Below are 144179 nucleotides of genomic sequence, written 5' to 3' on the forward strand. Positions count from 1 at the left end.
TTTTTTCCATGAATTTAAAGATAGCCCATTTTACAGAGTCATGTGAAGAAGCACCTAGCGTCTTTCTACAACAAAGCCTAGGCTAACGATGAGGTAACTTCAACAGTAACTAATAGTAACTAATGCCACGATTCACGTTTAGCTAAATAATACATACTGAGACACTGTATGCTATTCATCATTTATTATATTAAATAAATAATACTTTTATTAGCATAATTCGATTAAATGTGACAAAAATAGAGCGTTTGTTTGATTTCTATTTGGGTCCTCAAACAGTTTCCACAAAAAATATGTCTGTTCACTCAAGCCGATCGTAATATTCGCTTTAAGAAACGATCTCATTAACACTTTGGGTCTCTGAATGAGACCCACTTTACTTCACCGAGTGAATGACTAGCTCGACCACAAAACTGTAAACCTGCTCACCAGTTTGTGTGAATGTCACACCTCAAGTGCAATCTGCTAATGGAGTTTATTAAGCACCATTAAACATAATTAAGGTCAATTACGCTGCTTAGCTCTTTGAAATACAACCCAATACACAAAATCAGCAGAAGTTTTGAATTATTGGGTTGACTACTAGCACTGTAGGTTATCATTGAGTATAGGCATGTGCAGTGAAGATAGAAATCATCAAATGATTGTGTCTTGCTATTTTAGTCTAAAACAAAGATATAAGCATCATTTTATTAAGCCTACACCACCGTTCAAAATGTGAGGTTTGTAAGATTGCTGCAATGTTGAAGGGAATTTCAGGATGGCTTACCAAATCTCTATTTATTAGATATAAGAAGTTTATTATCTCTATTTATTAGATTATTAATCTCTATTAGATCAATTGATTGTGTTTCTTAAGAAATACAGTAATGAAGTTTGCAATGAAGGTTACTGATTATTAAACTGAACTGAACTTAAACTTTGGAAAGTGAACTACACTGTTTTAATTTACTATGATCTTTTATGTGAAGCTGCTTTGACACAACCTACGTTGTAAAAGCGCTATACAAATAATGGTGAATTGAATTGAATTGAACTGTCAATAATATTATTCAGAAGGTCATGGTCCGCACTCATTAAATAATTACTTTTTTTATTTTACATTCTTAGGTGATGCATAACACAGACATTTCGGCACAATGCCTTCCTCAGTGTGATACAATCCTCTCACTCCACCCTTTTATCCCACAATCAATCACATTACGTCATTAGTTTAGACGGCTACTCAATATTTAAATACGATCTCATTCTCAATATAATATACTATAAATAACCACACAAGAAATATTTACCTTCACCTTCAAAAACATTATTTCACTAGAAAATAGCATATCAATTATCATCATTTTCTTATTCATGTCTACATCAATGCAATAAACAGTCCAAAACATTAGAAATACATTTTCATCACATTGTTTGTATCATTGCATCCTCAAAATCCACGATTCACAATATTTTAGCTAAACAACAAACCGTTAACAAAACACAGAAAGGTCAAACTCTTCATTCATTCCTCTTGGTGTAAGTGATTTTAATAAATTAATTGATATGTTATTTTCCTGAAATATTACAGGTGATGGTAAATATTGGTGTGGTTAATTATAGTGTATTGGAATAAAAATGAGATTGTTTTTAACTAATGACATAATGTGATTGACTGTGGGAGAAAAGGGTGGAGAGGATTGTGTCACATCGAGGAAGGCGCTGTGCAGAAACATCTGTGTTTTGTATTGCCTAAGAATGTAAAATAAAAACTATACAAAGTAATTATTTAATGAGTTCGAATTATGACCTGAATTAAGAAATGCAGTAAGAAGAAAAAGATTTTACTAGATCCAATTTTTCCATATGATTATTCTTATATGCTGATTTGTTGCTTAGGAAACACTTTATATTATTATCAATGTGAAGAAGTATATTTGTATAAACCACAATTTTTTTTCCTTGAGATTTTTTGATAATTAGAAAGTTTAAAAGAATATAATTTTATATAACACACACTTTTATTGACCAACAATGGATTAAGCTGGTCAAAAGTAACAAAACTTTATCAAATTCAAGATTCCTTTTATTGTCATTCAAAACAGCACACAATGATGCAATGCAGAATGAAATTATTCCACCGGTACATAATAAAAACTGTAGAAAAGAAATGAATAAATAACTACATACACACAAAAATGTAATGAATAGACATAAATTAAAGCTAAAAATGTGTAAGCCCAAGAAATGTAAATAATAAAAGTTATGAATGAAATTATAAATAAGCACATTGATTATTTCAATAAGTTATAACTTATAATATTATCACTTATTTTTTATTTATTTAATAATTAATTCACAAAATAATTAAATAATTCATAATAATAAACATAAATATATTCATTCATTCATTTTCTTTCGGCTTAGTCCCTTTATTAATCAGGGGTCGCCACAGCGGAATGAACCGCCAAGTCATCCAGCATATAGCGGATGCCCTTCCAGCTGCAACCCAGTACTGGGAAATATCCATACACACTGTCATTCACACACATACACTACGGCTGATTTAGTTTAACACCTATAGTGCATGTCTATGGACTGTGGGGGAAACCGGAGCACCCGGAGGAAACCCACGCGAACACGGGGAGAACATGTAAACTCCACACAGAAATGCCAACTGACCCAGCCGGGACTTAAACCAGCGACCTTCTTACTGTGAGGCAACACTGCTAACCCCTGAGCCACCATGTCGCCAACATAAATATATATTTTAAAATAATTTATAATATTTATACTATTTAATAATATTGTATAAATGTTACTTCAGACCGATTTAATGTGTTCTTGAAGAATAAAAATATCATTAATTATATTTAAAAATCTTACTCACAACTGCAGATTTTACTTTATTTTACACAAACACGTAGTACGTTTTACCACCATTTTTTTTAAATCAAATGATCAAAAGCAGAATTTTCACTGACATTAAAACACAACAAACAAAAAAGCACACGTTGTTTGCTCAGTTGCACAACCTCCAGGAGAACCTCTGCTCTGGTTTGTTGTTTTGACGAGGAGTCAAAATTCACACCTCGTACTCCTGCAGCCTCTCCCAGCGTTTCCCAGACAGATCCAGGCCAGATACTAAGCTCTCAGAGACAGCGATGGCTACCGTGAGCCTGCAGAGGTGTCACCTCGCACCTCCAAAATCCAACATATAAACCTCCATCCTCCATTCACCAGCACAGACCCACGACATGCAAACCTCAAGCAAGAACCAATGGAGCAGTTCCAGCTCCGAGTCTGAGTTTTCCAGCATTTCCTCTCCAGAGACAACTTCACCGGATCAGAGCTATTCACCATCTCATCAACCCAAACCTCCGTGCTATAAATCAGTCAAATCTTCAAATATCATGAAGAAAAAGCGGAGATTGAGGCTGAAGAACCCGAGCGAGCAGCGACAGAACGCTAGTGAGAAGGAGAAGCTGAGGATGAGGGATCTGACCAAAGCTCTTCATCATCTCAGGAGCTTCTTACCTGCTTCAGTAGCTCCGGTAGGACAAACCCTGACCAAAATTGAGACTCTGAGGCTCACAATACGATACATCTCCTTTTTGTCTTCTCAGCTGGGGCTCAGTGAAGAAGAGCTGAGCTACAGGAGACAGGAAAATTCAAGTGGATGCTCTTTGTCGAGTTTTGAGTGTTCGTCTGTGGGTGGGGGTTTTGTTGGGACTGAGCAGGTTTACACACGCTGTGATGGACAGTACGAGGACTTCTCTGGTTATGGAGGACAGTACAGGGAGCAATATGGAGGCTTTACACAGCAGCATTCAATGGAGCAAAACGGCTTGGTCAATATTGACGGCTTCATCCAGAGTCAACAGTGCGGGCAGATGACACAGACACCGTACCAGGTATGGTACCAAGTTATTATGGTGATGTTTTTATTGTTGAAGTTTTTGATTGTGTATTTTGTGTTGTTTCAGTATTATTTTATTTTACTAATGTCAATGTCAAAGAAGATGGCAAAATGTAGTAAAATGGCATGCTTCTGTTATAGAAAAGAATATTAAATGATATATTAGTGTATTAAATAATTGATTTTTCCGGCCAGTTTTTTAAAATCAATTTGTAAATATTTCTGGAAAAAAAAACTCACTAAGACTACATTTTTCATAATTACTTAATGTAATAGAGTTATATAAAATTATATATGTGTATGAGAAATGTAAAAAAAAAAAGATTTTATAAAATAAAAAGTCAAAATGTCATGTTTATGTTATATTAAAATAGATGTAAAATTATATATTAGTGTATTAAATAATTTATTTGTCTGGCAACTCTTGTAAAATTAATTATTAGTTAAATTATATATATATATATATATATAAATAAAATTCACCAAGACAACATTTATTTCATCATTACCTAATGTAATAGAGTTATATAAAATTGTTGTATATTCACGTGTGTGTGTGCGTGCGTGTGTCAAATGTCAAAAAGAAGATTGAAAAAATGAGTCAAAATGTTAAGTTTGGGTTATATTAAAAATATATATTAAATGAACTATGTTCATCAAGAGAGCATTTATTTCATAACTAATTAATGTAATAAAATTTGATAATTATGTAAAAAAAAAGTAATTTATTTATGTGAATGAAAAGTAGACACACACTCTCGGTCATATTAATTAATATTCAGAATAATTAAAACATTAAATAATATTTAAATAAACAAAATAATATTAGAAAAAAAAGTATAAATTGTTCTATATAATCATTTTATATATTAAGCCTTTACCACAATCTATGTGCAATGTAGTGATACTTTCATTGCAGATTAAAATATGTATTTTTGTATATGTATGTGTATGTATATGTGTGTGTGTGTGTGTGTATATATATATATATATATATATATATATATATATATATATATATATATATATATATATATATATATATATATATATATATATATATATATATATATATAATTGTAGGATGGTCAATAAATTGTTTAGGTGAAATTCATCATGATTTACTTAATATTGTAAATAATATAATATATTAAAATTTTTGAATGTTTACTTGGGCTTATAAGTCATATTTATATTGTTATAAAACATATGAACAGCACCATACTAATTAATTTATATACATTGTAATTATACTTGTATTGCAGTGGAAATATAGGGTACACATTTTTATCACATTTATCCATTATGTAAAGTGTCATATATGTGTACACTGGATTTTAATATTTCCACATTTTAAATAGAGGGTGGTTAATAAACTATTTAGTTGAACATTTTCCAAATATTAATTTGTTCAATTAAACAGTAGTTTAAGTGCAATTAATTTCTTTGGACAAAAGCAATAATTTCCAGACTTATTGCAGTATCCTAAATTAACCTCTAGGTGTCGCAAAACACCAGTGTGTGGATAAAATAATAAAAGTTCATCATTTTTTGTATTCAGCAGTGTTTCCCAACCCTGTTCCTGAAGGCACACCAACAGTACACATTTTCAACCTCTCCCTAATCAAACACACCTGAATCAACTCATCAGAAGATTAGAAGAGACTCCAAAACCTGAAGTTAATTGGTCAGATAAGGGAGACATTTAAAATATGTACTGTTGGTGTGCATCCAGGAACAGGGTTGGGAAACACTGATGTACAGTATATGGTCAATATTTTCATTTTTTAACCATATTAAATACTATTTAGCTTATTCATAATGCAGATTTCACTCAGTAACAAGATAATCCCATTATTGACATCTGTCTACAAACTGAATGCTTAAAAAATAGTTTTGAAAAGATTAATTTGAAAATTAGTATCATTATTGTTTTAGTTTTGAGCATTGTCACCAACTATATGATGCAAATAAGTGAAAAAATGACCAACTACTTCTCTATCCTTTATTTCAGGTTTATGGAAGAAACTTTGGCTATCATCTCGTTCCCCAGGCTTACTGGAGCTGACAGAAAGATCTCTATCACACAAAAGACTAAGGGCAGAAACTGTATTGTGTACAGTGAACTGATGTATGGCTTCTTGTGTTATGTAAAAGCAATAAAACAAATGTTAATTCTGATATTCTTAAAATTTAAGTTATATGTTTTATCCATGTATATCCTTTGTAAATACAAAACTATATTTGATATGTATTTGTAATAAAACATGTCTTTAAAATGTTTGTTTCTTTTATTATTTATTTATTTTTTTATTTTTTTATTTATTGTTTTTGCCAAATCCTATTCTGATATTTCAAACATGTTTATTACAGTTTCTTTAATAATATTATATTAGAGTAATGAAATAATTTATCAGTTAGAAATCAATATGGGATTTTTATTCAAGCTATTATTTGTGGCACATCATTGTAGCCCATTGTTTCTAAATCAGAGCAAGGAAGACTTTGCATCTGTATAGGAGAAATGTCGGTTTGTGAACATTCAAGAGATAGAAAAAATTAATAAAAAATGTCTTTAAAATATTCTCACAATTCTGAGATTAGCTTTGATTAGGAAAAGGTTGTTTTATGTATTCTTTAAATTGTTGTAGTGTAATAATACTTGTTGAACTAAAACCTATATACCAGTGACAGTTTTTTTTTAATGTGCACTAAAAAAAATGCTGGGTTCCACAATTCTTTTATGTTATCCCAACACAAAATAAGTTAACTTCATTCTTTGTTTTTTACAACTTTAAGTGGATTGAACACAAAACAATTTAATTGTCCCAAACCAACTCAAGAATTGCGTTGATTCAGCTCATTTTCAAAAAGTAGTTTGAACAACTGGCAAAAATCATTGAGTGATGTTATAAAACATTAAAATTAGCGCCCTCTATTGGTCATCTGACAACACTCACTATCTGCACTTGCTTTGGATACACATGTGTTTTCCCGTTCATTATTCATTTCCTAAACAAAATCTTAATTAATAAGCTGTGAGCCCCTAACCAAACCAACCAGCTATGAGGAGAATAACATCATTGCAAACTTTGATTTAAATCGAAGATGTATATAAATATATAAAAAATACAATGTGTTCTGCACGCTTTTAATGAGGGAAAGAACTACAAACTCATTAAGCACTCTGTGAATGACACAATCAAATTAAAAATGACAGTTGCTGGTCGTATTTATACACAAACTATTTACATAAAGTGTATTGCAATTTGCATAAAATAAGTTGCAAACAAATGAGTTTGATAAAAGCATAGGCTAAGAATCTCTGAGATTGCCAGCCTTATATAGGTTTCTGTTAAAAAAAATCAGGTGTAAACGAATACATTTTTTTTCTCTTGGATTTATTCTGATTTATTCTGTTGAATCATTTTTATAATTAATTTGCAGTGGTACGTAGTCAGCTATTACGTTTGTAGACAGCAATCAGTTATCCATATCATGACAAAAATCATATTTTTCTCATAGTAAATAAATTAAATTGTTTGCTAAATACCACAGAAAAACACCAAAATGGTTCCGCGAGGTAAAAACTACATCTCCCATCATGCACCACAACTATTTTCAGATTCAGTTGTACCTGAGCTAAAAACTCCAGTCCCTGCCACCAGATGTCAGTAACATCTTAGTTAGTTTGTAAAGGAATTTCTTGGGATTATTAGACGCATTCAAAACTAAAAAAATAATTTAATATTTAATTTGTTCCAGAATTTCACCATTAATCCACATTATTTTACACACAGCTATAGATTGCAGATTGATGAGTGAGTGATTTATATTCAAGTTAAGTTTGATTCAGTGGTTACAGTTTGAATGTGATTTGACCTTTTAGCGCAAGACTTCTTTTTTTTTTTGTACAAATTTTGATTTATGTCACGAGGACCACTGGCTAAATGAATATATGAGATGAGATTAAAATGTAAATGAGCATATCAAATACAAACTTCTAAAAATAACTTAAGTTACTGTTTACCTGTCATTCACATGATTGACTGGGGTCTGTTGTAATGTTTGGAGAAAAAAGCTTATTGTAAAAGTAAATTTTTTTATGAATTAATAATAATAACCATATGAGTAAAACATCCGCTGTGTAAAACATATGCTGGATTATTTGGTGGTTTATTCCGCTGTGGCAACCCCTGATTAATAAAGGGACTAATCCAAAGGAAATTAATGAAATAATAGTATAATATAATAATACAATTAATTAATAGCTTTAAAATAAAAAGATTCAAAGAAACAAACACTTTATTCAATTAAACAAGTACACAATAGTATAAATAAACGTGTAAAATTAATGAACACAGCACTGTGATGAGCTTCAAAATCAATAACGTACCAATTTAAATACATTATTTCTTAGAGCTAAAATATTTAGAGATTAGAAATTAATTAGAAATTATTTTTGTACATGCTGTCCAATGATTTGCCTAATTAACCTAACTTGCCTAAATAACCTAGTTAACATAGTTGAGCTCACTTTAAGCTGATTACCATAATATCATGCAAAATAATTAGCAAAATATTGTGTACTGTTTTTATAGTAAGAATGGTATTATGGTAAAAATAGTTATTAGAAATTAGGATAACACATTAGTTTGTCATAATTCATGCTATTAACTGCTAGCTTATTACCTGCCTATTAAAATATTAAGTCTTTATTAGTTATAAAGTATGATCTTACTCTACATCCCTAATCTCAAAACCTAAAGCCAATTATCTAACTATTAATAAGCAGTTAATAGTAGTTTATTAAGCTAGTAATGTTATTTAATAGTTTGTTAATACTGTGAACTAAACGGAAATCGGTCATTAGAAATATTAACTGAATTGAAGTATATCCTAAGATGTTGAAGAAGTAGTCACATGGTATGTCACATGTGGTAAAAGTGACAAATCCTGGTAAAAACTATTTTGTTAAACAATTGCCAGAAAGGAAATTACTTTGAGCTCTTAGCACAAATATTAGTTATTCTGCATGTTAGTGTTTCTCCATCTTATCCTTCAGATGTGACGTGTATTCAGGCAGTGACAAAAGAAGCTTATTGTTGCTAATGAACTTCAGCTGACTGTGAAAAGCTCATTCACACCACTAAGTCTAGCCAGATATTAAGTTTTTGAGAGCCCCCTCTAGGACCCCCCCCCCCCCCCATTGCAATACTGATGTTTTAAATGCATAGAACAGTTGCGTGTGAATTGCAGTATGTTGTGGCATTAGAGCACAAAGTTTATTTTGGCAGCTATTTAGGGATATTTGATGTGCAAATCCCGATGCCAAATACACACATTCAGCTCTTTCATCCTGGAGGGCAAATACACTATTTAAATGTGTGAACGTTTCACAATCACATGCTAATCGGCTCATAATCACATGGGTGTTACAGAAAGTTTGAGGAAATCCCCCAAATTAAGTTAGATTAGTTAGGCGCTCATCCTGGCAACTGTACTAATAGATAGAATATTTATTTATTTATTTATATGTTTTTTCACTCAACTAATTAAATAAAACAACATTCTTTCTGTCTTTGTGTTTGTCTATTTCTTTCTGTCTGTCTTTCTGTCTTTTTCGTTCTTTCTGTCTTTGTATTTGTCTTTATTTTTTTATTTTTTTATTTCTTTCTGTCTTTCTTCGTATTTGTCTATTTCATTCTTTTTGTTGTTCTTCGTATTTGTCTATTTTTCTTTATTTCTGTCCTTCTTTTTTTGTTTTTCTTCATATTTGTCTATTTCTTTCTTTTTTCCCTTTATTTCTGTCTTTCTCTTTTCTTTCTTTTTTTCTTTTTTTTCTTTCTTTCTTTCCTTCTTTCTTTTAGTTTTTCTTCATATTTGTCTTTCTTTCTTTCTTTCTTTCTTTCTTTCATTCTTTCTTTCTTTCGATCATTAGAGTACAATTTCCAAGAAAGTCTTTGTGCTTCGAAAAATAAGTTAATACATTTGTAATTTTTTTTTATTAAGTTTATTTTTGATGTTCTTTAGAATACAATTTACAATAAAGCCTTTTTGCTTAGAAAATAAAGATAATTAACCCTAACCCTTTTCTTTTATTTAAATGTTTGATGTTAAGTGTAAAAAAAAAAAATCTGTATTTTACTGGGGAGTTGTAAAAAAATGTAAATGTAAAAAAAATTTACTCCCGTATTAATAATGGCATTTATACTTGGCAGAAAAATTAAGGAGGGGAGAGTATAGTATACACTCTAAAAAAACTTTTTTAGTTAAATCAAATGAAAATCAAACTTTTATAGTCATCTAAACTTGCATCAGTCAACCAACTAAAATATTAAGTTAAACTGTTATTAGCCCCCCTGTTTATTTTGTGCATAATTTCTGTTTAACAGAAAATTAACACATTTCTAAACATAATAGTTTTAACAACTGATTTATTTTATCTTTGCCATGATGACAGTAAATAATATTTAACTAGATATCTTTCAAGATTTTTCACTTGTATTCAGTAATAAAAGTGACATTTAAAGGCTTAACTAGGTTAATTAGGTTAACTAGGCAGGTTTCGGTAATTAGGCTAGTTATTGTATAATGATGGTTTGTTCTGTAGACTATCGAAAATATATAGCATTAAAGGGGCTAATAATTTTGATCTTAAAATGTTTTTAAAAAAATTAAAAATAGCTTTTATTTTAGCCGAATTAAAACAAAGACTCTTTCCAGAAGAAAAAATATTATTAGACATACTGTGAAAATTTCCTTGCTCTGCTAAACATAATTTGGGAAATATTTAACAAAGAAAAAAAACTTCAAAGGGGGGCAAATAATTCTGACTTCAACTGTATATGCTATTATATGCTACATTATAAACTGTGTTGAGTTTTTTTAATTAAAGTTTATTAGTTCAATATAATGTACATTACTAACTGTTTATTTTAGTAAGATAAAATAGTACAGATGTATTATTTGTAGTATGCATTAAATGTATAATGTTGGAAAAAAACTGCCACTGACATCAATAGTAGGAACAGAAAAAGGAAGTTGCCTTGTCTGTCTGTTTTTTTTTCTCAATGTTCTTCAGATAACTTTGTGATAAGTAAATGCTGACTGTTTTCCATTTCTGTGTGAACTATCCTTTAAGGACCACAGTGCGGCCCTAAATTATTTCACACCTCTTGTTAGTAAACCTTACAAGTTTCTTCTTGTATTCTTAGTTTAAACTGACATCTAGAAATGAACTAATACATAACTTGTGACACCACTGAGCTCATGGCTGAGATCTTTCAGATAACATTATAAATGCTCTTATATCTATCTATACGTGTGTCTCTGTTGATGCAGGAGTCAAAAGCGACACTTCTGTTTTGTGGGAACGGCAGTCTCTGATCTGCTCCACCAGCACCATCATCTGCTCCATCACCACAGGAGCACGCAGGAGGCGTCACATTCAAGGCTCAGAGGTCAAAACTTCATGCCCAGGTAGGAATGCAATCAAAACGGTGTTAATCGTATTAACATGAAGGAACGGGTGTGACGTGATCGTGCTTTTCGTAGGATCATCACCATAATGATTTTGATGACCATAAAGTTTTTGCACACATGCTATTAGCAGTAAATAGACTCTGAAATTGTAAAATTAAGAGGTGCATTATGATTGAGACATGGGATAATCTAATAATATGCATCAGTTCATTATGGATGGTCAGCGTTAAAGTCATTGCTGCATTTCTTTAGTAAAAATGGCCATCAACATTTAGAATAAAAGTCCACTATGTGTATTGGAAAGTGTTACTGCTTTTCATGTTTTACCTTTTTTTGTGCACTTCACCCAAATTAAACACACCAAATGTGATATCTGGAAGGGACCTTCTACAGTATTGGCTTTTAATGAACATTTGAGAAGAATTAACCCTCCACCTGTTGACCTATGGGTCAAAAAATCATTTTAACATCACAAAATAAAAATCGAAATTATGATAAGTTTGATGCCTTTTTCTAAATTGACCTCAACATTAAAAAAATATAACCTGCACACACACTGTAAACAAATTGTAAACAAAACTGTAAAATGTTTTTGCTTTAATTTTAATCTGTTAATCAGGTTACACAAATGATCTTTGTGTCATGCAAAGGTTAACTTATTATTTGTAGTGAGTTTATGTAAGTTAAGATGACTACAAAAGTTAATCTGATTCAACAATAAAAAAATTTAGCAATAGTAAGCAATGTTTTTTTTGCAGTGCAACTAGGGTACAAAGGTTGTCATAGATGTAAAATTTGACTCGCTAGCTATAAAGCCATTTAAACACCACATTTATGGGGACATAATGATCTTCATACTGTACAGACTGTATATTCAATCCCCCTACCCCAAACCTACCCTTGAACCCAATCCTCACAGCAAACAATCTGCATTTTTACATTTTCAAAGTGTGGTTTATGAGCCGTTTTTCCTCATAAGGATCAAAAATGTGTCCCCACAAGGACAAAGTTGTCTAATATTATTATTCTTGTGGGGTCTGTCTGTCTGTCTGTCTGTCCGTCCGTAGTTCTATCCATCTGTTTATAGGTCTATCTAACCATCCATCCATCCATCCATCATTCTATCTATCTATCTATCTATCTATCTATCTATCTATCTATCTATCTATCTATCTATCTATCTATCTATCTGTCTGTCTGTCTGTCTGTCTGTCTGTCTGTCTGTCTGTCTGTCTGTCTGTCTGTCTGTCCGTCCGTCCGTCCGTCCGTCCGTCCGTCCGTAGTTCTATCCATCTGTTTATAGGTCTATCTAACCATCCATCTATCTTTCTATCTATCTATCTATCTATCTATCTATCTATCTATCTATCTATCTATCTATCTATCTATCTATCTATCTGTCTGTCTGTCTGTCTGTCCGTCCGTCCGTCCGTCCGTCCGTCCGTCCGTCCGTCCGTCCGTCCGTCCGTCCGTCCGATCCATCATCCATCCATCTGCCTATAGCTCTATCCATCTGCCTATAGCTCTATCCATCTGCCTATAGCTCTATCCATCTGTCTATAGTTCTATAGATCTATCTATAGTTCTCTATATCCATCCATCCATCTGACTATAGTTCTCTATATCCATCCATCCATCCATCTGTCTATAGTTCTCTATATCCATCCATCCACCCATCCATCTGACTATAGTTCTCTATATCCATCCATCCATCCATCCATCTGTCTATAGTTCTCTATATCCATCCATCCATCCATCTATCTATCCATCCATCCATCCATCCATCCATCATTCTATCTATCTATCTATCTATCTATCTATCTATCTATCTATCTATCTATCTATCTATCTATCTATCTATCTATCTATCTATCTATCTATCTATCTATCTATCTGTCCGTCTGTCCGTCCGTCCGTCCGTCCGTCCGTCCGTCCGTCCGTCTGCCTATAGCTCTATCCATCTGTCTATAGTTCTATAGATCTGTCTATAGTTCTCTATATCCATCCATCCATCTGACTATAGTTCTCTATATCCATCCATCCATCTGTCTATAGTTCTCTATATCCATCCATCCACCCATCCATCCGTCTATAGTTCTCTATATCCATCCATCCATCCATCTGACTATAGTTCTCTATATCCATCCATCCACCCATCCATCCATCTATAGTTCTCTATATCCATCCATCCATCCATCTGACTATAGTTCTCTATATCCATCCATCAATCCATCCATCCATCCATCCATCCATCCATCCATCCATCCATCCATCCATCCATCCATCCATCCATCCATCCATCCATCCATCCATCCATCCATCCATCCATCCATCCATCCATCCATCCATCCATCCATCCATCCATCTATCTATCTATCTATCTATCTATCTATCTGTCTATCTGTCCGTCCGTCCGTCCGTCCGTCCGTGTGTCTGTCCGTCGGTCTGTCCGTCCGTCCGTCCAACCGTCCGACCGTCCGTGTGTCTGTCTGTCTATATATCTGTCTGTCTATCTGTCTGTCTGTCTGTCTGTCTGTCCATCCATCCATTCATCCATCCACCAACCCATCCATAATGTCATGTAATGTGTGAAGGCTGCTGTGCTTGGGCAGTTTCTGAGCCTCACACCTCTCTCTCTGATCTGAGGCTGTAGAAGCTGCTTTTTCCCACAGACCCCCTACTTCAGGTGTCACGTCTCCTCTCAAGTCCTGACTGAAATCCTCCGAGGTGACAAATCGCACCTCTCAAAGCACATATATACACCAGAAACCCAGTCAAACACAACCCCATTCAGCTCTACAGCCATGGATGCCTCCAACTTTTCTCTTCAGCTCCAAAACTGTGGCGTTTTCCTGCCAGACTCTCAAAACCAGAGCTTTGCTGTATCAGATGCTGGTTATTACAGCTCCACCGGCAGCCTTTCTCCAACCTCCTCCATCGATTCCTGTGCTTTTTCTCCACCGGCTTACTCTTTGCCGCCTCAGATCTTCACAAAAGGCACCCAGAAGACAGATGTCCAGCCGTCGAAGAAAACCGGACGTCCCAGATCAAAGTTTCCTGGAGTCAAACGGCAAACTGCAAGCGAGCGGGAGAAGTTGAGGATGAGGGATCTGACCAAAGCTCTTCATCACCTCAGAACGTTCCTGCCTGCGTCTGTGGCTCCAGTGGGAAAAACATTGACCAAGATCGAGACGCTGCGGCTCGCCATACAGTACATCTCCTGTTTATCTGATCAGCTTGGATGCGGTGAAGATGAGGAGATTTGTGAAGCGGAGGGCGAGGTTATCAATTCGTCTGCAAGCGTGTTTGACAACTTCAGTGCAGCTTCTTTGGCTTCTCAAAGCTTACTAGCTCAGCAGTTTATGTCTATAAGCTGTGATCAGGTGTGTATGCAATTTTTTTGGTATTATTTGATTATTTTAAACCATTATATTATTATTATTGTTGTTGTTGTTGTTGTTGTTGTTGTTGTTGTTGTTGTTATCGGGTGTGTACATGCTACTTTGATACTATTTGACTATTTCAAACATATTATCATTATTATTTATTTTTTTAATTATTTTTATTATTATTATGAGGTGTGTAAATGCTACTTTGGTACTATTTGACTATTTTAAACAGTTAAATTATTACTTTTTTAACAATACTCCTTATTATTATTATGGAATATTTAAATATGTATAAATAAGGTATTACTTATGCACTTTGCTACGCTATTTTGTAGTATAAATATTGTAAGTAGTGCATTCACACTGAAAACTCTAAAAAGAAAAAGTGCATTTTAAATACCCGTATGATGCACTTATTCATTAAAAAGGAGTGTGGAATGTTAGAAACTTTCAGAGCTTTCGGACACTGATATTGGATTACTTTATTTATTTTGATTTGCGAAAGCAAAATTCTCCTACGAGAGTGATTATGCTGCCTCCCGATGGTGAATGCGGTTATACTCATGGCAGGTATTATTTGGTTGTTTGAAATATATCCAGCTGCAGACCCACACACATTTCAGGCACAAACAATCTAGCACACACAATCTAAGCAAACCATTTATGGTTAAAGATGGAATTCCTACAGAATTTCACAAGTATGGCGATCGAGACCGCTCGTGTTATGATTGTCATTCATTAGACTGAAAAGTTTATGGTTTCCCATTTCAGTAATTATTTCATTATTAAATCGTAACAATCATTTTAACATCTGTGCAGTTTTGGAACTCAAATTATTCATTCATTCGTTTTCTTTTCGGCTTAGTCCCTTTATTATTCTGGGGTCGCCACAGCGGAATGAACCGCCAACTTATCCAGCATATTTTTACGCAGCAGATGCCCTTCCAGCTGCAACCCATCTCTAAGAAACATCCATACACACTCATTCACACTCATACAATATGGACAATTTAGCCTACCCAATTCACCTGTACCGCATGTGTTTGGACTAAGGGGGAAACCGGAGCACCCGGAGGAAACCCACGCGAACGTAGGGAGAACATGCAAACTCCACACAGGAACGCCAACTGACCCAGCCGAGACTCGAACCAGCGACCTTCTTGCTGTGAGGCAACAGCACTACCTACTGTGCCACTGCGTCGCCGGAACTAAAAAAATAATTGGTTAAACAATTAAAACATGTTGTCATACTTAGTTAAGATCATTTTGTAGTAAAATATAGGAAACAAACAGTAATGTGATGCATTAAAATGAATTGCTATAGTTAATAATTTAAAACTAATATAGTTATAAACTAATAAACTACATTATCCTTTACTAAACTTTTACTAATTAATTTTTTTTATTAATTATTAGCAGTTAATTTGTTTGTGGGCAACGCAGTGGCACAGTAGGTAGTGCTGTCGCCACACAGCAAAAAGGTCGCTGGTTCGAGCCTCGGCTAGGTCAGTTGGTATTTCTGTGTAAAACATGTGCTGGATAAGTTGGCGGTCCATTCTGCTGTGGTGACCAAAGGGACTAAGCTGAAAAGAAAATAAATGAATGAATGAAGAAATAATTTGTTTGTATTACTATATTAGTTACAACTATAATTACCAAAAAATCCCAGTACTTTATAGTTTAAAAACAATAAATTACTTACTATAAATTACTATAGTATTTGTTGTGAGAAATCATTATTAAAAGTTATTAGAAAATTAAGCAATTAAATACTATTCCATCGCTGGAGTAAATATTAATATAGTGTTATACATTTATTAAATGTAAAAAGATTTGTGTTACATATAAAGATGTATTATAGCCTATATTAACTTGCTACTATTTCCTTCATTATAATGAATCCATTATATAAATTAAACCTGTCTAATTTAGATCTTTTATATATCTCTGAAAAATGTTTAAGCAAAGCCAGCAACCGAGTATCTGCTATGTTGACACTGTCAGATAAATAATGATTGATCATCTATGATAACTGATTAAAAAAACTGTTCAGTCTATTATATTAAATGGCGATCGGAAAAAATTAATTCGCCATTATTCGCCAGTCTCGATAGCCATAGTTGTGAAATAGTATACACTTGTTTATTGTATACAATATTTATTAACAGTACATATAAGCATATATTGATGACGATTTGTTTATACGACTTAAACGACATCCATCATAACATATATGGTTTGCTTAGATCGTGTGTGCTGGATTGTGTGTGCTTGAAACGTGTGTGGGTTTGTGGGTGTGCAGCTGGATATTATTTGATAGTTTGGTCATTTATTTTACTAATTTGGCAACCTCCAAACATCATCAGGGAAACAGTTTCAATTTCCGCTTAGTAAAAAAAAACTGTTAGTGTCCACTTGGGACAACACCATATACATATACTATGCTGTTGAGTGTGGAAGTGCATAAGTGTATAGTGTGCCATTTGGGATGCAGCAATTCATTAATTTTGTGAGTAATTTTTAGCTTTGCGGTTTGTGTTTACATTTAAATTTTGCTACATTTTTAAATAGTTTAAAGAATAAAAAACAACTACTTTTTGCTAAATAGTTGTGTTTTTTTATTATTATTTATTTAATTGTAACTTTCTAGTGTCAGATTTAGCTCTGGTTCACTTTAATAATCCAGGTGGTTGTGCTGTGTAAATGTGTTTTAATAATAATATTCAATTCAATTCACCTTTATTTGTATAGCGCTTATACAATGTAGATTGTGTCAAAGCAGCTTCACATAAAAGGTCACAGTAAATAGGAACAGTGTAGTTAAGTTTGTAGTGTTTAAGTTCAGTTCAGTTTAGCTCAGTTCAGTGTGGTTTAATAATCACTACTGAGAGTCCAAATATTGAAGAGCAAATCCAACGATGCGCAGCTCTACAGATCCTGAACCATGCAAGCCAGTGGCGACAGCGGAGAGGGAAAAAAAACTTCACTAAAGGCGGAAGTGAAGAAAAAAAAAAAAAAAAAAAAAAAAAAAAAAAAAAAAATAATAATAATAAATGCTTTTTGTATTTAAAAATCAAATTAAATTTAAACACAGTTCTTAACTTGATATCTCTATTTTTTTCCAGACTCAGAATCCAGTCGAAGGTGATTTCCATTCATTCCCAGCTCTAGACATCTGGTTTTCCCAGCAGCACAATTTTTTCCATGGACAGTGCTGACCAAAACTGATCTAAAAAAAAATATGGATGCAGATATAATAATTTGTGCAATGTTTGTTTGCTAATAGAAATAAAAGACGTTATATATTTTCTGTAAATTTCTCTGTACAGCTATTTATATTTTTATATGTTTAAAATGATGTCCATATTTATGATTTCTATAGCTTTCCGGCAAATAAAGCCATGAAAAATATAACATCACTTGTGTCATCTTATTTATTTATTTATACTTTATATACAAATTATTCCATATTATGTACTTGGAAACAACACACACCATAAAGCAGGTCCAGTTAAAGGACAGTTCACCCAAAAAAAAATTTAAGTTGAGAAAACCATTCAATTGGTAAATTGAAAAAAAAAAAAAAAAAAGATCAAATTTGGTAACCAAAATGTTGATGGTTTCTAATGACTTCCATTGTAGAGAAAACAAGTCTGTGGAAGTCAATATGGACCAACAAGGGTTTCAAGAGTTCACACTTGGCTGATGATTCATCAAAAGCTTGTTTGGCATGCTGTCCCGGGAGAGAGCCCTGAGCTCAAGGGATCCTCGAGCCCGTGGCTTCCTCCCGTTTGCAGAGCGAGAGGGGAGCCTGAGCTCGGTGGATCTCAGAACTCCCCGTCTGCAGTAGCTAAGGGAACACGTGAGGAAAAAAGGGGGCTAGACAAATGCTTGATTGTTATGCATGATGTATATATTTGGATGGTGGGAGGAAACCGGAGAACCCGGGGAAAACCCACGCGGACACGGGGAGAATATACAAACTTCTCACAGAAACACCTACCGACCTGGCAGGACCAGGGCTGGCAGTGTTCTTGCTGTGGGGCTAACAGTGCTAACCACTGGGCCTCCGTGCCGCCCGATCTATAGTGAAGGAGGAGAATGGGGAGGAAGGGGGGTTTCTTCCAAACGAAGATAAAGTGGACTGAAAACTGTGGTTATTTATAGTAGCTTATGGCTCATATGATTGGATGATACTGATTAGCTTAATACGAGACTGGCTGTGATAAATCATAAGCACGTGTAGCGGCTTCCAATTGCCGCTATTGTTGGTAGAGTGAGCAAGTTTTTAACGCGTAAAGTCAGAGTCCATAGGCAAAATAGATGCAAATAAAAACGTCTTTATTTTCCAATCAACAGAATTACTTCATCACTCTTCCTTAATCTATATGCACACTTCTCTGTTACCTTAAGTTGAGTTGAGTTACTTCACGTCACGTTAAGTTACGTTACGGTCAAAAACTGTGTGCTTCCTACCAACGCTCTCTTCCATGCAGTGAAGCCACAGTTATATAGTCTAGTACTGACACCTTGTGGCCAATCGCCAATTTACAATGTATGGCTCCTACAGCACGTGATCCTCTTGAAATTAGTTTATAAATAAACCTCACTTGGTTACCTGTGTTTTTATAATATCTTATTTTATGTCTTATGTTATCAGAGGAAAGAAACTGATGTAACTGTTTGTTTAAAACAAGTGGAGAATATCTAAATTGTTAATAAATTGGAATAAATATTAAGGCAATCAGGCAATTCATACTTGATAATTTACAAAACAACAACAAATTTTTCTATTTTGAATCCTTGAATTTTATTTCATGTTTGATTTTTCTCTGTTGTTGTAGGGCTTTGGGGTTTAGAAAACACATTACTAATAAAATGTATTATTATTAGTAATAATACTGTTGTAAAGCTCCATAAGACCTCAAAGTATGATCAGAAACTTAACTTTTGCTGTTTTTAATTGTTCAAACTATTGCTGTTGACTTGCATATTATGAATCACCAAAGACCAAATTTTAGGCTGTTTGTTTTTGTTCTACTGAGAAAAACAAAACAAAAACACCTACATCTAAATAGCCTGAGGGTGAGTAAACTAGCAGCACATTTAAATTTTGGGGTGAGCTGTCTCTTTAAGCAGCATCCTAATGAGAGACAGCTGATGGTCATTTCACGCTGTAATCGACACGTTTAAGGAAACTCCCCTGCAGAGCGAGCATTAATGTGGACAGCAGAGTAAACTAACTCTCCAGGTGAGATGCTTTAATACCCCTCACACTGTAAACACAGCTCTGTGGGACTCTTCTTCTGAAACGCTGGAGTCTGATGTGTCTTTCAGACTACAAAGATCAACTGAACATTGTTAAAGCTTTTCAGATGACGACCGTTCATATGGTGTGTAGTTGATGCTGCAGTTTATATTATGAGAAAATGAAAGTGTTTGGGGTGCATGCTGTTGCATTATAAAAGAGTGCACAGTTGTACACAGTTCATTTTCTAATGCCTTGTGCATGCTTATAAATATACCACTTTTTTTTTTGTTTCGTTTTTGTAGTGCTGGGAAAAATTGATTGCGAATAATTACATATAAAAGTTTGTTTTCACAATTTCAGTGTGTGTGTATATATATATATATATATATATATATATATATATATATATATATATATATATATATATATATATATATACATACACACACACAGTTGAAGTCAGAATTATTAGCCCCCTTTGAATTATTAGCCCCCCTGTTTATTTGTTTCCCCAATTTCAGTTTAACGGAGAGAATTTTTTAACACATTTCTAAACATAATAGTTTTAATAACTCATAATGTTTTGCTAGATATTTTTCAAGACACTTCTATACAGCTTAAAGTGACATTTGAAGGATTAACTGGGTTAATTAGGTTAACTAGGCAGGTTAGGGTAATTGCACAAGTTATTGTATGTCGATGGTTTGTTCTGTAGACCAGTGTTTCCCAACCCTGTTCCTGGAGGCACACCAACAGTACATATTTTGGATGTCTCCCTTATCTGACCCATTAACTTCAGGTTTTGGGGCCTTTTCTAATGTTCTGCTAAGTTGATTCAGGTGTGTTTGATTAGGGAGAGGTTGAAAATGTGTACTGTTGGTGTGCCTTCAGGAATAGGGTTGGGAAACACTGCTGTAGACTATCAAAAATATATAAATATATAGTTTAAAGGGGCTAATAATTTTGACCTTATTATGGTTTTTAAAAAATTAAAAACTGCTTTTATTCTAGCCGAACTAAAACAAATAAGACTTTCTCCAGAAGAAAAAATATTATCAGACATACTGTGAAAATTTCCTTGCTCTGTGAAACATCATCTAGGAAATATTTAAAAGAGAGACAAAAATTCAAAGGGGGGGGCTAATAATTCTGACTTCAACTGGATATATCAGTGTACAGTCAGAATTATTACCCCATTTGAATTATTTTTCTTTTATAAATTTCCCAAATTATGTGCTTTGGGCTTTTCTGATTTAGATGAACACACAAGTGTCAATGAAACATGATATCCTTAATTCTCTTAAAACCTCAACATATCTGCCACGTCTATGCCAGATGAATTATAAATGAAAGATTTTTTTTTGGCGGCGCAATAGCCTAGTGCAGGGGTTGGGAACCTTTTTTCAGCAGAGAGCCATTTCTGTTTTTTTTTTTTTTTTTTGGTAAATGCATTTTCTTAATAAGCCATGTGACTTTATATATATATTAAATCAGGTATAAATTACCTGATTTTGTTCAGTGTATGTGACTTTGAAACCAAGATATTCCCATATTACCGACGTAATGTTTTTCTTTGATATTAATTAGTCTATTAACCTCCTGGGGCTTAAGTGTCCACATATGTGCCACATACACATTTTAGCTCTCAAGTAGCTATTTAAAATACTTTGAATGTTTTATATTTTTTTACAGACATACGGTGTCATCATGCAACTGTTTTGTAGCATATGAAATGTCCCAAACCCTATTTTTAACTGTCCAAAATGGGAAAAAACTTTGTTTTTACTCTCTGATAGTCAAAGCAAGTTAAAAAAAAAATTATATGTTAAATATGCATAAAAAATTCAGGAAAAATTGTTTTATGTAAATTCGGACCACGAGTCCACATATATGGACATCATTTTTCTCAAAAGATGATACTTAGATTTTTATTCTAATTAGGTTCCAATAAACCCAAATAGCAAAGAAAAAGAAAAAATGCACGTAAAAAAACACCTTGGGCCTTAAGAGGCTAATGCTTCTGAAGCGGCAGACGCCATCATCCCACTTGTTTGTGTTCTCCTATTTGTTTGTTTTTATGGTGGGCTTTCGGCATAGTTCGGTTGCGCAATTCTGATTGGGCAAAATGAAAATGAGCTCACTCGATTGGCTAAGGCTGTCACAAATAGACGGCAGTCACGCATTTGCTCTGCGTGAGGGAAATTAAATTTATATATATTTCATATCGCAGCCTCTTGCGATTAGCTAATCGCAACATTTTTCGATTAATCGCACAGCTCTACTATACATTGTAAAAAATGCAGGGTTCTACACAATTCCTATATTGTGATTTTGCTATATTTTCAGTTATACACTGTAAAAATGCAGGGTTCCACACAATTCCTTCATGTTGTCCCAACACAAACCGATTAAGTTAACATAATTGTTTTTCCAAATTCATGTGGATTGAACATAAAATAAATAAGTTGTCCCTCGCAAAAACAGAAATTGTGTTGGCTCAGCTCATTTTAAATAAGCAGTTGAACAAGCAGCAAAAATAGTTTTTTTAAAGTGTATAGCTTCATAAGTGGCACGAGTGACAGCTGTTCTTCAGTGTCCATTATATGTACTATAAGAGTCTTAAAGGTGACAAGTCTGCAGCTGCTTTCAGACACCATAATAATGCATCACTTCCTCACCCTCCCTTCCTCCCATTTGTGCATGTCTTATTCACTTCCTCTGTTGAGTCCCTAATGGCACAGAAGAATGATTCAAGCATGCCTGGTAATGCTTTATTGTGCTGTTAGATCTTGAGCTGGGTTTATGGTGCACATTGCTATTGGATTTGTCTTTTTTGAAGTAATATGTACAATATTAGTTATTAGATTTCCACATGTTGTTTGAGGCCATTCATTGAGTGTACATATTTACTTGTGCAAATTGTGTGTTTCTTCAGTTTTTCATTTCAGTAATAGTATTGAAAGGCAGAATGTTGGCGCAGTGGGTAGCACAATCGCCTCACAGCAAGAAGGTTTCTGGTTCGAGCCTCGGCTGGGCCAGTTGGCATTTCTGTGTGGAGTTTGCATGTTCTCCCCATGTTAGCGTGGGTTTCCTTCAGGTGCTCTGGTTTCCCCCACAAGTCCAAAGACATGTGGTATAGGTGAATTGGGTAAGCTAAATTGCCCGTAGTGTATGTGTGTAAATGAGTGCGTATGGATGTTTCCCAATGATTGTGGTTACAGCTGGAAGGGCATCCGCTGCGTAAAACATATGCTGGAAAAGTTGGCGGTTCATTCCCCTGTGGTTACCCCAAAAGAAAATGAATGAATGAATGAATAATAATAATAACAGTTATTATTATTATTATTATTATTATTATTATTATTATTATTATTATTATTATTATTATTACTTAATAAATAGCCTACTGTAAATTACAGCCATAAACTATTTATATGATTTATATATGAGATTAAAGTGTTAGCTAAGTAGTTTTATGTTTTAGCATAGAATATGGAATATTCTCAATAATATTTGTAAAGAAAACATTGGCCCTATATGTGCCGTTTACATATATTTCAGTTAATATAGAAAATGTTGCATTATTTTGCAAACAATATAGGCTGTATAGTATAATGTATGTAAAAAGGTTTAGAAATGTTACATGAACAATGTGCACAATGTTTAAGTACACCTTGTGTTGAAAACATACCCAATGCAGTACACAATTCAAAATAACAGAATATTGGCCCTAATTTTAATGATTTTGGTCCATTTTAATTATTAAAATTAGCATTGGGAAGCAAATATCTATCTTTTAATTTCAAAAATGGTTTGAACACATAACTAAACGTAAACGTAAAATATGCACACATTTTATAAATGTATAAAAATGACAAAAAACACCAAATTCCAACTATTAGACAAAACTATTTATTAGGACTGAGAGTTGGATCATAAATGACAGTCCAAAATAACTAAATTAGTGAAGATAAACACAATTTTATTAGTTTAGTGTTAAATATTTGAATGCATACACACATACTGTATATACATATTGAGTGATGGAAGGCAAGTCATAAAATACAGCAAAATATGTACATTTTTCATTTTTATTTTAATCAAGTGCACACAACAAAAGATCATCTTGCTTACAACTTTTCTGTGTAATCATTTTCAAAATTATATAAATCTATAAAATAGTCGGAAAATATTTAATAGCAAAAATGTTTGGATTGAGAGAATGCATTCAGGCTGACTGTTGGATCAGCCAGTCCATCACTTGCGCTTTGTTTTCAGAGACCCATTTAACATTGGCTTTGGTTTGCTCGATGGCCTGTTCTATTGCATGTGTGCCCAAACTAACGCCACTCGCTGCAACGTCTTCTTTGAATCGTTGTAACTGCAATTCGTCAAAGAAAAAAGAGAGAGTAAGGTATTAACACATGTTATGTCAACTACACTTTTTAAGATAAAGGTGCAGTAGGTGATTGTTTTCAGAAACATGTTTTGTTGTGCTGGTTGAACGTCTCTTCACATTCTAATAGTAATGATTGAATTATCTAAATGTATTTATATGTATTTTTATATTCTGGGTAAGGCATTAGAAGTGTTGTTCCGCCACTGAAATCTTACATTGAAAGATTGTTGTGACTATTTTCAGTTTCATAAGGGACCTTTAACAGCATCGATAATGTAGAGTTTTATTTAGTTTAACAACAAAACATTAGTAAATAGCGCAATTCTGCCTAGCCTGCTGTACTGAGCTGAAGTTGGTTTAATATTCACATTGGTTCAGTTTTGAACAGTGACAACCTGTGACGTGCTCCCTATATTGTTTACTATGCTACTCTGAATATTCGCTCTGAAATAGCATGCAAGTATGGCTTAGTAATAGGTGTAATTCCTCTAATAATAATAGGTGTAAAACCTCTAAGTAGTAGCTTTAGGACAAAGTGCGTGAGAAAGTGAGACCAGTGATCCTCGCATGCATAAAATATGACACGTTTTGCTTGCTACACAACTACAAACGTGCCAGAAATAATACAGTTTTACGTTTAGAATTGTTGTACTATAAAGTTTTCTAACTGGCGAATGACATGAACAAGTGGGTTGTCTAGCTGTTATTTTTAAGATGCACGCTCTCGTGGCTTTGGACGGCAGGGGAGGAATTGTTTTTCAAAGATATTATGCTAACCCATTAGCATTTTGGCAGATCATGTACTGGACCTTAAATTTTTTTAAGCATATGCAAAATACTGCAAATGCTTTTGATTTTAAAGTCTGGTCAGATGCTTTTAAATGCGTGGAAATTAGTAGTTTTGCTTTAACTTTCTAATGCTTAAAATATGTTGTTTTTAATTAATTTATTTAATACAAACATTTATTATTATGTTTATTTTTAAACTTCAGTATATGCAATCACTGTATTGTAACATTTACAAATGTATTAAAATACAGATTATTGTTTTTAATTGTAATCAGATTATATTGTGATTGTACGGTATTTTCAGTTACACGCTGTAAAAATGTTGCGTTCAACACAATTCCTTCATGCTGTCCCATCACAAACCGGTTAAGTAACTTAAGTGTTTTTACAAATTTAAGTGGATTGAACATAAAACAATTAAGTTGTCCCCAAAATAAACTCAAGTATTGTGTTGATTCAGCTCATTTTAAGGGCGTACTCACACTATGCTATCTGAACCGTGCCCAGGCCCGTTTCCTTGATCGTTTGAGTAGTGTGAGTGCTCTGAATTGGGCTCAGGCACGGTTCAGTTGACTGGTCCTGGCCCGGTTGGAAGAGGTGTGCCAAAGCGTGGTTCACTTGGACGGTACGCTTGTCATGTGAGTGCAAAGCTCGCCTGAGCCTAAAACTGACATTTACGCCAAAGGCAGCAAGAGTGTCAAAGGTCGCTACATTGATCTCATATTTAAAGGGGCCGTTGCAGCATATCAGTTACATTCCTGCATAAAACATGCTTTCTAGCATGAAAATGTTGCGCACTTCTTATCATATTCATTTAACAATGGAAGATCAAGTTGCATGTGGCATGGCTTTGCTCCGCTTAATTATCCAATATGTCCATATGTCTGAAATATCCTGAAGCAGCAATACTGTTTTGTACTGCCGCATGAGATTCCCACTTTTTAAAAGATAAATACTGTATATATAACGTTAATGCACACCAGTAACTCACCAGTAACTTATTTAATGCATGTTCCTGTGAGAAAACATAGTAAATAATTGAAAATCCGGCGACCACAATAATCAAACCCTTGGGAAAAACTGTGGTCGGAACCAAAGTTCACAGGTCTGTGTTCACTGAACTCCTCTCAAGCGGTGGACTTCTTCATTCTGCTTGCTTGCCGCCGAACCGCGTCATAGCTCATTTACCATAAAGTTAACTTGATTTCAACTCTCATCGCTGCTGGCTCTCATTGAAAATTAATGACTTCCGGCTACTTTGAAGCTCTCGCCGCTTTTGGTGTGAAAGTACGGTAAAGACGAGACGTGACTTTTACAGGACTGTTTGATATGGATATATGGATTTATTAATCATTCTTACTGTTCAATGAACGCAAACTGTCGTAGATTATAAAAGACGCAAACCCCTCACTGCACGACAGCTGCACCTTTAGCAAACCTCCTAATTTCTGCAACACGAGGACTTTATGATTGTTTATGAGTGTCAAAAGTGGCTGATCTGTTCTGCGAAATATTTGACTGTGTTTCACTGCATCCCTAACAATTAAAACGATATAACTAAAGAAATCTCCAACTGTGCTGAGCGAAAGTGCTTACTGAACTGCGCATCATCGATGACGTAAGCGTGCTCGGGCCCAAATATAATGTGAGTGCGGGCCGTCAGGGGAGACGGGAGGAGGGACAAGGGTGCTTCGGCCTGGTGTAAGGCAAGTGTATATAATGTGTGTACGCCCTAAATAAGTAGTTTTAGCAATAAGCAAAAATCATTTTTCGAGTGTAAAGGGTATAAATCCAGCATAAAATACTTGTTTTCAAAACATTAAAAAATCATTGTAAAAAAAATACATTGATTTTAGCCATTGTAAAAATGCATTGTAGCACAAACCTGTTGCAGTTCAAATTCTGTGGAAAACGTTTTTGCGGTGCCCTTGATCAGGACTGCAAATCTACAGAGATCACATAATGTGAAAAAGTTATTATGAGAACAACTTTTTGTTGAAAGAAAGAAAAGCACTACTTTTATTTTTTTGGGGATGATTCATAATGTTAACATTGGTAAAAGTAGTGGTTTTAACAACAACAACAACAATAATATAATAAACATTACTCTTTTTTCATAAGTTGCCATTTGGATCTGATAAAGTCCCAAGCCAGGGGCTGGCCAATTACATTGCCGGCAATATACACAATGGCATAGCTGATGTCCTGCTTCCTGATCAGGTTTGGATCAATTGTGTATTGCAGGTATCTGTGGAGAAGAGATAAAAGACTGTTAAATTAGTTGAAATTTCTATTTACAAGTATCTAACTTTTGTCTGCTAAAATAAAATATATGATCGCAACAAAAAAAGTAAAAAGTATAAAGGTCTTTGCACACTGAAGTACAAAATTTTTTTCATATTCATATGCAAAAAAATTGTCATGCAAACAAACCTTACACACTGAATCTGATGCGTATTAATTAATCCTTTACGAAAAAACACGAAACATTTAGGAGTCAGGTTAAGCAGAGATAATTTATTCCTCTCTCTCTTTTTCAAAGTAGAAAAAGAAAGAGGAATAGTCTACATATTGTGTTCATTTATTACTAGCCTACTGTACATACAGAGGATGGAGAGTTCTCCTTATCAAAGAGCTGCGCTGAATTATCCCCAAATGCAAAGTTTATTTTAGGAAATCAGTGGAATTTTGACGCATTGCTTGTGATACTTCACACATTCACTTACGTAAACAAATCCTGAACGGATACTGGCAGTACCTGTAGACATTATAATAGATTGCGGCCGCATTGACGTAGCAAACAACAAACCGAAAATGGTTAAAGCTTTCTATTATAATGTCTGGCCATTACGTTAAATCTGTGGACCAAGCGGCAACCTCCCGCTCTCCATCGTGAAGCAAATATGGAAGTAACTGAAACTGCAATTCATCGAAATTCCGCTAGTCCTGGCTCCAGATTTTTATTGGCCCCACTGATAAAATGGGGGACTTTATAGCAGAAAAAAAGACAGCCTGGTTAACAGCCTGGTATAAGAAACGATTTTGGTTCATATAGTTAATATTACCTTAGAATTTTTTTATAACTCATCCGTTTTGTTTATATTAAGTCTGCATAATTAAGGGCGTGGCCACTTGAGTGACAGCTAGGTCTCGCTGGTCGCCGTCACTTCACCTCAGTTGATTCCGGCTGATTAGCTGCTGAGCTCGGCATACACATCGTATTTTTGTTTTGTTTTATGTGGCTTTACACAGTCAGTTGCTTTTTGGAATAATTTCTTACAATTATCAGATGATACGGTATGCTTTGGGCACTTAAATGTACTCCCAGCCTCACAAACCAATCACGTGGCCTCCGTTTCCCTGGTGAGGGAAATAATATACAGCACTTATACCATCTCTATAAATGTATTTGTTTTATTAAAGATCATTTATCATTTATTATTTTCTTTAGAGCGTTAATGCCCTCCAGAATCTGACAGATTGATTAGCTGTAGGCTCTAGAACAGTCATCTGAAGCATTGTCATACAGTGTTATGCCTGGATTTCATCAATAGCCTTGCATTTACACAGACTATATTTAAAGTGAAGCATCATAAGAACAATGTTTAGTTGCTCAATGTATTACAACAGTGTTTTGTTGTAACAAGACTAAAAACTTTATTGATATAGTTTACAACCAATCACATGTGGTCAGAACCCAAACGAGTCACAGGTAATGGAGTATTAAGCGTTTCTCCCAAAGAACAAAATAGCGACTGTTGGCCACGCCTACTTGTAGCTACTTTTGCGTTTTTCAGAAACCTCGGGGTGACGTCACGGATACTACGTCCATACCTTTTACAGTCTGTGGTATGGACACACACACACACACACACACACACACACATCAGGCAGCAGCGAAGAGGTGTACCAGTCACAGAATCCAGCATATAAGGGTTCTCAACTGTCCATAAAGTTCTGTCTTTTATTATGCACTGCGTTTTTCATAAAGTAATCTGTAGCTCAAATGATGACATTCTGGGTTTATCTTTTTGCTTGTACGGTGGCTCTAAATTGTCAAAACTCCTCTCAAATCGCTTTTTCGGATGCGAAAAACTGAAGAAATTGAACACTATTCTAATATTATTATGCTTACGGACGAAAGTTTCGGAGGCACTGTGTCAATACAACTGACACAATTTGAGTTCGAATTAAAAAATTTTTAACATGTCAAAATTGTGGACGAAAATTTCTGAATCAGTGTGCAATAACCTTAACAATTTAAAATATATTTTCTGATTCAATAAATGTAAAAAAAAATATTCCTGTGATGTGAATGCTGCATTTTCAGTGTCACATCATCTTTCAGAAATCATTTTGCACGTTTTTTTTCTTGTTTCAAGTCTAAATGTCAAAAGATTCGTAAATGAAGAAGGATTTTCTAGACAAGCAAAAAAAAATTGGCTTGTTTTCAGAAATAATATGTCAAAATTATGTAAGTTAAAAAATGTAAAATTAAAGTGAAGTTAAGTGAAGAATTAAACTAATTTCAAGAGGAGCACATGCTCATGATTGACCGAGCTGGCCAATCAAAGGATCCCAAGTCACTATATACAGTATATCCTCATTTCCTTTCTACAACTATCTTCGTCTGGAAGAAACCCCCCTCCTCTCCTTCTTCCACCTTTATCTAGAATGGGCAGCTCGGTGGCCCAGTGACTAGCACTGTTGCCTCACAGCAAGAATGCCATTGGCTCCGGGTCCTCGCTGGGCCATCTGCTATTTCTGTGTGTAGTTTGCATGTTCTCCCTGTGTCCCTGCAGGTTTTCACTGGGTTCCCCCCACCATAGAAATATGCTCTACAATATATTATAGACAAAATAAGTCTAAGTCTTTTTTCTTCATGTCTTACTCTCAGGAAGTTCACCTTTGCCTCAGCAGCGGGGGAGTTTTGAGATCGACTAGAGCTCAGTCTCCCCTCACCCTGCGAAAGGGAGGGAACGCTGGGCCCGAGGATCCCTTGAGCTCAAAACAAGATTACAATGCTTACCCCATTGGCAGATTATTTAGCTTGTTTTAAGGAAAAGCTCACTTTGTTTTAGCATTGTATTTCTGAAAACAAGACCATATTTATGGCTTGCCTAGAAAATGCTTTATGATTTAAGAATTTTTTTAGATATTTGGACAAAAAGCAAGACAAAAGCTTTAAGTAAGAATTTTTTTTTTTGCGGTGCATTAGGCTTATTTGTGCTTATTAAATATATCTTATTATCCATGTTGAAAACAGCTGTTTAACATATTTGAATGTTCCTTTCACGATCCCGTTTTAAATATTATAGCACATAATTCCATTAATGTCACCACGTTATCTACAATTACTCCAGAGTTGTAATTTTAGGTGTTTTTAATTTTTTAAATTTAAATTATTAAAAAATAAAAAAATGTTAAGATAAAAACCACAATATTTTGCTATCTGTAGTCCCTAATAATAACTCCTGTATAGCAGTCCCACAACATTCTGTCACTCGATGACACTTGAATACCCTATCAGAAAAGTCTAGTGGCTGGGAATGAGCCTTTTACAGTGTCTGCTATAATGTTAATGTTGTTTTTGTGTGTTTACATGAATATGGCCACTGTGTAAATGCACAGTACAGTTACGATCTTATTGCAACATTATATTGTTATGATAAAATGATATATGCCTTCAGTGATTTCCTGTAGATAAATAAAAAGAAATTACACAACTGAAATAACTACAACAGTCGCAATTGTTGATCTCATATGCAGTAAGTGATCAATGACATACTATATGATTGATGACATGTTCAAGCGTAAAACGAGATGAAAGGCAGTTTAAATGCAAGCGCCGTGAGGAGCAGCATTTTCCATTCAAAATACTGTGGCCAAATAAATGTTCACATTTTAAAGACATGGTGTGGAACAATGGAATTTAATGCAGTGCTCGTTGTCCTGTCTGAGAATTACTTTTTATATCTCAATCAGGCAGTGAATATCATTGATTTTAAACAAACCCTACAATCTTAATCACGGTGAATTTATAATGGCACGACAGTTCACCTGAAGAGGCTGAGCTGGCTTATTCAAAATAAAAGTCCCCATGCATATGGCCTATAATTGGTAGATCCAAACTGCAGCCAAAACTTCATTCATTCATTCATTCATTCATTCATTTTCCTTCGGCTTAGTCCCTTATTTATCAGGGGTCACCACAGTGGAATGAACCACAACTATTCCAGCATATGTTTTTTGCAGCGGATGCCCTTCCAGCCGCAACCCAGTACTGGGAAACACACACATACATTCTATTTCTAATTTAGTTCCAATTCACTTGTACCGCATGTCTTTGGACTGGGAGTACCCGGAGGAAACCCACGCCAACATGGGGAGAACATGCAAACTCCACACAAAAACACCAACTGACCCAGCCAGGACTCGAACCAGTGACCTTCTCTAGTGCTAAACTCTGAGCTACCATGCATGAGTGTTTGTGTGAAGATGTGATCTCACCTGTTCAACAGCCAGGGCTCTTTAGTGCAGGACAGAGCATATATCAGTTTCGCAGCCTCTGTAGCTACAGTGCTGTTCTTGTACATCGCCCATCCAAAATCCCACTCTTTGACACCACCAGCAGCAATGGCATTACAGTACACAACAGTCTTCAGATTTGGAGGAATCCTGGAGTGGAAAAATTAAACTTACAGTAACTGATCTGAACAAAAATGAGTCAAAACAAGCTCAAGTAAAGTGTAAACTGAACTGAAAACAACTTTTCAATATTTGAATAGACAGAACTGAAGATAACTGAACTGCTTTGAATTATGACTTTAACAGAAGAGAAAAACAAAGACAAAAAATATATTGAACTGAATTCACAGTAAAATCAAATTAAAATGAATGATCAGTTATGAATTAAAATACCATAATCAGAATGGAAAGAGGTAGAAATAAGTGAACTGAGTTTCAATTGTTATTGACCTGACCTAGATCACTGAATGAACTGAATTAGCAAATAAGTGGATTCATAAAGAAAGCCATGAAAGAAATTCAATGTGGAACTGGATTCAACTGAACTTGCATGATCGTGATGAAAAGAACTATAAAAAAGTGAACCGAACTGGATTAAAACAAATTCAGACTGTTACTGAACTGAACCGAATCACTGAGCTCAACAAGATTAAATCAGTATTGTGGAATGACTAAGAGATGAGTTATACTGGCCTGTACTGAATTCCTATGAACAGAACTGCTATGAACAAGAAGAAACAGGTAGACATAAGTGAAAATAAATTTGCACTGTTTGTTAAACTGAACTGAATCACTGAACTAAATTAGCAAATTGGCGGAATCAAAATAAATGAATTTGGAGTGGAATTAAATTCAACTAAACGCTCATGAGTATAATGATAAGAACTGAAAATAAGGGAACTTAACTGGCTTGAAATGAAATCAGACTGTCGTTGAACTAAACCCAAGTCTGTTGTATTTTATAGTCTTTGACTCAACTGAATCAATGAGTCTAGATTGAATTGAGAGATGATGGGCGAAATTAAGCTTTTTCAAAACAATTGAACCAACTGCTTCACAAAATGATTCGGAGCAATTCAAAACCACATGCTAGAGACACCTACTGGTCAAAACTATGTAAATACAAAACAAACATCCATTAGAATTGGCTTTTTCATATTTTGTTGCGAACTTTACATTTAAAATATAACTTAAAAATCTTTAGGTGAACAATTAATTTGTGCAAGTTAATTCACTGAATAAAAATAATCTTCAATCAAAATTTAATAGTTTGCTTCTGCATATTGGGTGGTGGTCCTTCTTTTCAGCAACTATATAATAACCACACCCCGCTTACCATCCATTTACTAGAAAGGAATGATGCGCAAAAAGAAAGCCCTGCCCCCTACTTAATATTCTGTTTCATTTGGAAGCACATCAACATACTGAAATAAAGGTCTCAGCAACTTTCAGTTGACACAGACTTAAACTGAAGTCAGTTCAGCTAGTCCTAGGAACATAATGATGCCCATTGAAAAACTAGAAACCATTTTTTGAATTCAAAGTTTCATTATTGAAGTGAACTAAACATTTATAATCATAATGAGGTGAACTGAACTGAATTCAGAATTTAGGATGAATGAGGAGGTTGTCATACGGGTTGACGTTCGGGTTCTTCATCCATTGTCGGTACCACATGCTGGTGAGCTCTGAACATGCTTTGACTCCAGTTTTGCAGGCCATTGTGATTGCATTCAACTGGTTGTATCTATGAACCGAGGACAAACAAATTAGACAACATTGCAGTGATCTTAATCCATAATATTACTCTTTTGTGGAAAAATGTCAATTCTCTGTTTACATTTTTGTAGAGCGTATAAAAGCATTAACATCATACATTTTTTCATTGACGTCCAGTACCAGTGTACCAGTAACAATAGTAATTTTGTTTTTATGACCATATATACCACTCAGAACCTAATGATTTAAAGGGATAGTTCACCCAAAAATGAAAATTTGCTCACTATTTACTCACACTAATGTGGTTCTGATTATGAGTTTTTTTTTCTGTTGAACACAAAACAACATATTCTGAAGTAGGGTTGGGTTGATAGAGGATGCCATCGCTGATGGCCAATAGACATCACGATGCTGAGCCGGATTTGCAATCCTCCGCCCCGCCAGTATTCACAGCCTTTGTTGTGAAGCTCTAAATTGAGCTCAGGTACATTCTGTTTCCACTGATCATTCTCGAGATGTTTCAGCAGCTTAATTGGAGTTCACCTGTGGTAAATTCAGTCGATTGGACATGATTTGAAAAGGCATGGTAGAGTGGCCAGACGCAAGCCACTGCCCGCCTGGAATTTGCCAAAAGGCATTTGAAGGAGTCTCAGACCATAAGAAATAAAACTCTCTGGTCTGATGAGACTAAAATTGAACTCTTTGGAGTGAATGCCAGGCATTATGTTTGGATAAAACCAAGCACCGCTCATCACCAGGCTAATATCATCTCTACAGTGAAGCATGGTGGTGGCAGCATCATGCTGTGGGGATGTTTATCAGCAGCAAGAACTGGAAGACTCGTCAGGATAGAGGGAAAAATGAATGCAGCAATGTACAGAGACATCCTGAATGAAAACCTGACCTTGACCTCAGACTGGGGTGACAGTTCATCATCCAGCAGAACAATGACCCAAAGCACACTGCCAAAATATCAATGGAGTGGCTTCACAACAACTCAGTACATGTCTTTAAGTGGTCCAGCCAGAGCCCAGACCTAAATCTTATTGAACATCTTTGGAGAGATCTGAAAATGGCTGTACACTGACGCTTCCCATCCAACCTGATAGAGCTTGAGAGGTACTGCAAAGAGGAATGGACAAAAATTCCCAAAGACTGGTGTGCCAGGCTTGTGGTATGATATTCAAAAAGTCTTGAGGCTGTAATTGCTGCCAAAGGTGCATCAACAAAGTATTGAGCAAAGGCTGTAAATACGCTTTTTATTTTTAATAAATTTGCCACAATTTAAAAAAAAATCTTTTTTCACATTCTCATTATGGGGTATTGTGTGTAGAATTTTGAGGAAATAAATTTAATCCATTTTGGAATAAGGCTGTAACATAAAAATGTGAAAAAAAGGAAGTGCTATAAAAACTTTCCGGATGCACTGTATCTTCATTTATGATTTGGTTATGGGTAAAACAAAGACCATGCGGGTCAAGTAGTTGAAACATTAATCTACAAATAATTAATCCGTTATGAATTAATTAATTGTTCATAATTAATTAATCGCTGCATACAATGACGATACCATCGTCCATCACGATGTTTCACATTAGACAAATTGGTCGACATCGCCCAACCCTATTCTGAAGAATGTTGCAAATAAAACATTGATATTCATGGTAAGAACAGAAATACAGGAATATTATGGAAGTGAATGGCTGCTTTCAGAAACTCAAATGTTTTGGAACAAGTGAAGCATGAGTAAATGCAAACTCTGCAAAGAAATGTTGACTGGTCTAATAAGGACTTTTAACAGTGACATTCTTGCTGTGCGGCAACAGTGCTAATCACTGAGCCGCCGTACTGCCCTATCTAGAAAAAGGAGGGCAGAGTAGGTGTGGGAGGGGGGATTCTTCAAGATGAAGATAACTGAGGTAAGAAACTCTGGTTATTTATAGTGAGTTAGGCATCGTCTGATTGGTGAATCATGTGTTATCTAATGCGGTATCACCCATGGTCAATCATAAGCATGTGATCCTCTCGAAATTAGTTTATGAATAAACTTCACATAGTTCTAGAACAACTTGGTTTGTCATGACCTTCATAAAAGTTTAAATATATAGTAGAAATGTGTGTGGTGTTAATATTTAAAATAAACCGTGAGAGAGATAAACGTGTATTTACTGGTCCGTGTGTCTCGTAGGTTTCCGAGTCCAGTTTGATGTGATGACTTTGAAGTGTTGAAAAAGTGGTTCCACCTTTCTCCGCAGGTAAGCCTTGATAAACGTTCAAATATAAAGGCATTATTTGTTGAACACAATTCATCATACTCTCTGGGTAATGAAATATACATATTTCATTTAGCTCATTGTGTCAACAGATATCCTATGTTAAGTCAACTTCTATACCTCCAAAGGTCCGCGGACTTCTGTTCGGTCAAACATGAGAAAAAAGTATCCCAGATTTCTTATGGCAGATTCCCATGGTATGTACTCCATCTCCTTTGAGAGATACTGGGTTGTTCTCAGGGCCATGGTTATGTTGAGAATCTTTGCCCTTTGAATGGTCAGAATCAGACAGTCAATTATTTTACTTTTAAAAGCTTGTTTTATTAAAATGTTTCCATCGTTGAATCGTTACTGTGGTAAAGCTTACCTCGCCAAAGTAAATGCATCATCGATGATCTGAACCCTGTTGAGAACTGAAATAACCTAAAACAAAACAAACATTTTTATGCATACATATAAAATACCTGACAAAAGTCTTGTTGCCTATCCAATTTTTTGGAACAACAATAATAACTTGACTTCTAGTTGATCATTTGATATCAGAAGTGGCTTATATGAAAGGCAAAGGCCTCTAAATTACACTTATTTTACCCAAATAAAATATGATCATGCCTTGATTTTTAAATATTTAATTAGGACAGTAAGGTATGACTTTTTAATTTTAAGTCATGGTGCAGTTGCCATCTGGAATGGCAAAGAAAGTGTTCTTGCAGGACTCCCAGAGTTTATCAAGATTCCTTGGATTCATCTTCAATGTCTCCTCCTTCATATCAACCCAGACCTGCTCAATAATGTTCATGTCTGGTGACTGGGCTGGCCAATCCTGGAGCACCTTGACCTTCTTTGCTTTCAGGAACTTTGATGTGGAGGCTGAAGTATGAGAAGGAGCGCTATCCTGCTGAAGAATTTGCCCTCTCCTGTGGTTTGTAATGCAATGAGCAGCACAAATGTCTTTACCTCAGGCTGTTGATGTTGCCATCTACTCTGCAGATCTCTCGTACGCCCCCATACGGAATGTAATCCCAAACCATGACTTTTACTTCCCCAAACTTGACTGATTTTCTGTAAGAATCTTGGGTCCATGCAGGTTCCAATAGAGCTACTGAAGTATTTGTGATGATTAGGATGCAGTTCAACATATGATTAATCAAGAAAATCTATCTTCTGCCACTTTTTCAAATGATCAAGTTATTATTTGTTGCTCCAACGACTGGGATCAACGACAAGACTTTTGTCAGCTATTGTATACATATATATGAGCTAATGACATTGAGTGAATGCTTTAGGCACGTAGTACATCTTCAACAAATATTTTTGCTTCAAATCATTTAAATCACAGCATCAGCGCATTCAGAAATAACAGTTTGTTTGCAAAAGCTGCTAAACGTCACTTGTTTTTGACAGCAAAAGCCTTTATCTCCCGAGAACCAATCAGAAGGCGCGTTTCGAATCATATGTTTTCAATGCAGCAGCGCGCTGATACGCCAGCTTTTATGATGAGACTGTTTTATTCAGATTCTAAAATAAATATAGATTTTAAAATATGGAGTTTGATGAACTGCATAAACCTGTTCGACTGACACTGAATGGCAGATGATAAACGCCCCTTACCTCAAAACTCTGTGTATTATAAGAAAAGGAAAACACAATTCGGTAGTGTAAGTTGCATTTTTAGGGGCCGATCACACCGAACGGCTCTATGCGTTGAGAGGCGCCTTTTTTGAATGGTTTACTAATGGCCGTGAGCGTTTTGCAATCTGCTTATGCGCCCTGCGCGCCTCATGTTTTAACCAAGTGGATTTAGCTGGTTTTGACGCAAAAGAAAATCTACCTTGTTAAAAACCAAAGAACTGTTTAAAGTTACATTTTTGAAAAAAAGTAATTTTATTATTAGCTAATAACCTTATCATTACATATAAAATGAAACTTTTGAAACTAAGCAGAGGAGCCTGGTAGCAAATGCTCATTTAAAAGAAAAGAGGTCTGATGGATTTAGAAGGTTTTGCATCTGAACTCTTCAAATGTTTTCATTTGTTGTGTTTGAAAATCAGGTTTATTCAAATATTAATTTTAAACTTTTCTGAAGTTAAAACAATAGTTTTACTTGATGATACTAACATTTTAAAATAAATATTTAAGAAAGGTCTAAACTGTTTTTCTGACACTTTCTTTTAAAATTTAAAACACGTCATCTTTAGTTTAAAGATTGTAGTATTTTTTTATTTTATTTTTTGCATTGTACGACCTTGCTCTCTACACTCTCAGAAAACAAGGTACACGGTTGTACAAATAATGTTCCTGTACCTTTTATGGCAAAATTGAAATGAAGGTACACAATTGTTGTCATAAAAAGGCACATAAGTGTTGGACAACTATTACAGTATCTATGAAAATAAATATTACTGCAAAGGCAAAGATGAACAATTTCCATATTAAAACATGAATCATCATTTAAAGGCAAATGATTAAAGAAACTCATAAACATTAATTATTACTTCTATAAAACAAAACAACTGGTAAAACAAAACTATGTGTTGTAAACTAAATATTTAACATTAAACATTTGGTAAGCGTTTTCTGATAAATACAGTTTCATTTCCACTACACTCCAGTTTGCTTTCCACTATGCATGTGAGCTGGCAAAAGTCCTCCATATGCGAAGTGTTCATGCAGACATTTTAGGATTGTAAAACTAATCAAAAATTGTGCATATTCTTTTGCATAATTCTATTTCTATTTTAAAATAGAATCTACTTTTAAGTGATTACACAGGTTTTGTGTGAAAATTGAAGAAAAAAGTTTTATATTGTACATGGGAGAATGTATTTCTGTAACATTTTTGTGAAATGTTGTGAAATGTTTAGCAAAAAATAGACCTTTTTATTTATGTTAAAGTATTTTTTATTCTTTATCGTAAATTGAAAATGTATATTTACACAAAAAGAAACTTTTTTGTAAACTGAAACATTGTTTAATAAATGTATTTGATGTTTTTTATCTACTGAAAATAAATTGACGCATTGCGAATAAAGCAAAATGCCTTTAAATAGTTCTTGAAGGAACACATTTGCCCCTATTAAGGTACAAAGTGTCTTGTCACTGTAGTGGTACCTTCATAGATCAGATTTGTACCTTTGATTAAGGTACGTTTTGGTTTTCCGTGGTACAAATAAAGGTACAAACTGCAATGGAACAAATTTGTTTCTTTGTCTTAAGGTACAATTCTGTCCCATAAAAAAGTACTGTCCCAGTGACGAGAGTTTGTACCTTCTTTAGTACAACACTGTACCACTTTTTCTGAGAGTGTACTCTGACATCTTGAAAATTCAATTGCAGTTTAAAATATTATTTTTGATGGCATTTTTAGCAGTTTGAAAGTATGTATAATTTGGATTTTATTTATGTTTCATACAGTACATTAAATATTCTGAAATACCTAAACTTCAGTTAGGTAATAAGATACTCACTTGATGATCTGAAGTCAGTTGTGTAATGAGACGTTCCCAGTTCTGGGAATCATAATTAACTCTGTAGTATCCCGTGACATTCAGATTAGCCAGTACCCAGTCGGTCTCTGTCTTCATGAGCTCATATGAAGTGCTTTTATTAAGGAGCCAGTACTGGCCCATGTTTTTACCGCTCTTCATCCATGTGATGGGCACAAACCACTCGTAACTGCATCATTTTGAAGACACACACAGTATACTTTAAAACTGAACTCTTTATAGTACAGGACTCGGGTGTTGTCAGATTAGTCAATGTAAACATACTTGTATTCAGATGATTTGTTTACTACTGCCTCTGGGTCAATCAGGAAGTGCTGCTGAGAGATGCTTCCTGTATGAGTGTCAATAGTTACAACAGGGAAGCCTGTCTGAAGAATCCAGCGATTCATTATTTCATTTATTGAGGCTGGGAGATGGATGTTTTCATCAGAGTCTGCAACCTGAACAAAAAAGTAAATAAAACTCTTTACAAATCAAATTAAATCTAAAGTTATGGCTGTAGACTAGCACACACTTTTAAAATAATATTTACAATAATTAAAAATAATTATAAAATAATTTCAATAATCTTTACTGCAAAAAAATACCAAAACATGAACATTTAACCGTTGTGTGTCAACTAAACAAATGCAAAGTATAATTAAACGTATCATATTTTAATAATAGGGTGGTGCGGTGGCGCAGTGGGTATCACTGTTGCCTCACAGCAAGAAGGTCGCTGAGTCAGTTGGCATTTCTGTGTGGAGTTTACAGTTCTTCCTGGGTTTGCGTGGGTTTCCTCCGGGTGCTCTGGTTTCACCCACAGTCCAAACGCATGCGCTATACAGTAGGTGAATTGAATACACTAAATTGGGCGTAGTGTATGTGTGTAAATGGGAGTGTATGGATGTTTCAAAATGATGGGTTGTGGCTGGAAGGGCATTCGCAACATATGCTGGATAAGTTGGAGGTTCATTCCGCTGTGGCGACCCCAGATTAATAAAGGGACTAATGGCTGATTTATACTTCTGCGTCGAGTGATCTGCAATAACACTTCCGAAACGCTAGATGGCAGCAGGTTTTTACATTCCTCTCTGTCGAGTTTCTTCGTGGGTGTTTTTGTTTTTTCTGGACGCTCCTAGTAGGTCAAGCTCACTCATTCAGAGGAAGGAACCAGTGTGCATGTAACAACTTAAATGATAAGGTAAACACAAAACAAAAGTTGTTCAGCTCCTTCACGGGACTCAACACTTGTAAACACTCACTCTATCGGGCTAGCGGCTCTCAGCACCGCTCACGCTCATCAGGACCAAGCCGACCAATCACAGAGCTTGCACTACGCGTCATTGCGATGTGTAGTTAAATTTTTTGAGAGGTGCGCCTCAGCATCGCCGTCAGCCACAGCGAGGGCTATGCTACCCTGTGCAGGCCGCACTGTAGCATACACTTCACTTGACGCAGAAGTATAAATCAGCCTTAAGCCGAAAAGAAAATGAATGAATATTTTAATAATTTGTACAACAATATATATATATTTTTTATAATTTTTAAATAATTGTAATAATCTTTACTACAGTAAAATACCGTAATACAGTCATTTAAACATTGCTGTGCAACATAATTAAAAGTGTCACATTTCAATATTATTTACAATAATGTTATTTTTTAAATAATTTTTCATAATTTTGATAATCTTTACTTGGCGGTTCATTCCGCTGTGTTTGCGACCCCTGATTAATAGGGACTAAGGCGAAAAGAAATCTTTACTACAATTAAATTCCAAAACATTAACATTTAACCATTGTGTGTCAATTCAACAAATGCAAATTATAGTTAGAAGTATCAAATTTTTACAAAAAAAAATAAAAATTTTACAATAATATTATTATTATTATTATTTTTAAATAATTTTAATAATCTGTACTATAATAAAATACCAAAACATGGATAAGTTAATGATCATAAACAACATTAATTTTAACACATTATTATATTTTTTTGCACAGTGTTGTGATTTGACAAACAAATTTATGTTTACAGATACTGTATATGACTCGTTTTTTTGTTACACTGTTTATTAGGTTTAAAATGTTATGAAATTGTTATTGATGTTTCTGTTCTATTATTTTGGTAGTCATGCTGATAAATCAACTTTGAATTTGTTGAAATTTATATTAAAGGAAACATAGTTTACCTCTTTTTTATGATTTAATAATAATATTATGGTTCTTCTGAGTGTGCCAGTTTAGGATCAGTTTAAAACACAATTCAGATTTTTTTATTATAATGTGTTAAAAAGTGTCATGTTGGGGGCGTGTCCACAGTTCGCTGATTTAGGGGTGTGTTGCTTCACATGTAAATTAGTTTCGGCTTCCCGCCAACGTAACAAGGGGACGGGGCCATGAGCTCACCTGCTCTGCGTTTGCAACAGACAGGCAGACGGAAAAGGAGAGAGAGAGGATCACCATTCAGTCGTACATGTTGTCTGACACAGACCAAGCAGAGAGTACAAAATCATTTGTGTCTTTGTACAGTTTTACAGCCAACTGTGTGCTAGTTTCAAGTGCCGAGCTTGTACACAGAAACTAATAACCACGCACACTGAATTAACTTTGACTGAGGCACCGGATGCGCCGCTCGAAGCCGCAACACGGCACACCAGACACTCTCTGTGGCGCGGCAGAAACATGAAGTGTCCCAAATCGTCACGTCACGCATTTTTGAATTCTAAACATAGGTTTCTGCAGCGGTCCGCAGCGCCTAGCCGTCGACTTGAGTGTGCCCTGATAGAAACCTATGTTTAGAATTCTAAAACGCATGCTAGTTAAGATCACAGGGAGCTTCTGGGATCGCGAGAAATGCAAACGGCAGAAGTATAAGGTAGACTCAATGAGAAGTACACATGTTTGCAAACCTACCTAAAGATACAACCAATAATTCCGATTAGAGCAATAATGTGGAGAATATTGCTCTTGTGTTGAGCCCAGTGAGCCTTGCATCTAAAAATAGAGCTAGGGTGTTCCTTTAGTGATATTGCGTCGACTCATGCTGACAATGGCGGATGTGAATCAACAAACTGAGGATATGATGATGTGCCTGTCAATCAATATTGGTGGGCGGGGGGACCGCTCTCCTACGTCAGGTAGCGGTCGATTTGAAAACCGCTCCAATTGGTCCACCGTTTTTTTATGTTGTTAAATTGAAAAAAAAAAGCACTGGGTGTGCTTATATCACCCAAATATGACAGTCTATACACCATACATGCACATATGTCTGTCCAAACAGCTTGAAAAGTAGATTTTTTACCATAGGTGCCCTTTAATGGACATTTACTTGTATTGTTTTTCAACCATTAGAATAAGAAATAAAGTTAATAATTCTGACTTACATAAAGCTATAGTTAATATATATTTTCCCCAATTTCTGTTGAATTTCTGTTCAATTGAAGTTTAACTATTGAAATTCTGTTTAACAACACACTGAAATAATTTTTCAACATAAATATTTTTTCAACACATTCCTAAACATAATAGTTTAGTATATATTTTTCAAGATATAAGTATTCAGTTTAAAGTGCATTTTCAAGGCTTAACTAGGTTATTTAGGCAAGTTAGAGTATTTAGGCAAATTATTGTGTAACAATGGTTTGTTCTGTAGACGATCAAGAACAAAATATTGCTTAAGGGAGCTACTAATATTGACTTTAAAATAATTTTTAAAAAATCTAAAACTGCTTTTATTCTAGTCAAAGTAAAACAAAAAAGACTTTCTCCAGAAGAAAAAATATAATAGGAAATGCTGTGAAAAATTCCTTGCTCTGTTAAACATCATTTGGGAAATATTTGAAAAGAAAAAAATAAAATTACAAGAGGGCTAATCATTTTGACTTCAACTGCACTGTAAAACCCAATAAGTTAAGGGAACTCAAACCATTTAAGGAAACCGATTGCTACAAACCATTTGAGTTAATAAGCTAATCTATATGAGTACTGTGAATTTACCCTATTTAAGTTGAAGTAATGAGGTATCTAATTAACTCATTACCTTCAACACTGAGTTCAAAATTCTTTTCAAATGACTAGAATTAACTGTCAATTTTGAGTTAACTACACTCATTTCCTTTGATAAAGTTGACTGGTTTTAAAGTGTATACATAATATATAATAAGTTCATACATGACCATAAAATTAGATTTCTGTATGGATCTGAGATGTCAATGAGGACGTGCAACGGTTAAAGTATCCAATGCATCAGTTTTGTGACTTACTTCCTGCAGTTTTTTCCAGAGATCTGTGTACACTGTATTGCTGTATGCATACTCTTGCAAATAGTTCTGTGGAAATCACATACAAACAATATTAAAAAAAGTCACTCATAGCATAATTATAAAACCTCAAACCTTTTAGACATACATGAAGTCCTTTAGCGAAGAGGGACTCTGACAGGAACTCAGACAGCATTCTCAGCACTGCAGACCCCTGTAAAAACAAAGACTGATTGTTATCTAAAAAACATTGCTTAACGGCGATATTTCGAGTTGCCTTTGGCACATGATGCAACCTTGCTGTATGTTATGACATCAAACAGCTCTTCGATTTGGTGCGGGGTGTTAACTTCATCCTCTCGGGAAGACAGAGGGTGTGAGGACACAAGAGCGTCGACTGTAAACGCCTGGTAAACCTGCTGCAGGACCATCAGCTCTTTCTGCACCAGAGAAAACAATAATAAATCAATAATAGTTAAGCTTCATTAGCATTGACAACTTACTTTATAAACATACACTGAAAAAATGGCTGTGTTTAAAGGTAAAAAACTGTAAATATGCTACAGTAGAAATCTAACCTGGTCATATACAGTACTGTGCAAAAGTCTTAAGCACTATACAGCACGACTTGAACTGGTTTGTTCTAATTGTCCTGACATTTTCTAAAATAATGTGCTGTGTAATATCAGGCTTTTTTAGCACTTTCCAGAGTTCTTCTTTAGATTTAGAGTGTCATTAGCCGCGTTTCCGCTATCGCGCCTAAAACGAGCGAGCCAGGGCGAGCCAAGGCCAGTTGCATTTCCACTGTCACTTCCGGGGCCTAATCGGGCCAAAGCGGTGCTTTCTTGGGGCCAGCGGCCGGCCTTTTTCTGCCGAATACCTTGGGCCAAAAAGGGCCAACTGGGGCTTCGGGGCGGAGTGAAAAGAGAGGCGGACACTAGTTTTCCTATCGCACAAGAGTACATGCGCCAGACAAATAAATAAATAAATAAGGGAAAAAAAACATCTAGCCTTATGGGCTGGGGACTTTTTGCTTATAATCGCCCTTAAGTTTCTCTGTTAAATGTAAGGCTGTTGCATAAAATAATAAAATTTTTATTTATAAATGACATTCTTTGCTGCGTCCTCCTTGATGTTTCCATAACGCATAATAATCTTTACACTATATTAAAGACACAGCAGCCAGTAAAGGTTGTCGAGAGTTTTTTCAATTTTAAAAGGTGTGTTTGTGCACGTTTAGACACCTGTATGTGAATGTGAGACCGAGCAAAAGAGCGCTCCTTCACAGCTCTATTGATGCCGCGAGCGGCTTTTTTCTTTTTTTACATTTATTTTGGAGATAATACACAATATGAAAACAACAGAAAGACTGTTTTTTACGTTCCCACTTTCGTAGACTTTAAACAAAGGTGTCATATCTTATAGCCTAAGCTATATTGAAATATAATTAAAAAAATTTCAAATATCGGATATAATAAAAATTAAATAAATAAACCAATATAAAATAAACAAAAGCTAGCTATAACAATGTAGGTAGCCTATATACAATACATAAATCAAACCGTTTTAAAGCCATATATAACTTCCATTTTACAAAGGCCTCTCTGAAAAAAAAGATTTTAGATATTTTCTAAAAACAATAAACACCAGAGGAGGTTTGAAATGTTATTTATAAAGTATTTGGATACGATGATATTAATCAAATCGTGCAAACAGAGCAGTTTTGGGGTGAGTAAAAGCAGAAACTAGGCGACCTTATTCTGTCCTCCAGTCCACCAAAACCACAGATTTAATGTTGGCCTAAAACTTTTGCACATATACAGTAAATAACCATAGCTTGAATTTCTCAGAATTCACTACATGACACCTTTTATGCTTTTTTTTAACCATTACTACGGCATTACTTAATACTAAGGCATTACTTACTACTTATTATTATTAATATTATTTTTGTTACATCTAATTTTGATAAATGTTTATTGGTGAAAAGTGGTTTGTGATGAGCATTGGTTCGTCATATCTCATCCCCACATGGATGAGACTCTCATCCCCACATGCTTATGATTGTGGTTTTGTCTGTTGTAACAAAGGTATGACGTTCAAAACATTGGTGTATAACAGTATAAATTAATTAAATACAGTGGTTTACCATAAAACTGTGAAATTCTTTTCATGGTTTCTACCACATTTTGAAACAATTCTGGCAACCACAGCTGCCAAATTGTTTCCTAAACTGTTTATTCATGGCACTTAATAAATCTCTTATTAGTCGTAATTACAGGATATGAGTAAAAATGTCACTCAATTATATCATAGTACCAATGACATAAAATATAGCCTTTTCTGGGCCCCCATAGAACTTTGAGTAACACACTGTGAAAAACATTTTAATATCTTTTGTTTTGCTAAACTTAATTAGTTTTGCTAAACTGTTGTTTGATTTAGAAATTTTCAAGATCAAAAATGTATGTAATTTTTAATATTCATGATATACATTGTGCATTAATTCTCTTTACAGGATGCACTGAAAAGAAATCAAGGACAGGAAATATGTAAGTGTTTTTTTGTATGCAACATCACTTATTACAGCATTAATTCTCAGTCATTTATTCACATTTTTTTTCAATGTTTGCATTTGGGACTTTTATTCTGTCCAAAATAAAACAAATAAGACTTTTTCTAGAAGAAAAAAATGTTATTGGAAATACTTTGAAAATTGCCTTGCTCCAGTGAATATCACTTGAGAAATGTCTGAAAAAGAACCGTAAATTGACTTTCCCAGATTTCCCTGCAATTTTTATCTTTTTTTGTTGTTGTTGTTGTTGTTGTTGTTGTTGTTGTTGTTGTTGTTGTTGTTATTGTTATTGGAACTGTAAAGTAGCTGCAAAGTTTTTTTAAAGTAATCTTAAATTAGGTATGACATAATATAAACTTTCTTTTTAATCTCAAAAGTCATATTGTTGACTTATTAAGTCATAAACTAGAGTTACCAGTGGTCACCAGTGATCATAACTCCCTAGATCGCTGGTTTGCACATAAGGACTACAAATCTGCTTGTAAATGGACTACATATTCAGTCATGCCCCACACACACTCACACCTGCTCCAAGTCTCCACTGATTACACTTGCACCACCTGAGGATTGTCAAAGACTGATTACACACACTACTTAAGCAGCACACACACTCACTTCCCTTGCCGAGTCTTGTTATCTGTAAAGTGACAATTCAACGCGTTTCCTTAGTCTTGTTTTCCTGTGTTTTGACCCTAGTCTTGTTTCTCCCTGTCTGCTTCCTGCCTTCTGACCTCTAGCCTGTATTTGACTATGATTCTGGACTGCCTTTATACATCTGTTTACACCTGTGTTGACCATTGCTTCCCTGACTTTGAATAAACCTGCACGTGGATCCTAAACCTCAGTTGTCTCTGTCACTCCCCGTGTTACAATATGTCATATTTATGACCTTTATTTATATCATAATTTCATTTAACTTCTTATATGATGGAAAAGGCCTTCAATAGAAGTTTAATTGAGGGTTTTGATTACTAGTTTCACTATATTGTTGTGTTTGCTGCCATTTTGAAATCTGAAATGATATTTATATACTTTGTCAATTGAGTCATTAAGAAAAACTTACAATATTCCAGGTAGGCTGAGCATAATCAGCTACGAGATATGAAACATAACTTGCAAAGCCTTCATTGAGCCAAAGATCATTCCACCATCTCATGGTCACAAGGTTACCAAACCACTGAAAAAAACAATTACAAAGCTGTGAGATTAATTAATTTGATCATTTAAAAAAGTAGAAATAGACATAACACTCGTACCATGTGGGCAAGTTCATGTGAGATTACAGTGGTCACCCATTCTTTATCTTCATGAGAGGATGATTTCGGCTCGTAGAAAAGAGAAGCTTCTCTGTATGTGACCAGACCCCAGTTCTCCATTGCTCCAGCGGAAAAATCAGGCAGAGCGATTTGGTCTAGAGAGTGGAAAGTCATATTCGGCCTGCTTATTTCCCCATGTGGCCTAGTGTTTATGGATGTAACAGATTGAGACACAAAGTCTGGGGTGAAGTTGCTTGTTTAAACTCTCACCTGATTTGGACAGGGGGTATGTGGTGTTGTAATAGCTTTCTAAATACTTCAAAATCGGGAATGTAACATTTAGGGCGTAATCTCCCTGTCCGTTCTCGATGGCTTCTCTACGTCCCCAAATTCTGACCTGAACAAAACCCCAAACAAACAGTGCAATCAAAATGTGTAAAATGAATGGCATTTATAAAAGAGAAAATAGGACGGCTTGATTGTCTACCAGAATGTTGTTAACTCCTGGTGGGGATTGTATGCTGGTAAATTCACTGACGACGAAGGCCAGCAGGTATGTGGACATTTTTTCAGTCGGCTCAAATCTGGTCTGTAAAACCTCCTGATTTTCTATTGTGGTGTTTTCAGTGCCTGTGGAAAACATTAATAGTGAAAACAGGAGTCAGGAATTCAGGCGTGTCTACAGATAAATAAATGAAAAATAAACACTGCAGTCCATTTTTGTTTTAATATGGTGTTTTAGAATGAAAACACTGTATAACTGATACAAAGGTTAACCTTTATTGCGCTATATATTGTAGATATTCAGTCAAAAGCAGAGCAGAGTGATTTCATTGTCTTTTGTTGTTTAATTAATATTAAAAACACAGACAATCCACAGATGCAGCACAATGAGATACAGACAACACACTATTCTGAATGTTTACATTCATTCAAAGGCATAACCAATTGAATGCTCAAGTTAGACAGATGGACATAATTACTGGAAAAGTCCCTTTAAGGCAGGGGTCTCAAACGCAAATCGACAGGGGGCCATATCACTGACTAACAATCCACAGGAGGGCCATTTAATATTCAAGTCCAAGAAAAAACTGGAATCCTAATGTAATTGATGCACTTAGACTTTCTTCCCCATATGCAGTCAAAGCTCCTTCTTTTTGTTTCTTGTTGTACACATTGAAGAGGTATTTTAAATTGCTATGAAAATACAAATTTAATAATTGGCATAATAAGCATTATTATGTCCCAATCAATTGTTGCTTAACCAAAAGTTTAACAGATAGCGTAAGACAGCAGAATGCAGATTGGCTAACTTTACTGACTTTACTGGCAATTGTTCTTCCCAATAGCTTTCTTTTTTGTAAAACTATAACAAAAAGGGTGAAAGTGTGTACATATTCACATTTACTTTAACGTGTTCAATTCAGCCAGCAGTAAAACTTTACTATTGCACATTTTTATACACTTTTTAATAAGCATATGAGGAAAATCTAATAATGAGACTATTTGAATCGAATTTTAGCAAAATGATCATATTTGCACTACCAGCATAATGTGTAAGCCAAGAAGAATTGCTTGTACAACACAATACATGTGGTATAAAACTGATTATAATCAAATGACCCTTAAATATTTACAAAAATAGAGCTTTAGTGAAAATAGAGCACTTACGAACATTTATTTCAACGTTTAAATCAGCCCCACAAATAATCGGCATGTGCGGTACTCTCTACCACACACTGAGAGAAACCGAAATTAACCCGGATATATAGTACAGTACTTTAAATGTCCAGTAGGTGGTGGGGTCAAAACCACAAGTGTATATGCGACTGCACAACAATGATAGTGATTCAAAAATATATGTTATGGAAGGCCGAACCTTGTTATATTTTGACGTCAGTTGCGGGCCAGAGGGAGGAAGAGGGAGGGCTGCAATATATATATAGTTGATGGGGATGATTGGGAAGCCATGATGGAGGGAAATTAGGCCAGGACACCCCTAGCGGTTTACACCCCTACTCTTTACAAGAAGTGCCATGGGATTTTTAATGACCCACAAAAAGTCACGACCTCTTTTTAATGTCTTTAATGTGAAAGACGCCACTCACTGACAGTATAGTGTCCCCTTCACTATACTGGGGCATTAGGTCTCACACAAAACACTTCCAACAGCAACCTAGTTTTAGTCTCCCATCCAGGTACTAATCAGGCTCAGCGCTGCTTAGATTCATGAGTAACCGGTCTTGGGCTTATTGTTTGTCATTAATGTGATCTCTAACCTGTCTCCATGCCATTAGCCAGAGCCACAGTTCCAGGAGGGTGAATGAGAGTCAGATGAAAAACGGCTTTCATTGAGGGCTCATCGAAGCAAGGAAAAGCAGTCCTGGCAAAGGTGGGCTGCATCTGTGTGGTGGCGACAATTCTGAGAAAATAAAAGTCATCTCAGTAAGTGTGATATTAAATATCTGTAAAAAATATTGACTTGATTTACAATTTTTGGGGGGGTAAGTGGTTGCAAACGATTTTTATGGGCTGAATTTAAACAAATAAGGTTGAACATTACAAAAAAAAATTTTTTTTATTTTAGTCCAAATAAATTGTTTGCAACCACTTACCCTAAAACTTTTTGTAAATCCAATTAATCCTTTTTTAGTGTGGGAACTAGGCGGTTTAGCTTGCATTCATTTTTACATCTGACTTACATCAATATTTAGTGTGCAATTAAATAGAAAACATCTTGCTATTCAGTCTTTTTACTGTGTGTTTTAATAACAATTAAAGGGATAGCTCACCCAAAAGTTTCAGTTCTGTCATAATTTACTCACTCTTGACTTTTTCCAAACCAGTTTGAGGTTTTTTGTTATGTTCACAAAAAAAGATATTTTGAAGAATGTTGGAAATAGTAGGAAAACAAATAGTATTGAAAGTATTAATTATTATTAATGTCAAGTTAATTTCAAAATTGACTTCCAATAGTATTTGTCTTGTTTAGAACAAGTCAAGGGTAGGTAAAGGGTGACAGAATTTTCATTTTTGGGTGAACTAACCTTTTTAATTAGTATTAGAAAAAAAAAACTGCTGCATATACTAAATACTAAAATTAGGTAAATTTCTGTAAATATACGAAAATTGTGTCTCGCAGTGAGATGTATTTAACCCAATACTGTTTTAAACAAGTTGAAAATTATTGTTTAAGCTACTACTACAAATGTGTAGTATTTTGTCATGTCACAAGATGATTTAAAAGAACTGTAAAATAATAAAATAAAATTAGAAATTTTTCAAGACACTTCTATACAGCCTAAAGTGACATTTAAAGGCATTAATTAGGTTAACTAGGCAGGTTAGGGTAATTAGGCAAGTTATTGTATATTGATGGTTTGTTCTGTAAACTATCGAAAAAATATAGCTTAAAGGGGCTAATAATTTTGACCTTAAAATGGTTTTCAATAAATTAAATACTGCTTTTATTCTAGCTGAAATAAAACAAACTTAATCCTGGACTTAATCCAGAAGAAAAAATATTATCAGACATACTGTGAGAAATTCTGCTCTGTTAAACATCATTTGGGAAATATTTAAAAAAGAAAAAAAAAAAATTCAAAGGGGGGTGAATAATTCTGATTTCAACTGTAAATACTTGAATAAATAGAATTAACTGAGAGAAATTAATTTGAGAGAAAATTTTAAATAAATAATTTCTTTTACATAATCTTTTAATTAATAGTCATTACATATATTACATATTTATTATGGGAATGATTACAAAATCAAGTCTTTTCTTACAAAATAATATAAGCAATAATGAAATAATTTTAGCAATTTGTGCAATGCCAGTAGTGTCTTGTGGTCTGATATAATAAACCCACAACCAATTTTTAAAATATAAATTCTTATATGACATAATATTAACTGAGACTGCATAATGTTTATACATTTTGCTGGGATATGAATTTTTTTAATTTATTAAAAAAACATTTAATGTCGTCGCCAATAGCCTAGTGGTTAGTGCGTCGACACATAGCACCAGGTGCTCACGGCGACCTGAGTTCGATTCCCGGCTTGAGGTCCTTTGCCGATCCTTCCCCTATCTCTGCTTCCCACACTTTTCTTTTACAACTAAAACTTATGCAGTTTTCTTTTAGAATTAACAATTGTTTCTGATTGTCATTAATACGGAATGAAAAAAATACACAAAGATAATACATTTTTTATTATTATGATTTTTTAACTTCCTATATGACAAAATATTCACTTAGGCTGCATATTATTCATGCATTTTGGTATATATTTTTTGTTAATTGGCCAAAAAAATGATGTGCTATTTTATCTTTCAATTATTTTTTTACAGGACCTAAGATGTGTTTAAAGCATGCAATTGTTTTTTTTTTTAAATGAACTATTGTTTAAAAATTTCATCACCTACTTCATTTAATGCAGAAATATTAACTGAGACTGCATAATATTCACACGTTTCGGTATATATATTTGTATTAACTTGCAAAAATAGTAGACATGTTTTTTGTTTCTTTCCTTTCTTTAAATGTACAAGGCATGATGATCTGTTACAAAACCTAAAATGTGTTTAGCTTAAGCGATTTTTAATAAAAATAATAGTTATTTATATGTATTTCATTACCTACCCCGTTTAAAATCAAATGAAAGAAAATACACAAAGATAATGAAGCTTTATTAATATTCTGAATGATTCTAATTAAATATAAATTTGATCACCTCTAAAACATGAATTCATTTGATTTCAGCCATTGTAAACAGTACTTACAAATTCATTTCAGCAGTAAAATATATCTACAACACGTCTTACTTTTTCACCCCATTTTCAACATATTCACTTCTGTAAAATCCTCCTAGGTCATCCGACAGCTCTCCACGAAATTCAGTATAGAGCCAGTAGGACTTCCCCACTTGTAGATTCTCCATGAGCTGAATCACCATGAACTCTGTTTGGCTTTCAAACCAGGTCTTCAATATGACCGGAGCTCTTGTGCCACTCAATCCCATCAACTTTGCATGGTGCATCTCCGCCGTCAAACTGAAGTTGAGGTTACTGGAATGAATAAGGATCAGGTCGGTCTCCTTCATACACAAAAACGCCACTCCAGATTTACCAGTAAAAATATACATTCCCAAATCATTCTTCGTCAACCGAGGCCATAGCGTGATGTTGTAGTATTCAGGAAGAAGTGTATCAGGCAGTCTGTGTTTGTCCCAGGGCTCATTTGATGGTATTAAAGTGCTGTAGGGTGCAAAAGTCGTCACCATACGCGCCTCGATCACGATATTTTCCTCATTTCTTCGTTTTTCTTGAGTGTAAACTACTGATAAGCCAAGGATGGTAAGCAGGGACCCAACGACCAACGCAAGTAGTACAAAACCAAGAGGTTTACTGATATAAAAGCCTTTCCCCATGACCGCAGAGTCAGAATGAAGTCTCTGGAGATGTTGTGAGGAAAGATATAGGAGTTAATGACAGGATCGCGTCTATCTGGACTGTAGTGAAGTGTGCGTGTGCATGTGTGTGTATATGTGTGTGTGTGTTATTAAATAGTGCTGACTGTGATGAATCATGCTGTGGCTGCTTTGCCACTTCTGTGGAAGAAAAAAAAGTTACTCAAGTTTGAAATGTTTGCGTAGTTTGTGTTAAGCAAACAACAATCGCAAACATGTCTTTTACTTTTTGTTTACATCTGTCTCCCAGGGCTTTTAGAAGTGATCATTTGAGGGTTGAGCAGTTATTCAACATTACTGTTGAGGTGGCTTTAATTGTGACAGATCCAAGTTCATATTTCAAAATTGCGTTGATGATTTTATCAAGCAATGATGTAGCCTTTAACTTATTTCTTTCTTTTTTTTTTGAGTTTATTTGTTTAATGTGTCATCATGAAATTGGTAAAGAGAAAAGAGGAAGATGCACACACACACACGCATATATATATATATATATATATATATATATATATATATATATATATATATATATATATATATATATATATATATATATATGTATATGTATATGTAAAAAAAATATATATATATATATATATATATATATATATATATATATATATATATGTATATGTATATGTAAAAATATATATATGTAAATATATATATATATATATATATATATATATATATATATATATATATATATATATATATATATATGTAAAAAAATAAATAAAAATAATAATATATATATATATATATACACATACACACATGTATATGTGTGTGTGTGTGTGTGTGTATATATGTATATATATATATATATATATATATATATATATATATATATATATATATATACATACACCCACATGTATATATGTAAATAAATGGAGGAGGTTCATACTTTATCCTTGTGCTACAGATGGTCTGTTGAACTGTGTCCTCGCTAGTGAAGTGATCAGTTTTTCCACTTACAAAGTCCGCCATGTAAATAGCAAATGGAGCGACGCAACTGACTCTTAAAGGGAATGGGAGATTAGATTAGTTTATGCTCAAAACACACCCATAACTCATTAAGAGAATAAGCACAGCCCTGTTGGACCATGCGCCAGGGCACAGAGCGTATTTTTACATCCTTAAAATAGCAAATGTGGATACGGACACGCCCTTAATTCTTTTGCAACCTGCGCTTTAGACTTTGCGCCTAGACCTGTCAGAAATCCACCAGCAGTTACGCACACTCCTGAGCACATTCACCTAACTTTTTATCCCAGCACCTGTTCACCCCCTGACTACACACAGTATAACATTGTGCCCTAACTACACTTGACGTGACAAAATTCCAGAAACAAGCAATTTAGCTGTTTTCACCAAATAAATCACGACACGACAGAAACATTATTTATTCATTCAAATATCGGCCACTGTCTTCTCGATGAAATGGTAATTTATAATTAATTAATACATATTTAACCTTATTAAAAGTACATAGGCTGAGTGACTTATGTTGTTAGTTTGCACCGAGTCACTGACTTCCATTTTCAAACCGTTTGCTAGTTATTTAATTTTGAAGATCTGAGGTAAACTGGCTGCTCCTGCTTTCAGTAGTATGCCAGTAAATGTCACGGAAAATGGCGTTCAAACTCACATTGGTAACATTCAACACTGAAAAAAGCACATATTCTATACCTGAGGAGATAATTGTTATAGCAGTTTGTTGTTTTGCCCCAAAGTCGTGAAAATAGAAGCCGTTTATAAGAATAGAAATTTTGCACATTGTGCAGATGGTTAGGACAAAAACTGGTTTTAACACGTAAAGTTACCTGTTACACATGCATTGCAGTGCCGCGTTAGTGTCTACCGTTCACATACATAAACTTACTCACATTCGGTCATCGCTCAAAATAATGATTTCAAGAAGTTTTCACAACTTTATTTATTCAACTGGAAAACCTAAGAGACAGATGTATAAGTTGTAAAAAAAAAAATGGCCTAGAAGATTTATTTGTACAATCCCAGCAGTCACAGGATGTCAACATGACGTCAGGTTGACGTTGTACCCCAACGTTATGGGGAAGTTGCATTTTGTTTGGAAATGAAAATCGGGTTGACATCAAAACTCAACATCAGGCAACCAACCTAAAATCAACCAAATATCAACGTCTAATGATATTACAGCTTTACGTTGTGTAGATGCTACCACTATGACGTCTATCAGATGTCAGATTTTGATTGCCATACCTGGCGAATAAATGTCAGTATCTGACATCAATATGACGTTAATTTTAAGATGTTGGATTAACGTTGGATTTTGGTCACTTTCCAAGACAACCTAAAATCAACCAAATATCAACCTCATTTGACTTCGTTATTGCATGTCAAAATAACATTGTCCTTAGACACTGACTGGACTTTGAATTTTGGTCACCAGACGTCACAACCTAAATCTAACTTAAAATTAAAGTTGTATGACGTTGCATGCCTGCTGGGATGTATACTAATAACTTCCAAAAGTGTGAGGTCCGTAAGATTCTTTCTATAAGACTCTTATGGTCAAAAATCCTGAATTAATGAATTAAAAATACAGCGTAATCATGCAGTTTAAATATACACAATTTATTCCTGTAATAGCAAAGGTAAGTTCATTGCTTGATCCTTCGGAAATCATTTTAATAGGCTGATTTGGTGCTCAAACATTCATTACTGCTGTCAAATTGGAAATATTTCTTTTGTTAAAACACTGCAATATATTCTTTGGATTAATCGAATAGAAATTTGTCGAATAGAACTGTCGGATAGGGACCCCTTTGAAAATGAGATGATTCATCTCAAGGGGCTATCCCATTTAATAAATAAATCCAAATTCAAACTTAAATTGTTTTGTTTTTTAAAAAATGATCTTACTGACCCCAAAGCTTTAACTATTTAACGGCTTTAATTGCATCATGTTATAAAAAGAATAATAGTAATTTAACCATTACAAGATAAACCGAACTTTACAATATACTGAGAAATATGAATGGTGTTTGCTATACACAACTGGTTGCCAGGTTGGGTGGTTTGTGTGACTCAAACCAAAAGAAGCCATCCAAAGTCTTGATGATTTTCTGAGACATAAACATGGCTTGAATCATGATGATGAACTAATGCACTCAAGTACGGTGAAATAAGAATGTTTTGAAGTTCACAGTGGGCATGCAACAGTCTGGGTGGTACGCTTCTTTGGGGCTTCTCCACACCGTAACTCTCCCGTAAGTTACAATGAATCATCCAGAATGTTTTTACAGCACAGTGACCTGGTATATATCAAAAGATCAAGGTGATTTCTTAGTTGATGACAACTTTAATCCCTTTTTTATGCCAATGTGTGAACACCTTGTAAAGAAACCTCAAAAATAAGACCTTCCTCAATCTTCAAGCTTGTTTATGAAAGCCTGCAGACTTTTATGTGTGTTTTTAGGAGGATCTCTGTACATATAGGCCCTTTTTATTTTATTTATTTAGTTTGTTTAAATTTGTTACAGTAAGTATAAGCAATATTAATAATAATAGCAGTGATGTTTGACTTGGCAACACCACTAATTATACAAAAACCGGTTCCCTGCTTCTTCAGTAATAAGAGATCCATCGTCATATTTCATGTAGTTTCTAATGCACATGCATCCTCATTTGCTTTAGAGTCATGTGTTCTAGTGGTTAAATAGTTGGTCTCCAAACTGCAAATAGGAGTGTTTCGCTGTGTCCTTGAGCAAAACATTTCTCGGGTTACTCCAGGAGGGCTGTCCTTGTGATAAGAATGCTCCTTGGATTATTTTTAAAATGCTGTTAGCGTCCATTCATTTCTATTCAGTCAGGTTACAGGATGATGAACTGATGTGCGGTTAGAGACTTTCCTACAACACACACACCCACACATACACACACACACAAACACACAACGATTAACAGAATTACTTCACTCACATTTAAAATTTCTGTCATCAATTGATTTGGTGTGTTTTGTATATGTTCTCATTTCTATGCTCACCAAGGCTTTATTTATTTGACCAAAATACAGTAACCCAATACAGTGGGTGGAGCTTAACTCAATATGGCTTCACTTCTTAGTTCTCGATAGGTGGATTTATTTTTATTGAGAGTTTAGAGTCAGGATAAGGGTGTGGTTGGACTGTATAGCTCCGCCCCCACAGGCTCAGCAGTGAACAGTAGGGCTGCTCGATTATGGGAATAATTATAATCATGATTATTTTGGTCATAATTGTAATCACAATTATTCAAAACGATTACAGTTGAAGTCAAAATTATTCGCCCTCCTGTGAAGTTTTTAGTTTTTCAAATAATTATTTCCCAAATTATGCGTAACAGAGCAAGGAATTTTTCATAGTATTTCCTATATGTTTTTCTCCTGGATAAAGGCTTATTTGTTTTATTTAGGCTAGAATAAAAGCAGAATTAAATATTTTGAAACCAATTTTAAGGTCAACATTATTAGCCCCCTTAAGCAATATATTTTCTTGATTGTCTGCAGAAGAAACCACTGTTATACAATCACTTGCCTAATGACCCTAATTAAGCCTTTGAATCGCTCTTTAATCTGAATGCTTGTATTTTGAAAAATATTTAATAATATATTATGTACTGTCATCATAGCAGAGATAAAATAAATAGATTTAATAACTAATTTCTAATAACTGATTATGTTTAGAATTGGTTAAGAAAAAAACTTCTTTCCATTAAACAGAAATGGGGGGGGTGGGGGAAAGGGTCGCTAATAATTCAGGAGGGCTAATAATTCCGTCTTCAACTTTGTTTATTACATAAATGAGGGTTAATATGAATAATCACCTAACACCGCGTTTTGACACAAATATGCATGCATTTGACCATTAAAGCGCTCACATTAAGATGACTTTAGATGTGGTTGCTCACACAACAGCATGCGATCTCATTTGCGCTTTTAAAAACATGAGTGATCAGAATGTAGGCTACATCGATGAATCATCCACATCCGATGCTCTAAACTTTATTACAGTACATGATTTAAGTAATTTTCACGTGTAACTGAGCTTTGCAGAGCAACAAACGTGTACATAATAATCGTTTATCTCGATTAATGTTTTTTCATAATCGTTAGAAGCCAAAATCAAAACCGAATTTTCGATTAATTGCACAGCCCTAGTGAACAGCCACTTGATTTTTCAGCTAACATTGGGTGAGGTCTAGAGGAGATACAGCTGTAACCGGAGGTTAACGTGAATTATTTATATTATTACAAAAATAGCTGTACAACAATAATTACTGTTTTTACATGACTGTGAGGGGTATTTTTAGGGTTAGGGAGAAGGTAGATGCTAATAAAATACAACAGGGTGTTCGCGGGGTCTTAAAAAGTATTAAAAGTTGATAAATCAATTATGATAAAATTAAGGTCCTTAAAAGATATTAATGTCTTAATCCCATTTTTACAAGGTCTTCAGTTTTGTTCAAGCGTTGTCCAAAGTGTTTGACTCCAAAAAAGCATAAATGTATTTATTTTTCTAGATTGTTTTAGGCCGGGTGCGTCGACCAAGCTCCTCTGTCTGGGTGATATGACGTCACGTAATTTGTGACAAACACGGGAAGGTGACACTCTCTACATCAGGGGTGGGCAAACTGCACAGTTCAGCTCCAACTCTGATCAAACACACCATCAAATATATAGCATGTTGAGGAGTGTTTGATTAGAGTTGAAGCTAAACTATGCAGGACACCGGCCCTCCAGGACCGAGTTTGCCCACCACTGCTCTACATGTAGCGAAACCTTAGAGCAGGGCTATTTAAATGGCGGCGCGCTAGGCAATTTGTTCCGGCTCTCCAAATAGTGTGACCAAGACATCAAAAATAAATAAAACGGCCACTATAGTTATGAAGTGACCTGCATCTGTTCAATACAGCACGAGCTGCACCTAGTGGTTAAACTTGGTACTGTAGTCTAAATAAAAAATGCAGGTTTCCAGATCAATAACACCAAGGCGAACAAGTGCAATTGACAATTGCTCATTTTAAATAAGCAGTTTTTGCAAAAAGTCTTGAAATTGAATGATGAATGTCTGGTCAATTGCACTTCAGAGCAAAGGTTTTTTTACCCATTCCCAGATAGAATGCAAATTACATATATGACATAAAAATTCATACTTGGACTTAAAATAAAATATTGCAAATATTGGCCATTTATATAGTATTTTTTCAGCCATTGGAATAACATATATGTACGCCACAGCCATATCACCCTGCAGCCCAAGAGCGGTTACTCGCTGAAGCTAAGCAGGGCTGAGCCTGGTCAGTACCTGGATGGGAGACCACAAGGTAAAAACTAGCTTGCTGTTGGAAGTGGTGTTAGTGAGGCCAGCAGGGGGGCGCTTAACCTGTGGTCTATGTGAGCCTAATGCCCCAGTAAAAGTGAAAGGGACACTATACTGTCGGTGAGCGCCATCTTTCAGATAAGACATTAAACCGAGGTCCTTAAAAAAAATCCCATGGCACTTCTTGTAAAGAGTAGGAGTGTATCCCGAGTGTCCTGGCCATATTCCCTCCATTGGCCCTTACCCATCATGGCCTCCTAATCATCCCCAGCCACCGAATTGAATGTAAAGAGCCATACACAATAAATATGCTATATAAATACACATTACATTACATTTTCTAATATATTAATATATAATAATAATTGTATGTTGTATATGTAATTTGCATATATTTCCATATATCAGATTTCTTTATGGCATCATTTCTGAAATCTGATAGATTTGTATATGTTTCATCTGTTTAATCTCTAATGTGCTGCAAATATATAGTCTTTATATTACACAATGCAACATTCATTCAATATCAATGATATCACTATATAAAAATATGGTAATGGTAAATAAAAAACTAGCATAAAGCAATCCAAAATGTTAAAGGGGACCTATTATGCCAATTTTACAAGATGTAAAATAAGTCTCTGATGTACCTTGAGTGTGTGAAATTTCAGCTCAAAATACCCCACAAATAATGTTTTATATCTCCTTGAAACTGCCCCTTTCAGGCTTTGATCCTTATTGTGGTGTCTGTCACTTTAAATTAAAAGGAGATTATGCTGTTTTCAGTAGAGTGCGGAGCTACAAATGCTCATGTGTCAGCATAATGGCAGATTCAAAAACAAGACTAATGTCCTATGCTAAAGAGGGAGAGATTGTCAATAATGGGCGGAGCTTTCCCCTCTCTTATGACATGTACAAATAGTGAATGCCAATCAAAGTGTTTCTGCAGACTGTTTTTATCAAGTGTGATTTATAAAAAATAAAATTAATACAGTTGTGCCATTAGAAGCTGGCTATACTCACACACTGCTGCCACACAACTGTATTTCAACCCCCTATAAAAGTGATTTTTGCATAATAGGTCCTCTTTAAACAATCAGGCATGTGATGTTAAAATAAAAAAATTTGGTTTGGTTTGTCCATATTTGACCCACCCATGGGTTCCAAAACAACCCAAACTGGGTTACTTTCCAATGGCTGCATTATTACACTGCATTTTTACATGTGCTGTGGGCAAGACCACACACCAAATAAAAAACAGACATTCCCACATGGAATGAACATTTCATAGCACAATTACTGTCTGCAGATGTTTTTCAGTGTTTTTACTTCTATTGGTCATCTTAAGCTTTAGCACAGTCCAAAACATCAACAACAACAAAAAACCCAAAGAGGAACGTCTTTAAACATTTTTAGAGTTTGCCAGTGATTATTCACATTCGCTTTAATTAGGCTGAATTGTTTGTGCTTCACAGAAAAAAACTTACCGAGGTCTCAAGGCACACTGATGTGTAGCTTATGCCGATTCTGAGATGAACCACTGCAGCACCGGTTCCTTGTTCTCTGCCAGCCATTTAATCTTGGCTGTTGTTCTCTCGATGGCCTGCTGGAGTGCCTGAGTCCCCGAACCAAACCCGGTCTCAGCATTGTCCTTCTGGAAACGTTTCAGCTGAAACAAGACAGTAAGAATTTTAAGTTCAATTCAATTCATCTTTATTTCTATAGTGCTTTTACAGTGTGGATTGTGTCAAAGCAGCTTAACATAGAAGTTCCAGTAAATTTATGATCTAGTAAATTAAGGATTTAATATTTGATTGTAATTGATATAAAGTATTTTGTTTTATTTAAAGATTAAATAGTAATAATAAAGATCAATTTTATTCAGAATGGGCTTTTCTTAAACTCAAAGCACTACAAAAACAAAATAAGAATACAGCCAAAAACAGAATAACAAACGTGCGTAATAAAAATCTGAGTAATAAGTCAGACCAGAGTCTAGCCTTGAATTAATTCTCTTCACATCTGAAGGATAGAACTATCTCAGTCAGTTTGGGCAACTCTTGTTCTTCGGTCATACAATTAATGTGTGGGGTTCCGCAGGGTTCGATACTGCGTCCTGTTTTGTCACAAATTTTGAGCTTTAGAAATTCTGTAGTACGGTGCTGCGAAATGGGGCGGGATTAAACAAGATAATTAGACATTTTAAAAAGCGAGCGATTGGTCCATATTTTAAATTTCTGTCTAGAGAGGTCATGTTTTGATCCTCGATTGGCCTCACGCAGTCCAGTGATGCAATTTCGCAGGTCAGAAAAACACTAGCTGTGCATATAACTCGTTAAACTACTAAAAAAGTGGCAGTACTGTTTAAGTGAAAATTCTAACACTGTCCACAATGATAATGCTTTGTGTTTTATTCAATAACAAAATAAACAGTTAATTTGCATGTGACTACAGCAAAGCGGATGTTTGCACAAGCTCTGCAATTCACAGGTGCTACAGGCAAGTCACATCATGTTTATATATGTAACACTTTATACAGTACTGAAAAAAGCTTTACAGTACTAAATAATTATGGTGTTGCTTCTATTATGTAACTCATCAGTATAATTGTTTTTGCTTGCAGACATTGGTTCTTGACAGACAAAACAAGGAAATGATTGCAAAAAACTTCAAAGTGACGTCAAAGAAGAATTCTGAATGCAAACCTTTCTTGAGAACACAGCAGTCAGTAAAAACTCCATTCATTCTATCCATATGAATCTTTTTTACAATAACTGATAAAACTTAAAGCTAGACCATGCTTGGAGATTGAACCCATCTGCCTGCATTAATTCAACTTATTTAAAAAAAATTATATTTAATAGTGGAATTCTTGCAGGCAAAAAAAAATAAAAAATCCGCAAGCATTAAGAAAAATGTGCCAAAAGAGATATCTTTATCTTTGCCATAACTAACCCCAGTCATATATACAGCTCTGTCTGGTTCTCGAATCTGATTGGCTGACAGCTGTGCGATGTTCTGCAATAACAGCACTCATACAGCCTCTTTACCCTTGTGTATTACTCCGCCCACATAGAGCGACAGCAGATCAATAAACTCACTACAGTTTGACGAATATCACAGCTGTAGGACAACATAATGTTCTTTTGAGGCTTTTTATGCGGTTAGATTGCAAATATGCAGCTTATTTATAAGGATAGTGCCTATTTTTAATATTTATAATTTCGGAGATTCAATTCGTCTGTGTCCATCAGCCTGTCATACTGAGAAGAGCAAAGTTGTAGAATGTTGTAGTGCTGTATTTATACCATAGTAGTCTGGTAGTGTTTGCTTTGCTTTGACTTTTCCAGGTTAACAGAGAAATACTGGGAAATCTCTGTTGCCTTTCAGACTTATATTCTTAAACTGTGAGCAAAATCAGCTGTTTTGTCATCACTTTAGACATTACGCTAGAAAATCATTCAAATACTAGCTCTAAAGTTACGTTAGTGAATAAGCAACGGTTTCTGCTGTTCTGAACGTCAGCTGCAGATGTGAAGGAACGGCAGAAGAAAGTAGTTCCTCATACAAAAGGACTTTTTTTCTTGAATAAATGCAACATCACACTCCTAGCAGTGTGATATGGCTGTATATCGTCACTGGTGGGACATTATGGCACTCGGCCTGCAGCCTCAAGCCAACGCATGCCTTCCACCAGTGTTGATATACAGCCATATCCCACTGCTACTTGTGTGATATTGTTCATATATCCGTCCCTCTAGGATTTTGTAGAGACTTTTTTTGCGGCCTGAAAAGACCGATTTTGTGATGTATTTTCTGAAAACTTGTAGCATTATTTGCTTCAATGTTCTTGTTTTGGGGTGAAAATATACACAAATATTGTGAAATTGTTAATTTGTTGATCTTAAGAACGATAGGACTTACGGTAGGACTTATGACTTGACGATAGGATCCTACAACCAACAAAGCTTTAATAAATAGTTTTATATTTCTTTTACATTTTTGACTTAAAACATTTAAATTGAATTTAAAGTTTGACAACTTATTTTAGTTACTTGCCTTTTTTATTCATATTTGGCTGAGGGCTTAATAACAATTTTTTTTCTGTTGTCCACCTGGACTTTAAAGTCAGTGTGAAATCAAAATGTACAATGTTTATTTTGCTAGCACACATTGTTATTCTTTAGGTGAACAATTAATTCATGCAAGTTGAAAAAAAAAGTTTGTTTTGGCAATCTTCAATCAAAGTCTGAACATTTGTTTCAGTGTTTGGAGTGGCGATCCTTCTCTGACAACTTTAGTTTGACCTTTCAGCCAGAATAATCTTAACCACACCCCTCTTACCATTAGTTGCTATGAGGGCATGATGCACAAAAAGAAAGCCCCGCCCCCTACTCAATATTCCGTTTCAGTTGGAAGCACATTAACAAATTGAAATAAAAGGATCAGCAACTTCTGAGTTCACACAGACTTTGACTTTAGGTTAACACTATTGTATGATGACAGACAAACATTTAATCATGCCGTGTCATCCTTAGTGCTTCATGGCATTACTATTCTTTCTTTTAGTAAGCCCTTTTAATACATAGGGTTCTATTTTAAAGATCTAGGCACAAAGTCTAAAGCACAGGGTGCAAGAAGCAATAAGGGCGTGTCTGAATCCACTTTTGCTATTTGAAGGATGGAAAAATACGCTCTGCGCCACGGCGCATGGTCTAACAGGGTTGTGCTTATTCTTTTAATGAGTTATGGGTGTGTTTTGAGCATAACGTACATTAAACCAATCAGAGTCTCATCTCCCATTCCCTTTAAGAGTCAGTTGCGTCGCACCATAGTGCATTTGCTATTTATTTGCTATTACTTTCGTGGATAAGGAAACGGTGTTGTATGCACTCCGCTGAAGACATCCAGTAGCCCACATATTTCATCTTGTTTGTTAACCGCAAAGATTTGTTTCAAAACTATTTCTAAATTCAGTTCTAATTTCCAGCTAATTAGTAAATGAACAACAATAACCAAGCCGGGTCAAAAAACTGAGAAATATCCAAACACACATCCTATTCTTACGCCCAATATGGTGATGCATACGTCTCCAAAACCTGACAGGTGGACAAATCTAAACTTCTTTTTATTAAAACAAATATAAATATGCAGATAATAAATACTACTACTAAAAATAAATACAAATTGTCATGAATGAACTAAAGGCATAGAGGTAGTGTTTTATGTACTTACAGACAGTTTTCTAACATTTTAATCCTTTCATTTTTTGTCATACGTAAAGATATTTCCATAAGATATTGCTATACATCCTGTGTTCATTAAGCAATGTGTAAGTGTTTGGACCTGCATAGGCCTGATGTTGTTTGAAAGGACATCACACTTCTTTTATTTCTCATAATCAATGCAATAGATTTTTGCTCTGTGGTTCAAATTCGAAGGTAACGTACCTGACTGAGTTCAAACGGTGTGCAGAATTTGCTGGTGATGTCACTAATTAATCTGGAGAATGTGAATGATCCTGTGCCATACCTGTAAAAACCAGAATGGAAAACACATTCTATTTTTTACTGTAGCATATGTTGCTTCATTCTTTCTCTGTGTGTGTTGGGGTGTTTGGCATGCTTACACTTTGAAGAAATAGTCCCAGTTTGCCCGGACAAAATTCCATGCCAGAGGTTGGCCAATAACGTTACTGGCAATGTACCCAATGGTAGAAGTGGCGTCCTGCTTGCGGATCTTTTCTGGGTTTATACTGTATTCCAGGTACCTAATTAAAACAATTAAACATTATGTTTTGCAGTTTCTGGAGTGTTAGCTATACCATGCATATACACAAACTACACTTGTGTTAGCAGACACATCTTGAACAAATCATTTCTTAATTATCCATTTTTATGTTTCTAAATTGAAAATAATTTTTATGAGAACATTTAATTAAGAATATTTTTTTTACATTTCATTAAATATTATTATATAGTTTAGAGTTTTCTTGAAATTTTCTCTTTATGCTGTTTTTTTCCATCTGCATGCACTAAAATCTGCAGTAGAATTGCATGCTATGCCAGCAATGACAATTGGTTTATGCTTAAAGTTTAAATACATCTCTAAGGTATGTAGTACTAAATTGTGGAGTTAATTGCAGAGTTTTTCACCAATGCTGTGTTTAGGATTATATGGGCGGGGTTAAGATAGTGGCTCTGACCCAAGCGGCAATCTCCCTCAGGAAGCAAATACGTAAGTAACTGAAACTGCAATTCATCGAAATTCAGCTAGTCCTGGCTCCATATGGAGGATTTACAGCCTGGTACAAAGAACGATTTTGGTTCATATAGCTAATATTACACTTCATGACAACTGTGAAGGGGTAAATTTACATGTACACACTTTAATCATATTATTGTCTTATTCAGATTCAGGCAAATGATTCGATTACTGATGTCCATGTAAACGTAGTCATTGGTTCTCCCCATCAGTCTTGTGTTACACCATTCGTTATTACAGTCTAAATTTTGCTATCAGAATACACAAAAAATAAAATCATTGAGCATTGAGTGTCTTTTTTTAAGCATGCTCAAATATGTATAACTGTATAAAGCCAATGAAACTAACATTACTAGAGTAGCATCCATGGCTGCTTTCCTGCAAGTGGGCGTGGTTTCAGCAATGCCAGGAGCCACGCCCTCAGTCCAATAGAGAGTCCTGCCTATTTTTTTTTCAAAAATGTTGATAACTTTTCATATTGTAATATTTTAATATAACTTTTACAGGACTTAAACTTGTTTATGACTTTATACTCTGATAAAGAAAAATGGATCGACACACTTACAGTGCTCAGCATGAGTACACCCCATTTTTAAAAAAGAATATTATTATCCATTTCTCACTGAATATAGGCAATGTATTTTGGTGCATTTAAACAAAACACATTTATTAAACAGATACATTTATTAAAATAATATTTTAGTCACCAAACATATTTAGAAATTGAAAGATAATACAATTAAATTTAAGCAAAATATTGCAAAAAAAATTACAACCTACAAAATTTCAACTAAATTTATAATTTTTTTGTTTCTCTTGATTTTTCCTGTTTTTAAAATTTGTATTTAATATTTTTCTATAACATATACATTTGGGTGTACTAGTTTTTAGACCGTTATCGTAAGTTATTTTGTTAAATAAGCTTCAGATTTAGCTTCAGTACTGACTAATGTATATGCACAAATATAATATTGTATAGCTTCCTATTAAAATAGGAATTTAAAAGATAGATTTGTGAGGGGTGTACTTATATATGCTGAGCACTGTATATGACAACTGGAAATCACGACCATTAACACAGAGCATGTCTTTGCATCTAAAAACATGAGACACAGGCTGCGTCCAAAATTGCCTACTACTCGAGTAGGTACTTCGTTTGAATTTGAATTTAGCTCATGACCATTAGAAAGGTATGTTCTATATATTATGAATGTGAGTTTTGCCAGCCTGATCTCACGAGGAAACGGAAGTGTTTTATGTTTTAGCAGTTTAGTGTCTAATTTCAATTTTATGAGTTCAGTCGTACAAAAATTTATGATTTTAAAAAGGAGGCGTGGCACCCAACCCCACCTCTAAACCCAACCGTCATTGGGGGTGAGCAAATCATACTAAATTGTATGAATTAGATTGTACGAATTCATACGAATTAGCCACTAAATCAAAAAGTTATAAATTGCAGTGAGATCGTGTTGGTTTTGCTGATTGGTCCTGTGTAGGCAATTTAAAAGATGTAAGACACAAGCGTAATGGTCATGCTTATCTATCTAGCAGGTGCTTGATAGAAACAATAGAAAAGGTGGAAATTTCCATTGAAATAAAAAAACGCATTCGGTATGAATGACCCTTAATAGTGTTATAAATGTGCGTTGTACATTTTTTTTTAAAGGGGTGGTCCACTACAATATCATATTTTGAACTTTAGTTGATGTGTAATGTAGCTGTGTGAACATAACCAACATAACCATCTCTGAATGTAAGATGCTCAAAGTTCAATGTAAAGGGAGACATTGGCTTGCACAGAGTTAGCTTAGCAAAGCCTACAGCAAACGAATTTGGGGACTACAATAAAATACATCTGGGCTAGTGAGATCACAAGCGCTTCAGGTTAAGCGCATTCACCACACGCATACACCCTGCACAGCAAAGGGGCGTGGCCAGAAGTGCTGTAATGTTGTAGCAGAAAAAGCTAAAATGATGTCCTAACGCTGCTATTTCCACAGAGCATCTTCTGTTTCTGTATTTGGGCTTCCAAAGGACACGACACAAAGAGAGAAGTGCTTACAGTTTAATTTTAATTATGTTCCAGCCAATTAAAAAAATATATAGCTAGCATTTGACAAAGGAGAACTTCCAGAATCTCTCTCAGTTCAGTGCTGGATTCAGCTAAAAACTCCTCCAACCGACAAAACTGTGGATTGTGAGCTACAACCTGTAAGTATTTTTATTTGTTAAAATTGATCAATTACATGCAAAATTTCAAGCGTTGACGGTAGGTTGTAGCAAGGACGTAAACAAGGATGTAAACAACGTGAAACGCTGATTGTGCTCTTAATTTTCTGTCTGATTCAGCTACTGTTTACACAGCGCAAAAGTGCGTGCTTGTAGGGGCGTGACGTGGAGCTGATCCACGAATCACAGCACATTAAGTTAGCTGACTAATCAGAGCCTCTTGAGGGCGGGGCTTTCGAAGGAACTATGAAATATGAAATATGTTAGCAGAGTAGCTGTATATAATCAAAGTAAGATATATGAAAAAAATAACGTGCTTTTTTTTTTTTTTTTTACAAATGAAGCATGAGCACACATTGCTTTGCATCTTATAAACATAACCAAGCCTTACAAATACACTGTGGACCACCCCTTTAATAATGAAACTAATACCTTTATTAGAAACCAATGCGAAATAAAAAATCTTAAACTTTACCAAATAAGCAGTGTGCTACACCCGGCAGATTGCACTATTTTTGTCTTTTTTACTTTTTTATTATTATTTATATTATGAATAATAGAAAATTATATATAATTTTATTTTTATATACTTTCTTATCACACTTTAATCTGTTTTAAATCAGTGTATTTCATGTGTCTTTTATTATTGGTTATGTAAAGCACTTTAAATGATCATTGTATATGAAATCTGCTATATACTGTAAATAAACTTGCCTTGTAAAGTGTAACCGATATTTTTTTTTCTTTTCTCTATTTTAGACCTCTTTATTAGTCTGTTTTGTATTTGCTCTCCTGCAGTGAGTCACCTGTTGAGCAACCAGGGCACTTTGGTGCAGGCCAGAGCCGCTCTCAGTTTGACGGCTTCAGCTGCGACCGTGGCCTTCTGGAACATCTGCCAGCCAAAGTTCCACTCGTCTGCACCGCCCGCAGCGATGGCATCACAGTACACCGTCGACCTCAGGTTAGGGTGAATCCTGAAACGAATGAGGGAAAAACACTACAGTCTGCACTCACTCTGGGGTGTGTATTCTATTATATATCATAATTGTTTTACATACTACTATTGTGGAAACAACACACTAGATAGTGTTCACTAGTTTGGGATCAGTTAGGTGTTCAACATAACTCTCTTCTGCTTTCAAGGCTGAATATATTTGATCAAAATGAAAGCGGAAGAGTTATATTGTGAAATATTATCACACTTGAAAATAACTTCAATTTAACACATCCTTGCTGTAAAAATAATAATAAAAAAAACTCTTACTGACCCCTTTTCACTCTAAAGCCTTCTTTGACCATACATTACAATTTGCCATGTTTCTTTACTTATATATATATTTTTTTTTTTCATAAATTTTTAAGACATCCACTAAAATGTCATTCATTGTAACAGTAGTTTATATTGACAAAACCTTGCCAGAACAGGAATCATTTGATTACATTAAAATATTAAAAGTATTAAAATATTAAATATAATCTAGGGAAAATTCACCCAAAAGAACACAAAAGAAGATATTTTGAAGAAAGTTGTAAATCGGTAACCACTGACTTCCATAGTATAGTTTTTTCTTCTATGCAATTTAATGTTTATTGGTTTCTAACATTCTTCAAAATATCTTCTTTTGTGTTCAACATTAAAAAGAAATTCATAAAGGTATAAAACCACATTGGGGCGAGTAAATAGTAAGTAAATTTACATTTAATCACTTAATCATCATTTTAAAATCTATTGATATGGTGCCACTATTCTTCAGAACTATAGATTTTACCCATTTGTCAGCAAAAAGTTTTGTAATGTTATTTATTATTATGATTATTTATTATTAATATTATTATGATTGCTTATCTTATTCTTTTATATTTTTATGTCAGAATAGATGTTGATTTTATTTTTTTTACATAAATTTGTATGTATTTATTACTCTGAATGACCGCCGAACATTATTTGACCCACATTGAATGCTTTATTATCACAAATATAAATGAAACATTAAAGCTTGCATTTAATATTCTTCATATGAATGTAGTCATTTTTGTAAACTTAATTTAAGAATAAAACCAAAAGACACTTTCTGTTCAAAAAATCAGTTAATTAACAGAGATTAGAATTAGAACATTAGAAATGTGTTGAAGAAATCTTTGCTCTGTTAAACAGAAATTGGGGAAAAAATAGGGAATTCAGGGAAGCTAATAATTCAGTTGGGCTAATAATTCTGACTTCAACTGTATATATATATATATATATATATATATATATATATATATATATATATATATATATATATATATATATATATATATATATATATATTTTTTTTTTTTTTTTTTTTTTTTTTTTTAACTGATTGCCATTAGTTGTAGTTCCTCCACTGATTCAGAATGTTTCAAAATAGATATCTAAACGCTGGCGATCAAACAAAAATGTGTAATATGACATACTAAGCAAAATTCTGAAGAGCTGGCATTTAAACGGAACTTGTGGGATCATTTGCCAACATCTAAACTGCTGAATGAAGTAAATCCGGCCACAAAGAAGATTGCATAATTTCCTCTGAAGTTTTGCACTCACGGATTGACACGAGGATTTTGCATCCATTTCTTGAACCAGCTCTTGGTTATTTCTCTGCATCCTTCTACACCTGTTCCGCAGGCCAAAGACAGCGCAATAATCTGTGTAAACCTGAGGAGAGAAAATACCATATTATTAAACTTAACTATATTATATATCAATTAAATAAAATCCGAGAAATATGTGACATACAGTTGAAGTCAGAATTATTAGCCCCCCTGTACATTTTTTCCCAAATTTCTGTTTAACAAAAAGATTTTTTCAACACATTTCTAAACATAATAGTTTTAATAACTCTGATTTCTTTTATCTTTACCATGATGACAGTACATAATATTTTACCAGATACTAGTATTTAGTACTAGTATTCAGCTTAAAGTGACATTTAAAGGGTAATTATGTTAACTAGGCAAGTTTGGGTAAGTAGGCAAGTTTATAAGCTTAAAGGGGCTAATAATTTTGACCTTAAAATGGGTTTAAAAAAATTAAACCGCTTTTATTCTAGCCAAAATAAAACAAATAAGACTTTCTCCAAAAGGAAAAAATACTGTGAAAAATGTCTGGCTCTGCTAAACATCATTTGGGAAATATTTGAAAGAGAAAAAAAATATAGATCACAGGACGGATAATCATGTCTTCAACTGTATATAAAAGATTTGTTCCTACTGGTCAGTGTGGCCATTTGGAACCTTTGTCCAGTTTGAGCTGATAGTCCCAAAATGTTCAAATAGAGGCTTGACTTGTTTTTTGAGATAAGCCTGATGAAATATGTACAACAGTTAATTAAATGTATATATGTTTTACTTCTGGTTGGATTTGTACAGTATAGAGGAGTTTTTTTAACCAACCTGCAAAGCACCGTAAACTTCGTTGCGATCAAACAACTGGAAAAAATAGTTCAGACTTCGAAGTGCCGCTTCCCATGGAATATATTCCCGCTCACGAACCAGATATTTAGTTGTTCTCAAAGCAAGGGTGATGTTTATAATGGATGCTCTGGAAGAATACAAACATAACATCACAGTTTTACTAAGAAAACATGCATTTACACGATTTCCACATTTTATTTTTTTGACCAGTGAATTTCCATGACTTTTAAACATAATTTTGATTAAGAACAAAATGATGATGAGTCGATTGATAATGGAATAATTTGTGAAATGTGTCACTGATATAGCAAAGAAATTATTCAAAATAACTGTTCAGTCACAATTAATACAATGAAATATAGATAATAAGACGATGTAAAAGGTGGCATGGTGGCTCAGTGGTTACCACTGTCGCCTCACAGTAAGAAGGTCGCTGGTTTGAGTTGCCCAGTCGGCATTTCTGTGTGGAGTTTGCATGTTCTTCCCATGTTCACGTGGGTTTCCTCCGGGTGCTCCGGTTTCCCCCACAGTCCAAAGGCATGTGGTATAGGTTAATAGGCTAAAGTGGCCTTAGTGCATGAGTGTGTGTGTGAATGTGAGAGTGTTTGGGGGTTTTCCAGTACTGGATTGCATCTGGAAGGCCATCCGCTGCGCAAAACATAATTGGCGGTTCATTCCGTTGTGCCAATCCCTGATAAATAGGGGACTAAGCCAAAAGGAAAATGAATGAAGGAATGATAGCAATAACCCCATTGAGTTGAAATATAATTAAATTCCATTAAATTCATAACTTATGACTGCTCAACAAAAGTAAAAAATAAAACAAAAAATTAAAAAGAACTTTTCAACTATGTTTAGAAAGACATTAAAATGTCTTTACTGTCACTTTTGATTAATTCAATGCATGTTTGCTGTATAAAAGTATTCATTTTTGTTTTTAAATTCATAAAACAATCTTGAAAAAAACTGTTGAAATAGTTATGTACATGAAATAAGTTTACATGAGTCTCGAAAAACTCTCACCTCGCTAGATTAAATGCATCATCCAGAATCTGAGCTCTGTTCACCACGGGTATTGTCTGTAAATGAAACACAAAATACAAGTTGCATGTCTTTTTTTTCTCTTTACTGATTGTTCTCTCATTTTTTTTGAATGCAGGACCTGATGATTTGTCTCCAGTTGGCTGAGAAGTCGCTCCCAGTTCCCATGGTCATAGTTCACTCTAAAGTATCCTGACACCCGAAGGTTGGCCAGCACCCATTCACCTTTGCTGACTTTCATGGGTTTGTGTATAACTTGGAGCAGAAAATAAAAGATCATATTTCATATAGTTTTCCATGAAAGGAAAACACACACACACACACACACTTGTTTAACTTGTTCACAATTATGCATCGGTTAAGCATGAGAAAACATATAATTCATGATTAACTGAACATAAAGGTATTTTAACCATTATTTACAATTTGATGAGCCACATATTATTTTATTGATTCATCATTTAAGTTAACTGAACAACAAGCTAGTAATTGTTTAATTACTGCTGGTTTGCAATTACATATAGCTAAAACAGTGTAATAAACACAGTTTAACCATATGTCCAAAAGTTAAAGTTATGTCTACGTTTATAATGGCACTTGAGTCATATTCAGGTTTATTGATTAAAAATAGCTTGTAGCTATTAAGTCTAAAATGTTGTTAATAAAGTGCTAATAAAGGAAATTTGACCCCCTATTCTAAAATGAGTTATATCCATAATAATTATGGCACTAATTGGGGAATATTCAAATTAGTTCATTAAAACAAGCTAATAATTAGGCTAAAATGTAATTTAATACAGTGTTAATAAAGGCAATTTAACCCCCCATTCTAAATTAAAAGTGATATCCACTTTAATTATGGCACTTATTGAGGGATATTCAAGTTATAACAAGCTAATAATTAAGTGCACTTATTGGGTGTGATCAGTGTCAGCCACAGAACTTATAATACAAGATATATGATACAAAAAAGCAGTCAAATACATTTTCAAAATCAGAACCTTTTAGTCAATGGCATGTAAAATGTGTTGTGAGATCTTGAAGTAGATTGTAAGGAACTTTAGAAGATTTAATGTACCTGATTTCTGTAGAAGCCACATCTGATCCTGCACCTGGCCTTTCTTCATCCATTTGATGGGCACAAACCATTCATAACTGAGGTTTAACACAGCAGTTAGACTCATAAGAAGAGGGTTTTCTAACGATTTAGAAATATTCTATTACAATCTGAGAACGTACTTGAATTCAGATTTCCTTTCCACAACCGCGTCTTTTTCCACAAGAAAGTGCTTTTGGCTGACATTCCCTGTTCGGGTGTCAATGGTGATTACCGGGAACCCCATCTGTAGTATCCAGCGGCTCATAATTTCATGAACACTACGCGGTAGTTTCATTCCAGGAGCTTGATCTAAAGACTGTTTGAAAAGTCAAGATGAACGTAACTCTGAATTCCAGCATATTTCACAGTATGCTCTCGACACGCTGCTTATAAATCTTGACAGCCCACCTTTTGAAGATGATCCCAGAGGTCTGAATGCACAGAGCTTCCAAAAGCAAACTGCTTCAGATAGTTCTGAGGACAAAAAAAATGGAGACTGTTTTTTTTGTTATACAGTTGAAGTCACTGAAGTTCAAATATTGAAGAAGTGGCTTCACAGTAACTCTGTGACTGTTCTTGAATGGCCCAGCCACAGTCCTAACTTAAACCCAATTGAGCATCTCTGGAGAGACCTAAAAATGGCTGTCAAACAACGTTTACCATGCAACCTGACAGAACTGGAGAGGATCTGCAAGAAGGAATGGCAGAAGATCCCCAAATCCAGGTGTGAAAAACTTGTTGCATCTTTCCCAAAAAGACTCATGGCTGTATTAGATCAAAAAGGTGCTTAAATACTGAGCAAAGGGTCTAAATACCTTAGACCATGTGATATTTCCATTTTATTTTTTTAAATAAATGTGTACATTGAGGAAAAAATTGTACTTAAATGATTTTAGCAAATGGCTGCAATGTAATAAAAAGTGAAAAATTCAAGGGGGTACATATGTAGATGCTCGTGAAATACAGAGTGAAAGTTGCATGAACTCTTTAACTTCAAAAATGACAGTAAGACTTACACTGAGTCCCTTGGCGAACACAGGCTCTGTCAGGAATTCGGAGAGCATTTTCAGCACCGCAGCTCCCTGTAATGACAAACATATGTACTGCATTTATGTCTGACTGGACTGTTGCTGGCTTGACGGCTTTATGACTTAATTTACAATCCCCTCAAGGCATCGGGCTTTTGGTGGTCTTTTGAAATTCCACAATGTCGGTGCTCAACATGGATCCAACTTAAAGATCGAAAAAAGTTCAAAACAGCTCTAAATTTATCTATTTTTTAAAAAACTCCTACATTTTTTGGCTGTTTTTAAGCTCGTTGTAATGTTAGTGAATTCGGAATATTCTAAGTGACGTCCTTGTGCAAAAGGTTGATCATTAGCATAAAACATGTAACAGAGGCCAGCTAGCAAAGCACTATGCAAGTAAACCTCACTCCTCTGACCTCTAAATGCCTCCTTGTTAGAGCAACTGATTTCCATGCAAAGAATCGCCGGTTCAATCCCAGCTCAGACCGGGTTGGGTGCAGTAGGACCGGTGAGTTACACGTGGGGGGCCGTCCTGGATGGGAGTGAGGTTTAGGTGGTGAGTGTAATGGAGGGCAGCTAGCAAAGTGCTATGCAAGTAAACCTCACTCCTCTGACCTCTAAAGGTGCTCTAGAGACAGATGCTAGAGGCCATGGTCTTTAGCCTCCTTTTTAGAGCAACCGACTCCCATACAAAGTATCGCCATTTCGATCCCAGCACAGACAGTGTTGGGTGCAGAAGGACCGGTGGGTTACATGTGGGGGCTCGTAAGGGATGGGCTTGAGTGTAACGGAGACCAGCTAGCGAAGTGCTATGCAAGTAAACCTCACTTCTCTGACCTCTAAAGGTGCTCTAGCGACAGATGCTAGAGGCCACGGTCTTTAGCCTCCTTGTTAGAGCAACCGACTACTATAAAAAGAATCGCCGTTTCGATCCCAGCTCAGACCGCGTTAGGTGCAGTAGGACCGGTGGGTTACAAGCACACCCCCACACTATATCCATACATGGGCTTTTCCATATATGTGACATTCTCAAGTCATGGATAGTTCACTCAAATGAATAATAATGTTTGTATTTGAAAGCACCAAAATGAACACACCCATAATGACCCAACAGGACCAACCAATCCCTCCCCCCTCCCGCCTTTTTTTCCCACAATCGTTTCTAGACACGCCCCTTAAATATGATTGGCTGCTAGTGTATTTTGGAATTTTTCTGTTTTGTTCAACAGAAGTAAGCAGGTTTGCCAACTTAGCAATTTTGTTGCTAAAGTTAGCAACTTTTCATACTCATACTACCCTAGCAATTTAATTTTTCAAAATTTAGCAATTTTTAACATGCAATTTGGCTACATTAACAGCTTTTAAAAAGTATCAATTGAAAGCACAGCAGTGACTTCAGGCTTAACTCTAAATACTGTAGTTTCCTAATGTTTCATCAGCAACTTGTGGATTTACTGTGTGAATACAACGTATGAATACAATGTGGATTCACTTTATAACCAAAAAAGTGGAGACGCATCTTACATACATGGAAAAACATAAGAGCCAAGCCACTGACCACTTTCTTACACTGTCACCATGTTTACTGACATTTTTGTCATGTAACCGTAGCATTTCAGTTCAGTTAGTTGCTAGAGGTCTTGAATTTTTTTTTACCTTGCTGTAGGAAATGGTGCTGAACATTTCACTGATTTCTGCTGGGGTGTCGACCTCTTCCTCCTTTCGGGACAGGGGGTGAGAGGAGGTCAAGCTGTCCACCGCAAACGCTCTTTGCATGTCATAAAGAATGATCTGGTCTTTCTGGTGAGAGACAACGGCATTGAAAATTACAGCGGTGTGGATTATATTGCTTTCACTTTTACTCCATAGTCTCAGAAAATTTTACTTGTTATCAGAGCATGGCCTGACTATGGCTAATAGCTTGGATAGTCATCTAAATATCTACCAATACCGCAACATTCAATGCTGCCCCATGCTCTAGTGGTTACAAATGATTATGCAAAAATAATTAATGTTTCCAGGTTTACCAAGACTAAGCTTGAAACATTTATGGAGAGGTAAATATTTATGTATTTAGCAATAAGTGTGAAAATATAAGCAAGTGGCTCCAAGTGGGCAACGCAGTGGCGCAGTAGGTAGTGCTGTCGCCTCACAGGAAGAAGGTCGCTGGTTCGAGCCTCGGCTGGGTCAGTTGGCATTTCTGTGTGAAGTTTGCATGTTCTCTCTACGTTCGCGTGGGTTTTCTCCGGGTGCTCCAGTTTCCCCCACAGTCCAAAGACATGTGGTAGGTGAACTGGGTAGGCTAAATTGTCCATAGTGTGTGTGTGAATGTGTGTATGTGTTTCCCAGTGATGGGTTGCGGCAGGAAGGGCATCCGCTGCGTAAAACAAATGCTGGATAAATTGGCGGTTCATTCCGCTGTGGCGACCCCTGATTAATAAAGGGACTAAGCCGAAAAGAAAATGAATGAATGAAATATAAGCAAGTATTCGTTTATGTTGAAAAAAATTTTAGGGAGAAGCCTAAAAATTCCAAAAAGTAAATGAATTAAATGAAATTAATTTAAATAAATAAATAAATAAATAAATAAATAAATAAATAAATAAATAAATAATTATTTATTATTTCCAGTTTTAATCCATCTATTGTCCAAGACACTTTGTTCTATGTAGCCTTACGTAAATGTTAAAAAAAGGCAGTTTTTCATTTAGGGTTCAGGTTTTTCAGCAAATTTGTTGCCCTTTAAATAATTAAAATCAAGCAAACTAAATATTAACGGTCACTTATTTATATGTTGCCAACATTTTTTGCAAACAACCAGCAGAAACTATTTAAACTATCCTTCAATTTTTTTCTTTTTCATAAATTCAATCAGATAAATGCTTTGAAAGCCTCACAGAGTGTTTACACAACCTATATATTGTCTGTTAACTGATATTATAATAATGTATGCACATAGCTCTTTCAATGACAATTTTTCAGCACTCCATAATAATGTAATACCTTCAGAGAATGATTATCTAGTGGACAGCTCGAATGTACTAATAAGCGAGGGGCTATTCCTTAAAAATCCTATGAACGATTTTTCTTACAATATTCCAGGTCGGTTCAGCATGATGAGCGCCCAGATACTCCACGTATGAAGCGAACCCCTCATTCAGCCAGAGATCATTCCACCATTTCAGTGTCACGAGGTTTCCAAACCACTGGAAGACATAAATCACATGGCAAACTGTGTGAAGCCAGAAGTACTCCCAATCCCCTTTCCTGGGCCTGGACGTACCATGTGAGCCAGCTCGTGAGAAACCACAGTCACAATCCTCTGCTTGTTGCCATTGGCAGACGTCTGCGGATCGTAGAGGAGAGCAGTTTCTCTGTAAGTGACCAGACCCCAGTTTTCCATGGCTCCCGAGTTGAAGTCAGGCAGCGCAACCTGATCTGAGAAAAGAAGAGGATGACTTTGCATACTGCTGTTTATGCACTGTAAAAAAATTACTTTATTAATTTCACGTAAAAATTATGATAGACACTGCAAAAGAAATTTCAAAATTTTACAGTAAACTACCTTTTTTAATTTATAGAATTCACAGAATTTTTCCATAAATATGGTAGAAACCGTAAAAGAAATTTCTAAATTTTACGGTAAACTACAGTAATTTTCTTCCATAATTTACTGATTTACAAAATTTAATACTAAATTAACTACCATTCATTTATAGAATTTACAGAATTTTCCATAAATATGGTAGAAACCATTAAAGAAATGTAAAACAAACTACAGTTAACTACCATATTTCATTAATTTATAGAATTTACAGAATTCTCCATAAAAATGCTAGAAACAGTAAAAGAAATGTCGAAATTTTATGGTAAACTATATTTATTTACTTATTTACATGATATACTACTAAATTAAACACCATTAATTTATATAATTTACAGGATTTTCCATTAATATGGTAGAAACCGTTGAAGAAACATAAAAAATAATTATGGTAAACTACCATATTTCATTAATTTCTAGAATTTACAGAACTTTCCATAGATACGGTAGAAACAGTAAAAGAAATTTAAAAATTTTACGGTAAACCACCATAATTTACTCCCTTACATAATTTACTACAAAATTAACTACCAATCTTTCATAGAATTTACAGAATTTTTCCATAAATACGGTAGAAACCGCAAAAGAAGTTTCAAAATTTTACGATAAACTACAGTAATTTTCTTCCATAATTTACTGATTTACAAAATTTAATACTAAATTAACTACCATTCATTTATAGAATTTACAGAAATTTCCATAAATAGGGTAGAAACCATTAAAGAAATGTAAAACAAACTACAGTTAACTACCATATTTCATTAATTTATAGAATTTACAGAATTCTCCATAAAAATGCTAGAAACAGTAAAAGAAATTTCTTAATTTTTTGGTAAACTATATTTATTTACTTATTTTGATGATTTACTACTAAATTAAACACCATTAATTTATATAATTTACAGGATTTTCCATAAATATGGCAGAAACTGTTAAAGAATTTAAAAAAAAAGAATATGGTACATTACCGTATTTCATTAATTCATCAAAGTTACAGGATTTTCTATAATTAGGGTAGAAACCGTTGAAGAAACATAAAAAATAATTATGGTAAACTACCATATTTCAATAATTTCTAGAATTTCTAGAACTTTCCATAGATACGGTAGAAACAGTAAAAGAAATTTGAAAAATTTTACGGTAAACCACCATAATTGACTCCCTTACATAATTTACTACAAAATTAATTACTATTATTTCATAGATTTTACAGAATTTTTCATAAATAGGGTAGAAACCGTTAAAGAAATGTAAAAACAATTACTACAGTAAACTACCATATTTTATTAATTTACAGAATTTACAGAATTTTCCATAAAAATGCTAGAAACAATAAAAGAAATTTTTTAATTTTACTATCATTTTACTATTGATACTATCTACGTTTTACTAATTTACTTAATTTACTACAAAATTAACTACCATTATTTATGGAATTGACAGAATTTTCCACAAATGTGGTAGAAACCATAAAAGAAATGTAAAAAGTTTGCGGTAAACTACCATAATTTACTACTAAATTAACTACCAATAATTTATAGAATTTGCTGAATGTGTGGAGTTTGCATGTTCACCCCGTGTTCATGTGGGTTTCCTCTGGGTGCTCCGGTTTCCCCCACAGTACAAAGACATGCGCTATAGGTGAATTATATTAACTAAATTAACCGTAGTATGTGAATGCGAGAATGTATGGGTGTTTCCCAGTAATGGGTTACAATGGGAGATGCTGGAGTAGTTGGCGGTTCATTCCACTGTGGCGACCCCTGATAAAGGACTAGGCTGAAGGAAAATTAATGAATAAAGTGTCATGCAGGTAATTCTGGAAACGTCAGTTCATGGTTATTCACCGTATATATTAGAGAAACTTATTGTTAAGCAGGTTTCTATTTTTTTTGAAGCCTTTTTACAGTTTTTCACCATTGAAATCACAGCCATTTTCTACAGTGTAAGTGAAACGATTTCAGGTTTTTCAAGAATAAAGTTGGTTGTACCTGACTTAGAAAGTGGATAGCTGGTGTTGTAATAACTCTCGAAGAACTCCAGTATTGGTTGGGTAATGGTGAGAGCGTAGTCTCCTTGTCCGTCATCAATGGCTTTTTTCCGGGCCCATATTCTTACCTTTGACAAGCCAGAACAACATGGAATATAAAATGTTTTGAAATACCTTCATATATTTCAAAATATTCCTTGTAAAGTTATAGTTCACCCAGAAATGTTTACTCACTGGTTACTCAACCTCAAGTTGTTCCAAATAAGTTTTGGCGTAACGCAAAGTTTCTCAATTCCGGTCCTCATGCCCCACCGCTCTGCATATTTCCAATACCCAATGCTGCGTGTTTTTTTATTTAAATTTATTTATTTATTTTTCTATTAAATTTAAATGACACTTTTTACACTGCAAAATGCTTGTCTACTTAGAGTTTTTGTCTTGTTTCAAGTCCAAAAATAAAAAAATTCTTAAATTAAGCATTTTCTAGACCAGTGTTTCCCAACCCTGTTCCTGGAGGCACACCAACAGTACATATTTTAGATGTCTCCCTTTTCTGACCTGAACTTCAGGTGTTGGAGTCTCTTCTGATGTTATGATAAGTTGATTCAGGTGTGTTTGATTAGGGAGAGGTTGAAAATGTGTACTGTTGGTGTGCCTTCAGGAACAGGGTTGGGAAACACTGTTCTAGACAAGCAAAACATATAGTCTTGTTTTCAGAAATATTACAGTATGTCAAAATGAAGGGAGTTTTTCCTTAAAACAAAATAATCTGCCAGTGGGGTAAGCAAAATAATCTTGTTTTTCCTTCTGGCATAGGATTATTTTGCTTAGTATTAAGGAAAAACTCACTTCATTTTGGCATAATATTTCTTAAAATGAGACAATATGTTTTGCTTGTCTACAAAATGGTTCTTAATTTAAGAGTTTTTAGAAATTTGAACTAGAAACAAAACAAAAAATCTAAGTAAGAAACATTTGTTGCAGTGTAACCCAATGGTTGGGTTTGTCCATATTTGCCCCAACATTGTGTTCAAAAACCCTGCATTTTTAGAGACGGTTGCTTTTTATGGTAGTTATCGACTTTCATATTAAAATACTAAGTCACTTGTCAATTTTCTTTCAAATATCTTCTTTTGGGTTCAACACAATAAAGACTGAAATAAGTGTAACGTAAGTAAAGTTTTTACATTTTTGGGTGAACACTTAATATATATATTACGCATAATATATTTTTATAATTATTATTGTTATTGGCATGGAAGTATTACCAAAACACCCTCTTTATCTTCATTGTTGATGTATGAAAAATCACTGACAACAAATGCAACAAGATAAGTTGACATCTTCTTTGTGGGTTCAAATGTCGTCCTGGTAACAGGCATTTCTTCAATGATGACATCTTCTGTCTCTAGGATAAAAACATGGGAAACTTCAATCAGAGCTTTTCATTTAAAAACAAATTGATTGTAGCTCAAGCGGTAATATGTAGAATCAAAGAGCATAGAATCACCATTCTCATTCTAAGCTCTTTGGTAAAATTCAAAAACGTTGTGCAATAGTGACACCGGTGGCTGTTAAGTGAACTGCAGCCAGCAACTTGTTTGTGATCGTACAGTTTAAAAGAGTGAATGTGTATTGTGTAATATACTGCTTTATTCTCTGCAAAATAATTTGTTTATGCCTTTGCAGAAATATACTAATAACAAGCGTCCAGACGACATGCTAGTGAGCACTGACGTTTAAAAGAATATGTGAAAGTTTGGACAGACTCTGCAATTCACCAACATCATTTCAACTGATGAGGTAATTAAAGTTACACTGTTATGATAAATATCTGCGTATATAGATCTGGTAATGTAAGATTGTAGTTTGAATTCATCCACGCTCTTTACATAATACATTGACATTATAGTTAAGAATGGTTCCTATCTCTATCATAAATCTATAAGTAATAATTTATTTTTGATAGAATGGAAGAAGCATTGAGATTGCACGTATAAGTCAAATCCTTTTGATTTTCATTTTTAGTCCTTCACATAAAAATCTGTCTGAAAGCTTTCACAACCTATGAAGTCTTTGTCTTTTAGGTTTTATTACAAGTTGTTCACAGTTTAGGGGAGGGAAAGCTATTAAAATCTACAAATACTCACAAATAATGAAATTATTTATTCACATTTATGAATCACATGCTTTTATCCAAAGCAAATGACACTGCATTTTATGAAAAAAATCTAAAAATTTATTCTGTGACCCTCTTGTTGTTCCTGCATGACTTTCTTTGTTCTGTGGAACCCAAAAGGAGATATTTCTACAGATATTGATAACCAAGCCTTTTTGATTGCCACTGGCTTATGTGGACAAATAACAATGTAAATGAAAGTAAACCAAAAAATAAGTTTTTCACAGAATAAAGAAATGCATTCAGGTTTAGAATGACACGAGGATTAGTTAAGGCCAGGTCCACACTAATACATTTTCATTTAAAAACGCATATTTTTTGTCTCCGTTTTGGCCTTTCGCCAACACTGAGACAAGTTTTAGCAAACTAAAATGTATCTTTTGGAAAACATTGTCCAAATTAATCAATTTAAAAAAGCTGTTTTCGTGTTACAGTGTGGACTGTAAAAACGGAGACTTTCGAAAATGTTGACCCAATGTAATCTAGTTGTTTGAACAATTCAGTTAACATTGTATACAATATTGTAAAGCAGATGTGTTGGATGCTGTCTGTATTGATAGCTTGATTAAAGATTAATGTTAGTTTGTACATGCTCCATATTGCCTCTCTTCGGCAATGGAAGAAGACGAGAGTTGCGACATTTTGCCATTAAATTTAAAAAAGACAGAAAGTAAATAAACGGCAGGTGGATATGACGCAGGTGAAAGCGTTTTATGTCTGTATGTATGCCAGTATATGAACGGAAAATGTTTTTGGCCGTTTTAGTGTGGATGACGGAAGTGAAGTTTAATATTAAACTAATTTTGAGAGGAGCACGTGCTCATGATTGACCCAGCTGGCCCACATTAGCTAATCACTATCCTCCAATTAAAGGTCACTATTTATATATTTGTATATACATCCTCATTTGCTTTCTACAACTATCTTTGTCTGGAAGAAACCCACCTCCTCCTCTTCTTTCACCTTTATCCAGAATGTGTGCAAGGTGGCCCAGTGAGTAGCACTGTTACCTCACAGCAAGAATGCCAATGGCTCCGGGGGCTCGCTGGGCCATCTGGTATTTCTGTGCGGAGTTTGCATGTTATGCTCTATATTATAGACGAAATGAGCCTAAGTCTTTTTTCTAATTTTCTTACTCTCAGGAAGGTCACCTTAGCCTCAGCAGCAGAGTTTTGAGATCAACTTGCCATGATGACAGTAAATAATATTTTACTTGATATTTTGAAGACACTTCTAGCTTAAAGTGAGATTTAAAGGCTTAAATAAGTTAATTAGGCAAGTTATTGTATAACGATGGTTTGTTCTGTAGACTATCATAAAAAATAGCTTAAAGTGGCTGTTAATTTTGACCTTAAAATGTTTGGTTAAAAAAATAAAAACGGCTTTTATTCTAGCCGAAATAAAAGAAATAAGACTTTCTCCAGAAGAAAAAATATTATCAGACATACTGTGAAAATTTCCTTGCCCTGTTAAACATCATTTGGAAAACATTTTAAAAAGAAAAAAATTTAAAGGGGGGCTAATAATTCTGACTTCAACTGTATGTATAAATCATGAGCTACGTGTGAAATCTTGAATTGAAAATGATAGTATGGATATGGAGCATTTTTAGATAAAAATGCCGTTTTTAAATTTATTGGAATTAGTGTACATAGACAAAGCCTAATAACTACCTTTTTGTAGATTATCACATTCATTTTTTTCACTTCATGCTTACTTTGATGCAATGCTGAACTGTTTGTGCTGCAAAAATGCCTTTAGATATGCCAACTAATTAAATGCATGTCAGTAATCAGATTAATTGAATTCAATCGTATATAACGACACTTAGTGACTCCAAATTAAGGCAATTCAAGGATATTATGTTAATTGTGGCAGAGAACATCCTTACGTGAATGAATGTTTAAGTTGAGCATTTCTTTTTCGCAATATTAATATAAATATTTTATAATATCCTAACAGAGTTTGACTAATAAAACAAAGCTTTGTTTTAATTTGAAAATGCCTTTACAAGAAAAACATGATTTGAGGCCAAATTTGCGCATATTCTGATAATCAATATGAGGCTTAAAGCTGAGGGCAGTTGAGGAAATTTTAACAAAATAACAAACATGTCTGAATGACATCAGGATTTCAGATAAATGGCACACAACCAACAGACTACCATGACTCAAAAACCACAAAAGATGTCAGTGACTATTCAGACTTTGCCGTTTTAGGGAACAGAACATTAGTCACAAAACTATTTCTTGCATGGTTTACAAATGGTGAATTTTCTAATGATCTTCTCTGTTTAAGAGTTCTGAAGCTCTACTATTTTAAAAAGTTTTAATTTAATTTAATGTACTTTTTTTTTGCGAGACTGAAATTAAAGTCTTTATTCAGTGAAAATATAAATAGTGAAAAGACCGATATGGTCTTTTGAATAACAAAAACATTATCCTCCAAATATTAATCAAAAAATCTCATTTGTAAGTCACTTTGGACAAAAGCTAAATGACTAAATAAACATGTAAAATAGCTTAATTTATGATGGTACATCAGAGCCCTCTTGTGGTATCAGATATAAGAGAATGTAATTAAAGTCATTAGTGGAAAAAATCAACAGTGCAATAATACAAAGAAAGAATACCATTCAATGCATGGCACTGTTCTCTCAGACACTGTGGCTAGTTATTTTCCAAAGTTATGCAGTATTAGCATATCAGTATTTTCACATATTATATGATTAAAGTTTACTCAACTCAATTTATTTATAAAGCACTTTCAACACCACATGTGGAAGTTCTACTGTATACAGACAAAAAGAAAACAACAATGAGAAGGAAACAAAACCTAAACAAGGCTAAATTTACAAGAATGTTTTAAAAGCAAGCACTCTGGAAAACTGTTGGAGAGGATTTTACAGACAGATTAAAGTTTAATTATTGAATAGGTAAATGAATGCGTTCTAGTTTAAGTAGTTTCTCAGTCAAGATATTTATAGGATATGATACTTGGAGATATTTTGAGAGCCAACCAGGTAGGCACACAATGTCAGACGTTAATATTAGGTTAGACTTAGGTCGTGGCGTCATCGGGTGACCAAAATGTAATGTCTATCCAGCAACTAAGGACAACGTTATTTTGACATCCAATAACAACGTCAAATTATGTTGATATTTGGTTGATTTTAGGCATACCTGTCAACCCTCCCGTTTTCCCCATTCTCCTGTATTTTACAGTTCTATCCCAATATCATCTCGTAAAGGTATTTTCCCATTTTTCTCCCATATTTTAAATTTTTCTATGAAGGGTGGCAATAAACATTAAAGAGCCGATCCTCCCTGTACACAACCCATATCTAAACCACCATGGGATGCCTCTTGCTCTTAAATGTGAGTCTTTTCTGTGCTTTTGTTTTTTAGGCATGAAAACACTTTAAATAAAATATAAAAACAGAGGTATTCCCTTCCTTTCTATTGCAGGCGCTGTTGCCCCTCCTGTGCAATTGTAACACGTGGATGACAGAGCTAACGTTAGGATCCAAGTGCAGGTTTATTCGGTAGTCAGGCAAGCAAGGGTCAACACAGGTGCAAACAGATGAATGAAGGCAAATCCAGAATCGTAGTCACTATAACAGGCAAGAGGTCGGAAGGCAGGCATTGAACAGGGACAAACAGACAAGCTTGGCAAACGTCAAAACACGGAGAAACAAGACTAAGGAAACCGCGTTGAATTGTCACAAGACTCGGCAAGGAAGTGAGTGTGTGTGCTGTTAAAGTAGTGTGTGTAATCAGTCCAGAAGCTGCATCAGCTGTGGGAGTCTAATAAGTGGAGACTTGAAGCAGGTGTGTGTGTGTGTGTGGCATGACTGAATATGTAGTTCATAAGATGTAGTCCAAAGTGAGTGCTTACCAGCGACCTCTGGTGGTTAGAGATCGCTGGTAATCATGACAGCAATCCTCAAATCAGTTCCCGTAGTGGTGTGTGACTGCCAGACACGCTAAATATTGATAAATAAATGCTGTTTCCCTAATGGATTCTATACACGCTATTTGAAGTGGAGCGAAAATCTGGGTTTTGGGTGCGTGTTTAAATAGTTTGAACAGACATATACACATAATTAGTAATAAAAAATATCTAAACATGTTGATCTTGGTGGGGGTTTTATTTCACTAATTCAACTAATTTGGTCATAAATGAGCATAAAAAGTTAGGAAAAGCAATCAAATGCTTTTATTATAATGTTAGATGTGTTCATTTTATAATGACACCTCTGTTATTTAATGTGATCAAACGAAAAATCTAAATGAGAGATTCATTTGTTGCTCTTTAATCAATGTTTAAGTTACACAGTGAAGAAATGATTGAGATTTGGTAAGTTGATTCTATTTCTTTATATTAATTTTAATTGTTAAACTATTTGCTAATTTATTTGTAGCTTTTTCTAATGTAAACTATTTATTCTATCCTTTGTAAATAATAATAATAATAATAAAACATATTACTGACAGTTTAACTGTTTATTTACAATGAAACAGCTCCAGATGAACATACTTAGTTATTTTAAAATAATATTTAATATAATATTATTATTTAATTTTTTTTATGGGGACATAAGCCTTATTCTCATATCCCAATGTTGACAGGTATGATTTTAGGTGTGTTGTAAAATGACCAAAATCCAACGTTGAGCCTACATCTTAAACCAACATCATATTGACGTTAAATATTGACATTTATTCATCAGGTATGGCAACCAAAATCCAACATCTGATAGACATCACACAACGTCAAGCTGTAACATCATAAGACGTTGATATTTGGTTGATTTTAGGTTGGGCGTTGGTTCTAACGTCAACCCAAATTTCATTTCCAAACAAAGTGCTTCCTCCGATGTTGGGGTACAGCATATATAACGTCATGTTGACGTCCTGTGGCTATGTACTGATACACATGTTGTTTATGTTCACTTAAGACATAAATGTCTTAGTTCAATAGGTATTTTGCAAAGCTTTTGACCAATATATAACATATGGATGCTTACTAGCACTGCTAAACAAGTTGTGTGCTGCATTCTTCCAGACATTAACACTGACAGCAAAATCGAGAATATTAATCTGGGGGTTTAGAATTGTTCTGTATGAAACATAAACACATGAATAGCCAGGATTTATTGTTAACTCTTACACCCCATTCACACGGGGCTTCATTGACGCTGAGGGCGTGTCTGAAGTTGAGGCTGACGCGATCGTCATAGCAGCGTTAGCCAATGAAATTAGTCAGCAATACGCTTATTTCACGCGGCCGCCATTTTAAAGAACCAAAGCGAGGCTGTGGTGGGAAGAAACGCGGAAGTATAGGACCAGCACTGTAAACATTACAGTGACATGCTGTGGACTACAAACCTCCAGCTGTTGCCGAGATTTCAAAATACAGATATGGTGTAAACATCACTTTAATATCAGTCAGTACGTTTAATTTAAACAATTAAAAGCAATTTAGCATCAAACAACATCACAAGCTCTATAAGAGTAATATGCTCAAGTGTCCTCCTAGGCTTCAGTTCATGGCAGCAGGTAAACAGAGGGGACGCTTCCCTGCTTCAGCCTATGTAACTTGGTGAGCGATAAACACTGCAGTCCTCTGTAGCACACCCTCGTGTTGTCCTGGTACTGAAGTTTTAAAACAGTCTAATTCCCGCTAAGTTAAAATTGAAGCGCCGCTGAGCGCGGATGACTCGACTGATCTTCACGGCTGCTTCGCGATCCAGTCTCCATGTATCTTGTGTTTGCACTCAGTTTACCGCTCTTCACCCAGTGCAAACACAGATACACGGAGACTGGAGTGCAAGCGCGAAACAGCCATAAGGATCAGTAGAGTCATCAAGCAGATCGCTCGGCTGTGTTTGTGCTCAGTAAACAGCGGAGGGTGAACTGATGACCTTCTCGGCCAATCACAAGCATATCTGTTGAGCACGTGAACACAATGGCCAATCAGCGCTGTTTTAAGAAAGCCATCAACAGTGCTTTAAATGTTAGCGGGAAATTGACAAATTTTCTTTTAATTCAGTATCGTGACAAGTCTAATATAGTGAAAGAATCAGTTCATTAACTTGAGTTTGATAAATGGCATCTAAAACGTGTGTTTGGGAAAGAAAACGTTAGCTAACTAGTGTCGTTTCCCTTAACTTAGCTGAAAATGAGCTCTGATATCCCTTTATATTTTCACCATTCATTCAGAACGGACCTTCGGGTCACTCAGAAGGCGGTGAAATGATAAATTTGTGTCTCTTTCTATTCGCTGATAAGATATACAGCCAAGTACACAACATTCTAATGTAACTCCCAACGATACTTCCGGGTTTCTTCCCACCGCAACCTCGATTTCGCTTTTAAAAATGGCAGCCGCGTGAAATCAGTCTATAGGCCACTGTCTGAGCTGGTGTATTTGCATACAGCGATCTGATTGGCTGACGCTTCCGTCGCCACTTGAAAAGTTGAGAAAGTCCCAACTTCTGCAGCGAGCAACGCCACTGAAGCGGCGCCGACGGATCCACAATGCAGTTCGGCAACGTCTGACGTCACCCATTCAAAGTGAATGGGAAGCGTTGAAGCTGACGCCCCGTGTGAACGCCCCTATCCAGTATGAAATGTGAAGGAATGGGCTTTATTCACAGCTAGTGTTTTTCAGTCTTCCGGTCAAAGGTTAATGTGACTATTTTCAATTTCATGAGGTTCCTTTTACAGCATCGATGTTGTAATGTAATTAAAATACAGTCAGTTAAATAGACTTAAGCATTCATTTAGTTGTTCAAGCGTATAATGAGATGAAAGACCATGTAAACGTTAGCACCATCAGTAGCAGCAGGTTAGCGCAGAAACTCCATTGAAAGTACTGGAGTAAAATAAATGTTCATATTTAATGCAGTGATTCCTGTCCGGTCTGTGACCCATTTTATATCATACATCAATCAGGCAGTGAAGATTGCTGATTTTTAAAGAAATGAGATCTTAAACGTGGTGATTTTGTAATGGAAACGCAGTTCACCAGAAGCGCTTGGGCTGGCTGACTTAAAATATTCAAATTCTGTGTGCAGATATACCTTATTATGTTGGTTAAAAGTGGCCCATTTGTTAAAGTGTGAAAAGCCCCACTCAGTCTTTCATTGACAACAAATACAAGGTGATTGGTTAATTTGGCTTTGTGATGGGTGGATTGATTGTCTTACTGATTTCTTGGCTGTTTGACAATGCTGTCATTCCTCGGTCATGGATGAGAATGATATTAAACACAGCTTTCATGCCAGGTTCATCAAAACACGGAAAGGCTTTTCTTGCATATGTGGCCTGCATCTGAGTGATGGCAATAATCCTGAAAACATAAGAGATCACATAAACATGATTAATGAATGGAAAAAGGTTTAAAACTTTCATTTCAGCCATGAATGCACTGTCAAAAGTGAGTTGTTAATTAAGTTTGAAAACATTTGAGTAAACCAGTTGCCCTAAAAGCAGCAAGTTGACTTTGCTTTAAGTGAGGAAACCTGTTGTAACTTGCCACTGTTAAGTTGACTAATTATGCACATAATTCATTTACTTAACTGTAAGTCAACAGGTTTACTCCTTTTTTAAGTAGTCAACTAATCATTTACTTACTTTTTAAGTAAACCCAGCAAGCACATGACGTCAGATTGATGTTGTACCACAACATCATGGGATGTTGCATTTTGGGTGGAAATAAAAATCGGGTTGACGTCAGATTTTAATGTCAGGCCGACGTCAGTGTCCAATGTTTGACAGACATTGCATTTTGGTCACTTTCCAATGCAACCTAAAAACAACCAAATATCAATGTGTAATGATGTTACAACATGACGTTGTGTGGACGTTACCACTATGTCTATCATTGGATTTTGGTTGCCATACCTAATGAATAAATGTCAGTATTTAACGTCAATTGGCTTAAGTTGTTGGTTTGACGTTGGATTTTGGTCACTTTCCAACACAACCTAAAAACAACCAAATATCAACGTCATTTGACATCGTTATTGGATGTCAAAATAACGTACATTGAATTTTGATCACCCTACATCACGACCTAAATCTATTAATGTCTTATGGCGTTGTGTGCCTGCTGGGAAGTTAAGTAATTACTTTTTATTGTGTTTCAATAAGATATTTCTGATTGAACTGATCAAGATGGATTTATTTTAAAACAACATGTATAACTCACACTTTAAGACGAAATATTTCTGAAAAAGATGAATACATATGCTACTGGTCAGAAGGAGGTTTTTTATATAAATATTACAGCAAAAACTATAATATTATGAAATATTATTTCAGTTTTAATAAATTAATTTTCTGTTGATATAATTGAATGTCATTCTCTACATCAAAGTGATCACTGTCAGTGGTGCTTCAGAGATCTAATTTTCTGATATGCTGCTTTAAAAACACTTTTTTCTAATCATTGTTGGTCACATTTGTACTGTTAAACTATTATTTTTTTACTGGTGATAAGAAGATTTTTTTTTAGCATAACTTTTGGAGAATTTATTATATTCTTTTTTTTTAAGATTAATTTTTGCCCTTTTTACCTTTATTAAGTGGATAGGACAGTATTTCAGACAGGAAGCAGGAGAGAGAGAAGGGGTAGGGTTGGGAAATGTCCTCAAGCTGGGATTCGAACTCTGGTTAGCACGCTAACCACTAGGCTATTGTGCTGACCAATTTATGATATTCTTGATCAGTAATTTATTTAAATATATACAGTTGAAGCCCTCCTGATTTATTAGCCCCCCTGTATATTCTTATATATACATAATAGTTTTAATAACTCATCTCTAATAACTGATTTCTTTTATCTTTGCTATAATGACAATACATAATATTATAAAGATATTTTTCAAGATACTAGTAGCTTAAAGCGACATTTAAATGCTTAACTACACTGTAAAAAAGGTGACTCCACTTAAAATTTTAAGACAATCATCTTCAGGACATTTTAGAGTACTCAAATCGAGTCAAGTGAAGTAACTGGGTTGAAAGTTGAGTCAACTCAAAAAAGTTTTGAAGTTTGTTGCTTTAAGTTGAGGCAACTTTGTTTTGTTTTTTTACAGTGTAGGTAAATTAGGCAGGTTAGGGTTATTAGGCAAGTTATTGTATAATGATGGTTTGTTCTGTGGACAATCAAAAAAAGCTTAAAGGGGCTAATAATTTTGACCTTAAAATGGTTTAAAAGAAATTAAAAACTGCTTTTATTCTATCTGAAATAAAACAAATAAGACTTTCACCAGAAGAAAAAATATCTTAGGAAATACTGTGAAAAGTTCCTTGCTCTGTTAAACATCATTTGTGAAATATTTGAAAAAGAAAACAAAATTCCCAGGAGGGCTAATAATTCTCACTTCGACTGTGTTTATATATATATATATATATATATATATATATATATATATATATATATATATATATATATATATATATATATATATATATATATATATATATATGTATATATATATATATATGGAGAGAATATTTTAGTTTTTTCAACACATTTCTAAACATAATAGTTTTAATAACTCATTTCTAATAACTGATTTATTTTATCTTTGCCATGATGACAGTAAATAATATTTGACTGGATATTTTTCAGGACACTTCTATACAGCTTAAAGTGACATTTAACTTAACTAGGTTAATTAGATTAACTAGGCAGGTTAGGGAAATTAGGCAAGTTATTGTATAACGATGGTTTGTTCTGTAGACTATCGAAAAAAAAAATATATAGCTTAAAGGGGCTATTAATTTTGACCTTAAAATGGTTTTCAATAAATTAAAAACTGCTTATATTCTAGCCAAAATAAAGCAAATAAGGCTTTCTCCAGAAGAAAAAATGTTATCAGACATACTGTGAAAATTTCCTTGCTCTGTTAAACATCATTTGGAAAATATTTAAAAAAGAAAAAATTCAAAGAGGGGCTAATACTTCTGACTTCAACTATATGTATATATACTGACTCCACATTTTAAACAGTAGTGTAGGTAATGTTCAAAATAAACACAGTTATAAAGTATTATGAAATAGTCTGTTTGGCTGAACATAAAGGCAAGCACATCTGTGGTTTGCCTGCTGGAACTGACTTCATACTCGTCAGACGTATCTGACATATTCTTGAATCCAGTTGCTGAGAAGTAATTGCAAACGTTGCTCAGAAAAAGTAAAGTTACTTTGATGAAATCTCTATCAGGATACTGGTTTGGTTTGATATTTCACGTCTAGTGCAATTATATTATTAGTTTCCGGAGAAGCTAAATTAACACAAACACACTTCCATAAACATCTCCTCACTTTTTTTCACCATCCTCCATGTATTCGCTCCTATAGAATCCCTCCAGATCGTCAGCGAGCTCTCCGGTGAACTCGGTGTGGAGCCAGTAGGATTTTCCGGGCTTCAGTTTTCCCTCTAGCTGAATCACCAAATACTGTGTTTGCGTCTGAAGCCAGGTGGTTTTTATGGCCGGCGCTGTTACGCCACTCATACCAGTGAGTTTGGCATGGCGTCCATTGAACAGAGTCAAGTTGAGTTTGTTGGAGTGGATTAAAATCAGGTCTGTCTTCTTCACGCAAGTAAACATCACGTCAGAAATCCCGGTGAAAATGTACATCCCGTTGGCGTCCACCACCAATCGAGGCCAAAGAGTTATGTTGTAGTATTGTGGTGAAAGAGCATCAGGCAGTCTATACTTGTCCCAAGGCTCGTTTGAAGTCTTTGGTGTTGGAGGAACTGCAGATGTCGTCACATTAGTGAGTTTTGCAGCGTTTTTGGACTTTTCTCGATTGTAGACGACTGATAATGCGATGATGGTCACCAAGGCTATTGCTGCCAGTATCATGGCCGCCGTGGCCAGATGTTTGCTGATGTAGTATCCTTTCCCCATTGCCTTCACGGTGGTGTGAGATGTAAAACTGGCGGTTTCCTTTATGTGCGTTTTGGTTTTTTGCTGCAGTGTTGAAATGATGCTAGCATGACGTTGCCTTCAGCAAATACACATTGATGATTTTTCATCTTTGGTGATATAAATGCCTAAAAGAAGAAAAAATGCATGGATTTAATGTGATTAATATAGTAAAGAAATGTTTCATCCCTGAACTAAAAAATCTGTATTTATGCACCCATTTGCCACATGAAAAAATACTATACTAATAATATACTAAATACTGTATTAGTAAAGTGTATTATCCTGTATATTCAGTGTTGGGTGTAATTAGTTACAAAGTAGTTACTGTAATTAGATTACTTTTCTCCAGAAAAAGTATAGTAAGGGATTACTTTTCATTTTCAGGAAATTACATTCATTCATTTTCTTTTTGGCTTAGTCCCTTTATTAATCTGGGGTCGCCACAGTGGAATTAACTGTCAACTTATCCAGCATATGTTTTACGCAGCAGATGCCCTTCCAGCTGCAACCCATCACTGGGAAACCCACACACTCATTCACACACAAACATACACTATGGACAATTTAGCCTACCCATTTCACCTGTAGAGCATGTCTTTGGACTGTGGGGGAAACCGGAGCACCCGGAGGAAACCCACGCCAACACGGGGAGAACATGCAAACTCCACACAGAAATGCCAACTGAACCAGCTGAGGCTCGAACCAGCGACCTTCCTGCTGTGAGGCAACAGCACTACCTACTGAGCCAACATCATAAGCTTGGAATACGCCATTTTAATTCTTAGTCCAAGACGCATGCTGCACATCTGGATAAATCATATGCACTAGTTCATTTGCTCTTTCTAACAGGTGCTTCCTCTTCAGAACTGGTTTCGTTTACCATCGTTCTGTTATCATGTAATCTTTCAGTCAACAAACACTTGCACATAGTTTAACACTTCAGGACTGTTTATGTGTTTGGAAACTGTAATATGTAGAAGACTAAAATGACCCATTTTAATTGATGGGATAAATGTATAATTTTTATATGCATTATGCATTTTTATTTTCGCCAATGTGTGAGCAACTAATAAACAATACTTAAAAAAGAAAATGCAAAAATACTTTTCTTACTTAAAGTTTTTGTCTTGTTTCTAGTCCAAATATCTAAATATTATTAAATCAAGAAGTATTTTCTTGACAGGTAATTATTTTGTCTTGTTTTTTAGAAATATTTTAAAAATGAAGTGAGTTTTTTTTTTAAAAACAAGCAAAATAATCTTATTTTGAAGCAAAAAAATAAAAATAAATATTTAGCTCACCCTGTTGGCATATTATTTAGCTTGTTTTAAAAAAAAAACTCACTTAATTTGGATAATATTTCTGAAAACAAGACAATATTGTTTTTGCTTGCTTAGAAAATGCAGCTTGATTTACATATTTGTACATGTTTGAACTAGAAACAAGACAAAATCTTCAAGTAAGAATATGTTTTGCCAACCCAGGTTCATTCTGAAAACGTACCCCTATATACATTTCTAGAATCATCAGAGCCTGCTATGTATGCTTTTTCAGATCTCAAATTTCTCTCGCAAGTGCCATTCGCGCCTGCTGTTCTCACGTAAATCCACCAGAGGCCGCTGTTGACTGACTGACCAATTGATTGACACACCCTCCTCCTTCCCTAAACCCAACCATTAATATTTTCGAAAGCACTGATTGACCCGCCCACCCACTTTCCCAAACCCAACCGACAGTTTTAAAAAGCAATCCAGTAAAAGAAAAGCCCCCTGATTTTTACCACGTTTTCAGATTTTACCACATTCTCACCCTGTTATTTACTTGTTTATTTATTTTTGGCTTATGTTTATGTCTTTCCTGCTTTCTGGAACTGCTCTTCGCCGGATTCGAAGCTCGTCATCGTGGTCCGCTCCTCTCTGCGTCTCAAGTCCGCCAACGTACATGGCGAGCCACTGAAAAATTGGTAACAGTGGGAAAGCCATCCATATGGAGGTAAGCGTTCAGCAGGTAAACTTCCCTAAACTTAACAGAGAGTGTTTTGAAAAGCAATCCAGAAAAAGAAAAGCCCTCTGATTTTCACCACGTTTTCAGATTTTACCACATTCTCACCCTGTTATTTACTTGTTTATTTTATTTATTTGTCTTAGATGCTTTCTGTAACCATTCTTTACTAGACTCAAACCCCGTCATCGTGGTCAACTCCTCTCTGCATCTCAAGTCCGCCAACTTATGGAGAGCCACTAAACAAACAGGTAACAGTGGGAAAGCCATTCATACGGAGATAAGCGTTCAGCAGGTTATCGCGAAAGGGAACAGTATCACAATGGCCCGTAACGTTCGTTTTAAAGATGAAATGCAGCCATACGTACCTCTATCTCCAGAAATGTATATGGGGCTACGTTTTCAGAATTAGCCTATGTTGTTTTCTGCAGTGTTTACACTAAAAAATGTTGGATTAAACATTTTAATTACATTTAAATTGCACTTTTTAACTAAATGGTTGGGGCAGCATGGTGGCGCAGTGGGTTGTGCTGTTGCCTCACAGCAAGAAGATTGCTGGTTCGAGATTCAGCTGGGCCAGTTGGCATTTCTGTGTGGAGTTTGCATGTTCTCCCTGTGTTCATGTGGGTTTCCTCCGGGTGCTCCGGTTTACCCCACAAAGTCCAAAAACATATGGCATAGGTGAATGGGGTAAGCTAAATTGTCCGTAGTGTATGTGTATGAATGTTGCAGCAGGAAGGGCATCCGCTGCGTAAAACATGTGCTGGATAAGTTGGCGGTTCATTCCACTTTGGCGACCCCAGATTACTAAAGGGACTAAGCCGAAAAGAAAATGAATGAATGAACTAAATGGTTGGATTTGTCCATACTTGACCCAACTTAGGGTTAAAACAACCCAGCATTTTTAGAGTACAGGTTGTCTGGAAGTCATAAGACATCAACATGTCCATGCCTTTAAGTATGACACTGAACCAAACAAATTGTGATTGGTTGCTTTGGATTGATTGGCAATGCAGTGAAAGCTGTGAATTAGTCCAGATCTGGCAACACTATATAAAGACTATATATAGTATAAATGCACACTCGTAATGGGCTATGGATAGAATAAGATTGAATGCCTTTCCCGTCTGGCTCTTGCGTTCTCAAATAAACCAGAGTTGTATTTTTAAGACTAATTTTGGTGCTTGTGAGAGATGTATGTGAAAGTTCAACTTGCAGATGTTTTTGCATTGAAAAACAATGTGCAGTGGTCACATAAGGGGGCAGTGAAAATATAATCATCATTACACCACAGTAAGATTTTCTAAAAAACAAAATAATAGTTACAATCCAGATTTAAATACAGCTATGGGGAAGGAGAGAAAGATAATTCTCAGTTTCTCTGGATTTATAAGTTTTAATAGGTATGGGTTTGAGTTTAATGTTGATATTTGTTTAATTTCGTAAAGGTCTGATAACATATCTTCAAAAAATTCAGCAAAAATGCTCTAAACAACAACCTTTTTTATTTCAAATTTGTAAGAAATGTCAAATGCAAAACAAAACAAAAATAGTTTTACCCAAATGCATAACTATATAAACTATAAATCCAGAGAAATGTTCAAGTCTTATGGCTGAAGTGTTGAGTTAGATACCACAAAATAGTTCCTTCACAATCGTCATTGAATTGTATTTAAATCATTTTTTTATTTACTGTCTGAAAAGTATATCAAGAAAAGTAATAACTTGAAAAGTTGAGATTTATTCTCTTTAAATCTCAACACATATAGAAAGTAACTCTTTCATTCTATTTTAAATTCTTTACATTTGAGCCTAGTAGGAACTTTTAGCATCAAAACTCTACATACAGCATGTAAGGCAAGTATATTGTAAGTAACTGTAATTAAATAATACCCTTAAAATTACTTTATCAGTGGAAAGTCACCTAATTACAGTACAGTAACTAGTTACTTGGTAATAGAGGTCTGCACAGGACTAATTTTTAGTGCTCCTGTGATGTTCCGCACCAAACCGCTCCTGCCATATATTCAGTCTTCGTTCACCCGCTGCCTGCTTAGAATAATTTTCTACACAACCTGACTGATCCTGCCAAATTCACAACTGTAGATTGTGCAAGGATTGTAGGCGAAATGTCAGTTTTGTTTGACCCTTTGTGATGAGTCATGAGTCCCGCCTTAAACCTGAGGTTTCAGTCTTGTGACCGCTAAAGGGTAAAACTTTGAGTCATTATTATATAGCACAAAAAGTCATTTTTTTTCCATTTATGTCCATGACGCATGAAAAAGACTCCCATACATCAGACTTGCCTGATGTGGGTTTCCTAGCTGTAAACTGACCATTTTCTGACCATTTTTCTTCACTTTGCTCTCCCGTGTTTGTAAAGCCCGCTCTGAGGACCGTTATGGAGATGATGTGTGAAAATAAAGCATGTGTGGAAAGCACTGGTCGTCATGTGTAACAGTCAGGAGCACTGGCTGTACCGGCGCTTAATAAGAATGAGGAAATCACAGATATGCTGTTCCGAAATAATGTTGGGGATCGGGAACGATGTATTGTTAGCCCTCCCACTCCCATTCAAATAACACCAGAGTTACGAACCGCAACCGCATTTTATTCAAATAGTTTACCCATGCCGCAAAAAATCTGGTCGGGCCCGGGGAATGCAGACCTCTACTTTGTAACTACACTCTAAAAAATGTAGTTTGTTGTTTATTCAAATAACTTATTTAAAATGAGCTAAAACAACACAATTCTTGAGGTTTTTGGGGGACAGCTTTATTGTTCAGTTCACTTTAACTTATTAAAACTAATTAAAACTAACAAATTAACTTAATTCTGTCATGTAGTCCCGACACAAATCAGTTTTTTACACCCAGCACTGCTCAGCTGTTTGATACTCTTTATATTTAATATATGGATTCATTGTAATATATATTATTACATTCACTGCGCTCATTCATTTGCTTATTCAAACTACTTACTTAAAATGAGCTGAAATAACACAATTCTTGAGATTTGAATTCTTTTTCATTTGTAAAAATATTTGCGTATTGCTGTACTGTGTGTATTAAGCAATGTGTAAGCGAGGCGCACAACTAAACTAACTTTAGATCTGCTATCAGCTGGTCTATTGCACAGTCTGCTTTAGTTCCTCAAAATAACAATGCGCCAACAGTGCTCCTTAACACTCCTCTTTTCTGGACCAGGAACACACATGAGTCCAAAAAGTGGTGCAATTGGATTTGCTATTTAAACAACATGGCGGAAAATGGGGAAATTAAGTCGAAACGACTTTTCTTATTACTTTTACTGTTAAATAATTACAATGGTCGGCGCAATAGCCTAGTGGTTAGCGTGCCGACATATGGTGCAGTAGCACGTCTGGGCGTCCCGAGTTTGAATCCCGACTCGAGGACATTTCCCAAACCTACCAACCCCATCCATCCCCCCCCCCCCCCCCCCCCTGTTTTTTTTTTTTCTCACTCCCACTTTGTTTCCTGTCTCATTACTGTCCTATCTAGTAAAGGCAAAAAGGCCAAAAATAAATCTTAAAGAGAATTAAAAAATAAAGAGAATTGTAATTGTATTTTCATTAGAAAACTAGTTATAATTTTTTTCACTGTAAATATTATTGAATGGAGACAGCTGGAGAGCCACATATTTTTGGTCAGAGAGCCACATGTGGCTCGCGAGCCATAGGTTCCCTACCACTGCTCTACACTGTAAGAATGCATGGTTTTCCAACACGAATTGATTAAGTTAACGTAACAAATTTAAGTGGATTGAACATAAAACAGTTAAGTTGTCCCCCAAAAATCTCAAGAATTGTGTTGTTTCAGCTCATTTTAAATAAGTAGTTTAAACAACGCTTTGAGTATAACTAACTTTGTCAGTGCAGTTCATACTGCTCTTAACAGGTATTGCATATTAATGTTTTGCATATACAAATTCAGTCACACACTCTTATACCTTTAAGTTGTAAAACAGCCCTTTCTTACAGGAAACGCTTGTGTTTTACAGAGCCGTAGAGCTTCAAGCTTCAAACATCTTCACCTGGAAGTTAGTTTAGGTAAGGAAATAAACAAAAACTAAATCTCTGAGAACTCTAAAGCAAGGAAAACCATCTCATGCATTGACCATATGCTGAATCACGCAGTCTGGAAAGTCATGCAGGAGCTCACAAACCCTTGCAGCAGTTTTCCTTCTTTTTGTCAAAACACTTCATTCCAAGTTCTTGCGTGAGGTAAAAGTCTAATCAAATTAAAGCAAACACACACACACATTTTCTCGACTAGAATGGAGTAAAAATGCACATACCAGATATCCATAAGGAAATTCACAGAAGTGTGTGAGAGTCAGTGTAGATGATGAGGCTGATGAGAAAAGCACACGCGCACACTCTCTCTCTCTTTTTCTCTCTCACACACACATGACCACATGCATACACACTCACACTGTCCCAGAGAAGGAGGAGCAAATACGAAGCTCAGGTTTTCTTACAAATACACACATCAAAACCACCCACAGTTTGGAAAGGTTTATAAGCGATTTAAGGGGAAAACATGACCATTTTGAAGGTACATGTTTTGCTTATAGTGCAAGAAGCTCTGTTGGGTTTAATTAGCTCAGATTGAGATCTCTTCTAAAGCCACAGTGGAGATTACAAGGGTGTTTTATACAGGAGAGTTCAGGAGAGTCCACCTATAGTGAAAATTACCTTCTCGTTTAATCTTCATCATGTGGTTTTAAGCCTTATTGGGTTTCTTTATTCTGTTGAACACAAAAGAAGATAATTTGAAGAATGCTGGTTGCTGACAGGGTGGCACGGTGGCTCAATGGTTAGCACTGTCGCCTTACAGAAAAAAAGGGTCGCTGGTTTGAGTCCCAGCTGGTCTAGTTGCCGTTTCTGTGTGGAGTTTGCATGTTCTCCACGTGTTCATGCGGGTTTCCTCTGGGTGCTCTGGTTTCCCCCACAGTCTAAAGACATGCGCTATCGGTTAAACAAAATTGTCCATAGTGTATGAATGTGAATGTGAGAGTGTATAGGTGTTTCCCAGTACTGGGTTGCGGCTGGAAGGACATCCGCTGCATAAAACATATGCCAGAATAGTTGACAGTTCATTGAACTGTGGTAACCCCTGATAAATAAGGGACTAGGCCAAAGGAAATTGATGAATGAATGGTTGCTGAAACCCATTGACTTTCATAGTACTGTAGGAAAAATGTACCATAGAAGTCGATGGATGTCAGCAACCAGTATTCTTCAAAATATCTTTTTGAAAGAAACTCAGTAAGATTTCAGTAAATGATTATAGAATTTGAAATTTTGGTTAAACTATAAATCTAAGAGATTTTGTCTATAGCCATATTTTCTAATTCATTAGAAATAAAAATTCTCATATACATCAAATCTACTGTTTTTCAACACATTCTTTTTCATCTGGATTTTACACACATGGAATTTACATTAAATTCATCTTTATTTCTATAGCGCTTTTACAAAGTAGATTGTGACAAAGCAGCTTAACATAGTAGCTCAACCCAGGCTCATTCTGAAAACGTACCACTATATACATTTCTGGAGAGCGCCAAATACATCCCAGGTAAATTTTTTGTTTTCGTGAATCCACAAGAGTGACTGACTGACTGACTGACTGACCGATCAACTGACCCACCCTCCTCCTTCCTTAAACCCAACCAATAGTGTTTTCAAAAGCACCGATTGATTCACTCATGCTATTCCCTAAACCCAGAAAAAGAAAAGCCCTTGCCTGATTTTACCACGTTTTTAGATTTTACCACATTCTCACCCTATTATTTACTTCTTTATTTTATTTTTTTGGCTTCTGTTTTTGTCTTACCTGCTTTCTGGAACAGTTTTTTTTACTGGACTCAAACCCTGTTGTCACGGTTCACTCATCTCTGTGTCTCTACCCTGCTGCCGTGCATGGCGAGATCTTGGACAAACTGGTAACAGCAGGAAAGCCGTGCATATGAAGGTAAGCGGTCAGCTGGTAAGCCTGAAAAGGAGCGGTGTCATACCGCCCCGCAGCGTTCGTTTTAAAGACGAAATTCAGCCATATATACCTCTGGCTACATAATTCACGATCTCTAAAAATGTATATAGGGCTACGTTTTCAGATTGAGCCTATGTTGAAAAAAAAGCCATCAGCCTTTTGTTAATTTTTTTGGGACCCCTGTGGGCTTTACTTTATATTACAGACACAGTAGTAGTGTCAGATGCAGCAGATTCATTTTATGGCACCAGGTTAAACTTTCAAAGTCAATACAGGCCATGACTGAACATTAAAGTTGGTCTCTGAGTGGGGGTCCCCAATTTTGCACCTTTCCAGCTGCAACCCAGTACTGGGAAATACACTCATTCACTCACATACACTATGGACAATTTAGTTAATCCAATTCACCTATAGCCCACGTCTTTGGACTGTGGGGGAAACCGGAGCACTTGGAGAACACAGGGAAAACATGCAAACTCCACAAAGAAACGACGACTGGTAAAGCTGGGACTCGAACCAGCGTCCTTCTTACTGTAAGGCAACAGTTCTAACCACTGAGCCACCGTGCCACCACAACTAACATTTTTCATTTATGGTTTAATGAAGAAATGAACACTGCATATCCAGATATTCATTATATAGCCCCTTTAAGGTGCATTCTACAGGTTATATACAGTAAATGCAACATTTCTGGCTCAAAAAAGTCCTATTTATTTAGCTGTTTGAATTTAATAGAAAGTCTTGTGTTCTCAGCATGCATGTGATAGTTTTTGTTGGCCAACAGGACACAATAAACCATTTGAGCTGAGATGCAGGGAAAGCCAAACAGATAGAGAGAACCAACATCCTGAAGGATACCTTCACATGCAGAAGTGAGTCTCATATTGTTTCAGGAGATGATCCAAGCAAGTGATAATAACTTTAAGCCCAGTTCAGATGGGAATGGTTTGATGACATTTACAAGTGTCGTTGCACTTATTAAAGAGTTGCGCCTCATGAAAGTTGGTGATCTGCCTCTGTTATATCTGCTGATGGAGTTGAGCAGCATCTCTTGGGATGTTGCCTGTAAAGAAAAGCAATTTCCTGCAAGTCCTGCTGTTATGTGTTTCAAACTGCAATAAGCAGAAAATCGCAGCTTTAAAGAGAGTCTTTAAGTGGCAAACAGGAAAGTAGAATTTGCTACAATTTCACAGATTTGCTTGAAATAGCTCAGCATGCAAACAACTAACATCTAGATATACTTCAGTGTGTTCAGTTTAGACCATGCAGGGTTTACATTTATATTTGTGGATCATTCTGAAGGACTTAAATGCCAGTTTAAACTAGCTTTATAAATATAACACACTACCTGACAAAAGTCTTGTCGCCTATCCAAGTTTTAGGAACACCAAATAATAACTTGACTTCTAGTTGATCGTTTGGTATCAGAAGTGGCTTATATGAAAGGCAAATGCCTCTAAATTATGCTTATTTTACCAAAATAAAATATGATCATGCCTTGATTTCTACTTATGTAATTAGGACAGTAAGGTCTGACTTTGCTGAGACAAAAGTCTTGTTACTTAACAGAAATAATGCACAGTATAGAATATAAAGTCATGGTGCAGTAGAAAAAGAGTTAATATTGTGTCTGACTCCTATGAGCTTGGAGGACTGCATCCATACATCTCTGCAATGGCTCAAATCACTCATTAATAAAGTCATCTGGAATGGCAAAGAAAGCGTTCTTGCAGGACTCATCAAGTTCATCAAGATTCTTGGGATTCATCTTCAATGCCTCCTCCTTCATCTTACCCAAGACATGCTCAATAATGTTCATGTCTGGTGACTGGGCTAGCCAATCCTGGAGCACCTTGACCTTCTTTGCTTTCAGGAACTTTGATGTGGAGGCTGAAGTATGAGAAGGAGCGCTATCCTGCTGAAGAATTTGCCCTCTCCTGTGGTTTGTAATATAATGGGCAGCACAAATGTCTTGATACCTCAGGCTGTTGATGTTGATCATTCACTCTGCAGATCTCTCATGCGCCCCCATACTGAATGTAACCCCAAACAATAATTTTTCCTTCACCAAACTTGACTGATTTATATGAGAATCTTGGGTCCATGCGGGTTCCGATAGATCTTCTGCAGTATTTGTGATGATTGGGTTTGCCACTTTTTCAAATGATCAACTAGAAGTCAGTTAATTGTCTGTTGTCTTACTGGGATATATTTTACTGTACATTTATAGGTTACTCATACAGTAGATAAAGGAATGATATAAAAACTGTATTATGCTGCTGTAGAAGTGGAAATCCCAGCTTTCATTTGCAGTTTTTTACTGTCAGGTTATTTATTAAACTCATATTATTATAATCACAATATTTATTTTAAATCAGTATATTATTTTGACTTTGTCAATTACAGATTTATTCACATTTAAAAATAACTTTAAGGGGACCTATTATGCAAAAATCACTTTTAAATACAGTTATGTGGCAACAGTCTGTGAAAATAACCAGCTTTAAATGGTAAAAATATATCAATTACATATTTTTGCAATCACACTTGATAAAAACACTGCAGAAACACTTTGATTGACATTTTGCATTTGTAGGTGTCATCAGAGGGGAAAGCCCCACTCATTAGTTCTGATCTCTCCCTCATTAGCATAGGACGTTAGTCTTGTTTGTGAACCTGCAAAAGAGCACAGTCTCCAAAATAGCACAATCAGGACCAAAAGCTAAAAGGGGCCGTTTCAAAGAGTTATAAAGCATTATTTGTGGGGTATTTTGAGCTGAAGCTTCGCATACACTCTCTAGGACGTCAGACTTATTTTACATCTTGTAATAGGGGCATAATAGGTCCCTGTTAAGTTCAAAAAGAACTGTATCTACAATATTATAGGAAAGTTTATATGTGTGTTTTAATTGTACATTTTGTCAAATGTTTTTCTTTAAGGTTCAGCTCTCCAGCTAGACATAGCCAGACAGGATGCATATTTCTATTGAGTTTCCTGTTCTTGGGTAAAGATGTTAAATCAATGTCAATTTTTGATACACTGAGAGTGTGTTCCTCTTTAAAACCACGGTGTATAGTAGAAAAAAATATTTAATAATGCATATTTAATGATGAAGCAATCAAACGAAGGAATTATTTTCTCTTGGCTTATAGCCATTGGTTGAAGATGTTTTTACAGCTCCGCTGAAGTGTAAAAATGTAAAACAGGACAAATAATGTACTTGGTTGTTAATGTAAGTTAATACACATACAAATAAATGACAAGAATTGGTGTTAAATTTAAATGGAAAATTTTTAATTTAGAAACACTGAATCTTATACATATTTTGCAGGACCTACGGACTTTCATTGTGTGGTCCAAGATTATTATGGTTAATTTAAAACTGCATACACACAAAGATGATCAATTTAAATACTTTTCCAATTTGACTTACTAAAATTTAATGTAAAAACGTAACTGCAGAGGATACTCTACTCGTGTAAATCCACCAGAGGCTGCTGTCGACTTACTGACTGACCACTAACCCCACCCACCCCCTTCCCTAAACCCAACCGACGATACTGTTTTAAAAAGCAAACCATAAAAAGAAAAGTCTTCGCGGCCAGCTGATTTTTACCACGTTTTTCAGATTTTACCACATTCTCACCCTGTTATTTACTTGTTTTTTGTTTTTTGGCTTTTGTTTTTGTCTTACCTGCTTTCTGGAACCGTTCTTCACTGCACTCGAATCCCATCGACGTGGTCAACTCCTCTCTGTGTCTCAGGTCCGCTGATGTACATGGCGAGCTACTGGACAAACTGGTAACAGCGGGAAAGCCGTCCATACGGAGGTAAGCGGTCAGCTGGTAATCGCAAAAAGGAACAGCGTCATACCACCCCGTAGCGTTTGTTTTAAAGACGAAATGCAGCCATATGTTCCTCTGGCTACATAATTTGTGATCTCCAGAAATGTATATAGGACTACGTTCCACAATGTTGGATTTTTATTTATTTTTTGTCCTTTATTGTTTATTTTACTTTGTTTATCTTTTTTTAAATTGTTTTACAAATGTCTGTTTTAAAAGTGTCAACATTAAATATGCGGCAATACAAATAATACGTAAATATGGTCATCTTTCAGCAATTTGCTTTAGCGCAATATTATAATTATAGCTAGATATTTCTTTTTTATAAACAACAGCTATGTTTCCATCCACCTATTTTTATGCGTCTTTTGGATATGTCAAAATGATGGCATATCGATGCGCATAAATTTAGAAAATGCACACAAAAAGTGTATGCGCATAACTGAGTAGGATAAACTATGATGGAAACACTTTTACCTTACAAATTCCAACATGCACATTAAAAAAATCATGTGATTTTGTCATAAGAGATCATGTGATGATAAAAATGTGTGTGAATGGACAAACCAGCAGGCTGAGCACATTATAAAGCATCTGAAATGTTGTTTTGGTCATTCGAAAACGCTGTAACCATTTTAGTATTAGTGTTGATATATTATTAATTACCTCCAGAACTGTCTTCAAATGCCTTCAAATGCCACCACGTGTTTATTTCGTGTCAATAGGTTTATTAACCAGTTAAACTCTAGTGCTATTTTGGGATTTCCGCCTGGATTTTGCCTGCCCAAATTTAAAAGCTTCCCAAATCCACATGCAGAGGTGTAAATGGTATCGTTTTAAACAAAACCCTTTGAATTTTCATAAAACACTTTTGAAAGTGTTTAAAATAACTCTATATGTTGTTTGTGTTATAATATTTTTATGTTATAATATTTTTGTGTTATAATTTTTTAAAAACTTAAATTTGAACGTGTACCTTTTAGGTTCTGTGTGGTCTAGCTTGCTGTAATTAATTTTGGTGGTTTCTGCACGTCTGTAATCATAGGAAAAAAAAACAATGTCTCTACCACAATCTATGCAAAAGTTCTTGTATTCCAACTGATGAGAGGCGCTATACAAGCCACAGATCATTGTTTTCATATTTCACTATTCTTTTTATTTGATCAAACATAATTCACTGTGTTTGGACCACGTCAGACATATAAAAGGATTACTTATGCACATCACCTCAAAAACAGAGGAGAAATGGCCCTGAAGCGCACAGCGTAAAGTAAGAGATGACAGCTGTCTGTGCTATCTGGGGCTGCTTATTGATCAGAAATGTATTGTTTTCACTTCTGCGCCATGGAAACACCGCGATTAATTCGACAACTGTTTAACATGAGAATATAATTCAGTAAAAAGAATGCTAGAACCGTATGAGCACCGGCAAGAGCTTTCATTTGAGCTATAACTTGTGTACATGTGTCATATATGAAAAATATGAAAATGAACCAATGTTCAATACCCAGCTCAGGTATCCAAAATACTGTGGATTTAAGTGTAAATAACTTTTGTACAGTAGAATAAAAACCAAAGTGATGCATATGTGCATAAAATATAGATTCTACACTTTCAAATGAAACCACTTAAGGGGGTCCGCGGAGTTTAACTGGTTAAATAAAGAAAAGATTCATGCAGCTTATTCTACAGCAGCAAATTCTGTTTTTACTGTTGATATTTGGCGCCAGATAAACAGGAAGTGACGATTTTGTTCTCTTTGACTCATTGGATGGAAACACTGCTTTATTTGCATGTCTTTTATGCGATATTCCAGTTTTGTGCATACATTTAATTTGCATTTTTAAGTGTAAACCTAATCATATGTTTCTGTTTGCATTTATAATACATTTGTATTATATACATTTTCTACAAAGTCATATTTTATCCCTGCAGTTCATATCTCATGTTTTATATTTGCAAAATTTAAAATATCGGTCCAGAAAGGTCCTGAATGTGTCAGAATGGTTAGACCCCAGAGCATTTCTATATTTTACTTGCACAAAAGAATTTCACCACTGTCATGAAAATGCAGAACATTTCGGCCTCTGTGGTTCATGGTGGTTCAAATACTTTGGCCTCAAAACACACATGAATCTCATTTCCTGTGTGAAAATCAATGCAAGATGGTCATTTAGACCCCAAAATACCTCGCCTGCCTCTGTTCACCTCTTTAGAGCAGATTAGAGCTCATCTTTCTCTGTCTGAAGTTATGGACGCTTGGCACAGTGGCTGTTATTGTCTATTATGTAACTCTCTTTTACTTAGCCCAGGGATTTTGCGTACGAGAGATACGGCTTCAGTCCTGGTTAGTTTAGAGCGCATTTGTTGGAAATTTGGAGGAGTTCGTGTAAAAAGCGTTAATTTTGAGCAGTCCAAAATGAGAGCATGAACAGCTGGAGCTCATTGTCTTGTCTTTCAACCTCTGCTGTTTATTGCGGTGGTCTTTCTTTTGGACTATTGAGTGAATGACCATTAATACGAGCAGAGCTTTGTGTTTAATAATGGAAAACAGAACAGAAATGTTTATAACCTCCATTAGCATTGGCATGAGTGGATTCCCTCCGGCACAGGAGTGAATTGAAGTCAAAATTATTCGCCCTCTTGTGAATTTATTTTATTTTTTTCAAATGTTTCCCAAATGATTAACTTGAATTTTTCAAAGTATTTCCTGTAATATTTTTTCTTCTGAAAAAGTCCTATTTGTTTTATTTTGGCTAGAATAAATGCGGTTTTATACATTCATTCATTTTCTACAGCCACAGCGGAATGAACCGCCAACATATCCAGCAAGCGGATGCCCTTCCAGCTGCAACCCATCACTGGGAAACACCCACACACTCTTGCATTCACACTCATACACTACGGCCAATTTAACTTACCCAATTCATCTATACCACATGTCTTTGGACTTGTGGGGGAAACCGGAGCACCCGGAGGAAACCTACACGAACACTGGAAAAACATGTAAACTCCACACAGAAATGCCAACTGACCCAGCTGAGGCTCGAACCAGCGACCTTCTTGCTGTGAGGTGATTTTGCTGCCCACTGCAGTTTTTAATTTTTTGAAAAACATCTACTGTCAGTATTATTAACCTCGTTAAGCAATATTTATTTTCGATTGTCTACATAACAAACCATCGTTATACAACGACTTGCCTAATTACCCTAACTTGCTTAATTAACCTAATTAATCTAGGTAAGCACTTATATTCTTAAAATAAATCACATGTACAGAAGTATTCACAGCCTTTGCCGTGAAGCTGTAAATTGAGCTGAGGTACATTCTGTTTCCACTGATCATTCTTGAGATGTTTCAGCAGCTTAATTGGAGTTCACCTGTGGTAAATTCAGTTGATTGGACATTATTTGAAAAGGCATACACCTGTCTATATAAGGTCCCAGGGTTGACAGTGCATGTCAAAGCTCAAACCAAGCATGAAGACAAAGGAATTGTCTGTAGAGCTCTGAGACAGGATTGTCTCGAGGCACAAGCCTGGGGAAGGTTACAGAAAAATTCCTGCTGCTCTGAAATTTCCAATGACCTCCATCTTTCCAGTGGCCTCCATCATCCGTAAGTGGAAGATGTTTGGTAGAGTGGCCAGATGGAAGCCACTCCCCACCTGGAATTTGCCAAAAGGCATTTGAAGGACTCTCAGACCATAAGAAACTAGATTCTCTGGTCTGATGAGACTAAAATTGAACTCTTTTGAGTGAAGGCCAGGCACTACGTTTGGAGAAAAGCAGGCACCGCTCATCACCAGACTAATATTATACCTACAGTGAAGCATGGTGGTGGCAGCATCATGCTGTGGGGATGTTTTTCAGCAGCAGGAACTGGAAGACTCGTCAGGATAGATGGAAAGATGAATGCAGCAATGTACAGAGACATCGTGAATGAAAACCTGCTTCAGAGTGCTCTTGACCTCAGACTGGGGTGATGGTTCATCTTCCAGCAGGACAATGACCCAAAGCACATCGCCAAAATATCAACAACAACTAGGTGAATGTCCTGAGTGGTCACGCCAGAGCCCAGACATAAATCCTATTGAACATCTCCGGAAAGATCTGAAAATGGCTGTACACCGTCGCTTCCCATCCCAACAGATCTTGAGAGGTACTGCAAAAAGAAATGGGCAAAAATTCCCAAAGACAGCTGTGCCAAGCTTGTGGCATCATATTCAAAAAGACTTGAGGCTGTAATTGCTGCCAAAGGTGCATCAACAGAAGTATTGAGCAAAGGCTGTGAATACTGATGTACATGTGCTTTTTCAGATTTTTTATTTTTAAATTTGCAACAATTTCAAAAACTTTTTTTTTCACATTGTCATTATGGGGTATTGTGTGGAGAATTTTGAGGAAATAAATGAATTTAATCCATTTTGGAATAAGGCTGTAATATAAAAAATTTGGAAAAATTGAAGCGCTATCAATACTTTCCGGATGCACTGTATTAAAGGTGGAAACATGAACAAACTAATGCATACAGATAATCCAAAGCTCGGTCAATAAACAGGCAAATGGTCAGTACAGGCAGCAAACAACGTAAACAAAGAAACAAAGCAAAGGGTCAAACATGGCAAGGGAAAAACACGTCGTAAAGCTCACTTAAAAGTTTAACAAGACTCCGCATTAATGTGTCTCTGTGTGTGGAGTTTATAGTCCTTGAAATCAGTCCATAATGATCTTCCAGCTGTGTGTGTGTAATCAGTGGGAATCAGGAACCGGTGTGTGCAAAGTGTATGCTGGAAGTTGTAGTTCGTTAACGTGGCATGTGGGTAGTTTTTCAGCAATCTGCAACCACTAGCTCGCTGATCATCATAACAGCTATAATAATATATGTATAATAATATACATATAAGCAAGATTAAATGTTAATAGCGTAATAGTTGCATTGCTGTGTCTTTTGTAAATGTTATTAGTGTATCATACTGTTCTATTCACAGTCATGTGAATAATTAAGGACAATTCGATGGCTTTTCTGTATCAGGATGTTATAGAAATGATCTGGGGTCTCGAGTCTTATGCAAGGCGACAATCTTCTTGTGGACATGTACAAAAAAAGACATGTATCTGAAACATATAGCAGAACACACTGTATTTTAGCTTCACAAAAATTTGGACAGTGCCCTCTAGTGGATTTGTCATTTGAAACGCGCAGCAAAATGTAACCGGAGCTGCTTATTTCGCATTTCACAAAAATGTAGCTGGAGCCATGTATTTACAATGAGCCTGGGCTGATGTAGATGGTGGGTTTGGTGTCTCGTTTCGGAAATCCAATGACATTGTTAGTGATGCAGTTCTAGTATTTATTCTCTTCAAGCCATCGCTGGTCAGCAATGTGTATACGTCACATTTTGGTAACACTTGGAATATTATGTATTGTGTGTGTATATACACACATACAAATATATATATATATATATATATATATATATATATATATATATATATATATATATATATATATATATATATATATATATATATGTCTGCTGTGACATTCAGATGGTAGGGTCAGGATTTGGCGTCAACAACATGAAAGCATGAATCCATCCTGCCTTGTGTCAACGGTTCAGGCTGGTGAGAGTGTAATGGTGTGCGGGATACTTTCTTGGCAAACTTTGGGCCCACACCAATTAAGCATCATGTCTACACCACAGCCTACCTGAGTATTGTTGCTGACCATGTCCATCCCTTTATGCCCCCAATGTACCCATCATCTGCGCGAATCATGTTAGACTGGTTTCTTGAACATGACAATGAGTTCACTGTACTCAAATGGCCTCCACGTTTACCATACTCAACCTAATAGAGCACTTTTGGGGTATGGGGGAACAGGAGATTCACATCATGAATGTGCTGCTGACAAATCTGCAGCAACTGTGTGATGCTATCATGCCAATGTGGACAATCTCTGAGGAATATTTCCAGTACCTTGTTGAATCTAGGCCACGAAGGATTAAGTCAGATCTGAAGGGCTCCAACCCAGTACTAGTAAGGTGTACCTAATAAAGTGGCCAGTGAGTGTGTGTGTATATATATATAGATAGATTGATAGATATCACTACACAATATACCAATATGCATGCAGCGTGAGATGAATATCCAGTGTGTATGTGTCAGCAGTGTGTAAAGCAGAGGTTTGTGTGTTGATTGAGCCACTGCGGTGTTCACATTCTCCGCTCTCTGTTTCAGGAGATCTGAGGAGCTCCAGCAGCTTCACTTGACCCTCGCCACCTTTCATTTATTACAGCAGTGTTTAGGTGCTATGCTGTCAAATACAGCCTGAGACGCAGACGGAAGACTCGTGGACCGCCCACAGTCTGTTGACTTCCGCCTCATGCGTACTGTACACAGAAAAGGCAAGAGCTATCTGAAAATGACAAACTTTTACATGAGGTATGGGCTGCAATGCAGTTAATGAATAATCAGTCCAGCAGAAATGTATGTATTTATATGGTATTAAGCTGGTAGAAGTATTTGTAAGGTCATGTCATTAACACACACACATACACACACACAGGGCCTTTTCTTGGCATTCTGTTACCTGTAATGGAAATCTGCTAAAATGAATTCAGTCAGACAAGGGTTAGAGCAAAGCTAAAATTAGTTTATTAAAACAATCCTGCAGGATGACACCTGTTACACACACACACACACACACACAGAGTGAATGTGTAAGAGACTGTTTCAGTCTTTTCAACTGTCAGTTTTATACCCTTTAGTGCACATACATATTTGTGCCAAACTCCAGGAAAGATACATTTCTGGTGGGAAAAAAAGCTCTTGTTGTGGTTTTCTAACTCTTGACTAGGAGTGCTACAATGTATGTGACTTTAGCCTTGGACGGTACATTCTGATTCTGTCTGCATTTTACAAAATGCAACCCAGGTCTACATTTCTGGGGACAGTGAAATGCATAACTGGAGGAACGCCTGCTCACAGTTTTTGCAAATCCACCAAAGGCCACCGTGTATGCTTTTTGATGATCACAAATTTCTCTTTCACTTCTTCTTGTGTAAATCCACCAGAGGGCACAATATACACTTTAGCAGACCAGGCCAGCTTGCTGACGGCTGACCAACTGACCCACCCACCCCCTTTCACTAAACCCAACCGATAGTATTTTAAAAAGCAATCTTCAAAAAGAAAAGCCTGATTTTTGCCATGTTTTAAGATTTTTTTCAGATCACGTTTTTGTGAATCCACCAGAGGCCGCTGTGTACACTTTTTGAGATCTCAAATATCTCTCATGAGTGCCATTCAAGCCTGCTGTTCTCATGTAAATCCACCAGAGGCCGCTGTCGACTGACTGACTGACTTACCGATTGACTGACCCACCCTCCTTCTTCCCTAATCCCAACCGATAGTGTTTTAAACAGCAATCCAGAAAAAGAAAAGCCTGATTTGTTATTTACGTTTTCAGATTTTAACACATTCTCACCCTGTTATTATCATACTTCATACCATCCATTATCACACCATCTCACCATACTTCAGCCTGTTGTTTCTCCATCAATTTCCTAATCTGTTGACACCTGTGAAAAATTTCTGCATTTTTTTTTTTTGCTGATAAGATTGTTGGAATTCCTTCTCAGATTTCACCTGTAGTCAGTGTTACTACAATTAATGTTGCCCCCTTAAAAAATCTAACCAGCTTTATTCCTGTGTCTCTGTCACAATTTAATGACATTGTTGCACATATGAAGCCTTCTGGTTCGTCATGTGATGTCATTCCTGCAACTTTATTTAAGGAGGCGATGCACTCAATTGGCTAAGTGTGCTTTCAATTGTTAATAGTAGTTTGTGTACTGGTATTGTTCTTAGTAGTTTTAAACATGCTGTTATTTAGCCCCTACTAAAGAAGGTGAATCTTGATGCCTCAGACATGAAGAATTTTTGCCCTATTTCTAAATTGCCTTTTATCTCAAAGATTTTAGAGAAGATTGTGTCTGTACAGCTGAATGAGTTCCTGGCTAATAATAATATTTTTGATAAGTTTCAGTCTGGTTTTAGAGCTGGTCATAGCACAGAGTCCGCTCTATTGAGGGTTTCAAACGATATTTTGTTGGAGGTTGATTCAGGTAGCCTTGTTGTTCTTCTACTGTTGGATCTCACTGCTGCTTTTGATACGGTGGATCCTGACATTCTCACTGATCGGCTTAGAGAACACGCTGGTATCCAGGGTCTGGCCTTGGATTGGTTCTCCTCATATTTGAAGGATAGAACTATCTCAGTCAGTTCGGGCAACTCTTCTTCATCTGTCATTTAATTAATGTGTGGGGTTCCGCAGGGCTCGAGACTGGGTCCTGTTTTGTTTTCCCTTTACCTACTTCCGTTAGGAAAAATTTTTGAAAAGCATGTCATAAATTACTATATGCTGATGACTCTCAAATCTACTTTCCTATAAAATCTCGGGATCAATCCTCCCTTCAGGCTTTGTTTAATTGTTTGGCTGATGTGAAGTGTTGGTTAGCGAATAACTTTCTCCAACTGAATGAAGACAAGTGTGAATTTATTGTTTTTGGCCAAAAAGATTCGGATTCTAATGGCGATCTGTCATTGCTTCCTGGAAAAATACATTCCTCTGTAAAAAGTCTTGGTGTCATCTTTGACTCTTGAGCTCAAATTTGATCTGCAAATTAATGCGGATGTCTAAAATAGTTTTTCTATTTTAGATATATTGCCAAGCTGAAGTCTGTCCTCTCTTTCAGTGATTTGGAGAAGGTTGTTCATGCTTTCATCTCTTCTCGTCTGAACTATTGCTATGCATTGTATCTGGGTGTGAGTCCGGCCTCTCTCTTGCGACTGCAGCTGGTCCAGAACTCAGCTCCCAGCCTCTTAACAGGCACAAAAAAAACAAGAACACATTACACCTGTACTGGTTTGCCTACACTGGCTGCCAATCCAGTTTAGAATTCAGTACAAAGTTCTGTTGTATGTTTTTAAATCCCTCCATGGCCTGACCCCTGAGTATATTTCTGAGCTAATTTTCCACGATCACGCTTAACATGTCGAGGTGATAGAGCTTTCTTAGTAGCAGCTCCAAGACTCTGGATCGATCTTCCACTCTCATTAAGAACAGCTCCAACTTTTTTTTGGGGGGGGTGTCGCGGATATAACTGAGGACGCGGGTGGTGAGGGAGGTGTCAGGGATGTCGCCCTCTCTATTCTGCCGCCCTAGGCGCGGATATAACTGCTGAGGACGCGAGTGGTGAGGGAGCTGCCCTCTCTATTCTGTCGCCCTAGGCAGCCGCCTAGGTCGCCTCTACGGAAGCGCCAGCCCTGGTGTTGTGTCTTCTGAGGAGGAGGGTAATGTGTGTGTGTGTGTGTGTGTGTGTGTGTGTGTGTGTGTGTGTGTGTGTGTGTGTGTGCGTGCGTGCGTGCGTGCGTGCGTGCGTGCGTGCGTGCGTGCGTGCGTGCGTGCGTGCGTGCGTGCGTGTGTGTGTGTGTGTGTGAAAAGAGCAGGTAGACTGTGACGGGATAGGAGATCTCCTCCCCAGTTCTTGGGAGTTTTTGTTCAATAAAATAGTTAGTCGTCGGTATTTTCAAGTCCATCGTCTGTATTTACATTCACCCACTGGCAGCCAAAATCCACGCCTTACACTATGAAGCGTGTATGCACTGTGACTACTTTTATATTGTTGATTAGCTGCTGGGCATTTCACTCCGTCGTGAAGCCGTGAAGGCTGTCAGTTTCGACCAATCGCAGCAGGCTGTCATCAGTCCAATCAGCGCAGATTAGCTTCTCGCTGAGGGGAAGCTGAGGGGTTTGGGAACAAATGAATCACTGAACGAATCATATGGGAGTCCCTGGGATAATTAGGTAAAAATAAATGCAGATTATAACACCATGAAAGTGTGTTTTGACATTGCATGCATATTAGACTGTTGTTGGAGACCCTTGCAACCTAAATATGACCCTATTTCACGTATAAAAGGGGCTCTTTAATTGATGTATGTATATAAATTAAGGATGAAAACAGGACAAAAAATGCATTTATAAACATTTCAGTCCTCTTCCTCCCAAAGATGTTGCATTGTTTGTTTATAAGAAACCCACACGAACGCAGGGAGAACATGCAAACTCCACACAGAAACGCCAACTGACCCATGATTGCCAAAAAGTGGTTCCCATAAGGTCAACATGTACTGGTATTGCCATGCTTGTGGGGACATTTGATCCTCATAAGTGCATTACAGTGTATAATTGTAAGCTTATAAACAGTTTGTTGAATGCTACAAACTTCAAGTGAGCAGAGAATGTACTGGAAGTAGTTACTTTAGCATTTTATTGTATCTTAATATTACAGAGACAAAATATTGTGGGAAATCCAACCAGATTTATTCATTATGTTCTTAAATCAATTTAACAGACTCAGAAACATTCTTTTGAAATGTAATTAAACTACATTAAAATTAAGTTAAATTATTTATGAGAATTGTAGCAGCTGTTTTGAAAGGCTTTTAATAAGAAAAGGTTGAAGCAATTACTAAAGTGGTTATAATTATAATTATAGTATTTATAATTAATTTCTTTTAATTAAATGATGAGAAGGTTTTGTTTATAAAATGATTTTTTACTGGATTATCATATTTCATATTGTATTATTATATAATTTAACTACTTGTGATTTTATTGTATTGTGTCATTCAACCTCATCCATTATTGGACAGAGAGGTATTTAAGACATTAAGTTAGTAGCAAAGACAAAACTGGAACTAAACAAAAATCTCAAGATCACTGTCTAAAAATGTGTTAAGTAAAAACAAATCCTAAAGATGTAGGTGACAAATTACATCTATACAATTTTAATAGATTTGTTTTGTAGAAATGCACCAAACATTATTAGATATACTTACTGAGAAGTTGATCAAAATGTTCATTTCAAAAGGGGTGTACTCATTTATGCTGAGCACTCTGTATCATATTTAATGTCTCCTTTTAACTGAATTAAGAGAATCTAATGTTTATATGATTATTTCATATTAGATATTTCGAATAATTTAATTAAATGTAATTAAATTTTATAAACTGTATTTAATTAACCTTATCCACAAAAGCCTTTCTTTTTCTCTTTAGTCAGACTTCAGTTGGTTCAGACTTCAGTTGGTTCAGGCTTCAGTTTGAGCAGTTCAGTTGGTTTGCTCCGATGTTGAACGCTGTATATTAGTTTTATGGCGCCCTCTGCTGGTCAGAGTAACAAATCAAGTTCAAAACTACATCAACTATCAAGTATCCACAAAATAAAGGTGTGGGATGAAGTGTCTTTTATTACATTCGACCCGAAACACAATGTTCAATTAGTTCTATAATGAGCCTTTTTAGCAAGGACTGTGTTCCAGTTCTTTGGTTTGTCATCACGCCAGTGTTATGAATCATTTCTTGCACAGAGTAAAAATAGCATCAGAGTAATGCAGTCTGAACTGTAAGACTAGACATGCATTCAGCATAATACTGTTGTATTACAGTGTCCAGAAATAACCTGTAGTGTCTTAGAACTGTTTTATGAGGGAAATATATTTAAGTATATTTTGTGGTAAGTATGCTAACATCCATGTGTTAATAGTATGTTTGTAAGTGTACTTAGATGCTGCTTAAGACTAAATTAGCCCCCTTTTTGATATATTAAAGTGTATGTAAAGTATATGTGTACATTTAAGTTTTGGATTTTACTGAAAGTGAACTTATGTGTTACTATAGTAGTTTACTTTTGTAATACTTGTAGTAAATCATTTGTTTCTAAAGGAATGGAAGTAAAATAGGGAAGTGTGACATCCCATACTCAGGAATAGTTGGCGGTTCATTCCACTGTGGAGACCTCTGAAATAGACACTAAGGAAAATGAAATAAAAAAATAAAATACATGCATTGCTTACTTGAAGACAAAGTGTACAATTTGTAGTAGCCTATTTGGAATAAGCTGAAGTTATTATATATATTTATATATATATATAAAGTCTCATCTCTGATGCTGGTGTGAAATGAGAGATAAAATATTGAATAGGCCACTAAATCAAAAGAGTAATCACAACCAGAAACCAAGTATATATAGAATGTGTAACTATACTGTTAAATTCATGTCTGTGAACCAGTATAGACCAAATTGACTAAGATTTTTTGTCAGTATAAACCAAGTGTAGCAACATAGGCTCGTTCTAAAAATGTAGCCCTATATATATATATATATATATATATATATATAGAGAGAGAGAGAGAGAGAGAGAGAGAGAGAGAGAGAGAGAGAGAGAGAGAGAGAGAGAGAGAGAGAGAGATATTTAGATATCGTGAATTATGTAGCCAGAGGAACATACGGTGACACTGTTACTTTTCTCACTTGCCAGCTGACCACTTACCTCTGAATGGACGGCTTTTCTGCTGTTAACAGTTTGTCCAGTGGCTTGCCACGTCTGTCGGCGGACTTGAGAGGCAGAGAGGAGTTGACCACCTCGATGGGGTTTGAGTGTGGTTAAGAACTGTTCCAGAAAGCGGGTGAGACAAAAACAGAAGTCAAAAAAATAAAATAAACAAGTAAATAACAGGGTGAGAATGAGATAAAGATCAGGCTGCTACAAGTGCTTTTTTTCTGAATTGCTTTTCAAAACACTGTCTGTTGGGTTTAGGGAAGGGGGTTGGCACTGGTCAATCGGTGCTTTTTAGAACACTATTGGTTGGGTTTAGGGAAGGAGGAGGGTGGGTCGGTCGATAGGTCAGTCAGTGTCAGACAGCGGCCTCTGGTGGATTTACATGAGAAAAGCAGGCGCGAATGGCACACGCGAGAGAAATTCGAGATCTGAAAAAGCATACACAGCGGCCTCTGGTGGATTCACATAAACAAAAACTGCAAAAACGTAGCTCCTGGGACGTATTTGCTGCTCTCCAGAAATGTATATATGGGTATGTAATCAGAATGAGCAAGTGCAATTTTAAATGCATTTCTCAGAAGTACCTTTATTTCAGAAATATAGCCTACTTAAAAACTGAAAGTATACTAACTATATATGTATAAGAAGTAATTTAATTGTTTCCAAGTAGTAATAGCACACTTGAATAAACTTCTTTTTCATAAGGAAACCCTTGATTTTAAGCCTTGAAATCCAAATGACCCATTCAGTTTGGAAAGGACTTGCGCAATATCTAAAATAGAGATCTGTTGTTTAGCCAGAGTCATCAGTTTAATTATATAGTACAGAATTAGAGGCAGAATTAGTAATTTTTGCCTTATTCGGCCGCAGCCTGACTGATCGCTCCATTCCTGGAAAGACGGAAAAACCCTCTCTGATTCATTCTGAGTAAGACATTTCATAATACACTTCTTTTATAGGTCAGCACAAAACCAAAGCTTTCTATTCTGTTCATAGATGTGTGTGTGTGTATGTGTGTGTGCGTGTGTGTGTGTGTGTGTGTGTGTGTGTGTGTGTGTGTGTGTGTGTGTGTGTGTGTGTGTGTGTTTGATACACACTTTTATGGCCAGTTCACCAAGCATCATAATCATAATTATAATTTTATTAGCATAAAAAATTTATCAGAAGTCTCGCATATTTATAGAAAATAGCTTAAAATAACTTGTAAATTGGCTTAAAGCTTTTATTTTGGCTATTATTTTTAAAAAAATGTTCAGTTGTTAAAAGAACTATTTTTTTATTATGTCCAAATATTTCAATAACCTAAATAAATGTGTTTATACCTTAAGCATCCTTTAGCAAGGCACTGAAACCCCACTGCTCTGGGTGTGTGTTTTTAAATAAAAATAATTAAAAAAAACATAATCCCATAATCCAGTTGTTATTTTATTAAACAGTCATGACTAAAACTGTTTTTTGCTTTGAATGTTTTGAATATTGCTGTTTTCACTCTGGTATTACCACATTAACCACTTTTTAGTTCTGAATTAATTATAGAATTACATTATGACTTATATGTGCATCTACAGTGCATCCGGAAAGTATTCATAGCACTTCACTTTTTCCACATTTTTTAATGTTACAGCCCTATTCCAAAATGGATTCAATTGATTTATTTCCTCAAAATTCTACACACAATATCCTATAATGACAATCACATGTACAAATCACATGTACATCAGTATTCAAAGCCTTTGTCGTGAAGCCACTGATCATTCTTGAGATGTTTCAGCAGCTTAATTAGAGTTCACCTGTGGTCAATTCAGTTGATTGGACATGATTTGAAAAGGCACACACCTGTCTATATAAGGTCTCAGGGTTGACAGTGCATGTCAAAGCACAAACCAAGCATGAAGACAAAGAAATTATCTGTAGACCTCTGAGACAGGATTGTGTTGAGGCACAAGGCTGGGGAAGGTTCCAGAAAAAAATTCTGCTGCTCTGAAAGTTCCAATGAGCACAGTGGCCTCCATCATCCGTAAGTGGAAGATGTTTGGAAACACCAGGGCTCTTCCTAGAGCTGGCCGGCCATCTAAGCTGAGTGATAGAGGGAGAAGGGCATTAGTCAGGGAGGTGATCAATAACCCGATGGTCACTCTGTCTGAGCTTCAGCGTTCTTCTGTGGAGAGAGGAGAACCTTACAGAAGGACAACCATCTGTGCAGCAATCCACCAATCAGGCCTGTATAGTAGAGTGGCCAGACGAAAGCCACTCCCCACCTGGAATTTGCCAAAAGGCATCTGAAGGACTCTCAGACCATAAGAAACTAGATTCTCTGGTCAGATGAGACTAAAATTTAACTCTTTGGAGTGAATGCCAGGCGTTACGTTTGGAGAAAACCAGGCACCGCTCATCACCAGACTAATACCATCCCTACAGTGAAGCATGGTGGTGGCAGCATCATGCTGTGGGGATGTTTATCAGCAGCAGGAGCTGGAAGACTAGTCAGGATTGAGGGAAAGATGACTGCAGCAATGTACAGAGACATCCTGAATGAAAACCTGCTTCAGAGTGCTCTTGACCTCAGACTGGGGCGACGGTTCATCTTCCAGCAGGACAATGACCCAAAGCACACCGGCAAAATATCAATGGAGTGGCTTCACAACAACTCGGTGAATGTCCTTGAATGGCCCAGCCAGAGCCCAGACCTAAATCCTATTGAACATCTCTGGAGAGATCTGAAAATGGCTGTACACCGTCGCTTCCCATCCAACCTGATAGATCTTGAGAGGTAGTTCAAAGAGGAATGGGCAAAAATTCCCAAAGACAGCTGTGCCAAGCTTGTGGCATCATATTCAAAAAGACTTGAGGCTGTAATTGATGCCAAAGGTGCATCAACAAAGTATTAAGCAAAGGCTGTGAATACTGATGTACATGTGATTTTTCAGCTTTTTTATTTTAAATAAATTTGCAACAATTTAAAAAAATATTTTCCCATTGTCATTATGGGGTATTGTGTGTAGAATGTTGAGGAAATAAATGAATTTTGGAATAAGGCTGTAACAAAACAATTTGGGAAAAATGAAGCGCTATGAATACTTTCCAGATACACTGTGTGTACGTTTTGTTAGATATAGATAAATAGCTAAATATATTTGATAAGCTTTTTATATTTTAAAGGATTTTAATATTATAAATATCATAACTTCATAATTAAAAAAGTATTTATTTTTTTTAAACTTCTGGGTTTTTGATATAAACCAAAACTTTTCATCTAAAGCACCTCACAAACCATTCTGAGCCCTTAAAAAACAACATCTCAGTAAACAAGAACCATAGCGGCCAAATAACGTTTTATTTTTAGCGACATATTTGTATATCGGCCTTTTTTTCTAATTTTCCCCTCCTTTTTTCCCCATCTCATCCCAAATTCCAATCCTGCCGGAAAAAATAAACAGCAGCTCATTAGCATGTGTGCCCTGCCGGTGGTAAACACGTTTATTTCCACTTGAGCGCAGAGAGAGAATTAAAGCGTCGAGGTTGGTGGGCCGCGCTCCGTCTTTATGGGGACGCTTTATGAGGATTGAACAAATGCAAGAGGACAGGCAAAACAGCAAGAGGGGGGAACGTAAGGCCACGCGGGTACAGTCTGTGCTCGTTCAAGCCTGGATGATGGTGCTTGTAGTCTTGGGTGGCCTGTGGATGTACAGTCCATTGTTTAATAGGGTGTATGTGCGCTCGCTCCCTATAATTTTCCCAAAATGTGACAGGAGCTCAAATGTGTGTGCCAACATCATTTCTTTTGTGCTGTGCTCTCTGGGCCCGTTGAGCTCTGTAATTATGCTGATAATCAAGACTGTCACAGATTATACTTCGGCAAAAAAAGGCTTTTCTTGTTTCATTAGAGAAAAGGACCACCAACATCCAAACAAACCCTGAGCATTGACTGTCTCTGTGTGTGTCTGGGGTTTGTTTGGAAGCAGACCGGATATCAGACACTTAAATGGACGATATTTAAGATTTTTGGATTCAAATATTGAAAAAGCGAGCACCACGGTGGCTCAGTGTTTAGCACTGTTGCCTCACAGCAAGAAGGTTGCTGGTTCGAGTCCCGGGTGAGTCAGTTTGCATTTCTCTTTGGAGTTTGCATGTTCTCCCCATGTTGGCATTGGTTTCCTCTGGGTGTTCCGCCTTCCCCCACAGTCCACAGACATGCGCTATAGGTGAATTGAATAAACTAAATTGGCCTAGTGTATGTGTGTGAATGAGTGTGTATGGATGTTTCCCAGAACTGGGTTGCAGCTGGAAGGGCATCCACTGAGTAAAACATTTGCTGTATAAGTTGATGGTTCATTCCGCTGTGGCGACCCCTGATGAATAAAGGGACTAATCCAAAGGAAAAATAATAAATAATTGAAGCTTTTAAGATGAATAAAACATTTTTTTAAATATTATAACACTTTCTGTGTTGTTATTTAGTGGTCAAATTGGCATCAGTTTGAAATCAAGCACTGTAAAAAATGTGTTGGGTTCCACACCATTCCTTCATGTTTTTTTTTCAACACAAATCAGTTAACTTAACCTCATTGGGCTTGAGTGGCCACATACATGGACAGCATATTTTAGCTCTTTAGTAGCTATTTAAAATACTTTGAATGTTTTATATTTTGTTACAGACATACGGCGTCATCCTGCAACTTTTTTGCAGCATATGAAATGTCCCAAATACTATGTTTAACTGTCCAAAATGGGAAATTTTTTTGTTTTTACTTTTTTTTACTTTTTTTTACTTTTACTTTAAAAAAAAGTCTATGTTAAATATACATAAAAAATTCAGGAAAAAGTGTTTTATGTAAATTCGGACCACAAGTCCACATATATGGACATCATTTTTCTCAAAAGTACATCATATCAAAAGATGATACTTAGATTTTGTTTTCTAATTAGGTTCCAATAAACCCAAATAGCAAAGAGAAATAAAAAATGCATGTAAAAAACACCTTGGGCCTTAAGATGTTAATTGTTTTCATTTTTTTGTGGATTGAACATAAATCGATTAAATTCTGTTGGAGCAATAGCCTAGTGGTTAGCGTGTTGACATATGGTGCAGTAGCACATCAGGGTGTCACGAGTTCAAATCCCGGCTCAAGGAAATTTCCCTACCCCCCTCTCTCTCTAACTTTGCTTCCTGTCCTAAATACTGTCATATATAATAAAGGCAAAAATGGCCAACAAATAAAACAATTAAATTCTCCCCAAAAACAACTCAGGAATTGTGTTGATTCAGCTCATTTTGAATATGTATTTTGAACAAGCAGCAACAATAATTTTTTGAGTGAGTCATTTAGCATTTTTGACATGTTTTCTGATGTCAATGTCAATGTTGTTTTGCAATCAAGGCGCCCACTGGGTAACAATTTCCCAACTGTTTCCAATTATTTGAACATTGCTAGAAAATTGCAATTTTAACCAAGTTAAAATTCACCTGTTACTGTTAGTTTCACACAATTCACGCTGTCCCAACTCAAATCAATTAAGTTAGTTGGTTTTGAAAAATGGAAAAGTGGACTGAACATAAAATAATTAAGCTGTCTCAAATCACAAGAATTGGGTTGTTTCAGCTTATTTTAAATAAGTTTGAACAAGCAGCAAAATAAACACGTAAATATTAGTATATATAGTTCATGATCTCTGATTCTCGTTACAAAACCTTTTTACACCATGCTCCTCCTCAGCATCAAGCCATTGTTGTTGTTTTGAATGTGCGCCCTCTAGTGGTGAAAATCTCCAGACTGTAGCTTCAAAGGGTTTAAATGGAATGCTTTGAGTTGTTAGGTTTAACGTTTCTGAAGGCAGAGTTCAGAGCTTTTAGACATGAGTTTGATACAGAATGTGATAAAATTTTAAGACCTTAAATTGTCAGATTAATGTTATTTTTTTGATGATGATTATATATATATATATATATATATATATATATATATATATATATATATATATATATATATATATATATATATATATATATATATATAATATATATATAAATTGTTTATTTTAGATACAATTCCAAATTATTCTTATTATAGATTTTAAAATTATATTTAATTAGATTTTCAAGTTTGTTCTATTTTAGAGGTATTATTATTATTATTATTAATCATTAATATTATTGTTGTTGTTATTACTATTATTATTATTATTATTATTGTTGTTATTGTTATTATTATTATTGTCAATGTGTTAGATGTAACATATTCACATCATTTGTTTATGTAAATGAATAATATGTGTAATATATGTTTTATATGTGTTTTTTATTGTATTTATTGTCCATGTGGATGGCTCAACTTATTAATGCTTGATTGATTGTTTATTTGTTTTTGTTTGGAATAATCTTCATTTTAGTCTACTATTATTATTATTAAGTCAGAATGAAGGGTTGAACATATTATTCATCATTGTTATTGATAATTGGTCAAAATAATAATAAGCTGACATGTTTTCATTCATGTTTATATTTATTTTTAGCCAACACAATAACTATGTTTTACCTTTAGAAGAGTTAAGAAAGCAATATTTGATTTTCAATCAATTTGATCTGAGCAGTTGCTATTTTATAAACCAAATGCTCCAAATGATCATTACCAGATCATTACGAATAAAAAACAAATATTAAGATGACTCCCCATGTTTGCGTGGGTTTCCTCCGGTTTCTCCCACAGTCCAAAGACATGCAGTACAGGTGAATTGAATAAGCTAAATTGGCGGTAGTGTTCGTGAGTGTGTGTGCAAGAGTGTGTGGGTGTTTCCCAATATTGGGTTGTGGCTGGAAGGGCATCCGTTGCATAAAACATGTGCTGGATAAGTTGGCGGTTCATTCCGCTGTGGTGACCCCTGATTAATAAAGGGACCAAGCTGAAAAGAATATGAAGGACTGAATATTAAGATGATTTTACTGAAACTTTCAAGTGATCTCATCATTTCTTTCCATAGCTGTGTATAGTTTGGTTGTCAGAGTTTTATTGTCAGAGGGTTATTTTGCATTTCTATTTGAATGTTCACGTGTTTCAGGTTTGTTTTTAATCTTTAACATGAGAAGTTCTTTGGTGTATGTGAGCTGATGTGTTACCAGGACAAATTTACATGACCTGATATTCCTGATAGCAACCATTTCATAATAGTCATACAGAAAATCTGGCAAGCCTGAACAATGATGCTGTTTTCTAATGGTTGAAAAATATATACAGTTCAAGTCAAAATTATTCACCCTCCTGTGATTTTTCTTTTTCAAATATTTCCCAAATGATGTTTAACAGAGCAAGGAAATTTTCACAGTATTTCCTATGTTTTTTTCTTGTTTAGAAAGTCTTATTTGTTTTATTTCGGCTAGAATAAAAGAAAAAAAAAAAACATTTTAAGGTCAATATTATTATTATAATCACCAGCAATCTATTGGCTGCAGATCGCTGGTAAACACACAGTTCACTAAAGAACGACAAATCCGCCAGAATATGGACTACAAGTTGCAGTCATGCACCGCTCACACGCACCTGTTCCTCATTCTGTTGATTTCACACACTCACGGCTGGGAGCTGCTCATGAACTGATTACATGGACTATATACACAGCACACACGCACACCTCTTGGCGGAGTATTGTTTAGGAATTGCATTTTTCCTTGTTTCTTGTTTCCTGGCTTTTTGACTTTGGACTCTTTATCGCGTTTTGATTCTTTGCTGCCTGCCCTGAACTTTTGCCTGTCTTTTGATTACGCTCTTAGATCATCTACTACACTGTTTATGCTGGTTTTCTAACCCCTGCTTGTCTGACCATTCTCATAATAAAGCTGCATTTGGAACTACTCCTGTCTGCATAGCATCCATAAGAAACTATTATTAGCCCCCTTTAGCAATAGTTGTTTTCGATTGTCTATTGAACAAAACATCATTGTACACGCTTTCCTTATGACCCTAACTTGCCTAATTAACCAAGTTAAGCTTTTAAATGTCACTTTAAGCTGAAGTGTCTTGAAAAATAACTAGTAAAATATTATTTACTATCATCATGGCATAGATAAAATAAATGACTGTATATTAAAAAAGTGAGGAGGTCAATGAGGTCAGTGTTTTTTTGGAATCAAAGCATCGTAAATAATTGCAAATTAAGCACCTGTGAGGATTTTCCCTGGTCTGTGAGCTCTTGTCTAGACATGTAGGGCATGAGTAGATGGTGTGTCATTCTTACACCAGGACTTGAAGTCTCATATTTTGCAGCGTCTCTGAGAAAAACAGCTTAATGGAACTGTTCATTATAATGTGTCCATGTTAAATGTGTATCATTTGTCCATAATTGCTTTTGGTAATTGTTATTTTAGAGTGCTTGCGAAGACCCAAAACCAAAGCAATTCAGTGTCCCTAAAAAAAGCTTTGACTAATGTGATGTAAACTGTTTAATAGCTAACCTAAGACTATTGAAGAAAATGAGTTACATCGTAAAGTGTCATTTAGAGATTATTTTCTCACAGTTAACCATTTGCATATTCAGATTTATATTAAAATACATATTTTAATTTATTGAAAATAGTTTTTTCTTCTGTGATGAGGCATAAATCTCAGCTTCAGTGGCTTCAATGTTGCCCTCTGAGATCTTCATTCCTTTGTATCTTTTTGTCTTATTAGTACAGTAAAATCACTGTCCATTGAGACTACACTCAAAAAAATAGCTCATTGGATGAACTCAATTTAATTGAGGGCGGCATTTCCACCAGATAAATTTGTTTAGCACCAACTAAAAAACTATTTGCACAATGAAATGCAGCTGAGTTGGTCCAACATGATTTTATCAAATAAAAGTTTAAATTCATTTGTATTTTTATTTATCTTAATCTCAAAGGTGTGATAGTATCATGTATGTCTGTTATGTCGTACATTTCGGCATTGTCTCTTAGTTTTATTTGAAGTTATAACGAGCTATTTTTAAGCATATTACATGTACTGTAATCCCGTTTTCTTTCATGTGTTAAAAATAATGAGAATTCTTCCATCACAGAAATGTAAGGCTCTGCCATCTTGGTTTTCGTCTGTTCCCGTGGGGAGCTCTTTTTCTCATTAAGTGTGATTCACTGTGATTACACTCATTTTAATTCAGCATACTGTTTTTTAAAAGCATATTAATTAATCTAAAAAGTAACTTGTTACATTTTTAAAAAGATAACTCAAATATTAAAATATTATTACTTTTTTTTTAAGTAATGTGTTACTTTACTTGTTACTTAGAAAAGTAAAATCACTCTGGACGCCTCACACCCAGCACACTTGCTGTTTGAACTGTTACCGTCTGGTCGGCGCTTCAGAGCACCAAGCACAAAAACAGCCAGACACAGGAAAAGTTTCTTTCCTCAGGCTGTCTACCTTATGAACAGTGAAATATTCAATTCAATTCAATTCAATTCACCTTTATTTGTATATTGTTATACAATGTAGATTGTGTCAAAGCAGCTTCACATAAAAGGTCACAGTAAATTGGAACAGTGTAGTTCAGTTTGTAGTGTTTAAGTTCAGTTCAGTTGAGCTCAGTTCAGTGTGGATTAATAATCACTACTGAGAGTCCAAACACTGAAGAGCAAATCCAACGATGCACAGCTCTACAGATCCCGAACCATGCAAGCCAGTGGCGACAGCGGAGAGGGAAAAAAAACTTCACTAATGGCGGAAGTGAAGAAAAAAAACCTTGAGAGAAACCAGACTCAGTTGGGCACGATCATTTTAATTTCTCCGCTGGCCAAACGTCTTGTGCAGAGCTGCATATTCCCCTACTGTGCAATAATTATGTGCAATACTTTCTCATACGCACTTTTACACAGCACCTTAAATCAATATACAATGCAATACCTTCTCCATTCGTATTTGTACACAGCACCTTATAACCTGTATATTTATAACAAATCTGTACACATAATTCAACATCCAGATTTTTTGACTGCATCTCTGTTTAATGTTTATCGTATTTCTTTTTCTTTTTTCTTTTTCCTATTTATTTATTTTGTGTTGGTCACTTGTCACTTTATGTACACTGGAAGCTTCTGTAGCCAAAACAAATTCCTTGTGTGTGTGAAGCACACTTGGCATTAAAACTGATTCTGATTCTGAAGTAATATTATTATCGCGTTACTTGTAATGTGTTACCCCCAACACTGTGTAGGTGCATATGTAATGTTTTATGCCTATATATTCACTGTAAAAAATGCAAGGTTCCACACAATACCTTAATGTTGTATTAACACAAGTCGATTAAGTTAACTTAAGTGTTTCTACAAATTTAAGTGGTTTGAACATAAAACAATTAAGTTATCCCACAAAACCCCTCAAGAATTATATTGTTTCAGCTCATTATAAATAAGTAGTCTGAACAAGCATCAAAAATATTCTTTTGAGTGTATACAATTATTATATAAAGTATGGAATTACTATTGTTATTTATTATTAAAATTTATATAGATATTTTTTATTATTTAATTTATTCATTTATTTTCTTTTCGGCTTAGTCCCTTTATTAATCCAGGGTCGCCACAGCAGAAAGAACCGCCAACTTATCCAGCACATGTTTTACACAGAGGATGCCCTTTCAGCCACAACCCAACACTGGGAAACATCTATACATACACACTCACACTCATACACTATGGCCAATTTAGCCTTCCCAATTCACCTATACTGCATGTCTTTGAACTGTTGGGGAAACCGGAGCACCCGGAGGAAACCCACGCGAACGCAGGGAGAACATGCAAACTCCACACAGAACTGCCAACTGACCAAGCCGAGGCTCGAACCAGCAACTTTCTTGCTGTGAGGCGACAGCACTACCTACTGTGCCACTGTGTCGCCATTATTTAATTTAATTTAATTTAATTTATTTATTTCACCAGGAAAAGCTCTTAGGATTTGTCATCTTTTTTTAATGAAATATTTATTTTTCCACTTTGCTAAAGTTTTTTTATTTTTAATTATTTTTTTTATTTAGACTGTACATTTGACTGGACATTCACAAATTACATAATATATTTTTTAAATTGGATACATACACTCACCGGCCACTTTATTAGGTACACCCGTCCAACTGCTCGTTATCGCAAATTTTTAATCAGCCAATCAAATGGCAGCAACTCAGTGCATTTAGGCATGTAGACATGGTCAAGACGATCTGCTGCAGTTCATACTGAACATCAGAATGGAGAAGAAAGGTGATTTAAGTGACTGAACGATGGTTGTTGGTGCCAGACAGGCTGGTCTGAGTATTTAAGAAACTGCTGATCTACCAGGATTTTCACACACAACCATCTCTAGGGTTTACAGAGAATGGTCCGGTTCTGTGGACGCAAATGCCTTGCTGATGCCAGAGGTCAAAGAAGAATGGCCAGACTGGTTCGAGCTGATAGAAAGGCAACAGTAACTCAAATAACCACTCATTACAGCTGAGGTATGCAGAAGAGCATCTCTAAACACACAACATGTCGAACCTTGGGGCAGTGGAGCTACTGCAGCAGAAGACCACACCTGGTGCCACTCCTGTCAGCTTAGAACAGGAAACTACAATTCGCACAAAATTGGACAATAGAAGATTGGAAAAATGTTGTGTGGTCTGATGAGTCTCGATTTCTGCTGCAACATTTGGATGGTAGGGTCAGAATTTGGCATAAACAACATGAAAGCGTGGATCTATCCTGCCTTGTATCAATGGTTCAGGCTGGTGGTGGTGGTGTAATGGTGTGGGGGATATTTTCTTGCCACACTTTGGGCCCATTAGTACCAATTGAGCATTGTGTCAACGCCACAGCCTACCTGAGTATTGCTGCTGACCATGTCCATCCATGATCCATCATAAAGTATGAATCATCTCAGACTGGTTTCTTGAACATAACAATGATTTCACTGTACTTAAATGTCCTCCACAGTAACCAGATTCAATCCAATTGAGCACCTTTGGGATGTGATGGAACGGGAGATTCACATCATAAATGTGCAGCCAACAAATCAGCAATTGTGTAATGCTATCATATCAATATGGACCAAAATCTCTGAGGAATATTTCCAGTACCTTGTTGAATATATGCCACAAAGGATTAAGGCAGTTCTGAAGGCAAAACGGGGTCCAACCCGGTACTAGTAAGATGTACCTAATAAAGTGGCCGGTGAGTGAATACACAAATTGAATAGTAAAACATTTGAAACTTTATTTGGAATTGTAGGTGAAAAACAACTAGAGAAATTGTGAAAATACATTATACTGTGTGATTGAAAATGAATAAATAAATGTACATTAGGTCATTCATTTTTTTTCAGCTTAGTTCCTTATTTATCAGGGGTCACCACAGCGGAATGAACCACCAACCATTCCAGCATATGTTTTACACTGGAATTGAATCTTTGGACTGTAAGAGCACCCGGAGAAAACCCACGCCAACACGGGGAGAACATGTAAACTCCACACAGAAATGCCTACTGACCCAGCCGGGACTCGAAACAGCGATCTTCCTGATATGAGGCAACAGTGCTAACCACTGAGCAACATGCCACAATAATTGTAATATTATAATAAATATTTCACTAACAAGCTGTCTGCGTAGGAAGATAAATGTATTGAGACACAACCAGCAGCAGCACTCCAGTGTTTTTCCCTCAATCCTGGCAGCCGCCAAAAAAAAAAAAAAACCCGATCCAGATCCTTTCCGGTTATGTGTAGTGATCCAGTCCGGCTTCCACCTCATACCTTTCTTCCAACGTAACGTTACCCTACTATGTGTGTGAGTGCAGGAGCGTGTGTGTATGCCGTGTGTGTGAGAGGGAGATCTAGCCTTGTTTACATCGTCAATTCAACAGAGAGAGACTACAGGATCTACTCCACATCCTTCACATCTCTTAAATGAACACGGAGCCGGTCCTTCAGACATCATCCTCGTGTGTCCTTCGCTTCCCGAAGGCAAAAAAATCCAGCTCCGAAATCTCAGACTGAAGATGGTGGGAGGCAGAGAGAGACCATTTTAAAGCCTGCACGGATAGTATTTTGGCATCTTTCTGAGTTTCTCCGCCGATTTGAGGCCTTGGTTGAAAAGTGTATGGTTGGTGAAGATCACACACCCTAGAACGGACTGTTTTGGTGAGCGGATATAAAGCGGGTTTCATTGGGATAACGTTACTGAGAGAGAAAAAACCTGCATGTGAGGAGACCGACAACGTGTTTTCCCAATTTTTCCTACGACATGGAGCGCGGAAATGCGGATTATCAAGGCGTTTTGTGTTTGTTTGGGTTGTATTCACATGTATTGACGAGGAGAAGCTGCCAGGAATAACGTGAAACACGTTTAAGGAGCCCGAGAATCAGTGCGCGTGAATCCGCCTCATGGTGAGGGCAGAGCGGGCTGGGTGTGCTGGAGAACCGCGCTGCTGGGGTGTCTGGAGGGTCCCGTCATAAAAAATCAGCATGAAAAAAGGAAGAAATTGGATTTGTTTGAGTGTTTCCACTGCGTTTTGTGTACACCTCCTCAACTAAGCTGGAAAACCCCAACTTTGGTCATATTTCTGTGTTGAGAAGACTTCTGGAGTCAAGCATCATCTACTTTGAAGAATTGAGCTGTCTCCCCCTAATTTCTAATATTTTTATTACTTTTTTTCCTAAAGAAAGCAAGTGCTTGCCTTTTTGTACAGGAATGAGGTCTAGCAGACAGAGGCAATATTGGACCTTGTTTTGTGGTCTGGTGCTGGTCTTCTCCACACTCTGTCATGGAGAAAGTAAGTTATTTGAGCATATACATATGACATTCATGAGGCTTAGGTCATTAAATCAAAGTCCTTTACTGGTCTGAGAAAACCTTTACTTCCATTTTTGCTGATTTCTCATGTTTTCAGCTTTCATTTGTGATTTATGGTTCCAGTTCTCGACCAGCTGTTTTTAAACCTGTTATGTTTCTCTTAATTGCATGATTTTCTAATCCTTTAAGGGTTTTATACACTGAAAGAAATGGAAACACACATTTTGCACTACAGGATTATCTGTTTAGTGTTTTGACTATGCAAAGTCAAAAAACACAACAAACTCACGCTACCTATGCCATTTGAATTGTTGTTATTTGTTTAGTATGTATTTTACTACTGTACTTATATATAAACTGAACTCTATGTTGTCTAATTGTGTTTACCTGTAGGTACAGATCTAAATTTAGCAGAAGAGCGCAAGTCAAACATGAGTTATCACCACCATGTTAGCAACTTAAGATTTTGGACAGCCCTGTCTGTTTTAGGTTACAAATCAACAAGTTCTTTAGTGCACTAGAAGTAAACTGTAGTGTTGTTTATCTAAGTTTATCTATATGCCAGTAATTGACTCATATTTTGATACAAGGTGGAGGAAATCACAACTCGATGCATATTTATAGTCTTTATAACTCAATGCATATTTCAAGTTTTAATTTTTAATGCTTTGGTAATGTTTTGGTAACCTTCTCGATGCATATAATCTTTATAACTCAATGCATATTTCATGTTCTAATTTTTAACACTTTGATAGTGTTTTGGTAACTGTCTCAACCCATATTCATAGTCTTTATATCTCAATGCACATTTCAAGTTCTAATTTTTAAGCTTTGGTAATGTTTTGGTAACCTTCTCGATGCAATAATTATAATCTTTATAACTCAATGCATATTTAAAGTTATAATTTGTAACACTTTGGTAATGTCTTGGTAACCTTCTAAATGCATATTCATAGTTATTGTAACTCAATGCATATTTCAAGTTATATATTCATAGTCTTTATAACTTAATGTATAATCATAGCCTTTATAACTCAATGTTTCAAGTTCTAATTTTAATGCTTTGGTAATGTTTTGGTAACCTTCTCAGTGCATATTCATAATCTTTATAGCTCATGCATATGACCTTATGCATATTTTAAGTTCTAATTTTTATTGCTTTGATGGCGTTTTGGTAACTGTCTCGACCCATATTCATAGTCTTGATAACTCAATGCACATTTCAAGTTCTAATTTTTAAACTTTAATAATGTTTTGGTAACCTTCTCGATGCATATTCATAATCTTTATAACTCAGTTCATATTTAAAGTTATAATTTGTATCGCTTTGGTAAAGTTTTGGTAAACTTCTCGATGCATATTCATAGTCTTTATAACTCAATGCATATTTAAAGTTATATATTCATAGTTTTTATAACTCATTGCATAATCATAGCCTTTATAACTCAATGTTTCAAGTTCTAATTTTAATGCTCTGGTAATGTTTTGGTAACCTCGATGTATATTCATAGTCTTTATAGTTCAAAGTATATTTTAAGTTCTAATTTTTAACGCTTTGATAGTGTTTTGGTGACTGTCTTGACCCATATTCGTAGGTTTTGTATCTCAATGCACATTTCAAGTTCTAATTTCTAAGCTTTGGTAATGTTTTGGTAACCTCATTGCATATTCATTATCTTTATAGCTCAATGCACATTTTAAGTTCAAATTTTTAATGATTTGATAGTGTTTTGGTAACCTTCTTAACCCATATTCATAGTCTTTATAACTCAATGCATATTTCAAGGTCTAATATTTAAGCTTTGGTAATGTTTTGGTAACCTTCTCGATGCATATTCATAATCTACATAACTCAATGCATATTTAAAGTTATAATTGAAACACTTTGGTAATGTTTTGGTAACCTTCTCGATGCATATTCATAATCTTTATAACTCAATGCATATTTAAAGGTATAATTTGAAACACTTTGGTAATGTTTTGGTAACCTTCTCGATCCATATTCACATTTTTTAGAACTCAATACATTTTTTAAGTTCTTATTTTTAACACTTTGGTGATGTTTTAGTAACCTTCTTGTGGTCTCGAGAAATGGATTCCACACATGTCCACACATTTGCTGTGGTCTAAATACAACCTGCGCAGTCTCGCAACTGCTTACTGTAAATAGAGTACATAATAGATTAGATAAGTTGCCTATTTCTTTTTCTCCGGGACATTTTATGGATTAGCCTCAGATTAATATCGATATTCTTTGGTTATCAATCAACAGATCGTATTGTTGTTATGTGGTTACAATTAGCAAGATCACTATCAGGTCTCTATTTGCTTAGTAGGATACGTTGGATGCTGTGATGTGGTTGCCAGTAAACAAAAGTGATTTTGGAAGACAGCACATGACGGTATAACGCTGACGTGCTTGTATGGGGGATGTTTGTTTATTTGTAACTGTATGTCTCATGTTGTTGATGCCATTTTGGGTGTGCATGGTTTCTTTGAAGCATTAGCCACTGCATGCGAACATGCTGGAAGTCATTTGTAATATGAGTTTTTATCCCATGTGTGCAATGCAAATTCATTTTAATCAAATTTGTCTCATTTATGCATGTCTGTCACATGCATGAGAGAAAAAAAGCAATAATTATTCAGTCTTTCTGAATTCAATAACTCAGGAAGTTTGCATAAAAATGAAAAACAGCTTCAAGTTTGACCACCGCAAAATTTCCATGTTTCCAAGTAAACTGCAAATAAGACCCCTTGATTCATTCGATTCATCAAGAGAGAGGGGGTGAAAAAAAAAATCAGGGCTTTTAAAATAGAACATGTAAAAACAGCCGCTCTAGCAAAACAGACCCGGTTCTGTTGATTGGAAGAGTGAGGAGTTTGTGAAGTCTGTGTAATTGGGTTTTACTGTTAACCCCAGTGGTTGCAGGGCAGTGAGGTAGTGAGGCAGACGAGGTTCTCGGTGGAAATCCTAAGTATAACCTGTCTGTGTTGGCACTGAATGGTTAAAGAGTCCCAGTGGGGCATGAATGTGGCTCAGCTTAACTGGATAAATTATCTTGACATCAACTCATTGACTTATTTGTTAATTTGCCTTGTTTTTAGTTGATTTAACTTAGTTTGTTGAGTTTTAGCTCACATCTGCTAGTTAGTTTGAGATTGTTATTTTAACAGATGGAATGAAATGCTTTGTTTATGCTAGATGTTAATGCTGTTTTGGTTCTAAAATGTTTTACTCGATGTCATAAAAGAACTTGCTTTTGTTAGTTAATATGACGTGTAACCTTTGTGTTATGGGACAAAAATGTGAAACTGATTGAAGAAAATCTTTGAATTGATTTAATCAGCGCTCCGCTATGCATATTATTTGAAGTATTCTAACCTTCATGCTGACAAATTGGCTAAACCTAGTGGTTTGAAGGATAGTTGCAAGGTATAAAGGGATGCACCGAATATTTGGCTGCTGAAAATGATCAGCTGAAAATAGCATTTTTGATTTTTGCCGTTATTTTTAGATGGAATGGAATGCTTTAGAGCTAATACTATATTTATGCTTTTTTTGGTTCTCCAAATTGTGATTTGATGTCATAAAGAAATTTTTGTTAGTTAATATAGTTGTAAACTTTGTGTTATGAGACAAAAAATATAAAATTGATTTAGACAGACCCCGCTATCATATGAATAGTATATTTTTGAGTGAAGCAGCTTTCACATCTGACACAAAAAAAGCAATGCGTTATGAAAAGCATTCATTTCAGTGCTCTCAAATAACATGTTGACAAGATGTTTTTATTCCTTTATTAAGATAGTATTTATTCCTACTACAATAACAAAAAAAAATAACTGTACAATAATGACTCTCATTCACTGTCAGTAAAATATGGTTATATATATATATTTTTTTTAAGTCAGTATAATCCAGGTTATTGAGTTCAATTTAAAAAGTCTTACAAAATTATCATATTTAATAAAATATAATGACCAATTTTTGGTTTCCGTTTTCAGCCAAGTGCGTTCAGAATTTTTGGTTTCGACCCAAAATTTTCATTTTGGTGCATCCCTAGTTTTTAGACTGCACTGTATTTAGGCATGTCACAATGTCTGTTTTTTGTGGTACAATATATAGCAACACAATTTATTGCGATTAAACTATATTATTGTAATTTTAGAAAAATTTTGACACTATAGTACAATCATAATGCAAGTACACTCTTCCAAAGAACACATGATATTTTATTCTTAAAAAGATTTCATAATTATAGTAATTATAACAATTATTTTATATTTTAACAATAATTAGGCATTAGAATCAGAATGTGAAAACGGATATCCTAAACAAATAAATAATAATAATAATAAAAAATGTTAACAAAAATTTCTAAGGCAAAAAGAACTGGTAACAGATCAATTTTCAGTCTCCAGGCACCCACATGAAAATATACTACAGTCATTTAAAGTAAATGCTATAGTGTTTTAACCATACTGACCCCTCCAAAAGAGATAAAGAGGCTGTACAATCAGCTAAAATGTGGTTAGAATTTTTTTTTTATGTATGGGCAATGTATATTGCATCGCCATAAGTTATTGAGGACATGTCCATGTGTGGTGCGATAAGTCCATATATTGATTATTGTGACAGACCTAACTGTAATCCTTAAATAATCATCAAATAACTCTTATTCTAGATGACTTTGAAGATTTCTTTTAAATGCTTTATCTGTATGGTTAAACATTTTTTACACTGAATGACATAATAATTATGAACTAAATGTAATATTGTCATTATTAGAAATAAATAAACGACACATTCTTAGTTACCAGAACCCCTCAAGATGCTTGCACCATTAGCTTTTAGAATTTAAATAAATAAAGCAAATCTATCAAAGTACTTTAATGTTCTGTGAGCAAGGATGTCTAGCTTTGCTTCTGTGTCCATATGAACATGCTCTGTCGCAATCTGTTTTGTTGTAAAATCTGAAGGGTTGGGATTTAGTGCTTGGGTTAAAGTGTTTTTTTTTTCGTTCCCTGCTTCATTTCTAAACAATGACATCAGTTTATGACCTCATTTCCAAATGCCTCCACTCTGCTACCTACGAGAGTTCGCAATGGCTGGCTGGAATTGGGTTATCAAATGTAAACATGAGATTTGGAGAGCCATCAAAGCAATAAAGATAGCGCTGTTTACTCAGCAGTGTGAAAATGTTAGAGTCTGCAGACAGGCCGGGTGCTGTCTGTCTTCCAGAGCTGTAAAAGATGCTTGTTTTTTGCCTTGGTTAATTCTAGTTTCTAGCTTAATAGATATGATGCACCAATGCATACTTGTTAGAATCGGAATTTAAGGATGGCTATTAAAGAAAAGAGTACCTTTAAGACAAGTGGAAGGAACAAGAGATTGAAAAGGTTATAAACTCTAAGGTAATGTTATCTTATAAAGTTTCATTTAAGCTGCATAATTCGAAAGCTCTATTATTTTCTTATTGCATTTTCCAGGATAAATTTTTTTAGCTCAGCCTAAGTGTTTTAAGATTTTTTTTTGTAATTAGCCTGTGGGCAAATCATGCCATTGAATATAAACAGCTTAATGGGTGGTAGTGAAAGCAGAGATGGCCATGTCAAGATACCTGTCATAAAAACACAAGAATCTGTCTTATAAAGGCTCCCTCGTGGCTCACGGCACTGTCACTGGCAGAAGAAAAATTGCTGTTGGTTCACATTTTGCACGTCTCATTGGGTTGACAGTCTAGCATTGTACATTTGGTGTTTTATTTTTGCATTGGTTCAATGTTATCGAGCATCTGCTAAATTATCAGTTACTCACATTAATGTAATTCGAACCTTTTTTTTTTGTGTGTGTGTAACACAAAATAAGGAGTCATGCCTCTAATGGGACAAACACAATTTGCTCTGCAAATTAGGGTTGGGTGATGTCGACCAATTTGGCATCGTACGATATCTAATGTAAAACATCGCAATGGATGATGGCATCGTTGTCATAGGCAGCGGTCAATTAATTATTTATGAATAATAAATGAATTCATAACAAATTAATTATTTGTAGCTTACCCTTTCAACTACCTGACCGTCGACAAACTTGGTTTGTAAAAAAGGTGCACAACCAACAGGAACCAACCAACAGTATCTGAGGTTTTCACTAAAATTACTGAGTATAAGCGTGAAAGCTATAGATTGAAGCAGTGTACTGAAGCTGTGACGCGTTACCTGATAGATTCAAAAGAGAAGAGTCGTTAGAGACCAGATGAATTAAATATCACGTTTAACAACTAATAGTGAGATGCGATCCAGCAGTACATCCTTGATAAACTGTCCGATGTGCACTGCTCTCTGGGGTTTTGTGCTCAAAGCACCTGCTGACCGCATGGTAGTGCGCGTTTTTAGCGGTATACTGCGGGCGGAAGGTTGTTCAGAAATGCTAGATGAAACGCCTGTGTGGACGTCGATAATTTTTGTTCTAAAATGCCATTTTAAAACTAAGACGTATTAGTGTAAACAGGGCCTAAGTGTGTATTTTTTGCGAGCGGGTTTGCGACGGGGGGCGGGGCTGAGGATCGCGATGCCGGCTCAACATTATGATGTCTATCGGCCATTGGCGATGGATTATAGCATCATCTATTGACCCAACCCTACTGCAGATATGACACAGAAAAGCTTCTGACATGGCATTAAAGCCCAAAGTAATCTACACCCTAGGCCTGGTCCATATGGCAAAAATGTAATCTCGATAATTATTTTCCATATTGAACAATAACAATATATATTTTGTTAAGCCACAAAAATTAGAAGTTAAATAGCGTAACATTTTCGGCCGATACATTTTCGGTGGCCAAAAATTCGGTACATCTATTATACACAATATTAACACACTTTTAGATTCCTAGTATTGCAAATTTCTGCCGTGTGATTGGCTCTTAGATCAATATAGAGAAAAAAGTCCAGAGCTTATCATTTTATTGATATAATTATTTTTTTGCGATTTGATATAATATAGATTACTGGCCCAGCCCTACTACACCCTGATTTGTCTCTGTATTTTTTGATATTAATATTGAAATAGAAGCTGCTGCTTATTATTTTACAAATCTTTATGTGGGTTGTGTTTATGTGCGACAATCTGTCATGTTGCTAGGTTGAATCACTCAAAAGTGTGGACTGATGTAACAAAGCTAAGTGACACCAGTGTAAATGCAACATATGCAGCAATGTAATAGTAAACAAAGGTGGCAACATTAGTTCTAAAATAAAACATTGAGTACGTTTACATGGACAATAATCCAATTTTAGTGTGATTAAGACAATACTCTTATGATTGAGAGTCTACCATGTAAACAGCGATTTTTGATTCATTTAATCTGATGAAGGTCATAATCGAACTGAACAGAAATCAGATTAGGATGTGGAGTATGCTGATTTTAGTCGCATTATTGAAGTGCAGTACAAACAAGTCAACACCGCAAATAAACTACTACCATTCTGTAAGATTGGCGTGTGGTATCAAATTCCATTAAAACAACACTCTTCCAGCAGTTCATACTCCCATCCAATGTTTGTCATGGGGGCATGCATGATATGTTCCTGAATGAAAGTGGAAGTGCCAAACTGCAGTTAAAGTCGACATATTAAAAAATAAAACACCTGAAATTACATAAAACTCCAGAGGAAACGTGGATAACGCAATGATTTTAATCGACTATGTGCTTTAACATGTCAAATGAGAGCATGAAAGGAATATTCAAAAAGCAGCTCATGTAAACACCTTAATCATATTATTGTTTTAATTAGATAAAATAATTTGTTTATTGATGTCCAAGTAAACGTAGTCCTTTACTAACAAAACATGCCATCCAACTCACAGACCGTTGCTTCGCATTTAGGTATTTATATCTTCATATTTTATTCACCTACTTCTGTTTGCTTACAGGTATTTGTAAACCGATGTAAACCTACCATGTAAACTTTTTATTTTCACATCCTTTTTTGGCTAAAATAATTGAAAATAATATCAGTAACGGTAATAGACTGTATCAGTAAGCGTTATCGGAATCATTATCGGAAAATATCAAAACGATACCCATTACTATTTGTCACAATCTCTCGTTGTAGGCATCAATTGTCGCTAAAGCTTGTACACGGTTTATGGTTTGTTCCACGATGCACTTCAAACCTTATTTATCACCCTCCAAGGGGCATTTCAGGATAAAAACAGTCCATATTGAAAAAAAACTACCAAAAACTACCATATTGAAGTTTTGTTCCAAACCCAAATGCTCAAAACTGGCCACGTCAAATAGCCCTCGAAAGGGAACAGCTGATACGACACTTCGGGCCCCCATGATGCTTTGTGCAAGGAAGTTGTTCGGTGTCAAACATCGCATTCCTTTTATAGGAGCTCATATTTATTCCCCAATACTTTGGAAGCCGTCACTCCAGAGGTTAAACCTTTCGAAGACATTAGGGTATAGGGATGAGACCTTCAGAACGTGCTGTCAATAATGCAGTTTTTTTAGCTACTTTGTGAATCACTAGCCGCATTACCACTGTCGGGCCAGTGCGAGCCAGGGCTTTTATCAGGTCGGGCCATGCTAATAGCCCAGGAGCATGAGCAGCATGAGCACGTCACGCAAACCTCGCCCCAGAATGTCCCCCAAATCAAACGTCACACAACCCGCCCAGTTCAATGAGAATCAGGCAATATAAAGCACACCATCGAATCATCATGAAACAATTAAAATGAAGAGAACCGAAACAAACAAATGGCACGATACTGTACTGCATTAAATTATATGTCTATACGCACAGGCTTTTGTATTTTCATTCATTATATTAAATTTTACCACGCCAAATAAAAACATAAATATTTGTTTGAGGACATCGAACACATCACTGTACGTGCAGTTTTTGCTGATCCGTTTGTAAAGAAGTGCAGGACTGGATGACAAAAAAGAAGTAGTAGTTTCTGATGGCTTCACTCACCCAATAATGCTCCGTTTGCAAGATTTGATTAATATCATCATATCCAAATACTTTATAAATAATATTTCAAAACTCCTCCGTTGTTTTTTGTTTTTAGAAAATATCTACAATCTTTTTTCGGATAGGCCTTTGTAAAATAAAAGTTTAAAATGGCTTGAAACGGTTTAATTTATCTGTATTGTATACCTAAATTGTTCTAGCCTTTGTTTTATATAGTTTTTTTGTTTAAGGTTTTTATTATATCCGATATTTATTTTTTTAGTTATATCCAACATAACTTTAAATGATTTCAATATAGCTTAGGCTATTTTATCTAGGTATAACACTATTGTGTTGAGACAAAAGTGGACACGTAATTTGTAAAGTTTTATGCCTTTCTGTTGTATTTCTATTTTGTATTATCTGCAATATAAAGAAAGAAAGAAACCCAGCAGCTCGTGACTGCAACAGAGCTGTGAAGTGAGCGCTTATTCACTGGGTCTCTCTCTCTCTCACACACACACACGCATGCATTTAAATGCGCACGTTTCATGCACAAACACACCTTTTAAACTCAACATATATTTTATGCAACACCCTTACATTCATAAGGGCGATCTTAAGCAAAAAAAAGAGCCCTAGGCTATAAAGCGTTTTATCTTAAACTGACCAGCTATACGTTTTTCTTTCCCTTATTTATTTATTTTATTGGCGCATGCACTCGTGTGCTGCCACCTTGTGGATGAACTAATTATTACACAAAAATTTAACGTACAAATTACATTTACGCACAAAGAGTGCATGGTTACAAGCGTATATGAAATTCACATTGCAAGTAAAAGGTGAATTATACTATAGGCTTTAGCTGTTTTAACACACGACTGTTTAATGCTCAGAGGTGACTTGAATGCATTTACGTAGAAATTGCAACTTTATTCAACACTTTCATACTATTTGCGTCTGAGTAGGCATAATTTAGTCTGTCCTTTATTTAGTCATTGGATCTTTACACGCTGAAGACAGTTGCAGAGAGTTTTGTGTTCCAGTGAAGAATGAAAGCAATACAGATTTGGAACAACATATTTTTGGATGAATCAACATTTTTAAGGCAGAAGTACAGCTGATTTTAATGCGCATGTAAGAAAGTCCCTACAGATTTACTTCCCATGCGCATTAAATTAAATATTGCGTCTACAATGACTAAGATCCACAACAGAATAGAATCCCCTGTGGTTTATTTTAGTCTGCAAATTGTGCAACATTTCCATGTATCATTATACTATTAATTCAAATATTAAAGGTTAATCCATCACTACGATTCTCTCAAAAGCATTGCTACATTAGGGAGTTGAATATTACACATATTGTCATCTGATGATTTGTTTTGTTGTTCTTGTTTCAGTCTGCGGTCCAGGCATTGATATTGGCAACGACATTGGTAATTTCAAGCGGCTGGAGAACTGTACCGTGATTGAGGGATACCTGCAGATCCTCCTCATCGGCGATAAAAACAGTAACAATCAGGAGGTCTTCCGCACCCTCAGCTTCCCCAAACTGACCATGATTACGGATTACCTTCTCCTCTTCCGTGTCTCGGGACTGGAAAGCCTCAGCACCCTCTTTCCAAACCTGGCCGTGATCCGTGGCCGCAACTTGTTCTACAACTACGCCCTGGTCATATTTGAGTTGACCAGCCTGAAGGACATCGGCCTCTACAACCTGCGGAATATCACACGGGGTGCAATACGGATCGAGAAGAATCCTGAGCTCTGCTACTTGGATTCGGTGGACTGGTCTCTCATTTTGGATGCTGAATTGAACAATTTCATTGATGGAAATAAGCAGTCCAAGGAGTGCGGAGATGTTTGTCCCGGAATCATGGAGGACAACTCTCAGTGCACGAGATGCTGGACCTCCAACCATTGCCAAAAAGGTCAGTTAATGGGTGTCTTCTAATATTTTAGAGTTGCTGGGATATTTTCCTTTCGGTGCATACCTAGTTGTATACAATCACAATTGGCTTTCTGTGTGGGGCACTGGTGATATGGAATGGATATATATATATATGTATATATATATATATATATTATAGGTGGGCATAGATAAATTTTTTAATCTACATTAATCTAGATTAATTTAGAAATTAATCTAGATTAAAATGGCTCTTTGAATTCTGCTGAAGGCATTCAGAATATTTGTGCTACCCAAATAATTAGTCTTTGAGAACGGGTTTCTTGAGCCAGGTGGTGCATTAGACCAGGGGCTCATCTCCTATTTCCAAAATGCATCCCAAACTGCTTGAGAAACTGTTCTACTATGATAATTGGTGATGAAAACAAATTATGTTGAATAAGATGTACTTGTGTTTACTAACTGTTTATTCAGTTAAACATGAATTTTGAACTGTAGGCCTCCAAACAGCCATTTTATACTTGCTTTTGATGTACGTACATACAGAAAATGCCGCTTCTCAATGCCAAGTTCACAGAGCCCTGACGGTGTGTCAAACATTGAGCATGTTTACATGGGCAACAATACTTTAATATGATTTTAATATGATTAAAACAATATTCTGATTAAGAGATTAAGAGAATACCATGTAAACAGAGATTTTTGATTACCTTAATGCCTTAATTACCTTAATGCGACTAAAGTCATAACTGAACTAAACAGAAATGGAATTAAGACATGTGGAGTATGCAGATATTAGTGGCATTACTGAAGTAAACACTGCAATCAAACTATTATCGTCATGTAGGACTTTTCGCCATATTTTCCGACAAGATCCACACATGTGGCTGTCAGTAAAGGACCGCACACACACACACACACACACACACACACACACACAAACACACCGTGAAATGTGGAAGTTTTTTTATGTGGAAGGCACCATGCAATGCATTCCTCTACCTGTTTTGTTTTAATGAACTTAAAACCAAGCATCAGCCAAAGCTTTTCTCAAGTTGTTATCAGTTAAGTAAAACACGGTTATCCAGCATTCATTCCCTACCATTAAGTTTCATGTTGGCTGGTTCATGTATGACAGGGAAGAAGAAAGTGCAAGTTTGCTGCAGGGTGTGTTTTGTGTATGAGCTTTTCTTTTCCTTTTGGCTCATGTTCACAATGAAAAAATGGAGTTTGGTCTTTGCGGGGGGCTTCACTTGCGCTTGGGCTTTGAAGATAATGTTCTGGTCCACAACAAAGTTGTGTTCGACTCCGGAAGAATCCTTGGAATGTGGAAATTTCCGACAATAGTAGTGTGCCGGATAAAACAAGCGAAATCGTTGGAGAGATTTTTTCACGAGGTGAAAGAAAGATGTGAAATACGTATATTTGGAGAGGTCTGGTTGTAGTTTTCCACTATTGTGGTCTTTTTGGACAGAAGGATGCTGCAGTGGCAGACAAAGCGCCTCTCTCTGAAGGCTAAATACTTCAGCAGTTCCTCCCTCTTTCCATATAATTACCTTGTTTTCCTTTAACACAGATGTTTCTTCAAGGGCTGGTAGTGGTTTCCAGTCAGTCTGCCTTTGCTTTTTTTTTCTCTTCCCAGCTCTTTAATTACCCAGTCAGGACTTGTTGTTCACCAGCCTTGTACTTTGCATTTCAGCTACATTTAGAGTATATAGAGCCTACTGCAAATGTCTGCACACAGGAAAGAGCCCACATCAGATAGACTACTTAACAGTTCAGCGTGAGTTGAAATGCAAATATTGTAGCGTTATCGTTATGTTCCTGTGAGTAGGTGCTGCTCAAAACTCTTTGTGGCAAGGTATTGCTATGAGCATGCTAAGGTGTTTGGAGTGATGTATTGCTAAATGGTTACTAGGGTGTTTACCTGTCAAGCAGTGTTAAAGGAATAGTTCCCCCAAAAAAAGAAAGTTTACTCACTTTTTACTGACCCTGGTTCAAAATCTTTATGACGGCGATTCTCAATTTTTGTTTTAGAAACAGTTTCTATTCATGCGATGTCATGGCTGAACAACAGCATACAATACTAGGGGAGTAACAGATCACGGTTGATCTGTGATTCGTACAGATAACAAACCATGTTTCGTAACATACGTGACCCACGGATTAATAATTTTTTTTTAACTTGTAGATTGATCCTAAATTTTTAATGATCATAAATAGATCGGCTCTCAAATCATTCAAATAACATGTTTGAAAGCATTTAGGCTTTCTCGTAAAATAT

General features: G+C 35.5%; 5 protein-coding genes across 5 annotated transcripts in view; 3 read left to right on the forward strand and 2 right to left on the reverse strand.

Annotated features, from left to right (window-relative positions):
* Positions 1 to 3239: 3239 nt before the first annotated feature.
* Positions 3240 to 5969, forward strand: mespba (mesoderm posterior ba). The gene is made up of 2 exons (XM_056462605.1): positions 3240 to 3896; positions 5916 to 5969. The coding sequence occupies exons 1-2, from the start codon at positions 3240 to 3242 to the stop codon at positions 5967 to 5969; spliced, it is 711 nt and encodes a 236-aa protein (XP_056318580.1).
* An 8221-nt stretch (positions 5970 to 14190) lies between these two features.
* Positions 14191 to 17993, forward strand: mespaa (mesoderm posterior aa). Its single transcript, XM_056462948.1, has 2 exons — positions 14191 to 14769; positions 17901 to 17993. The coding sequence occupies exons 1-2, from the start codon at positions 14191 to 14193 to the stop codon at positions 17991 to 17993; spliced, it is 672 nt and encodes a 223-aa protein (XP_056318923.1).
* A 6040-nt stretch (positions 17994 to 24033) lies between these two features.
* On the reverse strand, positions 24034 to 52873 carry anpepla (alanyl (membrane) aminopeptidase-like a). The gene is made up of 19 exons (XM_056461063.1): positions 52140 to 52873; positions 49594 to 49736; positions 47802 to 47944; positions 47585 to 47711; positions 47315 to 47469; positions 47122 to 47235; positions 43780 to 43923; positions 43632 to 43697; positions 43487 to 43552; positions 39505 to 39680; positions 39202 to 39409; positions 36102 to 36157; positions 35855 to 36002; positions 35631 to 35722; positions 33379 to 33489; positions 31725 to 31892; positions 27322 to 27462; positions 27100 to 27160; positions 24034 to 24407 (listed from the first exon to the last, which is right to left on the reverse strand). The coding sequence occupies exons 1-19, from the start codon at positions 52742 to 52744 to the stop codon at positions 24255 to 24257; spliced, it is 2877 nt and encodes a 958-aa protein (XP_056317038.1). The 5' UTR covers positions 52745 to 52873; the 3' UTR covers positions 24034 to 24254.
* Positions 52874 to 55261: 2388 nt separating this feature from the next.
* On the reverse strand, positions 55262 to 99365 carry anpepa (alanyl (membrane) aminopeptidase a). Its single transcript, XM_056461064.1, has 22 exons — positions 99273 to 99365; positions 92344 to 93079; positions 89216 to 89358; positions 81092 to 81231; positions 79825 to 79951; positions 77513 to 77667; positions 77322 to 77435; positions 75886 to 76029; positions 74218 to 74283; positions 73610 to 73675; positions 73342 to 73517; positions 73181 to 73257; positions 72224 to 72357; positions 72085 to 72140; positions 71041 to 71188; positions 70859 to 70950; positions 70193 to 70303; positions 68430 to 68597; positions 64760 to 64900; positions 64581 to 64662; positions 60618 to 60799; positions 55262 to 56682 (listed from the first exon to the last, which is right to left on the reverse strand). The coding sequence occupies exons 2-21, from the start codon at positions 92931 to 92933 to the stop codon at positions 60647 to 60649; spliced, it is 2883 nt and encodes a 960-aa protein (XP_056317039.1). The 5' UTR covers positions 92934 to 93079; positions 99273 to 99365; the 3' UTR covers positions 55262 to 56682; positions 60618 to 60646.
* Positions 99366 to 130022: 30657 nt separating this feature from the next.
* Positions 130023 to 144179, forward strand: part of igf1rb (insulin-like growth factor 1b receptor) — a 174811-nt gene continuing 160654 nt past the window's right edge. The window contains exons 1-2 of the mRNA XM_056461066.1: positions 130023 to 130994; positions 141387 to 141917. Coding sequence (XP_056317041.1) covers positions 130913 to 130994; positions 141387 to 141917 — 613 coding nt within the window. The 5' untranslated portion in view covers positions 130023 to 130912. The remainder of the gene's footprint in view (positions 130995 to 141386; positions 141918 to 144179) is intronic.

The sequence above is a fragment of the Danio aesculapii genome, chromosome 7 (assembly GCF_903798145.1).
Source record: "Danio aesculapii chromosome 7, fDanAes4.1, whole genome shotgun sequence".
NCBI classification, from domain to species: domain Eukaryota; kingdom Metazoa; phylum Chordata; class Actinopteri; order Cypriniformes; family Danionidae; genus Danio; species Danio aesculapii.

Bases quoted from the DNA above. Each gene is read 5' to 3' on its own strand.
- mespba (XM_056462605.1), top strand. From the start codon at position 3,240: ATGCAAACCTCAAGCAAGAACCAATGGAGCAGTTCCAGCTCCGAGTCT. The intron at 3,897-5,915 runs GTATGGTACCAA...CCTTTATTTCAG, and splicing joins TGACACAGACACCGTACCAG to GTTTATGGAAGAAACTTTGG.
- mespaa (XM_056462948.1), top strand. From the start codon at position 14,191: ATGGATGCCTCCAACTTTTCTCTTCAGCTCCAAAACTGTGGCGTTTTC. The intron at 14,770-17,900 runs GTGTGTATGCAA...ATTTTTTTCCAG, and splicing joins TGTCTATAAGCTGTGATCAG to ACTCAGAATCCAGTCGAAGG.
- anpepla (XM_056461063.1), bottom strand. From the start codon at position 52,744: ATGGGGAAAGGCTTTTATATCAGTAAACCTCTTGGTTTTGTACTACTT. The intron at 47,470-47,584 runs GTGAGAGTTTAA...TCCACTCTCTAG, and splicing joins ATACCCCCTGTCCAAATCAG to ACCAAATCGCTCTGCCTGAT. The intron at 39,410-39,504 runs GTATGTTTACAT...AAAATGATGCAG, and splicing joins AACAAATCATCTGAATACAA to TTACGAGTGGTTTGTGCCCA.
- anpepa (XM_056461064.1), bottom strand. From the start codon at position 92,933: ATGGGGAAAGGATACTACATCAGCAAACATCTGGCCACGGCGGCCATG. The intron at 73,518-73,609 runs GTGGGCTGTCAA...CTTTTCAAACAG, and splicing joins TCTGGGATCATCTTCAAAAG to TCTTTAGATCAAGCTCCTGG. The intron at 64,901-68,429 runs GTGACTCACTGC...TGTTTTAATTAG, and splicing joins GTGCCCTGGTTGCTCAACAG to GTACCTGGAATACAGTATAA.